The following is a 117,615-nucleotide window of genomic DNA, read 5'->3' on the forward strand; positions in this document are numbered from 1 at the left end:
GACGTCATCAAGAGGGTCCCAGGCCTGGTGTCTTCTCATGCTGCTCTGAGGAGAGGGAAACTCAGGGCGTACCTAGAATCATGGCCAAGAGTGTCCCCAGGCCTGGCAACTCCCCCAGTCTGTTCTGAAGAGAGGAAACCTGGCGGCCCTGGAGACTTGGCCCACCAGGGTCCCTAGTCCTGGCATCTCTCCAAGGCTGCTCATGAAGGGAACCCAGGGGCACACCTAGAGATGTGGTTCAGGAGGGTTTACCAGCCTAGTGTATCTGGGGCTGCTCTGAGGAGAGGGGAGTTCTGCCCTCCCTGTGGAATGACCCACGTTGTCCAGCAGTCAGGATTCCTCTTCTCAGCTCTGAGGAGAAAACTCCCTCTTCATTATGAGGGCCAGACACCATACAAGGTGGAATCAAGGTCCTGCTCTCAGCCCCCAACAATGCTACTTACCTGAAGCTTGGCTGGGAGTGGAGATGTCCCCTAGGAGGGGAGACACCCTGATGCTAGGGGAGACACCCCCTATAGGGGAGTCACCTCCCTCTAGGGGAGAGATACTTGCTGAAAGGAAAGGCAACCCCTGGGAGGGGAGATTCCCTGCTGGGAGGGAAGATGCTTCCGCCACCAACCCAGACAACCCCTAGAGAAGAGAGACACTCTGCTAGGAGGGGAGACACCCCCAGGAATGGAGCCACCCCCTAGAAGTGGAGACACCCTGGAAAGAGGAAAGATATCCTGATAGGAGGGCAGAGGCCCCCACTCTAGGGGAGATACCTCCGTGGGATGCGGAGACACCCTGCTGGGAAGGGAGAAGCTCCAGCTGGGAGGGGAGCATCATGGGCTTCCTGGGAACTCTGCTTCCTCCTCCACCCAAGGAGTGTTCCCACTGCTATCACTAGGTCTGGCTGTGCTGTCTATGGCATGAGGAGGTGTGAAGTCTCTAGAGAACAGAAAAGGGAGTCCAGGAGCCACCTCCCTGCACCCCAGCCTGTCCCCCACCAGGTCAGGCCTGCTGTGGCCAGGCAGCCACAGTGAGCCTTTCTTCACTCCTGCACCCTAGGGCAGAGGCCAGAAAAAAGCCACCACAGAGGCCTCTGGAAGTGGTCATTGACACAGGGTGACAGAATCTCACTTTAGGATCAGCGGTGTGAAGAAAAGCAGTGAAATCCCAGCCCATGCTGGCCAGTCTACGAGTTGGGAAACCTGAATTCAGACCAAGCCGCAGCAGCATCTAGGAGCTACAGGCTGCACCTGCCCCCTGTCTTGGGTGTCCCAAGAGAGGAACGTAGCCAACCGAGGTGCCTAGGCCTGGTGTTTCCCCTAGGCTGATCTGAGAAGGGAACTCCGTGCATCACTAGAGACGTGGTCCATGAGGGTCCCCAGACTGGCATTTCTGAAGGCTCCACTGAGGACAGGAATCCCTGGCATCCCTAGGGACGTGGTCCACCAGGGTCCTCAGGCCTGATATCTCCCCCAGGCTATTCTGAGGAAAGGGAACCCCACGTGTCCCTAGAGACATGGCCAAGAGGGTCCCCAAGCAGGCATCTTCCTCAACCTGGTTTGAGGAGAGGAACCCGAGGCATCCGTAGAGATGTAGCCAAGAAGGTCTCCAGGCCTGGCATCTCCCCCAGGCTGTTCTCCATGGGTACCCCCTAGATGACTTTAGAGACGTGGCCTGTAAGGGTTTTCTGGCCTGTCATCTTTTCTGGCTGCTCTGAGAAGAGGGGGACTCTGCCCTTCTTGTGGAATGACCCACCTTGTCCAGCAGTCAGGGTTCCTCTGCTCAGCTCTGAGAAGAAAGTTCCCTATTCAGCCTGAGGGTGACACAGATTCCAAGATGGCAACCAGTTCCTGCCCCATCAGCTCCTCTGCCTGCAAAACTCACCTGAAACTTGGCTAGGAGTAGAGATGCCCCCTAAGAAGGGAAACACGCTGCTAGGAAGAGAGATGCCCACCCCCATGACCCCAGATTCTCCCCCAGCAAAGAGAGACACTTTGCTGGGAGGGAATCAACCCTGGGAGTGGAGCAAGCTGCTGGGATTGGAGACACCCTAATAGGAGGAGAGAAGCCCCCACCATAGGGGAGATGCCTTCCTGGGATGGGAAGACATCCTGCAGAGAAGGGAAAATTCCCCCTTGGAGGGGAGCTACCTATGCTTCCTGGGGACTCTGCTTCTTTCTCTATCTCAGGAGTTACTGTGTGAAACCTGTTCCCACTATAGTATCTAGGTCTGGCTCTGTTGTCTCTAGCACCAAGAGGAGTGGAATCTTTAGAGAGAACAAAAGGGAGTCCAGGAGCCACCTCCCTGCACCCCAGCCAGTCCTCCACCAGATCAGGCCTGCTGTGGCAGGGGCCAGGCAGCCACATGGAGTCCTGCTTCATTCCTGTGCCCAATGCAGAGGCCAGCCATGGACCACCACAGAGGCCTCTGGAAAGTGGTCTTTGACACAGGGTAACATAACCCAACTTTGTGGGATCAGAGGTTTGAAGAAAAGCAGTGAAATCCTAGCCCATGGTGGCCACTCTCAAGGTTGGGAAAACCTGAACTCACCAAGCCTCAGCAGCTTCCTGCCCAGAGTGTCCCTAGAGATGTGGCTCACCAGGGACCCAGGCCTAGCGCCTCCCCCTGGCTGCTCTGAGGAAAGGGAAGCCAAGGTGTCCATAGAGATGTGAAGAGTGTCCCAAGGCCAGACTTCCCCTCCTGGTTGCTCTGAGGAGAGGGAAACTTGGGATTCCCTAGAGATGCAGCCTACCAGGGTGGCCAGGCCTGGAGTCTCCCCCAAGACTGCTTGATGAGAGGGAACCCTGGGCGTTCCTAGAGATGTCACTCACCATTGTCCCCAGGCCTGGGATCTCTTCTAGGATGCTCTGAGAAGAGTATTCAGGCATCGCTAGAGACGTCGTCAAGCGGGTCCCAGGCCTGGCATGTCTTCATGCTGCTCTGAGGAGAGGGAACCTCAGGGCGTACCTAGAGTCATGGCCAAGAGTGTCCCCAGGCCTGGCATCTCCCTCAGGCTGTTCAGAGGAGAGGAACCCTTGCAGCCCTGGAGACTTGGACCACCAGGGTCCCTAGTCTTGGCATCTCTCCAAGGCTGCTCAGGGAGGGAACCCAGGGACACACCTAGAAATGAGGTCCAGGAAGGTTTCTCAGCCTGGCATGTCCTGGGGCTGCTCTGAGGAGAGGGGAGCTCTGCCCTCCCTGTAGAATGACCCATGTTGTCCAATAGTCAGAATTCCTCTGCTCAGCTCTGAGGAGAAACCTCCCTCCTCAGCCAGAGGGCCAAGCAGCATACAAGGTGGCAACCAGGTCCTGCCCTCAGCACCCCCACTATGCTACTCACCTGAAGCTTGGCTGGGAGTGCAGATACCCCCTAGGAGGGGAGACACCCTGCTGCTAGGGAGACACCCCCTCTAGGAGAGTCACCCCCTCTAGGGGAGAGACACCTGCTGAGATGGAAGCCAACCCCTGGGAGGGGAGGTTCCCTGCTGGGAGGGAAGATGCTTGCCCCCACCAACCCAGACAACCCCTAGGGAAGAGAGACACTCTTTTAGGAGGGGAGACACCCCCTGGAGTAGAGCCACCTCCTAGATTTGGAGACACCCTGCTAAGAGGAAACATCCTGCTGGGAGGACAGAGGCCCCCACTCTATGGGAGATACCTCCCTGGGATGGGGAGACACCCTGCTGGGAGGGGAGAAGCTCCAGCTTGGAGGGGAGCATCGTGGGGTTCCTGGGGACTCTGCTTCCTCCTCCACCCCAGGAGTGTTCCCACTGCTGTCACTAGGTCTGGCTGTGCTGTCTGTGGCATGAGGAGTGAAATCTCTAGAGAGCAGAAAAGGGAGTCCAGGAGCCACCTCCCTGCACCCCAGCCTGTCCCCAACCAGGTCAGTCTTGCTGCGGCCATAGGCCAGGCAGCCACAGTGAGCCCTTCTTCACTCCTGTGCCCAAGAGCAGAGGCCAGAAAGGGGCCAGCACAGAGGCCTCTGGAAGTGGTCTTTGACACAGGGTGACAGAATCCCACTTTAGGATCAGGGGTGTGAAGAAAAGCAGTGAAATTTCAACCCATGGTGGCCACTTTAGGGGTTGGGAAACCTGAACTCAGACCAAGCCCCAGCAGATTCTGGGAGCTGCAGGCTGCACCTGCCCCCTACCTTGGGTGTCCCAAGAGATGTACGCAGCCCACCAGGGTGCCTAGGCCTGGCATCTCTCCTAGGCTGATCTGAGGAGGGTACCCCAGGTATCCCTAGAGATGTGGTCCATGAGGGTCCCCAGGCCTGGAATTTCTGAAGGCTCCTCTGAGGAGAGGAAATCCAGGCATCCCTAGAGATGCAGCCCACCAGAGTCACCAGGCCTGGCGTCTACCCCAGGCTTCTCTGAGGAAAGGGAACTCCAAGTGTCCCTAGAGACATGGCCAAGAGGGGCCACAGGCCAGGCATCTCCCTCAGGGTGGTCTGAGGATAGGAACCCCAGGCATCTCTAGAGATGTATCCAATGGGTCTCCAGACCTGGCATCTTCTCCTGGCTGCTTTCAGTGGGTACCCATGGGATTCCCTTAGAAATGTGGCCCACGAGAGTTTTCTGGCCTGTCATCTTCTCTGGCTGCTCTGAGGAGAGGAAAGCCCTGCCCTCCTTGTGGAATGACCCACCTTGTCCAGCAGTCAGTGTTCTTCTGCTCAGCTCTGAGAAGAAAGCTCCCTCCTCAGCCTGAGGGCTACACAGGATCCAAGATGGTGACAAGGTCCCACCCTCAACTCCTTCCCCTGCAAACTCACCTGAATTTTGGATGGGAGTAGAGATGCCCCCTAAGAGGGGAAACAAGCTGCTCAGAGGAGAGATGCCCACCCCCATTACCCCAGAAGCCCCTCCCAGCAAAAAGAAACACTTTGCTGGGAGGGAAGACACCCCTGGGTGTGGAGCCAGATCCTGGGATTGAAGACACCCTGCTAGGAGGGGAGAAGCACCCACCCTGGGAGATGCCTTCCTGGGATGGGAAGACATCCTGCAGACAAGGGGAAAGCTCCCACCTAGAGGGGAGCTGCCTGGGCTTCCTGGTGACTCTGCTTCTTCCTCCACCTCAGGAGTTACTGGGTGAAACCTGTTCCCACTGCTGTATCTAGGTCTGGCTCTGTTGTCTCTTGCACCAAGAGGAGTGGAATCTCTAGAGAGAACAAAAGGGAGTCCAGGAGCCACCTCCCTGCACCCCAGCCTGTCCTCCACCAGGTCAGGCCTGCTGCGGTGAGGGGCCAAGCAGCCACATGGAACCCTGGTTCCCTCTTGTGTCCAAGGACAGAGGCCAGAATGGGCCACCACAGAGGCCTCTGGGAAGTGGTCTTTGACACAGCGTGACATAATCCTACTTTGTGGGATCAGAAGTTTGAAGAAAAGCAGTGAAATCCTACCCCATGGTGGCCACTCTCAAGGTTGGAAAAACCTGAACTCATCAAGACCCAGCAGCTTCCTGCCCAGAGTGTCCCTAGAGATGTGGCCCACCTGGGAACCAGGCCTGGCACCTCCCCTTGGCTGCTCTTAGGAAAGGAAAGTGCAGGTGTCCCTAGAGATATGAAGAGGGTCCCCAAGCCAGACATCTCCTCCTGGCTGCTCTGAGGAAAGGGAACCTCATGTGTCCCTAGAGACATGGCCCAGAGGGTCCCCAGGTCAGGCATCACCCTCAGGCTGCTCTGAAGTGAGGAACCCCCCGAGATCCAAGAGACGCAGCCAAGAGGGTCCCCAGGCCTGGTGTCTCCACACACTGCTGTGAGGAATGGGAACTCTGGGGTGTCTGTAGTGACACATCCCACCAGGTTTCCAAGGCCTGGCATCTCCCCCAGTCTGCTCTGAGGAGAGGGAACCTCTGGTTTCCCTAGATATGTAGCCCACCAGGGTTCCCAGGCCTGGTGTCTCCCCTAGGCTGATCTGAGGAGGGAACCCCGGGTATCGCGAGAGACGGGGTCCATGAGGGTCCCCTGGCCTGGCATTTCCCCAGGCTCCTCTGAGGAGATGAAACCCGGGAATCCCTAGAGACGTGGTCCACCAGGGTCCCCAGGCCTGGCATCTCCCCCAGGCTGCTCTGATGAAAGGGAACCCCATGTGTCCCTAGAGACATAGCCAAGAGGGTCCCCAGGCCAGGCATCTCCCTCAGGCTGGTCTGAGGAGAGGAACCCCAGGCATCCCTAGAGATGTAGCCAAGAGGGTCTTTAGTCCTGGCATCTCCTCCAGGCTGCTCTCATTCGGTACCCCTGGGATGCCCTTAGAGATGTGGCCCGCGAATGGTTTTCTGGCCTGTCATCTTTTCTGGCTGCTCTGAGGAGACGGGAACTCTGCCCTCCTTGCGGAATGACACATCTTGACCAGCTGTCAGGGTTCTTCTGCTCAGCTCTGAGAAGTAAGATCCCTCCTCAGCCTGAGGGCAACACAGGATCCAAGATGGAGACCAGGACCCGCCCTCAGGCCCCTCCCCCGCCCCACTAACCTTAATCTTGACTGGGAGTGGAGATGCCCCCTAAGAGGGGAAACAATCTGCTGGGAGGAAAGATGCCCACCCCACCACCCCAGATACCCCCACCAGCAAAGAGAGACACCTTGCTGGTAGGGGAAACACCCCTGGGAGTGGAGCCAGTCCCTGGGAGTGGAGACACCCTGCTAGTAGGGGAGAAGCCAACACCCTAGGGGAGATGCCTTCCTGGGATGGGAAGACATCCTGCAGAGAGGGAAAAGCACCCACTTGGAGGGGAGCTGCCTGGGCTTCCTGGGGACCCAGCTTCTTCCTCCACATCAGGAGTTACTGGGTGAAACCTGTTCCCACTATAGTATCTAGGTCTGGCTCTGTTGTCTCTTGCCCCAAGAGGAGTGGAATCTCTAGAGAGAACAAAAGGGAGTCCAGGAGCCACCTCCCTGCACCCTAGCCTGTCCTCCACCAGGTCAGGCCTGCTGGGGTGAGGGGTCAAGCAGCCACATGGAGCCCTGATTCCCTCCTGTGCCCCAAGGACAGAGGCCATAAATGGACCACCACAGAGGCCTCAGGGAAGTGGTCTTTGACACAGGGTAACATAACCCAACTTTGTGGGATCAGAGCTTTGAAGAAAAGCAGTGAAATCCTACCCCATGGTGGCCACTCTCAAGGTTGGAAAAACCTGAACTCACCAAGCCTCAGCAGCTTCCTACCCAGAGTGTCCCTAGAGATGTGGCTCACCAGGGACCCAGGCCTGGTGCCTCCCCCTGGCTGTTCTGAGGAAAAGGAAGCCCAGGTGTCCCTAGAGATGTGAAGAGGGTCCCCAAGCCAGACATCTCCTCCTGGCTGCTCTGAGGAAAGGGAACCTCATGTGTCCCTAGAGACATGGCCCAGAGGGTACCCAAGTCAGGCATCTCCCTCAGGCTGCTCTGAGGTGAGGAACCCTGGGAGTCCCTAGAGACGTAGCCAAGAGGGTCCCCAGGCCTGGAATCTCCCCACACTGCTGTGAGGAGTGGGAACTCTGGGGTGTCCATAGAGACACATCCCACCAGGTTCCCAAGGCCTGGCATCTCCCCCAGGCTGCTCCGAGGAGAGAGAACCTCAGGTTTCCCTAGATATGATGCCCAGGGATGGCATCTCCCCCAAGACTGCTCTCATAAGAGGGAACCCCGGATGTCCCTAGAGACGTTGCCCACGATTTTCCCCAAGCCTGGCATCTCCCCTAGGCTGCTCTGAGAAGAGTATCCCAGGCCTTGCTAGAGACGTCGTGAAGAGGGTCCCAGGCCTGGCGTCTCCTCGTCCTGCTATGAGGAGATGGAACCCCGGGGCATACCTAGAGTCATGGCCAAGAGTGTCCCCAGGCCTGGCATCTCCCCCAGGCTGTTCTGAGGAGAGGAACCCCAGCAGCCCTGGAGACTTGGCCCACCAGGTTCCCCAGGCCTGGCATCTCTCCCTGGCTACTCTGGGAGGGAACCCAGGGGCACATTTAGAGATGAAGACAATGAGGGTTTCCCAACCTAGTGTCTCCTGGGGCTGCTCTGAGGAGAGGGGAGCTCTGCCCTCCCTGTGGAATGACCCACATTGTCCAGCAGTCAGGGTCCCTCTTCTCACCTCTTAGGAGAAAGCTCCCTCCTCAGCTTGAGGCCAGACAGCATCCAAGGTGGTGCCCAGGCCCTGCTTCAGTCCCCCACTGTGTTACTCACCTGAAGCTCCTCTGGGAGTGGAGATGCCCCCTGTGAAAGTAGACACCCCCTATAGGGGGTGCTCCGAGGAAAGGGCACCCCAGGGGCCCTAGGGTAGTGGCCAAGGGTGTTCCCAGGACTGGTACCCTCCCAGGCTGTCCTGAGGAGAGGGAACCCAGGTCATCCCTTGAGACATGGTCAAGAAGGTCCCCAGGCCTGTCATCTTCTGAGGCTACACTGAGAAAAGGGAACCTTGGTTGTCTCTAGCGATGAGGCCTATGAGTTTCCTCAGGCCTAGCGTCTCCTCAGGCTTCTCTGGGACAGAACCCCAGGTCTTTCTAGAGATGTGGCCAAGAGGATCCCTAGGCTAGGTGTCTATTCAGGCTGCTTTGAGTAGGAACCCCGGGTGTCCCTAGAGGCTTGACCCACCAGGGTCTCCAGTTCTGGTGCTCTGAGGAAAGGGAATCTCAGGTGTTCCTAAAGTCATGGCCAAAGGGGGTCCCCAGTCCTCATGTCTACTTGATCTTCTCTGAGGAGGGAACCCCGAGGCATCCCTAGAGACATGGCCCACCAGGGTCTCCAGACCTGGCATATCCCCTAGGCTGCTCTGAGTAGGGAATCCCGGGTGTCCTTAGAGATGTGGTCAAAAGTATCCCCAGGCCTGGCAACTCCCCCAGGCTGCTCTAAGGAAGGAACCCTGAGGAGTCCCTAGAGACCTGGCACATGAGGGTGCCCAGGCCTCGCATCTTCTCAGGCTGTTCTGAGGAGAGGAACCTCGAGAGTTTCTACAATAGTGGCCAAGAGAGTGTCGAGGCCTGGCGTCTCCCCCAGGCTGCTCTAAGGAGAGGGAATATTGGGTGTCCCTTGAGACATGGCCAAGAGGGTTCGCAGGCCTAGCATCTCCTTCGGTTGCTCTGGGAGGGAACCTCAGGTGTCCCTAGAGACATGGCCAAGAGGATCCCCAGGCCTGGCTTCTCCTCAGGCTGCTCTGAGGAGAGGGAACCCCGGGGTATCCCTAGAGACGTGGCCCATGAGAGTCCCCAGGCCTGGCATATCCTCTAGGCTGCTCTGAGGAGGGAACCACGGGGCTTCCCTAGACACATGGCTAACAGGGTCCCCAGGCCCGGCGACTCTCTGTGCTTCTCTGAGAAGAGGGAACCCTGTGGCATACCTAGAGTCATGGCCAAGAGATTCCCCAGGCCTGGCATCTCCCCCAGGCTGTCTGAGAGGAACCCCGGTGGCCCTACAGACTTGTCCCACCAGGGTCCCCAGGCCTGGTGTCTCTCCCAGGCTGCTCTGGGAGGGAACCCAGGGGAGCCCCTAGAAATGAGGCCCATGAGGGTTTCCTGGTCTAGCGTCTCCTGGGGCTGCTGTGAGGAGAGGGGAGCTCTGCTCGCCCTGTGTAATGACCCACCTTGTCCAGCAGTCAGGGCTCCTCTGCTCAGCTCTGAGGAGAAAGCTCCCTCCTCAGCCTGAGGGTGAGACAGCATCCAGGATGGTGCCCAGGCCCCGCCCCCAGCCACGCCCCATGCCAGAATCCCCACCGCCCAGGGGAGTCAAGCTGCCAAGAGGGGAACTGCCCCCTGGGATGGGAGCTGGGTGGTTTGGAGGGCAGCTGGATGGTTGGGAGGGGAGTTTCACAGCTGGGAGAGAGACTTCCTGCTTGAAGGGAGACACCCTGCCTGAAGAGGAGACACCTCAGACGCCTCCCTGTGAGGGGGAGACACCTGCTAGGAGGGGAACCTCCTGGGCTTCCTGGGGACTCTGCTTCTTCCTCCATCCCAGAGGTTACTGGGTGAAACCTGTTCCCACTGCTGTCACTAGGTCTGGCTGTGTTGTCTGTGGCACTAGGAGGAGTGAAATCTCTAAAGAGCAGAAAAGGGAGTTCAAGAGCCACCTCCCTGCACCCCAGCCTGTCCTCCACCAGGTAAGGCATTCTGCAGCTAGGGGCAAGGCAGCCATGTGGAGCCCTGCTTCACTCCCTTGCCATGCAGGACTCCTGTGCCCAAAGGCAGGCAGCCAGAAAAGGGCCACCACAGAGCCCTCTGGGGAGTGTAGTCTTTGAGACAGTGTGACATAATCCCACTTTAGGATCAGGGGTTTTAAGAAAAGCAGTTAAATCCCAGCTCATAGTGGCCACTCCCAAGATTGGGAAAACCTGAACTCAGACCAAGCCCCAGCAGCTTTGGGGAGCTGCAGGCTGCACCAGCCCCCTGCCCTGGGGCATTCTAGATAATTCTTCTGTCTTTCCTAAATAGCTCTAGCCTTGGATATTTCTGAAAGCTGCAGGTTATACATTTATTTAGAATTCCCAAGGATTCTGGACAGTTTAATTGGTGTTCTACCCACACAGCCGCCATGGTGGACCATGGGAGCTGGGTGCCAAGTGCTGGTCCAGGCACACTGGAGAATCCTGGCAATGTAGCTGGGTGCTCTGCCACAAAAGCCTTGCCATAGTGGACCATGGGAGCTGTGTGCCATGAACTGGCTTAGGCACCCTGCAGGACTTCGGCAATGTAGCGCAGTGCTCTGCCCACACAGCCCTTGCCATGGTGGACCATGGGGGCTGTGGGCCATGTACTGGCCCAGGCACCCTGGAGGACCCTGGAAATGTAGCCTGGTATTCTGCCCACACAGCCCTTGCTATGCAGGACCATGGGAGCTGTGCACTGCCCAGGAACCATGAAGGATACTGGTAATGCAGTCTGGTGTTCTGCCCATGTAGCCCTCATCCCAGAAGCCTATGGGGGATGCAATAGCACATTACTCCCCAGGATTTGGGTTATTGCAGTCCAGTTTCCACAATGCAGTCTTCACTGCTGAGGTCTTTGTGAGCTGCAGACTACCAGGCACCAGGCACCCCTAGGGATTCTGCTTAATGTAATCCAGTGTTTGGTCTGCACACCCCTGTTGGGAAGGCCACAGGAGTTGCAGACCCCATGCTTTCCCAGGTGAAAAACTATGCCCCTATGGATGAAAATACTTTGAAACTCCACTCAGGAGCTCATATCCTTTGTCTGCAGGTCCTATGGGCCCTGGACATAACCAGGTACACCTCTATCCTGCAGTTCCATATCTGGCATATCTGGGGCACATGGCATTGTGATGTTCTCTCCAAAGAATTTACTTGTGCAGCTCCACCCACATGCTGGTTGCAGGCCAAGTAGCCTCTGTCTTGGCTTGTCTCCGCTCAGTTCCTCAACCTTTCTTTGGCAGATGTTCTATGATCCTGGCATCTCTTATTCTCAGGGATTCCCCACTATATCTTCAGCTCTCTTCTCATTTCTTCATGCATCACCCTCTCCCACAACTTCCACATCCCAATTTTACTCACATTTTTCTGGCCAAACTGCAAGATGTTCAAATCCTTCTGCTCTGCTTTCTGATCCTGATTATCACAGTAAACTTGGGTAAAAGCTTCCAACAATATTCATGTCACTGCCCAAATGCTGTGCTGCCTCTGCCAGAATAATTAATCCATTACCTTGAAATTCAGCCTCACAGATAGCCTCAAGCACAGGCAAAATGTAGACAGCTTCTTAGCTAGAATATAACAAGAATGGCCTCTCCACAGGGCAGATATTATATAAGCTTTAGATGGTACTGTATAGACATCATATAAGTTTTAAATGACAAAAGGAGCAATTATATTAGTTTTAGATGTTATACTATGGATATCATGTTAATACTGCATTCCAGCTATTATAGCAGTCTTAGAGGCCACAGTGGGTATATTATATTAATATTAAAGGCCACAATTAAGCTGTTTTATTAGTTTTAGATGCTACTGTATAGATATTTCATTATTGTTATGGCCCTGGAGCAGTTATTGTATCAAATTAAGATGTTATACTATGCATTTTACATTAATAATAAAGGGCATGGGGAAGATATTACATTACTTTTAGATGCTCTAAGTATGAATATTACATCATAATAAAGGTGAAGGGGCAGCTCTTATGTTAGTTCCAGATGGTATGCTATTGATATCATAATAATATTAAAGTCTACAGTACATAAATTATATTAGTTTGATGTAATGTATGGATTTTACATTAAGTTAAAGACCATAGGACACACTTCTATCATTTTTGGATGCTAAAGTATGAATCTTACATTAACTCTAAAGGCCATAGGCATCTATTTCATTAGTTTAAGGTGCTACATTATGGATATTACATTAGTATTAAAGGCCACAGTGCAGTTTTTATATGAACTTGAAATGCCATAGCATGGATATCATTTTGCTTCAGCATAAGAGAGGTTTCAGACATCTATTACATTAGTTTTAGATGCCATAGCAGGAATATTATATTAGTAGAAAAGGCCACATAGAAGGTATTATATTAAAATTAGATGGTACAATATGAATATCATATTAGTATTAAAGGCCACAGGACATATATTAGTTTAATATGCTATAGTATGGAAACATTAATATTAAAGACCACAAGGCACATTTTGATTTGTATTAGAGGCTATGGTACCAATATTACATTAACATTAAAGTCCACAGAGTGGCTATTCTATTTTATTTAGATACTATATTATGTTATTATGTTAGTATAAATTGCCACAGGGAAAATATTACATTATTTCAGATGCTATAGTATTAAGATCTCATTAATTTGAAAGGACAAAGGGCAGATACTTATTTAATTTTAGATAACATACTATGGGCATTACATTAGTATAAAAGGTCACAGTGCAGCTATAGTATTAGTTTAGATGCTATTTATGAACATTATTTTATCATAAAAGTCAACATTGAAGCAATTACATTGGTGCTGGAGGCCACGCTATGGATATCATATTAATGTTAAAGTCCACAGAATAGTTATTAGGTTAGTTTTTTAGGCCACTGTGGGAGGCCAACCTTATGGATGACTGAGTTACATTCCTCAGCTGGGTGCTGAGGCGCTCAGTCACAGAAATGGGTGTGTCTTGCTACAGCCCCATGGGTGAAGCTATGCTCACCTGTTCCTTTGTAATATAACCCCTTGCCCTGTTTAGGATAGAATCTTCCATGGAAGTGCCTTGTGTGTGTCCCCTCCTCTTACTGTGCCCTTGGGTGTGGCCTACCCAGGTGTCAGTCAACCTGCTGACAGTGGACATTGTGAAGATAGACTCAGCCCCTGAAACATGACCCCTTGCCTCATTTGAATAGCTTCTCCTCAATAAAAGGGGTCAGCGCATGCTCTCGCTCTCTCTCTTTCTGCGGACCCTTAAGGTCAGAGGAGCCGTCACAGCAACCCCAAAGAAAAAGGTATTTGTGTCTCTTGTGTGGTTATTTCGTGCAGCCCAGTTAGCCCAGTTTAACTAGAGTGACCCCTGAGCCTTTTAGTCGCGAGAACAGAAACCCGGCAGACCACAGTATGGAAATTATTTTAATAATAAAAGAAACTGGACAGTTATGTTGATTTTAGGTGCTACATTATGGATATCATATTACTGCCGCGTCCGGCCAAGGGAGCCGAGTCCGGCGAGGGACGGCGAGGTTAAAAGACACACAGGACACCAAGGTTCTTCATCCAGGAGTCAATAATAATCTTTATTGCTAACACACCTTTTTTTATACCCCAAGCAGCAGAAGTGGAAAACTACCCAAAAGCAGGAGGGAGGGGGGAGAAATTTAGTTTCCACATCTATTATTGTCAGGTACCGAAACCTCCCTTAACAATAAGTCCATCAGACCAGAAAAGGTCAAGGCATTCCCGTGGGATACATATGTCTCAGACGGATAAGCAGGAACAGAAAAACCGCAAGTTCGCCATGGCCTTGTGAGCTGGCCACACTGGCATGCAGAACAAACTAGTGGAGGTAGGGCTCCAGGGGCCAGGGTGGACCTGCTGCCAACAAGTCCCCCTCTTTTGTTTTTTGCATGCCAGTGGGAATCAAGTAGCCCCTGTCTTAGGTCGTTCACAGCCCTTGCGATGCTTACCCGTCTCTGGGAAGGCCCCGATTCCCTGTCTTAGGTCGCACAGCAAGCGTGAAAGTTGCCCGTCACTGGGTACTACAAGATCAGCTCAAGGTGTTATGACCTATCAAGACATTATTGCGGTGAACGCTTAACCGTCTCCACCTACGGGACCCACGACCGTCACCACCGAATGGCAGATGTGATTGGACCGAGAGATTAGACAGCAAAGATCCTAGTACAGGAAGGCAAGAGGGAGAGGTATGCATAGAGAAAAGATATGGCAGGAGTTCTTCTTTTAAGGAGGACACTCATCTTCGGATCGGTCTGAAGTATATCTCAGAGAGGTGATCATCCATCTTCAAGCGTTGATAGTGAACCTGTATTGGCTTAGAGGCTAAGATATTAATTTGATCCTTAATGAATTGTACTATCTTATTTACAATGCAGGGTCCTATTGCCAATACTAGAAGGAGGCCTAACAATGGCCCCAATAAGGGAAGAAGATAAGGCAAAAATCCATTAAGTCCAGTCCAGAGAGGGTTCTCAAATAATTCCCTCCTCCTTTTTTCTAGGTCTTCTTGGAGTTGTTTAATTTTTGTGCGAACTATGCCAGATTTGTTAGCATAAAAACAGCACCTCTCCCCAAGGGCTAAACAAATTTCTCCTTGATTGGCAGTAAGCAAGTCTAAACCCCGCCTGTTCTGAAGAACTACTTCTGCTAGAGAGTCTATCTGGTCTTGTAAGTCTTTAATGGTTCCCGACAGGGTTTGCACATCATCTATAAGTTGTTGAGATAGGCGGTGGTAAGAATGTATAGCCGTACCCATTTTGGTTGCTCAAATCCTCTAATGTTTTGATTGAGTTCAGCCGCCATATAGGCTACTTTAGTCCCACAATCAATGCTCTGGATATAACCAGAGGGGGCCGAGTGCCGGGGCCCTCCCTTACACTCACAAGGGGCTCCAAAAAGATATTCATGAATATTCCCAGGTGGGGGGTCAAGCCCTCCTTCAACCAACCTGTCCAGAAGGAATGCCACAAGTGGGGTCCAGCTCATGAGGTGTGTCTCGGCACTCACTTGAAGGGGTGAGAACAACAGCGGCAGGATCAGCCATCTTGGGAACTTCATTTTGTCTTGAATTTTCATTTACCGGTCTGGTGCAGCGCTCCGGGATCCAAATGGGCTTCTCAGTTCCTGGGGGAAAAACACATACAGCTCCCCTCACTCTAGCTAAGAGTGGAGCCGGGGGTTGCCACTTTCCAGTGGATAAATCTTTCCACCTTATTTGAGCATCTTGTACAGTGGGAGGGGAAAAATGGCGTTGTGCAGCCGTGTGCCCTCCAGTGTCAGTGAGTAAAAAATTTAAAGTAAATAAGGTTATGCTTAGAAGTGCTTGTGGTCCCTGACAATTCCGGTATATCTCCCCCTCTTTTATTTTTTGTAAATAAGTTTTTAAATGTTGATGGGCTCGTTCCACGATAGCCTGTCCCTGTGGATTATAAGGGATTCCAGTCTTATGATTAATTTCCCATTGGGTGCAAAACCGTTGAACCGCCTGGCTTACATATGCGGGACCATTATCGGTTTTGAGGCATCGTGGGGTGCCCATGGAGGAAAAGGCTTTTAGAAGATGACTGATTACGTCCTTAGCCTTCTCTCCAGTATGTAAGGTGGCAAAAATGAAGCCAGAATATGTGTCAGTGGAAACATGTATAAAGGAGAGCTTACCAAAGCTAGGGAAGTGTGTAACATCAGTTTGCCAGACATCATTAGGTTGTAGTCCTCTTGGATTAACCCCAAGGGAAGGAGAATGAATAAATGGTGCACAGGTTGGACATAATGAGACAATTTGTAAAGCTTGGTCTCGTGAACATCCTGTGTGGAAGCGTAAAGACTGTGCATTTAAATGAAATTTGTTATGGAATTGTAAGGCCTTATCATATTCGGTCGTCACACAGGAAAGGCCAACAGCATGAGTAGCAGCGTCTGCTTTTGCGTTGCCCTCTGACAAAGGTCCAGGGAGCCCTGAATGGCTTCGGATGTGGCCAATGTATAGAGGATCTCGTCTAGCCCAAATGAGAAGCTGAACTACCTGTAGTTGTTCTGTGATGGTGGATTGCTTTCCAATATATGATGCTGTTTCTATGACTAGAGCCAGATTGGCTACATACAAGCTGTCAGTATATACATTAAGAGGAATAGAACTATAGACTTTGAGAGCTATGATTAAAGCTTTGTCCTGTATCTCAATGGTCAGGTTGGGACGCGAATCCAAATGAGCTACCCAAAAGGCCTGGGGAGTTCCAGTGAAGCCAAAGCTGCCGTCGCCCCGGGACCCACGGAGGGTGTGCCCAGGAATGGAAGCTAAGGGTAGCAGCAGCAATTGAGCTATACACTCCCCGGGGGGAAGAATAACAATTCCTTGGGTAGCTTCTACTACTATTTTTATCTCTCCCTGATAATCAGCATCAACAACCCCCGTAAGAATCTTTAAGCCCCACTGAGTTGCGCTACCTTGTCCCAACACTAGTCCCACCGTCCCCTCTGGCAGGGGCCCAAAAACCCCAGTAGGCAGCGTCTGAGGTCCCATTTGGGGAGTTAATACCGCTCGGGAGGTGGAACTGAGGTCCAGTCCTGCGCTTCCTGGTGTTCCCCTGGGGAGTTCCCAGATAGAAAGGGGTTGGTCAGTGGGAGGCGTTGGAGACGCCCACTCCCTGGGGCACTGTTTTGTCCCTGCACTGCCCCGTACACTTTGGCTTCCGGGGCCCGGGGCGGGCCCCTGCTCCCGTTTCCCGACGGTATTGGGTTACCCTGGATGTCAAATTTTGACCTGCACTCACTGCTCCAATGATTTCCTTTATGACATCTAGGACAAATTTCAGGCATCCCTCTGCCAGCACCCTCGCTCCTTTCCGGGCAGTTTCTCTTTATATGTCCCTCTTTTCCACATTTAAAACACCCCTTAGAGCGGGTTCCCCTGTTATCAGCTTTTTGCATTCCAGTCTTAAGGGCAGCAGCCAAAACCTGACCAGTAATATGAGGCCCATCTATATCTTTGCATGCTCGAATCATGTCATCTATACTTTTGGCCCGGGAGGACTTAATAGCATTTTGGCAGTAAGTGTTAGCGTTTTCATATGCCAGTTGTCTAATAAGTGGCATAGCCTGTTCCAGATTAGGGAATATTTTTCCAGCAGCCTGCATTAGGTGGGCTATAAAGTCCGAATAAGGTTCAGAGGGCCCTTGAGAGATCTTGGAAATTTTGTTTCAGTCTTAGAAATGGGCAGGGCTTTCCAGGCATGGACTGCAGCTGAGGCTATTTGAGCATAAACACCTGGGTCGTAATTAATTTGTTGGCCTATGGTGGCATACTGCCCAGTTCCTGTTAACATTTCAGCATTTCGCCGTTGATGGCCCGCATTCAGGTTAATCTGAGCCAGCTCGCGGCACCTTTCATGATATTCACTTTTCCACAATAAGAAATCCCCTCCAGACAACACAGCCCTGCAAAGTTGCTGCCAATCATTAGGTATTAGTTGACTGGCTGAGAAGGACTCGAAGAGGGTCAATGTGAAAGGGGCATGAGGTCCATAATTAATGACCGCCTCCTTAAGCTGTTTTATGTCCTTGAAGGCTAGGGGGACATGGGCTCTGGCCGGCTGTCCATCAGCATCGGCGTTTTCAATCATTGGAAAAACCTGAGCTGCTCTAGAACCCCAGTGGACCCCCGCCCGTCTAGTAGGGGCGTCCTCATTCCAATCAGGATTATAGGGAGGAGGTGCGGCAACTGAGGGGGCCCTAGGCACCCTCACATTTGCCCTTTTAAGGTGATGTTCTAGTTCCTCTATCTCCCTTTCTAATCCCTCCTCTTCCTCAGAGAGAGAACTGAGGTCCTCAGGATCCTTTTTGGGCTTAGAAATCTGGAGGCGTTTCCTACCCCCTGAGCCTGAGTCCTCAAGAGGACCCTCATCCTTTAAGGATTCTGCCATTTGTTCCTCCTGCACCTGATTAAGGGCCTGTTCACATTCAGCAAGCTGATCCTTGATCTTTACTTTATCTGTTAATAAAGCATCCTTTACCAACCTCCATAAGGAAAAGGTGGCAACTGGGACACTATCCGAGCCCCGGTCCCTCAATAATTTCTGAAGGTCATGCCTCACCAGGTCCCAGTCACTATTATTAAGAAATCCTCCTGTCAGAAACCAAGGACAAGCCTGGGCAATAATTTCAACGAATTCGGTTGCAGTCTTAGTTTTTATTCCTGTTCCTTGTGTATTTAACAGCTCTTTTAGTTCGTTGGCCAGACGAACCTTCGCTGTTGAGTTACCCATGGTACGTACCCTGTCTCTTTAAATTATCTTTAAACCAATCCTCCCCCTTCTTTCTTAGAAGGTGAGCCCCGTCCGCTTACCCCTGCTTTCCGGATCTCGGTGGGAACCTCCAATTGCCGCGTCCGGCCAAGGGAGCCGAGTCCGGCGAGGGACGGCGAGGTTAAAAGACACACAGGACACCAAGGTTCTTCATCCAGGAGTCAATAATAATCTTTATTGCTAACACACCTTTTTTTATACCCCAAGCAGCAGAAGTGGAAAACTACCCAAAAGCAGGAGGGAGGGGGGAGAAATTTAGTTTCCACATCTATTATTGTCAGGTACCGAAACCTCCCTTAACAATAAGTCCATCAGACCAGAAAAGGTCAAGGCATTCCCGTGGGATACATATGTCTCAGACGGATAAGCAGGAACAGAAAAACCGCAAGTTCGCCATGGCCTTGTGAGCTGGCCACACTGGCATGCAGAACAAACTAGTGGAGGTAGGGCTCCAGGGGCCAGGGTGGACCTGCTGCCAACATATTACTATTACTATTACTATTTAAGCCCACAGTAAGCTATTATATTAGTTTTAGATTGTAGAATATGCACACATTACTAGTCTTTAATGCCACAGGGCATTAGTATTAGTTTTAGAATCTATAATATAGGTTTAATATATATATGTTAATTATAATTACCAGAGGGCAGCTATTATATTAGCTTGGGATGTGATAGTATGAATATCATATTAGTATTAAAGGTTAGAAGGCAGCCATTATATTTATTTATAGGTCACAATGTGCATATTCTGTTAATATTAAAGGCTACATGGCAGCTATTATATGAGATGTGGAGGCCAAAATATGAATGTTATATTAATATTAAAGGTCACTGGACACCTATTATATCAGTTTTATATGCTAGCTTAAAAGCAAGAAGGCAAGTATTGTTTTAGTATTAGATAAATCATTATAGATACCTTATTACTATCAAAGGTCACGGGGAAGCTATAGAATTAGTTTTAGAGGTCATGGTATGGATATAATATTAGTATTAAAGACAACAGGGCAGCTACTATATTATTGAAGATGATAAAGTTGGATATTACATTGTCCTAAAGGCTACAATGCTGCTATCTTATTAGGTTTAGGTGCTTTAGTAGGGATATCATAGATATTAAAGGTCACAAGAGAGCTATATTAGTTTAGATGTTATATTATGGATACCGTGATAGTACTAAAGTAAGAGGACTACCATTATATTAGAGTTAGATGCTGTACTATAGATATCATATTAGTACCACAAGTCACAGAGCAGGTATTATCTTAGTTTTAGATAATATATTATTAAAATATCACAGAAAAACCTAATTTAAGTTTTAGGGGCCACAGTATTGACATTATATTAGTAGTAAAGGTCATAGGGCAGCTAATTTATCAATTTTAGATGCTATAATATAAATAATTTACTACTATCAAAAGTCACATGGTAGTTGTCACATCAATTTTTGATGTTATAATAAGGATAATATTTATTAAGTCCACAGAGCAGTTATATCAATTTTGATGCTCCATATAGATTTATATCACTATTAAAGGCCATATGACAGCTATTATATTGGTTTATAATACTACAATATTAATAAAAACATTAGTATTAAAGACCACAGGACAGTTATTATATCAGCTTGAAATGCCATCATATGGGTATCATCATACTATTAAAAGCTACAGGGCAGCTATTATATTAGTTTTGGAGGCTACAGCATGGATATTTTATTAACATTAAAGGCCATAAGAAAGCAACTATATTAATTTTACATGCTGTACTATGAACATCATAATAGTATTAAAATCACAAAGCAGTTATATCTGCTTTACATGCATGCCCTGCATGCCCTGGCTCTGCACTCCCCAACTTGAGGCTGAGCATTGCCCACCATTAACAGCCACCTGGCCCTCACCATACCTGCATGCCCTGGCTCTACACTCTCCAGCTTGAGGCTGAGCAATGCCCATCAGTGACAGCCACCTGGCCCTCACCAGACCTGCATGCCCTGGCTCTGCACTCCCCAACTTGAGTCTGAGCACTGCCTATTAGTGACAGCCACCTGGTCCTCACCAGACCTGCATGCCCTGGCTCTGAACTCCCCAACTTGAGGCTGAGCATTGCCCACCATTAACAGCCACCTGGCCCTCACCATACCTGCATGCCCTGGCTCTACACTCTCCAGCTTGAGGCTGAGCAATGCCCATCAGTGACAGCCACCTGGTCCTCACCAGACCTGCATGCCCTGGCTCTGCACTCCCCAACTTGAGTCTGAGCACTGCCTATTAGTGACAACTACATGGCCCTCATCAGACCTGCATGCCTTGGCTCTGCCTACCCACCCACAGCCCTGAGGCTGAGTGTGGCCCACTGCTGCCAGCCGCAGGGCCCTCACTAGACCTGGATATTCACTCTTTACCCAGCACCTTGAGGCCGAGTGTTGCTCATCTCTGACAGCGACCTTGGAGCCTCCACTGTGCCAGGTTCTGTACCTGGTCCATTCATCTCTTACTAATTCAATCCTTTTCCCCCTGTGAGCAGGGAAGTGATTTGCCTAGTCATCTAAGCTTTTTTCTGAAGTCTGAGCTCTTTGAAAGAATTAAATGTCTTACATTGAGTTGATTGCAGATGCACACAGAGTCAGAAATGGTGTAGAGAGACTCACATGCCCCAGACCTGTTCCTTCATCATAAGTCCCCCATCAGGCAGGTTATTGGCCTTGGGCATGTCCACAGGGTTCAGGCTATAGCCCACGATTACTCCAATGAAGTTAGAGGTTTTCTAGCTCGTACCAGTTCTGCTGGAATGGTGATCTTGGGGACTGGGCCCAAGCTGTATAAGACAAGAGTGTCCCTCAGACCCCTCTGGAACTAAGGGACAAGGGAGAAGCCCATGAATCCCAGATCAGCTGCAGAGTTTGACCTCCTTCTGAAGGTCAGACTTGGACAGGAGCAGCTTTTGACCTTGGCAGAAGGCCTGCAAGAAGGCACCTCATTGCCCTGAATGAATGTCACCACTGGCAGGAGTAGCTGGTAGGCGTGTTGGTGGGGCTAATGGGCCTGGAGGGTTGGTAGTTGTTTAAAAATATTAATAAGCTAGACGAATTTGGTGAGAGTGATAAAAAATAAAAGTAAGCAAATGAAAGAAACAGAATGAAAGTGAGGATATCATTATAGATACATGGTTTTTGTTTTTTGGGTTTTGTTTTGTTTTGCAATGCTGGGGATTGAGCCCAGGGACCCATCCATGCTAGGCAAATACTCGACACTGAGATTAGTCCTCAGCCTAAAGTTATTTTTTAAATTAATGGACTTTATAATAATAAATTTAGAAGCCTACACTCATAAATAACAACACAACTGTAAGATTTTCATAGGCATGTGAGGGAATTTACTACTGGTTTTGAAACCATAGCAAAACTGTATAACCCACCCTGCCTCTACCTCCAGTCCAGCCCCTGAACTGCTCTGCACATATTAGCATCTCAGCCCCCCTCTCTGTCTCTGGAATCTCCTGCACTCCCAGCTCCAGTGAGCACTTCCCCTTTACACTAAATCCCTTGCTCCTCTACTCATAGCTGGTACATTCATGAATCCTTTCTGCAATGTGACAAGAGTCTGTGAGATCTGAGGACAGGTCTCCTCTGCCCCTGAAGAGACCTCCCTGTACCCACTTCCAGTGATGAGATGAGTGGAGTGAGAAGTCTGGGGGAGGGTCTGCATCATCGTAACTATAGTGAGTCCACACTTCTGCATACTGAGAATCTATTCTCAAGCTGGTTTAGTATTAGCTACCAGACAAGTTCTCTGAACAAGAAGAAAACTAATTGTATTTCTGCACTATGATAATCTTACAGATAAATGCTTTTAGGTTCATTGGGATTGTTAATAATAAATATTTTTTAACACTTTAAAACAGCTTAGTGGTATTCTGGTAGCATTTTAGAGGAGGAACCTTAAAAAGAATTCATAGGCTTGTAACCAGTTCTTCTATAACAACCACAGAAGCAATCTAGATGCTCCAAAGTGTTTGTTACCAGCTTGCTTTTCTTCATATGAATCCTTAACATGAGTAAGATGAAAATCACTAGCCACACACATGCCTGAAAAGACAACACTGAGCGTTGACTCCTGGAGCAAGAACCTGCAGCCTGTGCCTGCTCCTCCTGCCCAGGAGGTCCAGCTCCTCTCTGAGGTCTGCTCCAGGAGGTCAGCCTCTGGCCTGCTCTGCACTGCCAGAACATCACCTTTCAGGCAGTCACTGTCCCACAGATGTTTCCCTAGAAGTTTCCTCAGCAAAGCTACAAACAGATTTGATCGGTGGTCAGCTAGCTCCCCTTGTGTTCTTGTTTGATGGAGATATTTCTATTTCTTCTTTGGCTTTGAGGGCAGTTTGGGCAAGTGTTAATCTGACAGAAATAACAGGCACATTCCTTTCTGTCCTATGAAATGTTTTTCACCTCCATCCTTTTTCTTCTTAAAAGAAGAAAGATCTAAAATCCTGTGGCTTAATTTGAACATTCTCAGGTTTTAATGGGGTACTTGGGTTAGCTGTGGAAGGAGCCTCACTGTGCCCTTTTACTAACTCAGGGTGAATGGCTGGCACATGGGCAAATGCTGTGGCTTCACCCACTCCGTCCCGTAACGCTGACCTTGAGGGGTTTATGTGCAGATAGATCAGGGACGGGACCTGGTAACTAGGGGCCACATGCAATCTTCTTTCCTCTTTGTGCAAAGAGCAAGGAAAGGAGGAAGAAGTACATTTTCAAATTAGTTTGTGTAAACACACTATTATTCTGCAGTCAGTTGATTCACCTGCAAACCCAAGTTGAGCAAACAAAGCAACTCACTCACTCACTCTGAGTATCATTCAGTACCACTGGGAAGGGCCATGCGGAGATGCTGTAAGATGGCAGAGCTCCACCGAGTTTTCATCAGGACCAATTTTGTTATTAACGGTGTGGAGCACTGAAATGTTCAACAGGCCGTTAAACATAGCTACTGCAAAATCACCTTCCAAAAGCAACACAGCTCTCCTTGCCAGGCACTGTGACACAGGTTGCAATCCCAACAACTCCAGAAACTGAGGCAAGAGGATGGCAAGTTTGAGACCAGCTTCACCAACTTGACAAGAGCCTGTCTTGAAATAAAAATAAAAAGTGCTAAGGATGTAGCTCCATGGTAGAGCACCCCTGGGATCTATCCCCAGTACCAAGAAAAGAGAGAGAGAGAGAGAGGACACTCCTAACTGTATACAAAACTTCCCTTAGACAAAGAAGATGTTGTCAGGTAGAAATCTTGAGGGCCAAGCAACCCAGGGCCACACAGACTTCCTTACTCTTAATGGAAAGGATGGTGACACCAGAAGAAGACTAAAAGGAGGAGGCCTGCATGCCAACCTATCCTGGCACTTCCCAGGCACCTGACTTCATGAAAGCTTCCCGAGACCAGACTTGGGTATCTCTAAAATGAGGATGATGGACGTCTGCTACACAGGAGCATGCAGCAGAGGCCCCATCTGCTGCTCTCCCCTTCCGTGTGCCATGCATGTGTTCATACACAGTCAGTGCATGTGCTAAGCGATATGGGGATGGTGCTGTTGGATCCGCTGGCCAAGTCTTCCTCTTTCACCCACAGCCAAGAAGTGGATCAAGGGTTTCTGCTCAGACCAGCTCTGCCCCCAAGTTGTGGGCTCCTCTGTTTTCTTACCATGAAATGGAACAGGAAATGGGATTTTAGAATGAGGAATCTGAAACTCTTCACCAATAATATACAAAATGCCCCTGAAATCTTCATCAAAGTGAGCACTTTATAAAGAAAGCAGCTTCTTGTCTCTTCAAGTCATTCTCACTCAGAAAGTTAGATTCCTGAGCACCCAAGAATGCACGATTCCTTTAGCCAGGGTGGAACGTCTCTTTGGGATCTTAACTCATAGCTAAACCTATAGCTAAACCTCACTCCCAGGATTATTTTTTATTTTTTAGTTGTAGTTGGACACAATAGTTTTATTTATTTTTATATGGTGCTGAGAATCGAACCCAGGGCCTCGCGCTTGCTATGCGAGTATGCTACCACTGAGCCATAATGCCAGCCTAATCCCAGGATTCTTAAGCTCTCAGTTTTCTGACCAAATGCACCATCAACTACCTTTTCAAATGGATCTAAGGGATCTTCCTCTTAGTGGAAACATCCACTGTGCTTAGCCCAGGTCATCAGTCTCAGGGCCAGGTGTCAGGCAAAGACAGAGCAGATGCACAACCCAGGGACTGTGCAGAGCTGAAACCCCTTGCCCACACCCTTAAGCTCAGAAGTGGGGGGCTCTGTTACCCACAGCCTGCTTTCCTTTCTTGCTCACCTCCCTCACAGACACCCTTCCCCAGTGTCACCTTCTCTGTCCCCTTTGTCTCTTGCTCTGCTCCTCTGCCATTTACAAGGCATTCTTTCCTCTTTTAGTGAGACTTTCTCCTGCACAGCAAAGAAAGGAGCAAACAGCCTACAATTCTGGTACCCTCTGTAATGAGCTGGTGAAGTGGGGCTAGCTGAGAAAGATCAGGTAATTCTCAGGGTGTTGACAGGAGCCCTCTATGATGCTGTGGATGAACAGAAAGTTTGTTACAGACAGTTGCTTAGGACATGGAGGTACCCTGGAGCAATCTCTGTGGAAGAAGGCCACAGGTCAGAGGTAGGCAGCTCAGTTCCAGTGTGACGTTGAGGGGAATTTAATCTAGGTAATGAAGGAATAGGGTCAGAAGAAACAGACAGTGGAAGGTCTGGTCAAGCCACTCTCACTCCCTGGGTAAGCTGGGGTTCATCTGGAGTTCCCATTTTTCCAAAGCTGAAAGCTGTCTTGTCCCTCCCACTGGAGGCCCTCATGGCAGTCAGCACCCAGGGACAGGGAGACCAAATTGCCTGGGTTCTTCCTCTCTTCACGTTGTTTTGGGAGTTAGAACAGCGACCCTCAGCTGAAGGCAGTGTGGTCATTGGAATCAGAGATGCTGCACATGGCCTGAGGCGGCACCATAGTGTCATCACTGTCTGCATGTGGCCTGAGGTGACACTACTTATGTCATCACTGGCAGGGCAGAGACACTGCTGCATGTGGCCTGGGATGACACCACCTGTGTCATCGCTGGCTGCACGTGACCTGAGGCAACATCGTTTGTGTCATTGCTGACCAGCATTCAAGCCTCTGAGTGCTGCTTCTGGGGACCCATGATCTTCTAAAGGCACAGGAGAGACTGGCTCCATCCAGAGCTGCTTGCGGCTTTCAGCTACTGGCTCTTGGTGACATGCCTGATCAGCGATGGCCTGAAAGGCAGACTCTTGACACACAGAACCTACCCTCACATCTACATACAAGTAAAGCCTTGCTTTGAACACTTACTGGCTGTGAATTTGACAAATAGCAGTGGCTTCCTACACATGTCATATTTGGTTGTCAGAGAAGTAAGCTAAATACCTTTAAATGGAGTCACTCTTTACCCCAGGAACAGCTTAATTGAATACAATTCCTATACTGTAGAATTCGCCCATTCAAAGTATGGAATTCAATGTTTTTTTATTGTTGTTGTTGGCATTGATAGAGTTGTGCATCTATAGTCATGATCAATTTGTGGAATATTTACATCACTCCAACTTAATGCCTCCACTCATTAGCAGTCAATTTCCATCTCTCTCCAACTCTTTGAGCCCTAGGTCCCTCTAGTGTACTTTCTATTGCTATATAATAGGATTCTTTTAACACTGCTTTTAAACCAGTGAAAGAAAATCCAAACCCCAGTGCTAGGAGCCACTGTGAGCAAAGGCTGGGTGAGGGGCAGAGTCAGTTCTGCCAGGTGGGTGGGAGCTCCATGTGTGAGTAGTCAGACCTGGACGTGGGGCCTGACTCCAGTAGCCAGGCTCGGGTGAGCTGGCCTCTCTGCATCTATCTTCTCATCAGCAAAGTGGAAATAGTAATGGCCCATTCAAGGGTTTGTCTTGGGTGTTGTATCGAAGGCCTGTGAAGCACTGGGTGACTGGGTGGAATGTCACAGGGCTCAGTGCATGATCACTGACATGGTCACATCCATTCTGATCATAATTAAATCTTCATTACATCACAATATCAACCTCATCCCATCCAATCTCCCCATTCATGAAGCTCTCTGCTGAAGCATTCCAGTTTGCCCATCCTTCCCCAGCTCTGCAGTTCCACTGAACTTCCCCTGCAGTGACTGGGAGGGTGAACTGTGAGGGTGGCCCAAGAGCACCGCAGAGGAAGCCAGGCCACAGTGGGTGGGGAGGAAACAAGGTGGAGGAACAGCGCAGAAAGAGCAGACTCCTTCAAGGGATGGGCAGTGACTGGGGAATGTCTGCACTTGCTGGGGAAAGAAGCACTAGTGAGTGAGACGGCAGATGCCAGAGAGAGGGGTAAGGGCCCAGGACAAGGAGGAGGCAAGGCTCTCCTGGAAATGCATACACATCAGTGTAACAGCAAAATTGTTTCAGACGCACAGCTAAGGAAATAAAACATGGCAGTGTCTTATCTTGGCCTTCCTGTGAGCAGAGCTCCAGCCAAGGCCAACACCATGCAGTTTCTTGGGACAGTGGGCTCATCTGTAGGCTGCGGATGTGCAGTCCCACAGGACCTTCCGGGCCCTCATGAAACGTGTCAGAACGGCTGAGCTGGGGAAGGGCAAGCATCTCGCTACTGTCTTACTTTCCCCAGGTCGCAGGCACTCAGTTGGATCAAGTCCTTTGCCTTTCCAGCATGAGGGACAGTGAATGCCCCATGGTTCCCAAGGGTGTCCCACAGAAGTCTTCTAGAAAGCCCAAGGCTGGAAGCAAATCCCGAGCCTCTGCCCAAGCAGAAGGTTGTGCCTGGGTCCTGACCATCAAGCCTGCCTGGGCCTGGGTTGAAGAACAGAGCTGAGATTCTATAGCAGTGGACAGAGATGTCCCCCTGAGGAGCCACTGACACTCAACAGCAGGGACTGTCTCAAGCACTTGACATGACTCCAGGCTCAGCCCACCTTGCACTGCAAGTGAGAAAATGGGTGCACAACACACTCAGCCTGATGCACACGCTGTTGTGTAGCCATTTTGGGAGTCAAGACCACCACAGAAGCTCCTAAGCAAGCTCTGCAGAGCCTGAGAGACCAGGCCGTGGTGTGGGCAGGGCCTGTGTGTGACAGAGGGCAGCCCACCACTCCCATGTCCCTCTTGCTGTCTCCCTTCTGCAGCCATGAATGACCTGCATGGAATCTGGGTAGAATTTACTTCTCTTCAGACCTCTTGAGATCTTGTCTGACTTCTTCCCCTGAATAAAACAAAGCCCCAAGGAGGCCAGGCTTTCTGACTCGGGTTAAGTTGGACCTGGTTCTACTGCTCACTTATTCTTCATAGGAGTCACCTCTAAAGTGCCTGCAAGAAAGCTGCCTTGAATGCAGAAAGCACTCAGACATCCAAATATGCCTCTTACCACCTTTTAAAATTATAGCTATGGCTACATTTTTGACTATGAACCCTTCACAAACACCTACTTCCAGGTGAGGTGTGCTGTAAATGGAAGAGGCACATCAAACTTGAAAATTCAGTGCATAAAAAGCAAAACAACTCATCAGTATTTCTTATATTAATTACATATTCAAATGATACCATTTGGAATATTAGAGCTAAATAAAATGTATTATCAATATTAACTTCATCTATTTCTTTTCTACTTTTTCACTGTGGATACTAGAAATTTTAAAATTGCACACATGGCTCACATGATGGGGCTGTTGGATAGGACCCAACCTCTGCTGCCGTCCCCAGCCTGATTCTCATTTCCAGCCACTGTGCTCCCAGGATAAGCCTGGCTCTGACATGCTCCAGGGCACTCCAGCCGCGAGATCCATGCATCTGCCTCTCCTCTGCCTGGGATAACCCCCGGGGCCCTGCAGTCTCCCTCCTGACCTCCTCAGAGGAAGCCCCTCTCCAGCACTCCCGCTGCCCTCACCCTGCTTTATTTTACTTTGGAGCACTTAAACTGACACTGCACCCTCATATTACAGGGACAATAAATGGACAGATGAATGTGATGAGGTTTTGTTTTCTTGTAAACAATGTTTGGATGGTGCCCAATCCAAAAAAAGAAAAATAAATTGCCACCTCAATGGACCATTTTGACCTTTGGCGGTGGCCTTTAGACCTACCTTGACTCCCTCCCCGACCTGCACAGATCCTTCGGTGAGGCTGAGGAGCAGCGGTGGCTTCAGGTCTTCACAAGCTCTTCTCTGGGCAGGGATGCTGACAGGTGCTGAGGTGTCTCTCAGCCTCTGCTCTCTGCCTCAGTGACAGGAGAGGGCAGCAGAGTCCTGCCTGTGCAGCGTTCTGAGCCAAGAAGACTGGTGAGTGCAGGGTAAAGCAAGTCCCTTCCAGAGAGAAAGAGCTCAGGAGCCCCAATGTGTCTAGAGTGGGACTCACAGCGAGGTGTGTTTCTTACATCAAATCACATGGATTTTGAACATCACTTCTGGAGAAGAGGATTTGCGTCTTTGGACCTTAGAGCATTACAGCAACCTTGCTGTAATGTCATCTTATGGTGATTGTTTACATTCCCAATTTCTGTGTTATGTATTCATTATTTTTTTTCTTTTTTATCATTTTATTTGTAAGGACTACAGGGCTAGTGAAAGCCCATACTGATGGGCAGGTGTTTATGAGGTCTACACTTGCATCTCACTGACAGGAGTGAAGACTACCTTGCTGTGCTGGATAATTCCTGCGTTTCTAAAGATGACCCTGAAGAATAGACAGTCTGACCTGTACCCTTGCATGGGACCCCAAGATAAGAACCTTCCTCAGCCTGTTGCCATGGCAGCACCAAGCGCATCAGCAACAGATGGCAAGTGAACGACAAGCCGCGGCAGGGAGTGAGGCTGGTGTGATGGTTGCAGGACTTCCAGCCACACCAGCTAGACATGCAGATGTGCTTCCTAAAACATAAGGGAAGGTCCAGTTCCCCAGAAATGATGTTCAAAATCCAGTAGGTAGTGGGGTTCGTCCACAAGGAATTACTATCTTGGTCCATCAGCAACTTTAAAAAAATCTAGTAAGAAACTCTGGTAGATCAGCAGCATAGGGTAATTAACCTACTGCATTTTAAAAGTGTTCAATACATTTACAAATAGGATTGCAGTTGTTTACTCATCTACATGGTTCCTGGCAATAGAGTGGTTCAGGGAAGCCGCCTTTGACCTTGACGTGACTTTGGCATGTTGGCCAGGCAAGGCAGCTAGTGCTTGGAGCTCCCTCCACCAACCAGGCTCAGGATATGCCTCAGAAGGAGTTCAGGTGGTCACTGAATTTCCCCTCAAAGTCTCCTATTGTTTTGACACCTACCACTCACTCGGGCATCTGCTAGCATGCTCGGGCTGCTTCTGGTGAGAGGCTATTACATCCTCTAGAAATTCTGCTTAGGAAAATCAGCCCCCAAATCCTTTGGGCCAGAGGCAAGAGACTTGCTTTGTGAAGCCATAACCACAGTTACCACACGGGCAGCTGCTGGAAGATTCCTTTGCTGTTTATGGCCATATGTACAAGTCTCAGGCTGGATTGCTCAGGCTTTGTCTGAATTCAGTACTTAACTTTGAATTCTAGGTATTTAAAATTCCCACTCAGTCTCAGGCACATAACCTTATTAATTGGATTCTCAAGAGAGAGTTGAAGATAATGTTGAGTATGTCTTTTAGATATAAAACAGGATTAAAGAGCTTCATTCTGTTGAAGTTATTTACCACTGGATACTCTGAATATAACTGTATTCCTAAAGACAGTGAATTTAAGGCAGCCATATGAAGAATAGAAAAGACCTCCATTATTATTTACATAGAATATTGAGAAAAAGATGAACAAAATGAAAAGAACTACAAGAAAAACATAACATGGGTGTAGGATAGACATCACTTTTTTGAATTTATGCAGATAGTGTCAGGGGAAAATTCTATTTTCACTTATAATAATCCTGTCCACACATATACACCAACAAATTTGTATCCAGAAACCCAACCAAGATTAAGGAAGAGGGAAAAGGGCTTTGCACTGTGAATCTGTACTCGAAGGAAGAAAGACCTGAATAGTGATTTGCACTCTTTTGATAGATGCACTCAGGAACTGTACAAGACTGGAAGTGCATGTTTGATTAAAAATGGAACCAGCCCTCCTCTGTACTGAGCATGGTTCTAGGCACTATGGATATTTCTGGGGTGCAGGACGCACTCCCCCAACCTCTGGCACCTTGGCATTTGAGAAGCACCAGGAGCAGAGATCACGCTGGCTTCTTCCTGCTGCTCTCCCTTGTTAGGGATGAGGGTGCCCAAGGAATCAAACACCTGCTCAGAAGCAGGCAAACTTCACTTTTGCAGAAGGGTGTGCTACCAAGAAAGTCTGTCCCCATTTAAAATGGGGGTGGGCAAAGGGAAGGGCTATAGTTCAAGTGACTAGACTGAACACAGGTTGGGGAGCTCAAGATGGACGTGAGAGGAGGTATTTGGGCCATCCTCTGGACACTGGATCCAGGAAGTTAGATAGGCTTCAGGATGCCTTTCTTACATCTCATTTTTACATTTAAGGTTAAATACTATATTCTCAAAATGGACCAACAGACTTTCTGTTTCGCACACCCTGAAGCAGCCATAAAAGAACCCTTCCTCTAAGGCAGGCCATAAGACTATCATTCCTACAGTCCTCTCTGTACCTGGAGGAAGGGCCCTAAGACAGAAGGCCTCAGTGATATAATTTTTTTCCCCCTTCAGAAACTCATGTTTGCGAGTAATCTTGATGAGGACCTTGAGCAAGTCCACAGGAAACAAGGTCACTTCCCTGTCCTAGCAGTGAAAGGTAAGGAAGGAAGCCGGCTCCCAGTCCACATGCCACAGCAGAGGCATGCAGTGTTAGGGGGCCTGGGGAGCAGGCGCAGTCTGCAGTTAGTGAGGGATGTTGCCAGAAGATGTGCAGGCAGACGGTGAGCATGGGAAGTGCAGGGGCGCAAGCCGGCTGTCCTCCGGTGAAGCACCTGCCTAGCCATGCAGGGCCTGGGCTCAGTCCCCCACCACATAAAAGAAGAGTGTCCCTGCTACAGCCAAGGTTGGGAAGCTCAGTGTGGTGGTGCTCCACAGATTAGTCTTTTTAGATTCAGAGGCATTCATGTGGAAATTGACAAAGTAATCAAAAATTTAAATGGCAATAAGAAGGGCCTAGAAAAACAAAAGAATTTCTGAAGAAGAAAAAAAGTTGATTCAAGACCAGCTTGAGCAACTTTGGGAGACCCTGTTTGAAAATGAAAGGAGGCTGCACACGTAGCTCAGGGTGGAGTGCCGCCTCGCATGCATAGAGATCTTGTTCAAGACAGTCCTGCCAAAATGAGTGAGCAACAACAACAAAACCCCCAAGTATGAGGGCTGCACTACCTGATTTCACAGCTTTACCACAGAACTATGTTAGTAGTACTGTGTATTATTGGCATCAGCCTGGGTATGGATCAGTAAGATGCGAAGTCTAGAAATCAGTCTACACCTAGATTCTCCAGTTTTGAATAAAGTCTTCAAATAATTTGGTGTAGGAAAGAGTTTTCAATGAATGCTGCTGAAATAACTAAGTATTTGTGTGGGGGCAGAGAAAGACTCCCCTTACTTCAAGATATACAGAAGGAATAACTTGGAATGCATCACAGACTTGAATATGAAAGCTGACAGTGAAGGTATCTAGGGAAAATACTTATGATAATAATGTAGGGGAAGATTTCTCAGCACCAAAAGCACAAGTTTTACATAAAAGAAAACTAAAAAAAAAAAAGAAGAAGAAGAACAGCCAAGCACAGTGGCACACCATGTAATCCCAGCAACTCATGAAACTGGAGGAGGAGGATCACAAGTTCAAGGCCAGCCTGGGCAACTTAGCAAGGCCCTCTCTCAAAAATTTAAAAAAGGCTGGGGATGTAGTTCAGGTAGAGCTGGGTTCAATTCCTAGCATGCATGAAGCCCTGGGTTTTATCCCCAGAATGGAAATAACTTTAGCTCTTTAAAAAATACTGATTAGGCTGGGTGTGGTGGCACACACCAATCCTAGCTGCTGGGGAGGCTGAGGCAGGAGGACTGAGAGTTCAAAGCCAGCCTTAGCAACGTAGCAAGGTGCTTAGCAACTCAGTGAGACCCTATCTCTAAATAAAAACATAAAAAAAGGTTGGGGAGGTAGTTCAGTGGTTAAGTACCCATGGGTTTAAGCCTTAGTACAAAAAATATATACAAATGCACTGGGTGTTGTGGCACATGCCTGTAATCTCAGAGACTCTGGAGGCAGGAGGATTGCACATTTGAAGCCAGCCTTACAACTTAGACCTTGTCTCAAAATAAAAAGGGCTGAGTGTGGCTCTGTGGTAAGGCACCCCTGGGTTTAATCTCCAGAACTGCAAAAGCAACAAAAGCCAGGCAAGACCTCCACTGCTGTGGAAGCAGGGGAAGGTGGAGATTAAGCAGGGGCCCATTGATGGGAGTCGGTATTTGGCACCCTGCTGGCCACCTTCGTCCTCAGTGTCTGGTGCTGCAAGCTCACTGGTGTTGGTGGCAGTGATCTTGGGAACAGGAAGTCTCCCACAGGCCAGTGGAGAGCTGGAGTCAGAACCTCTCCACTTGGAAATGACTGCTCTGAAGAGTTAGTAAGTGCTAACTTACTAACTGTTAGTAAGAGTAAGTAAGAGTCAGAAAAAAATCTAATAGTGAATTTTTTCTAACATAATGCAAATAATTGGATGCTGAATAAAAATTAATATACAAAGCTGAATAAAATAAAATTGAAAATAACCCAGAAGTTCAGGGAATTGGAAGGATACACCCAATATCAAACAAAAATCTTGAGCTCATCAGTGTCAGCACTGATTTCTCCAACCAGAGTAAGGTCCACAAGGTCCTGGCCCCCAAGTCAGGCCTGCCCTCTCACAGGGACTATCCCTGTCTTCAGGTCAGAGGGACTGCTGTTCCCTTTGAGGCTCACAGACCACTTCCTAACTGAATTCCCGGGTCTGAGGTCTAGCACCATGATAATTGCAAATTCCTTCCACTGGTCTGACCACGGTTTCAAGGGTGTCCTCATCGTTTATGCAGAACACGGGGCTGAGAATCCCTTCGGGGACTAGACACCCAGCCTCCGGGAAGGGTCTGCACACCTGGCCCCAGATCCCATTGCACTACAAGTGGTATGCTATAGGAACAGTCCTGTGGCATTTTCTTTCACTGCCCACATCTCGGTTTGCCGCCTCCAAACTCCTGGGCCCCCCAGTACCACTATTACCTTGCGGGACTCTGTTAAGGGGCGGGGGGTGGCTGGGGGAAAAAAACCCACGCCACAGCGATCCTAAGGTTTAAAGCCCTCTAGACAAGATGAGCCCCTCTGTCACAGACCACAGTGCACAGACCCCAGCCTGCAGAGCCACGTGAGGAGACACAGGGAACTGCGCCGGCGCCCGCCCAAGGCTTTCAGATGACTCCCTTGAGAGACCCAGGTCAGGTCCCCGCCCAGAACCGGGGGCACCGTGACTGACAGATACGGCTCCGCCCCCGCCCCGCCCTTCCACTCTGAAGAACGCCGATTGGCTGGACCCCACGTCCGCAGCGCGGATTGGCAGCTGTATGACAGTCGGCACCCGTCGACTCGGGTGGGGCTCAGACGCCCGCGGCTGGAGCTCAGAGCTTGGCGGCGGCGGCGGCGGCTGCGGCTGTGCGTGGGCGCCTCTCTCCCTCAGCGGCCTCGCCCCACAGCACCCGGCCTGCAGGGCGTCCCCCCAGGAGCCCCAAATGGCCCCGCAGTCCCAGAAATCCCGGGGCTCTCCCCAGCAGACCGCGGGTCCCAAGTCAGGGAAGGGGCAGCCCGAGCCTGGCGCCGAGCCTGTCCGCCCGAGACCGAGCAGCCCCCTCGCCGGCATCCCGGCTCGCCGTGAGGGGCCCAGACCCGCGGCCCGGCCGAGACCCTCCGCCCGAGGGACCCCCAGCTCCCGGGCGCGGACTGCCTCAGCCTCAGGGTCCCCTCCCCCGCCCGAGCGGCCACCGTCTCCTCCGCCCGAGGGACCCCCAGCTCCTCAGCCTCAGGGTCCCCTCCCCCGCCCGAGCGGCCACCGTCTCCTCCGCCCGAGGGACCCCCAGCTCCTCAGCCTCAGGGTCCCCTCCCCCGCCCGAGCGGCCACCGTCTCCTCCGCCCGAGGACCCCCAGCTCCTCAGCCTCAGGGTCCCCTCCCCCGCCCGAGCGGCCACCATCTCCTCCGCCCGAGGGACCCCCAGCTCCTCAGCCTCAGGGTCCCCTCCCCCGCCCGAGCGGCCACCGTCTCCTCCGCCCGAGGGACCCCCAGCTCCTCAGCCTCAGGGTCCCCTCCCCTGCCCGAGCGGCCACCGTCTCCTCCGCCCGAGGACCCCCAGCTCCTCAGGGTCCCCTCCCCCGCCCGAGCGGCCACCGTCTCCTCCGCCCGAGGGACCCCCAGCTCCTCAGCCTCAGGGTCCCCTCCCCCGCCCGAGCGGCCACCATCTCCTCCGCCCGAGGGACCCCCAGCTCCTCAGCCTCAGCCTCAGGGTCCCCTCCCCCGCCCGAGAGGCCACCGTCTCCTCGTCAGCCGGAGGGACCCCCAGCTCCAGGGCGCGGACTGCCTCAGCCTCAGGGTCCCCCTCCTCCGCCCGAGGGACCCCCAGCTCCTCAGCCTCAGGGTCCCCTCCCCCGCCCGAGAGGCCACCGTCTCCTCGTCAGCCGGAGGGACCCCCAGCTCCAGGGCGGGACTGCCTCAGCCTCAGGGTCCCCTGTCTCCCCCACCGAGGGTCTCCTATACCCGGATCCTGAGGAGCCCCAAATGGCCCCTTGTCTCCCACCCAGCGGAACTCAGACTCCACAGTGCCTATTACCTCAGCCTGAGGGGTCCCCTGTCTCCTGCACTGGAGAAGCCCCAGTCTCCACAGGGCGAGCTGCCTCAGCCTGAGGGTCCCCTATCTTCTGGCCGAGGGACCCTGAATGTACCCCACCTGAGAAGCCCTGGTCTTCCTAGTGCAGATTGCCTCCGCCTGAGGGGTCCTTTGTTTTCTCCACCTGAGGGACCCCAAATCTACCCCACCATGAAACCCCAGTTCCCTCAGTCAGAGGGCACCTGAGTGTCCTGGACCTGAGAGCCCCATTACTGACCCCCAAGGTTTACAGGCTCTGCTCCCTCAAGCTGGGGTTCCCCGTGGAGAGCTCAACTCCTGGGAGCCTCCCCTTGGCTGTCATCCCGTGGGGCTTGTGGATCAGACCCGTACCCAGGTGTGGTGGTCAAGGCCTGGCCTCTGCAGGCACCTGGGCCCCCTTGCTCAGAGGGCCAGGACAGAAGAACCAGCCTGGCTGCCTGTGGATCCGCACCCCAGATCCTCTCCTCTTAAAACCTCCTCCCTGCTCTACGCACACCAGCTGGTAGAGAGAACAACTCTCAGCTCCTTCTTCTTCCACAGAAGGCTGAGCCCGCCCAGAGGGCATTGTGCAGCACCATGAGTGCCACTGACTGGTCCCCAGATGAGCGCACCAAAGGAGACTTAGGGAGGCCTGAGAGGAAGCCCAAGGTAGAATATGGGAGGCAAAGCAAAACTCCAGAAAGGGTCTGTGGGAGGGCCTTGGGATGCACACCTGGTGGCCCTTCCAGTGAAAGCAGAAATGGGATGTGAGGATGACTCCTGGCATACAGGAAGGAGGGGGAGGCACATACCAGCAACTGCTCCATGAAAACTAGGAGGATAACCAGTGCCTCTTCTGTTAAAGAGGCATCTGCAGCAGGGGAAACTCTTTACCCTGCTTCACAGAGACCACCCAGAGGTCCCAGTCTATTCCCTGCATGCACAGTGAAAGAAAAGGCCAAGATCTTGTTCTGATGTGTGCTATCACCTCACAAGAAATCTCTTTTTTCTCCAGGTTAAAGATGCTTTTAAAGACGTTTCCATTTACTTCTCCAAGGAAGAATGGGCAGAGATGGGAGAGTGGGAGAAAATTCGCTATAGGAATGTGAAAAGGAACTATAATATGCTGATATCTATAGGTAATAAGAGGGCCTAGGAAACAAAATACAGATCTCTAGTCCTTGTCTTATGCTGGCTCTCTTAGGGGCTAGAGCTGCCTACAGTTCCCTTCTGTTTGGAGACAATCTGGAAGGAGACTGTTCTTTGTGTCAGTGCAGGCCTAAGTAAGTGCAGCATTGGCCATGCAGCAATCCCACCTTGACTCTCCCGGACTGCCTACCCTTTCTGGAACTTTCTATTGTCATTGACCTTTTTCCTCCTCCCAGCACTTCCATTTTAGGAGAAGGATTTTTGCTTCTTTCCAGGTTTCAGAGCCCCTCGACCAGCTTTCATGTGTCACCAAAGGCAAACCATCAAATTGCAGATGGATGACACTGAGGATTCTGATGAAGAATGGACACCTAGACAACAAGGTGAGAGGCCAGGAAGCTTTAGAGCTTGCCTTCTGAAACCATACCAGGTTTAGTCTCAGAAGTTAATAAGACACTAGTAGCTCCTCAAAAACAAGTGTCAGCAAAGGAGTAAGATGCAAGACTATATACACTAAGAAGACATTCCCATAAAATTTTTAAATGTGTGAAAAAAAAACTGTATATAATATGTGTGTGTACATGTACACACAATAAGTGGGAAATATAATAAAATGTGAGTATTATGTATTTCATATATGAATATGAAAATCAAGTCCAGAAAAATTAATGTCATAAAGAGGAAGTTCTGGAAGGTGGCTTGGTTGTTTTTTTTTTTTTTTATTCTCATTTTTAAATTTTGAAATAGAAGTAAAAAGATCTGAAGAAGCTTCAGAATATGGAAGAATACTGAGACCAGACTGAATCATGAAGGATGAATAGGGTCTGCAGTATCATTCTCCATACTTACATGTTTTGAATTTATCATTCTTTTTGAAAACAATTTTTGTTATACTTGTTAATCAAAAGACAATTTAAAACAGCTTAATTAAACTTCAAGCCTCCCCTAAAGTTTATTAACACGAATCTAATAGTTTGGTTATTGGATTAAATGTCTTAGAAGAGAAAATTATTAATATATTAGGGAAAATACGTATTTTCTTATGCATATTTAATCACACCACATGATCCTTAAGCCCTTGTCTTAAATCTTGGAGAGGGTTGGAGGGAGCTATTTAATTTTCCTGATCTTTCTCTCATGTCAGTGCTCAGAGCCAGCATCCGATAAATAAAATGACGTACAATCATTAAAAAATAGAAAGAAGCTGGTTTCCTCTTCCACTACTTGGACAGGAAATTTTAAAAGAAGATACAAGGGGCTGGGGTTGTGGCTCAGCGGTAGCGCACTTGCCTGACATGTGTGAGGCACTGGCTTCAATTCTCAGCACCATATATAAATAAATGAATAAAAGAAAGGTTCCTCAACAACTAGAGAATACGTATTTTAAAAAAAAGAAGAAGAAGATACAATATGCCTAAACTGGATAAAGCAATTTGGATTATGTCTATGATTTCTCATCTATGGATTTTAGGTGCCTTAGGCTCTTAAAAATTGTGTAAGACATTTAAAGGACCAATGATTACTTGTCTGTAAAGGTATTAAGATGAAAATACAGTCTTCATGGAGAACGTATCCCCATGGTTTATCATACCTCTATCCCTCTATCTGGATCCAGGTAAAATCTCCAACCTAATAAATTCATCATTTTTATACATGGTGGCAAGAAACCATACAACATAAAATCACCATTCTGTCAATTTTTAAGTGTACAACATTGTTAGTTATATACATGTGGTATGTGATTGAAATTGTCTACAGCCATTAATCAACAACACCCTGTTTCCTCTTCCCCCTAAACTCTGACAAGCAAAATTCTACTTGTGTTTCTGTGAATCTGATTGCTTTAGGTACTTCATATAAGTGGAATCACGAAGCATTTATCTTTTGGAAACTGACATATTTTACTTAGCAAATGTCGTCCAGGTTCATGGATTTTCCCTTTTTTTTTTTTTTTTTTTCCAATGGCTTTATAGTTTCAGGTTGTATACTTAGTTCTTTAATTCATTTTGAGCTAATTTTTCTTTTAATTGTCCCTATCCATGGGGAATTGTTTCCAGGAACCCCTCCTGTCTACCAGTAAAATCAAAACATGAGGATACTGAAGAATCAAATGCTGTAGTATTTGCATGTAACCTATATAATCCTCCCAATCACTTTAAATCATCTCTAGATGACTTATAATACCTAATGAAATGTAAATGCAATGCAAATACTTGTTGTATTGCTTAGGGAATAAGGAAAAGAAAAATCATCTGTACATTTTTAGTATAGATGCATTTTTTTTCTACTGAGGATTGAACCCAGGGCACTTAACCACTGAGCTACATCCACAGTCATTTTTGTTTTTTGTTTTGAGATAGTGTGTTGCTATCTCTTAGATATTCAGCCCTTGCAAAGTTGCTGAAGCTGGCTTTGAACCTGCAATCCTCCTGTCTCAGCCTCTGGGATTATAGGCATGGGCCACCACACCCAGCTTTTGTCAAATATTTTTATTTATGATTTGTTGATTTCAAGGATGTGGAATCCACAAATATGAAGGTACAACTGTATATTTTTAAGACAAAGGCCATTCTTCATTCCTTTGTGTGTGGATATCAGGTTTTCCCAACCTAATTCTTGAAGAGATTATTTGTCCTATTGTGGAGTCTTGGCACCTTTGTGAAACATTAATTTAGCCATATGTGCAGAAAGTCTTTTTAACCTGTCTATTTTATTCCCTTGGTCTATATCTCTTTCTTTATGTCACTATCACACTGTTTTTAATGATGTAGCTTTGTAATTGTTCTTCTTTTTCAAGATTGTTTTGGTTATTCTAGGGTCCCTTGAGATTCTGTATTTATTTTTTCAAATTTCTGCAAAAAATGGCATTAGTATTTTTATAGGATGACATTGGATCTGTAGACCATTTGGATAGTATGGAAATTAATAATGTTCAATCTTCTAAATCCATTTGTTTGTGTCTTTAATTTCTTTCATTAAAAGGTCATAGTTTTTAGTCTTTAAGACTTTTGCACCCTTGGCAAAGTATGTCCTAAATACTTTGTGGGGGTTTTTTATGCTTTGTTAGAAGAGTAGAAGTAGTGAGAGGGGGAATTCATGCCTTTTTCTGACCTTAGAGGACAGGCTTCTAGTATTTTATCACTGAATACATTTGATGTGAGTTTCTCCTAGGTTTTAGTCAATTTTTTCACCACTGTCACAAAAAAGACCTGACAAGAACAATGTAGAGGAGGAAAAGTTTATTTGATGCTCATGGTTTCAGAGGTCTCAGTGTAGAGATGGCCAAATCCATGCTCTGCCCTGAGGTGAAGCAGAGCATTATGGCAGAAAGGTGTGCACGGCGACCAGAAAGAAGAGAGAGAGAAAGAGAGACAGAGACAGAGAGAGAGCTCTGCTTACCAGGGACAAAATATAAACCTCAAAGGCACACTTCTAGTGACCTACCTCCTCCAGCCACACCCTATCTACCTAGTCACCTCACATTAATTCTATCAGTGGATTGATGTGTGACTTCACCTCTAAACCTTCTTGCATTGTTTCACACATGAGCTTTTGGGGAAACACCTCATCTAAATCATGACATCCTACATGACCTTTTCATGTGGAGGTAATTTCCTTTGATTCCTGGTTTGTTTTGCATTTTTGTCGTAAAAGTCCAAATATTCTTTAAAATACCAGATATATATGAACATAGAATAAATCAGAGATGAAGTTTGTCTATTTTTTAAAGACATTCTAAGAACCAGGCATGGTGGTACACACCTGTAATCACATTGGCTCAAGAGGCTAAGGCAGGAGGATCACAAATTCAAAGCCAGTCTCAGCAACTTAGTGAGACCCTAAGCAACTTAGCAAAACCCTGTCTCAAAATAAAAAATAAAATGGGCTGGGGATGTGGCTCAGTGGTTAAGCACCTCTAGGTTCAATCCCTGGGGCTAAAAAAAGATATTAAAAAATTGATGATATCAGGGAATGGTGGCATGTGCCTGTAATCCCAGCATCTCAGGAGGCTGAGGCAAGAGGATAATGAGTTCAAAACAAGCCTCAGCAAAAGTGAGGCACTAAGCAACTCAGTGAGACCCTGTCTCTAAATAAAATACAAAATAGGGCTGGGGATGTGGCCCAGCTCTTGAATTGCCCCAAGTTCAGTCCCTGGTACCAAAAGATAAAAGTTGATGATGTTCCTAACAGAAGGAAAGACTTGAGTGATACTTTAGATACTGTTTAGATACTGTTTATATATCACCTTTATGTCATCCTTGGTATTGATATTGATTAATGTAGCATTTTTCTGCTCCTAATCAGAATCTCCAGAGTTTGGAAACATTTTCCAAAAAAAAAAAAAAACCACTGATTTCTCATTGCCTTTTAGTTAAACCTCCTTGGGTGGCCTCCAGAGTAGAACAGAGTAAACCCCAGAAGGTGAGTGTCTTCTAAGTTCTGTTAGCCAAAAAATCTTCCTCATAGATGCAAACACAGGTAAGAGAAAAAAAAACACAAAGCACCCTTCCCAATCACATGACAGTGTTTGTCATCACCATCATTTTAAAAGATAATAAGAATAGTAACAGTAATTGCTGACACTTGTTTTGTTTTCACTGTGTTGCAGACTATATTTTAAGCATTTCATGTGAATAAACCAGTAGAACCTCCCAACATCCTATGAGGTGGTAATAAAAACCACATCCACTTCATAGATAAGAAGTACAGGAACATGTGACCACATGCCTGAGACCCCAAGCTGATCCAAACTCTTTCTCAAAATGATTTTAAAGCTCACCAGAACTTTGATAGCATTGTAAATTTTGTGCTCTCTTGGTCCTCTCTTCACCTCTTTTCTCTGACTAATTTTTCCAACCTCAGCTCTCTGCTAGGCCTAACGAGAAATGTGCTAAGTCTCTCTGAAGGAAGCTTACAAGTATGTAGGGAGTTCATACTGGAGAAGCCCAGATGGAAAAGGAGACCCATCTTGTAAGAAGCAGCTCCCAGCCCTGAGAACATTCAGGGTTGGTGTTTGAGAACGGACAAATGAGAAAATGACTGGGGACTCCACTGGTCACACACTATTCAGTAGAAAAGTATTTCTTGGAACTGATTTCAGATGCTTGCTCTGTGGGTGAGAGCTGGTACCTTCCCCTGGGCTTTTGTTAGATGACTCACATGTTGTCTGAAAGCATTTGTTCAACTTGCTGCCTTTATACATGAGCTCTGGGAGAGAATGGTCTGCACCTGGCTTTCCTTAGAAATCCCAGACCCTTTTATGTTATCTGAATAATTCAAACTTTACAAATTAAACTAAAAGTGACAGGGCTAATGAATGCTGAAGACAATACCCTTGAGCTACATTTCAACTGTAGATGTGGTTGAGGGGGCAAAATTGACATAGACTTGTGGAAGAAATGACCACCCACATTAATACTACTTTCAATAGTACACAGAACACTTTGGTGAACACTTACATTTCATGTTCACTATCATATTAATAACTAGCATTTTGCTAATTTATGGCTCAGAAAAAACTGAAGAACATTGGTGAATAGTGCACCCTTACTCAAGCAAAACTGGTGCAGGAACCAGTTAATCAATCACAAAGCCAAACACTCCTTCCAAGATATGGCAGTTTGCTACCTTCAGCATTTCTCTCTCAGTTTTCCAGAACCGTTTCTGCCAACATTTCTTCATTATCTTCCCAGCCTTACCACTATTACTCTATTTTCTGAGTGTGCTCTGCCCCTCAGCTTTTTCTACACTTCCCCTCCCATTGCAGATGATACCCTCTTTTTCTCTACAAGTGTTAGCCCTTCATTCACAGACTATAGTGATTATCTAGCTACTCTTCCAGGTATTCTCCCTTCCTCTGTCTCAAGTGCATGGATCTCAAGGAAAACTGAAGGGAAAGAGCCTTGGGACATGGGACAAGTCCAGGATCACAGACTACTTAGGCTCTTCCTTTCACCTCAGTATTCAGACCCCTCAGGAAGTCCCAAGGGTTACTGAAGCATTAACCAAAATCATACATAAGAAAATATGTCATAAGATCTTCAGAACTAAAGAAATGTGTATTGTATTTTCATATGCGACTCTCATTGAAGGGAATGCCTGAGGTGCTGTTAAGTAATGAATCTAGTTTGAAAGAATTGTCAGGAACAGCAAATTTACTGAACACAAGTGGCTCAGAACAAGTCCAGAAACCAGTGTCGCCTCTCAGAGAAGCAAGTACCTCTAGACAGCACTCTAGACGAAAATTAGGTAAGAGAAAATAATATGGGGACTTTAGTCTTTCCAGCTCCTCTAGAAAGGTTGGTGAGATGGTCTAGATATGTGAGGCAGACCTTGGAGAGGCCTGAACTTGGAGAGGCTGACTAGGCTGAGGGACTGGACATTGGGTTCATATTGATCGGCATGTACAAACATTGACTCTGAAGCCACATGTGTGGTTTATTGTCCACATAGAAACACTGGGACCTTGCTTTGATCTTATAAACTTGGTGAGATTCTAAATGCTAATCTGTAAAATGAGGATAAGGATACATAGTTCATATGTTGTTTGAAAGCATTGAGTAAAATTGCTGATACACACCAGGGGTCCAGTAGATCTACCTGTGGGACCATACTTCCTTAATGTTGTGTTTCTGCCTTTGTGCAATGCCTTACATGCCATGTGCCCTCTACCAATATTTTGTGAATGAATGAATATGTTGAATGAACCCTTTTATAGGTATAAAGTTTGGGCAAGTAGAAATTAAATATGAAAATGAGGACAGCTAGACATTAAAATTGCCTTAGGCATCTGTAGTCAGTGTGAATGTGGAACCGTAGTTTCTCTGAACCAGTAGTTAAGCAGGGGCAGAGTGTGTGGAAGGAAAGATGATGATTTGATGGTAGGAGATATCCCATTTTCTGGAGAAATAGGGACAAACCCTCCAGATTCCCAGCTTCACTCACCTTCTGTTCTCCAACTTAGAACTCAGGACAAAGGAGGTTGAAGTGAAGATGTACAGCCTGCGAGAAAGGAAGGGCCATGCATACAAAGAAGTCAGCGAGCCCCAGGATGATGACTACCTCTGTAAGTGACCCCTTGGCCCACTCATGCAGAAGCTGCTGTGTTCTGGTGCAATAATCTGTCCTGCCATTCAGCCCTCACATCTCTCCCTTCCTCTACTGACCCACAGTGCAGGACTGAGTGGAAATAGCATGGTGCTGTACTTTCTAAAACTCTTTATATACAGGAATGTGTGCATACCTCTCCTAACACCTGCTACTCTCACTTCAGATTGTGATAAGTGCCAGAACTTCTTCATCGACAGCTGTCCTGCTCATGGGCCCCCTACATTCGTAAAGGACAGTGTGGTCAACAAGGACCATTCCAATCACTCGACCCTCAGTCTGCCCCTCGGGCTGAGAATTGGACCATCAAGCATCCCAGAGGCTGGGCTAGGTGTGTGGAATGAGGCAACTGATCTGCCACTGGGTCTGCACTTTGGCCCCTACAGGGGCCAGATCACAGAGGATGAAGAGGCAGCCAATAGCGGGTACTCCTGGCTGGTGAGAGTGCCTCCCTTCCCTGTTTTCTAGCTGTGGTGTGATGTGTAAGGACATGGACAGGGCAACATGGTTAGCTCTGTGGGCTCGAGGATCTTTGCATGCACATGGAACCCCTTCAAAATTAGAGGGTAAGTGGGAGCAAAGCAGTGTAGAAACAGATTGGTGCCTCCACCCTGTGGAGCCTCTGCTCTGCCGGGAAAGTCATCATAGTATGTGGATGATGGCTAGGGACGTACTGTGTGGTCCCAAGGCGTGGCTGAATCTGCGCAGCCTCAAAGAGCATCCATGAAAGCAGAGTGACATGATTGTGCTGGTTATCACCTCTCAGAGCTTTAACTTGTTTTCCTGAAACCCAGATCACCAAGGGGAGGAACTGCTATGAGTACGTGGATGGAAAGGATGAATCTCAGGCCAACTGGATGAGGTAAGGCCGGGAGGTCCCTGGGCTCTGGGGAGGGATATTCCTGTCCTTCTCCTCGGGCCCCCTCAGTGGTTCTCAGGCGTCTCTTCCTCATTTTTCTTGCACATCACTCTTCACATCATGAACATTGGGACAAGAGAAATAAAATATAAATACCATAATTTACTTTTTATCAAAAACGCAAATCTCCATGCTAGACAAAATTGGGACACTGAGATGAAGCTCGAGCAGCCTAAATTCCTTTGAGAAACCGGAGTAATACTTTTTTCAAAAGTTATTAATCACTTAGTGTGTTCCAGTTCAAAGAGCAGACTTTGTTATTTGAACAGATCATACAACCCATGTCCATGTGCGGGACTATGGCAGACAAACATGAGGCATTTTATTACAGGAACATTTAACTGTACTTTTCCTGGGATTTTTTGTTTTATTATTGTTTTTGTTTCATTTTGAAAAGTACACAGTTCCAGGGCAACCTAAAAGGGACCTTAAATCTGTAAGCAAGAAATCTTGATAGCCTCAGCCATTAACACTGGGTCTGAGCCTGAGGAGAAGAAAGCCTTAGCGGGCCGAGGGTCCCCATGCTGTGTGCCCTTTACTATGAGGGCTCTTGTTTTACCAGGGGATAGAGCACATGGATAGGGTGTTATCAGTAAGATAAAGAGACCCCTGAGTTTCTATGGGAACCTGGGTGAGGCAGGTGAATGGTACCTGAGCAGGCAGTAGAGAGCCCTCTCCAGAGAAGATGACTCAGGCGTAATCTAGAATCAGAGCACATGGCCAGCACCAAGTTCTGTGGTGTATGGCAGAAAGTCATGAGCATTCAGAGAACCTGCGGGTCATTGTGTAGTATGGCCTTCAAGGTGGAGGGACATCTGGAACTGGGCTTAGGTGAAGGGAAAGACTTCTAGGCCAGGTGAGCACTGTGAGCATATGACCTTGTGAAAGAGACTTGGGCAGAAAAGGTTCCTGAGGAAGTGGGTGGGGTGGCATCATCAGAGCACGGAAGCAGTGACCACCAGGTGAAGGGACAGACACAGACCTGACAGGGAGGGGAACTGACCACCTGGTACTTCCTTCCCTTTGCCTGTCTCAATGCCAGGTATGTGAACTGTGCCCGGGATGACGAGGAGCAGAACCTGGTAGCCTTTCAGTACCACAGACAGATCTTCTACCGAACCTGCCGGGTCATCAGGCCAGGCTGTGAGCTGCTGGTGTGGTACGGGGACGAGTACGGCCAGGAGCTGGGCATCAAGTGGGGCAGCAAGTGGAAGAAAGAGCTCTCAGCAGGGACAGGTGGGCCACTATGATTCCTTAAAACAAAGGAAAGAAATCATTCTCCCTGAGAATTTTCATGTTTTAGCTCTCAAGTAGAGTGATAGGCTATCTAAAGCCAGTAAGAATTTCAAACAGGTACTTCAGAAATTAAAGATTAATGTCATAAGCCTTTGACTCTTAGGAACCATCTTTTTATTTTAAAATATTATTTTTAATGTGTAAGTACTTTAAGTACTTGACATATAAGACCATATTGTGCTTAGAGACTAAAGCAAATTCTCAAGTCCCTGCATGCTCTCTCACTGAGCCAGTGTCTCCTGGCCTTTTCATATGTTTCCCTTAACTTCCTTTAAATCTCTAAATAATGTGCATGTGTTGTTACTCATTCATTATGTCAGCTAGTGAACCTGCTCTGTGCCGGGAACTAAACCGTGCAAATTGAACAGACAGTGAGAATGACTGCTCTCGGGCAGCTGGCACACGGATTAGAGAAACACATGTTCTCATGCAGGCTTGTACATGACACATCTGAAGAAAACTGACCTACAGAAAGCACTTGGGAATCCATGTGAGGGAAGGGTAACGTAGCAGATATGGTCAGGGAAGGTTCTCCCAGGAGATAAAATTTGAGAGGTGCACATAGCTGTGGGTAAAGGACTCCAGGCAGAAGGAGCAGCTCCTGCAAGTGCCCTGAGGCAGGAAAGGTTTGGTATTTGGTGACTGGCTGAGACCACTCAGGTAAAGGAAGCAGAGAACAAAGACACATGAAGGCCTGGAAATGTGGGGGCCTATGACTTGTGCCAAGACCCTGGAGATGGTGACAATTGCAGTTTGGGTTCTCTGTTCTAAGATGATGCTGTGGTTAACTCATGACTGCAGTGTGTGATCCCTTCAGATGCTACTTCAGCCTTCAGGTGAGAGGGTAGGAGGTTGGGAGAAGGTGGGAGTCAGAGAGGGAAGACAACTGATTAGGATCTATTTTGAAACAGAAATTCCTGTTGTATTTGTAATGGGTTAAGACAATTAAATAGGTCAAAAAATGAATGCTTGCTGTGAGGCTTGGGGAAGGGCATATTTTCACTTCATGATTTGTGGAGCATGGAGAGAGAAGCAGTTCATGGCTGTTGTGCAGCAGAAGCCACAGCCCCTCAGTTAGTGGGTTCTGGGCCACATTCTCTTGTCCAGCAGGAACCCTGCTCCTCATTGAGAGACAGGCATATAACAGTCCTCAACTACATCTTTCTTTTTGATTGGCGGACTGAAATTCAGACTGACTGATACACCTCTATATGGCCTCCCACAGTTGCAGATCCCCAGGATGAGAGGATCCTAGCTAATAAACAGATCCTTTTCCTCTCTAGGAAAAGTCACTGAAGAAAGTTCTACCTAATTCATCAAGTGTTATTTCTCAATAGAATGAAATAGCTGCAGACAGAATATCAGGAAATGTGTTCAGGAATCTATATGCAAGGGTGTGGCAGAGGATGGCTGGGCAAGACGGACACGTCTTACAAGAGAGTCATGGCATGTGGGGCGTGGTCACTGCAGCTCCATCAGAGGCAGAGAAGCTGCTTCTGATGCTACTGGAAGGTCCCTAGTCTGGCTGACATGGAGAAAAGGCCCTTGACCTGGGCTTTTTGGATTTCTGAGCATATAAAATAAAATAAAAATGTACTAGAAAAATACACTGTGGGGGGAAATAGCTTGTGTTCTTAGCACATAAAGACTGAGTAGTGATGCAGGCCTTGCCACACAGCAAAGAAGATGCGCAGACAGCTTGTCTACATCTGTCCTGACCAATAACTTCCTCTTTCAGCAGAACCAAAGCCAGAGATCCATCCTTGTCCCTCATGCTCTCTGGCCTTCTCCAGTCAGAAATTCCTCAGTCAGCACGTGGATCGCAGTCACCCCTCTCAGATCTTCCCAGGAACATCTGTGAGAAAAAAACTCATACCAGGGGACTCTTCTCCAAGAGATCAGCTTCAGGAACAGCAACATCCTGATCCACACGGCTGGAATGACAAAGCCAGAGGTCAAGAAGTCCAAGGAAGTTTGAAACCCACACATAAAGGGACAAGGCAGAGGGGAATTTCTAGCCCACCCAAAGGACAAATGGGGAGATCTGAGGAGAGTGAGAGAATGATGGAGGATGACCTCAAAGCAGACCAGGAAATGAATCCAGAGGACACAGACAAAATATTGGTGGGGGTAGAAATGTCAAGAATTGTAAGAGTCAAAAATGGAGGGTGTGGGCAAGGCTTTACACAGAAGTCAGACCTCATCCAGCACCAGAGGACACACACAGGGGAGAAGCCCTATGTGTGCAGGGAATGTGGGCGAGGCTTTACACGGAAGTCACACCTCATCCAGCACCAGAGGACACACACAGGGGAGAAGCCCTATGTGTGCAGGGAATGTGGGCGAGGCTTTACACGGAAGTCACACCTCATCCAGCACCAGAGGACACACACAGGGGAGAAGCCCTATGTGTGCAGGGAATGTGGGCGAGGCTTTACACGGAAGTCACACCTCATCCAGCACCAGAGGACACACACAGGGGAGAAGCCCTATGTGTGCAGGGTGTGTGGGCGAGGCTTTACACAGAAGTCAGACCTCATCCAGCACCAGAGGACACACACAGGGGAGAAGCCCTATGTGTGCAGGGTGTGTGGGCGAGGCTTTACACAGAAGTCAAACCTCATCCAACACCAGAGGACACACACAGGGGAGAAGCCCTATGTGTGCAGGGAATGTGGGCGAGGCTTTACACAGAAGTCAGTCCTCATCCGGCACCAGAGGACACACACAGGGGAGAAGCCCTATGTGTGCAGGGAATGTGGGCGAGGCTTTACACAGAAGTCAGTCCTCATCCGGCACCAGAGGACACACACAGGGGAGAAGCCCTATGTGTGCAGGGTGTGTGGGCGAGGCTTTACACAGAAGTCAGACCTCATCCAACACCAGAGGACACACACAGGGGAGAAGCCCTATGTGTGCAGGGTGTGTGGGCGAGGCTTTACACAGAAGTCAGTCCTCATCCGGCACCAGAGGACACACACAGGGGAGAAGCCCTATGTGTGCAGGGTGTGTGGGCGAGGCTTTACACAGAAGTCAAACCTCATCCAACACCAGAGGACACACACAGGGGAGAAGCCCTATGTGTGCAGGGAATGTGGGCGAGGCTTTACACAGAAGTCAGTCCTCATCCGGCACCAGAGGACACACACAGGGGAGAAGCCCTTTGTTTTCAAGAAGGATAAGTAAGTAATTAACAATAAAACCACATTTCAACAGCCACAAGAAGACAGAGGTAGCCAGTACACATCTACACACCCCAGCTCTGAGGGTCCTCAGAGGAAGTCGACTGACACCACACATTCCCTGAGGGTGTAAATAGCTGATTAAACCAATTCTTCACTTTCTTGGCAAGACATGAAATAGAAAATCAGTGAAAAGTTCCTCAAGTTTCTGGGGATGTTCACTCATGTTTTTTTCCATGCTGACCCCCTCCATGTTCCTTTGGCCTCCCCGTTCTAATAAATTTTTTCTCCACACAAATGAGAAGCTGAAGCCATGTACTTTATTCCCACCTTGTCAATGAAAACAGAAGAGTCCAGAAGGGCCTTAGGGAACCCTTATTTCCAGCTCAAAAGGGTGGGGTTACTCTGGTTAAATTATTGGAGAATCATTATCGGGGTTCAGGGAGAGAAATATGGGATTTGAGGCAGAGTTGGGTAAGAGATGGGTCCTGGTCTCCTGGGCAATGAGGCTTCTTCTTCCCCTCTTTGCTGCTATACTCCTTGCTCCAGGTTTGGCTTCTCCTGGATCCTCTCCTGGTTTCTTCCAACCTCTGGAGCCTTCAAGGTGAAAGCCAGATGGGTGTGTGTATATGTAATGCACACTGTGGGTAATTGTGTTTGTGTGTGCGTGGGAGGTGCGTGTCTATTCAACATACCATCCATGGAAGGATGCACCCTCTTTCTCCAATGAAATCAAGATCCTCCCCCTCCTACAGGGAAAAAAATGTAAAAAGAAAAAATTTTTTAAAAAGTGTTATGTAAGTAAATAAAGTGATTGCATATTTCTTATAAAAACCCACACATTCTTTTGAGACCCAGCCAAGCCCAGGGAAGATAGAGGGGCCACTCCTGCAGCTGGGGGTCCTTTCTTCCCTGTCATTGCACCCCTTCTTGTGCTGCCAGAGGGGACTGGAATCAGGCCCCCCCTTCCTCCCAGCAGAAGCAGGACTATAATGTGCTGAGATTTCCCTCAGAAGTAAGCAGTAGTGTGTGAGAAGGGGGCAATGCCCATTGCATGGGGTATAGACTTTGCTGGGGGTCTCAGATCTGATGCTTGTTCCTGAAGAGACAACAGGGCTCTCAGACTGAAATGTCCCCAGCGGATGGTCACAAAGTTTGGGAGTTGGGTGCTCAAGATCAAGTCAGTCCTCAGTCCCTGGGTCCCCTGACCTGACCTGACCTGGCTCCCTTGTGAACTTCCAGCTCAGCCCTCCAGATGCCCCACCTATGTTCTTTGGTCCCTTCCTCAGATCAAAGTCAGTATTGTGTTAGTCAGCTCCCCGTCACTATAAAAAAAATGCCTAAAATGATCAACTTTTTAAAAAAAATTTTTAGTTGCTGATAGACATTTATTTATATGTGGTGCTGAGAATTGAACCCAGTGCCTCACACATGCTAGGCAAGCACTCTACCACTGAGCCACAACCTCAATCCCTAAAATGGTCAACTTTTAAAGAGAAAAACACTCTGGCTCACAGTTTTAGAGGGTTCAGTTCATGATCAGCTGGCCCATTGCTTTGGCATAGCACATCAAGGCAGAAGGAGGTGATGGGCGAAAACTGTTCACCTCGTGGCTGGAAAGTGGAAGAGAAAGAAGAAGAGACTGGGATCTCATAATCTACCCCCAGGGCATGCCTCCACCTAAAAGCCTCCCATTAGCACCACCACTTCCCAAATACATCATGCTGGGGACCAAGTCTTCAGAATATTGGCCTTCAGGGGATGCTTCAGATCCAAACTATACCACTATTTCTCCACGATTTCTCTTCATCTCCATATTGGGGTAGTCTTTTGAATGTGGATGTGGTTAGCAAGATGGATTGGGAGAAACAAATGGCATCTTTAGTTCAGACTCAGGCAGTGTATTAGCCTAGGGCTGAGTAACAAAGTACTACAAACTGTGTATTTTAAAACAGAAATTCATTGACCCACTGTTCTGGAGGTGAGGTCCTGAAATCAAGGTGTCAACAGAGCCATACTCCCCTTGGACCTAGAGAGGGTACTTCCATGCCTCTTCCAACCTCTGGTAAGTTTTGCCAGTCATCCTTGTGCTCCTTGGCTTGCACTGGTTCTTGATAAAGGTGGAAAGGAAGCCTGATGTCAGGACCCCGCTCAGGCACAGAGACCATGCAGTGAGGTTCTGCAGGCAGGAGAGACACTGAGTACATCTGAGTACAGCAGAACCTGCCGGTTCATCTCTCTCCAGCTTTAACAGAGTCTGAATATGCAGGATCAATAAGGAACCATGCAGAGGAGCCCCGTGGAAGTGGTCCTGTGGTGCAGTTCCTGTGCCTCACCCAGACCACATCAGGGTTTCTGTGACGCAATACAAAACAGATACCTGCGCTTTGTCCCTCGTTCCTGGCCTGTAGCTCCTGAAATGTGTGCCATGTCCCTGGCGTGCTAATGAAACAATGGTTGTAGGTGGTTTCTGGACAGCTTCAGGACACGGCTGGTCACCAGGAGATCAGGCAGTGATTCCAGGGTTGGGGGCCCTGGACAGGGAAAGGGGCTGGAGGCTTAGTTCAGTCACTAGCAGTCAGTGATTTATTAACCATGACCACGTAATGGAACCTCACAAACCCTCTGAACAACAGGCATAAGGGAGCTTTGGGCCAGCACAGGAAGGGGCTGAAGGACCACACCCTGAGGGCCTGGACACGCCCATTGCCCACACCTACCTCACATGAGCATCTGTTGCATTTTGTCATTCCTGATTTATTCCCTCATAATAATTCAGGGCAAGTCCAGCACTCCCCTGAATTCTGTGAACCATTCCAGCGAGCGTGGAACCGACGTGGGCTATGGAACCCTGGGTTTGCAGCCATGTCAGATGATATGCAGGTGACAGAAGGACCCATCCACAGGGTCTGCATAAATTTCCAGAGTTGAGTTGCAGGATGCCCAATTGGTGTCTAGAGAGTCCTGAGACTGGTTAGGGAGGGAAAAATAACTGAATTTCATGCTTAACAAGTAAGGGAAGCATAGCTGTGTCATCTTTAAAGGAAGCTGGGGCAGTAAGACACATGCCCCTGAGTGTCCCCTTGTCCAGCCCAGGTGAGACAGCAGTGAGCGCAGCCGGGGTGGAAGGTCCAGGTATGTCTCATCTTGAAGGACCCCGGCTCCTTGGGGCACACTGGGAACCAGGTCCAGGTGCTGGTATCTGCAGAAAGCTACTTTCCTGCATGGACTCCAGGGCGGCAGCTCCTTGGGAGGCTGGTCAGACAAGCCACCAGGCAAGCCCACGCTCAGGATGTCGCTGCTCCTTCAACCTATATATAAACCCCTCTCTTAGCAGGGACGGGGCAGGACTGAGGGCCCTGTGGAAAGGACACGCATCACTCATCCATCCAGCTGCCGCTGGACCAAGTTCTTTGTGGGAGAGGGGGTGCTGCTAGGCCAAGCACCATGTGGGGCAGAGGTGCCATCTCTCTGATCTGTCCCCACTGAACCCTGCTCAGAGCAGGCTCTGGTGACTTTAAGCTTTACTGGTAAACCATGTCTCCCATGCTGTCTCCAACAACCTATCCCAGTGTCCTGGCACAACTGGGCTGTGCACCAAGACAGCAGTACTGTGATCTGCGGGGCACTCCTCGTCTGATGGCCGTTCATGCTTCCTTTAACAGAGGCACATTCTGATGATGAGACCTACTGAAACCAAGCTTCAGATATATTTCATCCCAAATTACTTCGACATGCCTCTCTTGAGAAAAAGGACTTTTCTCTACCCTATCTAAAAATAGGAGACCATTAGGCAGCACCTCAGATTCTGATAAGGCAAACAAAACCAAACTTTGTAAATAGTAGGTTTAGGTTTCTAATCAGAAAAACCCAGCTCACTTCTGCTAGGGCCTGGCCACTCTGACCAATCAAGTATTTCTTTGTCTTTCTTTTTTTCCCATTTTTTAAAATGATCAATTACTTCTACATGACACATCATACACAAATGGAGTATAAATTCTCATTCTTCTGGTTGTACATGATGTAGAATCACACCAGTCATGTAGTCATATATGCACATAGGTAATAATGTCCGATTAATTCTACTGTCCTTCCTACCCTTCCCTCTCACTCCCCTTCTGAAAATACCTTGTGAAAGTTCTCCCTTCACCCCTATTCAGAGTCCTGCAGCCCTTGTGGTCCAGAGTAGCCATATTCATGAATCTACTCAAATAAATTTTAATTTACCTAAGTTCAGTCTTTTTTTTTTTTGGTACTGGGGATTGAACTCAGGGGCATTCAACCACTGAGCCACATCCCCAGCCCTAATTTGTATTTTATTTAGAGACAGGGTCTCAATGAGTTGCTTAGCTCCTCACCCTTGCTGAGGCTGGCTTTGAACTCGTGATCCTCCTGTCTCAGCCTCCTCAGCCACTGGGATTACTCTTGGCTAAGTTCATCTTTTAACACAGCAGAAATTGGAAAAACAATGGCCCATAGGCTAAAATACAGCCACTGTTTCTCTGCAGCTCCCAGCTGAAGTGGCACCCCCTTTCTCCACAGAAAAGTTTTAACTGGGCCTCTCCAGAAATCTTCACCATGGCTGATTTTTTTTTCTTTTTTTTTTTTTATTGGTTGTTCAAAACATTACAAAGCTCTTGACATATCATATTTCATACATTAGATTCAAGTTGGTTATGAACTCCCAATTTTACCCCAAATACAGATTGCAGAATCACATCGGTTACACATCCACATTTTTACATAATGCCCTATTAGTAACTGTTGTATTCTGCTACCTTTCCTATCCTCAACTATCCCCCCTCCCCTCCCCTCCCATCTTCTCTCTCTACCCCATCCACTGTAATTCATTTCTCTCCTTGTTTATTTTCCCATTCCCCTCCCAACCTCTTATATGTAATTTTGTTAACAATGAGGGTCTCCCTCCATTACCATGCAATTTCCCTTTTCGCTCCCTTTCCCTCCCACCTCATGTCTCTGTTTAATGTTAATCTTTTCTTCCTGCTCTTCCTCCCTGCTCTGTTCTTAGCTGCTCTCATTATATCAAAGAAGACATTTGGTATTTGTTTTTTAGGGATTGGCTAGCTTCACTAAGCATAATCTTCTCTAGTGCCATCCATTTCCCTGCAAATTCCATGATTTTGTCATTTTTTAGTGCTGTGTAATACTCCATGGTGTATAAATGCCACATTTTTTTTATCCATTCATCTATTGAAGGGCATCTGGGTTGGTTCCACAGTCTAGCAATTGTGAATTGTGCTGCTATGAACATCGATGTGGCAGTATCCCTGTAGTACGCTCTTTTAAGGTCTTCAGGGAATAGTCCGAGAAAAGCAATAGCTGGGTCAAATGGTGGTTCCATTCCCAGCTTTCCCAGAAATCTCCATACTGCTTTCCAAATTGGCCGCACCAGTTTGCAGTCCCACCAGCAATGTACAAGAGTACCCTTTTCGCCACATCCTCGCCAGCACTTGTTGTTGTTTGACTTCATAATGGCTGCCAATCTTACTGGAGTGAGATGGTATCTTAGGGTGGTTTTGATTTGCATTTCTCTGACTGCTAGAGATGGTGAGCATTTTTTCATGTACTTGTTGATTGATTGTATGTCCTCCTCTGAGAAGTGTCTGTTCAGGTCCTTGGCCCATTTGTTGATTGGGTTATTTGTTATCTTATTGTCTAATTTTTTGAGTTCTTTGTATATTCTGGATATTAGGGCTCTATCTGAAGTGTGAGGAGTAAAAATTTGTTCCCATGATGTAGGCTCCCTATTTACCTCTCTTATTGTTTCTCTTGCTGAGAAAAAGCTTTTCAGTTTAAGTAAGTCCCATTTGTTGATTCTTGTTATTAACTCTTGTGCTATGGGTGTCCTATTAAGGAATTTGGAGCCCGACCCCACAATATGTAGATCGGAGCCAACTTTTTCTTCTATCAGATGCAGAGTCTCTGATTTGATATCTAGCTCCTTGATCCACTTTGAGTTAACTTTTGTGCATGGCGAGAGGAGGGGATTCAGTTTCATTTTGTTGCATATGAATTTCCAGTTTTCCCAACACCATTTGTTGAAGATGCTATCCTTCCTCCATTGCATGCTTTTAACTCCTTTATCAAATATAAGATAGTTGTAGCTTTGTGGATTAGTCTCTGTGTCCTCTATTCTGTACCATTGGTCCACCTGCCTGTTTTGGTACCAGTACCATGCTGTTTTTGTTACTATTGCTCTGTAATATAGTTTGAGATCTGGTATCGCTATACCACCTGATTCACACTTCCTGCTTAGAATTGCTTTTGCTATTCTGGGTCTTTTGTTTTTCCATATGAATTTCATGATTGCTTTATCTATTTCTACAAGAAATGCCGTTGGGATTTTGATTGGCATTGCATTAAACCTATAAAGAACTTTTGGCAATATCGCCATTTTGATGATGTTAGTTCTGCCTATCCATGAACAGGGTATATTTTTCCATCTTCTAAGATCTTCTTCTACTTCTCTTTTTAGGGTTCTGTAGTTTTCATTGTATAAATCTTTCACCTCTTTTGTTAGGTTGATTCCCAAGTATTTTTTTTTTTGAGGATATTGTGAATGGAGTGTTTTTCCTCATTTCCGTTTCAGAAGTTTTGTCGCTGATATACAGAAATGCCTTTGATTTATGCATGTTGATTTTATATCCTGCCACTTTGCTGAATTCATTTATTAGTTCTAGTAGGTTTTTTGTAGACCCTTTTGGGTCTTCTAGGTATAGAATCATGTCATCCGCAAATAGTGATAATTTAAGTTCTTCTTTTCCTATTTTTATGCCTTTAATTTCTTTCATCTGTCTAATTGCTCTGGCCAGTGTTTCAAGAACTATATTGAATAGAAGTGGTGATAGAGGGCATCCCTGTCTTGTTCCAGATTTTAGAGGGAAAGCCTTCAATTTTTCTCCATTCAGAATGATGCTAGCCTGAGGCTTAGCATACATAGCTTTTACTATGTTGAGGTAAGTTCCTGTTATCCCTAGTTTTTCTAATGTTTTGAACATAAAGGGATGCTGTACTTTGTCGAATGCTTTTTCTGCATCTATCGAGATGATCATATGGTTCTTATCTTTAAGTCTATTGATGTGGTGTATAACATTTATTGATTTCCGTATATTGAACCATCCTTGCATCCCAGGTATGAATCCTACTTGATCATGGTGCACAATTTTTTTGATGTGCCTTTGTATCCGATTCACCAGAATTTTATTGAGGATTTTTGCATCTAGGTTCATCAGAGATATTGGTCTGTAGTTTTCTTTCTTTGAGGTGTCTTTGTCTGGTTTCGGAATCAGGGTGATGTTGGCCTCATAGAATGAATTTGGCAGAGCTCCCTCTTTTTCTATTTCCTGAAATAACTTGAAAAGTATTGGTAATAATTCTTCTTTAAAGGTTTTGTAAAACTCTGCTGTATACCCATCTGGTCCTGGGCTTTTCTTGGTTGGTAGTCTTTTGATTGCTTCTTCTATTTCATCCATTGTTATAGGTCCGTTTAAGTTGTGAGTATCCTCCTGAGTCAGTCTGGGCAAATCATATGACTTAAGAAATTTATCGATGTCTTCACTATCTTCTATTTTATTGGAATATAGGTTTTCAAAATAATTTCTAATTGTCTTCTGTATTTCTGTAGGATCTGTTGTGATATTGCCTTTTTCATCCCGTATGTTAGTAATTTGAGTTCTCTCTCTTCTTCTCTTCATTAGCATGGCTAAGGGTCTGTCAATCTTATTTATTTTTTCGAAGAAACAACTTTTAGTTTTGTTAATTTTTTCAATAGTTTCTTTTGTTTCAATTTCATTGATTTCCGCTCTGATTTTAATTATTTCTTGCCTTCTGCTACATTTGCTGTTGTTTTGCTCTTCCTTCTCTAGGGCTTTGAGATGAAGTGTGAGCTCATTTATTTGTTGGTTTTTCCTTTTTTTGAGGAATGACCTGCAGGCGATGAATTTCCCTCTTAAAACTGCTTTCATTGTGTCCCATAGATTCCGATATGTTGTGTCTGTATTTTCATTTATCTCTAAGAATTTTTTGATTTCTTCCTTTATGTCTTCTGTAACCCATTGATCATTCAGTAACATATTGTTCATTTTCCATGTGATGTAGGATTTTTCCTTCCTTCTTTTATCATTGATTTCCAGTTTCATTCCATTATGATCAGATAAAATTCATGGTATTATCTCCACCCCTTTATATTTACTGAGGGTTGCCCTATGGCATTATATATGGTCTATTTTTGAGAAGGATCCATGTACTACTGAGAAAAAAGTATATCCACTTGATGATGGTTGATATATTCTATATATGTCAGTTAAGTCTAGGTTATTGATTGTGATATTGAGTTCTATAGTTTCTTTATTCAACTTTTGTTTGGAGGATCTGTCCAATGGTGAGAGAGGTGTGTTGAAGTCACCCATAATTATTGTGTTGTGGTCTATTTGATTCTTGAACTTGAGGAGAATTTGTTTTATGAACGTCGCAGCACCATTATTTAGTGCATAAATATTGATAATTGTTATGTCTTGCTGGTGCATGGTTCCTTTTAACAGTATATAATGTCCTTCCTTATCCCTTTTGATTAACTTAGTCTTGAAGTCGATTTTATTCGATATGAGGATGGCCACCCCTGCTTGCTTACGAGGACCGTGTGTGTGGTATATTTTTTCCCAACCTTTCACCTTCAGCCTGTGTATGTCTTTTCCAATCAGATGTGTCTCCTGGAGGCAGCATATTGTTGGATTTGTTTTTTTAATCCATGTTACCAGCCTATGTCGCTTTGTTGGAGAGTTTAAGCCATTAACGTTTAGAGTTACTATTGATATACGGTTTGTACTTCCAGCCATGTTTGATTATTTATCTTCTTTTTTTTTTTTTTTTGATTAGTTTGTTTCTCCATGATTAGCTTTCTCCCCGCCCTCTGTCTTTACAGAGGCACTTCCCACTGATGGTTTTGGTTATTGTTTTTCATTTCTTCTTCGTGTAGTGTTTTGCTCAAGATGCTTTGCAATGCTGGTTTTCTGGCTGCAAATTCTTTTAGCTTTTGTTTATCATGAAAGATTTTTATTTTGTTGTCGTACCTGAAGCTTAATTTTGCTGGATACAGAATTCTTGGTTGGCATCCATTGTCTTTCAGTGTTTGAAATACATTGTTCCAGGATCTTCTCGCTTTCAGCATCTGTGATGAAAAATCCGTTGTTAACCTTATTGGTTTACCCCTGAATGTAATCTGCCTCCTTTCTCTTGTAGCTTTTAATATTTTCTCTTTGTTCTGTATATTGGATATCTTCATAACAATGTGTCTTGGCATTGGTCTACTGTGATTTTGTGTGCTTGGTGTCCGGTATGCATCTACAATTTTTATATCCGTTTCCTTTTTTATTTCTGGAAAGTTTTCTGTAATTATTTCATTCAGCAGGTTACTCATTCCCTTGGTTTGAATCTCTGTACCTTCCTCTATCCCGATGACTCATAAGTTTGTTTTTTTATATTATCCCATATCTCTTGGATGTTTTTCTCGTGATTTTTTACCAGCCTTTCTGAGTTGGCTAGACTCTTTTCAAGATGATATATTTTGTCTTCATTATCTGACGTTCTGGCTTCTACTTGCTCCATTCTGTTAGTGATACTCTCAATTGAGTTTTTAATTTGGTTTATCGTTTCCTTCATTTCTAGAATTATTGTTTGATTTTTTTTATAATCTCTATCTCCTGATAAAGATGCTTAACTTCTTCTTTTATCTGTTTATGTAATTCAATTTCAATGTGCTCTTTCACTGTTTGGATTTGCTGTCTCGTATCCTCTTTAAGGTTCCATTCCATCTGTCTAAGGTATTCCTTGAGATCTTTATGTGACCATTTTTCTAATGACTCTAGATCCTCCTGAATATTTAGGCTGTCCTTCATTGTTTGTACTCCTTTTCTTCCTTGCTTTTTTATGCTGCTCATGTTACTTCTTGTTCTGTTTGACTGCTGAGTTACTGTTTACTCTTATAAATTTATTTGATGCTGTCGCGCTGGTTTCAATGAAGTTATCTCCTCCACCCGTGACGTCAGTTCTCTGCCAAGGAGGTATCCCGTGCAAATGGTGACCTTTCGTTCCCTTTGCCGGGTGACCAATGCAACGGGTGAGTCCTGACTGACTTTCCCAAGCCCCGTTTGAGTCCTGTGGCCCCACCATGGCTGATTTTAGGACTGTCAGCAAAAGAGTCTCTGCAAAAGAGTCCAATGTAGATAAACTTCCTATTTTTGTGTCGCCCTGTTCTCTTGGCCACTGGCTGGGAAGATACCAGCACTCCAGGTGCTGGACACCCCTTACTAGTTTTTCACAAACAGGTATCCAGTATAGTAGTTTGTAGAAATGTGCGAACAAGGCCTCTGGCCTTGAGCTGGGCTTCACAGAGATGTCTACGTTTTTAAGATAAGTTACAATTGGGCTCCATGGTAACAGCTAGTAAGGGAGAAAAGAAAGGAGAGAAGAAGTTCTCTCCTTCTCAGATGTTGTCCTTGAAGGGTTAACATGCCCAAAACAGTGAAATAAAAAGCTGCTTCTATGTGAACTTCTGCAGACTTTGAACTTCTGAGCCCCTTCCCTTACATGCTGGGTATAAAACTCTGAAACTACCTAAACTTGGGGTTCAGGAGATTAATTGAATACAGCAAAAGCTGTGCCCACTGAACCTGGCTGCAGCCAAATAAAACTGTTTCCTGCTATTTTCAGTGCCTGGCCTTGTCTGTCCCTACACACAACTGAGAATGGTTTCTATAGATGAATATGTGAAATCTATCTGATGACTGGACACACTGACTCTGAAATAAAATTAATAAAAATTCTATACCCCCCAAAAAACACTTTCTTCTCATTAATAGGCGAATGATCATAGATATCTTCACTTAGTTTTATATTTTAAACGTCTTCAATGCAAAAGAATGTTCATGGGAAGTATCTACATGACATCCTCAATTTTGCCTCTTGATCTGCGAAGCCTACAGGACACATGATCTGGCCCTTCGCAGGTGCTCTTTGTCCTTGCTTCCTGCATTCTTGATTGTGAGCAGCCAGATGCCTGTGGGACACATGCTCAGGTTCTGGAGACAACCGCCCAATGCCCTGGCAGTGACACACCCTGACAGATACATCAGGCAAGAAACCAGCAAACACTTCCTTTGTTCCTTGGTTAGTCTCTTCCTGCGGAAGAAAAGTACTTCTAGGAAATGCATTTGATGTCCATGCTCACACTCACACCTGGGGTGAAGATTCAGGGCCTGAGAGCTCAGAACAAGGACATCTCTCCTTGCTGATTAGATCTGATAACACCATGACACGGGCAAACATCCCCCATCCTCAATTCCCACCATTCTTTCTCTCTCCAACCTCTTGAACTCTTTCTAAACCCAAATCTCTACAGTGTCCTCATGGCATCACCTGCTCTAATGTGTCCTCAAGCCAAGGCAGGCTGCACTCACTGGGCCTGGAAGCCCAGGCAGATGGCCTGCATTTGCTCACCCAGACTCTCTTTCCCCTGGCTCTCTGCATGCTCCCAAAGCTGGGGTCTTCCCAGTCCTCTAGCATGTGTCTTGCCAAGTACCAAGCTCCCTGCCACACCCCTGCTCAAGCTACCCCTTGAAAGTGATAATGAAATGTTGAAGTTCATATTCTTCTAATCAGGTATTTAGATTATAGATCTGTTGATCTGATATCCATGCAGCTAAAATGAGCATTTTCTTTACTGTTTTTCACATTAAAGATGCACGCTTTGAAGAAAAATGAAAAAGTAGCTGGGTATGGTGGTACACACCTATAATCCCAACAGCTTGGGAGGCTAGGCAGGAGGATCACAAATTCAAAGCCATCCTCAGCAACTTAGTGAGACTCTAAGCAACTTAGTGAGACCCTGTCTCAAAAAAATAATAAGAAAGGGCTGACAAGGGAGTGCGTTGTAGCTCAGTGGTAGAGCACTTGCCTAGCATGCATGAGGCACTGAGTTCCATCCTCAGCACCACATAAAAATAAATAAATAAAATAAAGGTACTGTGTCCATCTACAACTAAAAAAAAATTTTTTTAAAAGAAAGGAAGGAAGGGCTGGAGATGTTGCCCAGTGGTAAAACACCCCTGGGTTCAATCCCTAGTACCAAGGGAAAAAAAAAGAGAGAAGAAAAGTGCAGGATCTATTGCTTGGAATTACTTCCCCTTTCCATCATTGTTATGATATAGAGCAAACTCAAAGCTGCAGAGAAAAGGTGTTATGGAAGGCTCTTCCAGAATAAGATGCTACCCTCAATCAAAGATGTAGACTCTAAGACACAGAGATTTCAGAGATCTTCATGTGTTTAAAAAGCGGGGCTTCTGCATGAGACCAAAGCAAGTAAAGGGACCAGACTCAATTCTCCCCTCTGACAACAATGACAATCACGCAACATAGGATTTTGGTGGACTTACACAATCATGTTGGAAGTGTTAATCCGAGTGTGGTGGAATGCCCCAGCGACTGCAGCTCTACACAGGGTTCACACACACATTAGAAGGCACGGGCTCAGCCAACGCAAGTCCAAACAAATGAGGTGTGTGGGGAGCTCAGGACCGCACTAGTCTGGAACCACCGTGGAAGTGCCTGCAGAGGAGCCGAATGTCCTAGACAGAGGTACAGGCTGCATGAGTTCTGGTGCAGATGCAGAATGGCTACTCTGATTCACTGCGGAGTCCAGCAGTGAGTGCTTTGATAAATGGTTTTGCAGTGTGATTGCTGATTTTATGTTTCAACCTAAGTCGGCTGAAGAAGGCCCAGAGAGTCAACAGAACATGAATTCTGGCTATGTCTGTGAGGGTGTTTCCAGAGGAGAGTGAACTTTTGTGTGGGCTCTCTCTTGTCAGTGAGGAGGTCCACAGAATAGGGTAGAGGAGAGTGTGGCTGTGGAGTCATTAATCAAGACCTCCAGAGGCCAAGCAGGAAGCAGGTCTAATTTTATTGAGCAGTTACCATGTATGTATACTCAGGCAGTAGCTATGCGGATTACAAGCAGCCACCAGTACAATTACTGGCCAACTGTCCCTGCGGCGACCAATCGAGGAGTGGACCATGGAGCAAGCACAGGGACTGCAACACATGGCCCCACACCCAGGGCTGTGCCTATGGGGTAAGCGGTTTTCCACTCACACGACTAGCATGGGGGAGTGGTTTGCCACTCAGACGCCCTCAACATATGCCACGTACACAGTACTCCATGCACTTGTCCCCACATCTCCCCGCTCTGACTGTGCTGCCAGGACTTCAGCCAGCATTGCTGTTTTTCATTCGGTGGTCTTTACATGGTTACATAAGCATCTCACAACACAAGAAAATACTATCACTATTATAAACAGTAAGGCCAGGGTAACGGCATTATAAGATTAGTAATTTGGCTATCAGGTTTTTTCAATGTTCAGTCAAGCCCTAGTAAAAGGAAGAGGTTGTCAAGATAGACCCTTAGTCTCATTGATTTTGACAATTGTCTTGGTAAGGTTATGCAGAGTCATAACATAGTTTGCATCCCAAGAACGCTTAATATACTGAGAAATATTGGAGAAGTGTAAGGTTACATTTTCAGATACAGCACATTGGGTGACCCAAATACTATAAAATTTAGGGACACAAGTGAGCCTCTGTAATATAAACAGAATATCTAGTTGTTCCTGGTGAAGGTCTAGTTCTTCCTGAATGGCTAAAATAGTGGCTTGGGACAGTTTATTTAAGTCATTTTGAACAGCAAAGGCTTCTGCAATGGCAGTACACAAATTGTTTACAGTCTGAGCAGTCTGGATAATCTGAATGAGCGAAGCAGCAGCAGTGGCTGTGGTGGCGATGGCAGCAGCTACCAGGACAATAATTCCAGCGATGATGAGGCTAATTGCTCACTTTGTCTAGTGTAGGGTCTCATTCAGAAGATTCTTCATCTCTATGTGGGGCGTGGGGCTGATTATTGCAGTCCCTGTGCTTGCTCCACTCTCTGGACAGGTTCACTGAAAGCCAGATTGCTGGGGATACTCTGAGGATAAATATACGTTTAGCTTTCACAGCAGGGGTTAGATAATTTGTGAGCCAGGAGGATGTATTGACTGCACAAGGGACCTCTGTACAATTGATATTTATGCCATCAGTATCATTGATTATTAGCATGGCAAAGGGTGGTATAACACAAGCCTGTACATAGCGGGTATGGGTATAATTTGGTACAAAGGCAAATCCATGGTCAGGGTCTGGACTCAATATCGACCCATTCATCCAGCCAGCTACTGCCCATTTGATGGGTCTAGCAGCCAGCAATATTGGCATGAAATCCCTCATGCCATACTGATTTCCTGCATACCAGTTGGTAACAGCTTGTCCCGTGTAGCAGGTACTACAGTAGCCCATATTGTTTGGGGGCACATTAGTTACATTCCAGGGAGCTGCGCCTGCCCAGGCACATAGATATTGTTCTTCCTTGGAGAAATTCCTCTTATCTAGGAGATAAGGTGTGGCAGTGACACATTGATTCCATGGGATGCTATCATTATCTGAGCGGGGGGGGGGGGGCTTTCTAAAAGAATTGTTGGGCATGTTGGCAGCAAGGGTTTCTTGCATTTGCCATGGGGGAGTCTATGGGTATAGGTAGCATTGAGTATAACTTTAAGGTCATTGAGAGATAGCCCAATATATGACTTATTATAGTTATCTACAATAGTTTTATTGGCAAGAGCAAAACAGAGAACTGCCTGGATTATAGGTTTTATTATATACTATGGAGAGACAAATGGGCAGAGTAGGTATGGAAAGGCTAGTGTTCCAGGGTACAGTTATCTCCTGGATGGATAACTCAGGATCAATAAGGTTGGAATTATTAGAGAAGAGCTTGGATAAAGCCCCTTCCCAATTAGCCACTGCTAAAGGTGGTGGCCTAGTGACCAAAGCTCAATTTAACTCATGGGAGGTTTCACTGTTAGCGGTGAGCATTGAACACACTAGGACCATTGTCGTAGGCCCAGGGATGGGGTTGCCACCAGGCAGAGGGGCCAATCCACTGGCTCAGTCAACAAGACCTTCAATATCACCCCAGGTTACTTTATGTGAGGGCCGTTTGCGTTGTTGAGGTCTTTGCTTGTGAGGTTTCTCCTCCAGAGTCGGTTCCTTCATCTTCTTGGTTGGTGGTTCTGGGGTCCAGGGCTTAACTTTCTGGCAGGCACCCAGATGGGATAAGGCTCTTGTTAACATATGCCCTCCACCCATGGTTAAGAGGGGCCCCAGACCATCGCATGCATTTGTTATGGGATTCTTTCATGAAACCATAGGTAGATGGGAGGGCCCCAAGAGGGGGGCCAATGCTTAGGGGCTGCTACTTCTATAGAAATTTTTGAAAGTGAAAGAAAATTTAAAGCAAATAAGATTCTTTAAAGGCATCATGAGGGGACTTGGTATAGTTTCCCCCTCTGTTTTGTAGCATGATCTTTAATTCCTTGTGTGTTCTTTCTATGATGCCTTGAGTCTAAGGGTTATAGGGAATCCCAGTTAAGTGCTGTATATGCTAACCATTGCAAATCACTTGAAATGTCTTGCTGGTATAGGCTGGCCCTTTGTCAATTTTAATAGACATGGGAGCATCCATAATTTCAAAACATTGAAGTAGATGGGAGATGATCTTTTTATGGTTTCTCCTGTGTAGGCTGTGGCCATTACACAGCCTGAATAGACATCAAAAATTACATGAATATATGTTAAATTTCCAAAAGGAGCAAAATGAGCAACATCCATTTGCCATAAAGAATTAGATTTTAACTCTTGGGGATTCACTCCGGCAGGTTTTAAAGGGCCAATGGAGAGAAAATGTGCACAGTTTTTGCAGTCTCTGACTAGCTGTCTGTAAGCCTCCTTAGTCCTGCTTTTATGTAATTGCCATGGCTACGGGCTACAGAGAGGCTTGAGCTGCTTGTGTCCCTCTATCCAGGGTGACCAAAATCCATTCATCCAGTTTTCCATTTCATACTGGCACCTCTTCTGCTTTATGTTCCTTATTTAGTCTGTCCCAGATCAATTTCTTGGCTGAGGTCACCCTAGCTCCTTCATGAGACACTTTTCTTCTACCACCTTGTTTACTCTGTCAATAAACTGTGGCAAGTCCTCAGTGACTTTCTTCCTTAAGCCCTATATGGAAACTGTACCTTCCCCAGCTGGTAACTTCCTCCAGGCTCTCAGAGCACAGAGCCACACCTGATCAAAATAATTTGGTGGGCCTGTGGCTTGTACAGCAGGAGAACTGTAGATTCTCATTCCCTGCAAGCATTCAGCTGGGAGGTTAACATTTGTGGTGTGGTTATGATCCCCCTGCTATTCACATTCATCATAGAAAAATGCCTTCCACTTCAAAAATGTTGCCAGCTCAAGAGCTACTTTGGCTAGGTCTTTCCAGTCTTGAGGGCAATTAAGTTCAAGACTGAGTGATTTGAGAATTTGCTCTGCAAATGGCCCCCCAGGGCCCATCCTCTTTCACTGTCTTCTTTAACTCCTTCAGGGTACCCAATGTGTGTGGATACCAAATGGCAAGGCGCTGTGGTATGGGGGCTGTGTTGACTGGGAAGGCTTGTACTACCTTACCCCACTTCTCATCTCTTACATAGATATTCTAAAGGATCTCTGGCCTCCTGGAATGGGTTTCTGGGAGACCATGGCTTAGGCCTGTCTGGTGGCCTAGTCATTTCCAAACTGTCATAGCCCTTTGCTGGCTTTGGCGTTGCCTCATAAGGAGGCAGTTACCATTGACTCAGGGAAGGATATAATCTTTGCCTGTCTGTAGAAGGCACACCTGCACCATTTGTGGTCACCTCTTCCTGCTCATGAAGGCTAGAGGTACCATTTCCTGTCTGTCTCCCTCCTGTAACTGTTGTGGTTGCTTGCGTTGAAGTAGATTCTCGCCCCTGCTTTCCTGTGCCTGCTGCAGTTGCTTGCTTTGAGGTAGATGGTCTCCCGCCTTTTTCCCCCTATCTTTCACAGCCTCATCTTCCCTCAGGGCCATCATTATATGACAATAGTCTATGGCAGGGCCCCTTAAACTTTGCTGAATGGCTGTCACAATAGGAAAAAAAATGTAGTGGTAAAATATTCCCCTGTTTCATTTTAGCTTGTCCCGCATTTGCCATTATCTTGTCCCATATAGTAGGATAAGAAACATCAGCAGCATCGATTAAGGGTTAGTGTTGATAACCCAGAACTTCTGGGCTTCTCTCTTATTCATGATTAAGCCTCTAGTATCTAAGAGAGTGCGCAGCACTGGCAGCTGCAAGTCTGTGGTGGAACTCTGTAGGTTCCTCATTTCCCCTTTCTCACTGCTCTGTGAGGGGCCACACCCTGTCTTATAGGCTTACCTCAGACCCTTGCTCAGGTGCCAGCGGCGTGGGTTCTCTCATCCAGCAAGGAGGTCCATGGAACAGAGTAGAGGAGATTGTGGCTGCAGAGTCGTGGAGTCGCGGAGTCGTGGAGTCTCAGAGTCTTTGTTTCTTCTGAGAATATCTGTCTAAGATTGGGTTTAATGCTGATACCAGTGAGCCAAGACCAAGCAGGAAGCAGGTCTAACACAGCTACCATGTTACTCAGGCAGTAGCTAAGAAGATTACAAGCAGCCACCAATACAATTGCTGGCCAACTGTCCCTGCAGCAACCAATTGAGGAGTGGGCCATGGAGCAAGCACATGGACTGCAACACGTGGCCCCACACCCAGGGCTGTGCCTATGGGGTAAGCGGTTTTCCACTCACACGCCTAGCATGGGGGAGTGGTTTGCCACTCAGACGCCCTTAGCATATGCCATGTATGCAGTACTCCATGCACTTGTCCCCACAACCTTTGAATTGGTAAACAAGGTCCCAGGTACTGGGGAGGTAATGACCTCCTGGGAGCATGTGGGCACCCCCACATGATGCGGGTCCTGAAGAGAGCAAGGTGGTGCAGGAGGAGGGAGCTGGGACCTCCCCTCCCTGCCCTGGATCTTAGTGCTCTTGGTTCTCAGGCCTTCAGACTTGACATGAGTGAGGCTACAGGCTTGAAGACATCAGATCTCAGGACTGCTCAGCCTCCACACTTACATGAGCCAAACCTTTTAATAAATCTCCTCTCACAAACATCTCTACATGTACTATGGATTCTGTTTCTCTGGAGATCTCTGATTGACCCAAGCAGTTTCTTTTAAAGTTGAACATTTACCTACTTTATGATCCTGTCATTCTACAGGAATTTACACAACAGAAATGAAAAAGTATGTCCTTACAAGACACATACAGGTGTTTTGTTTATTAGCCAAAAATTAGACACAATTCAACTTTCCATCAGTAGATGAATGGATAATGATGGTCTCTCCACATGATTGAATGTACTCACAAATACAAAAAAAAAAAAAAAAACAAGCTCTTGATATTTGCAACATAAAGAAATAAGCCTCATTTCTGGTTTAAATTTTAAATAATTGTACTTAGTGAAATAAACCAGAACCCCCCCCCCCCCATACATACTGTGTGGATTCATTTATGTACAATTCTGGAAGTTGCAAATAAAGGAATGGTGATAGAAAGCAGGATCTGTGTTTCCCTGCAGGTGACAGGGACTGAAGAGACTTTGGAAGGGAAGAGGTAGTCATGTTTTTGTTTTGGGTTTTGCAGGTGTGTACACGTGTTAAATTATCAAAAAATCCAATATATGTGCATATTATTGCATTTCTTTTCATAAATCCAATAAAAGTTATACAGTATCTTTTACTGAAGTTGATATATACACTGTATGGAGTCAGGGCCATTCTGTATGTAGACTGTCTACAAAGAGTTCTCTTCAGCAAGTTGTCTTAAGGTATCATAAAACATTTAAATCTCATGGGAAATGAAAAAGTTGAATTTAAAAACAGCTGTTTTCCACTTGACATCATAAACGCATCTCAGTTCTAATGATCACAGGAATCATCATTCCTTAATTACTCTTGGAATCTTAATTTTTTCTGTTAAAAAAAATCTTTGTTTCTTCTGAGAATATCAGTCTAAGATTGGGTTTAATGTTGATACCAGTGAGCCTAAGAACATGAGGTTTCTATAACTTTTATTTCCTGGCCTCTACACCTTTGCATTCCCATGAACTCAACTCCAACCTTACTAGTGTCATCACCTGGCTATGGTTTATCCATGTATTCATCAACCATCCCTCTGTCCATTCACTCATCATTTCATCCATCCATCCATCCATCCTTCTTCATCCATTCATCCTTTATTCATGCATCCATTCTTCATGCATCCATCTATATCCATCCTTTCTTCCTCCCTCATGCATCCCTCCATATATTCACTGATCATTCCATCCATCCTTCTTTCCTTCATCTACCCATCCATCCATCCTTCCTTCCTCCCACATGCATGCATCCATCCATTCACTGATCATTCCACCCATCCATCCTTCATACATCCATCCTTCCTTCCTCATGTGTCGTGACCCCTTGCCCGCAAGGAAGACGCAACTCAGGAATCTTCTTTCAGCAGTTTATTCAGGTCCCTGATATTTCTTCTTCCTCCTCTCGGATGCCCCTCCCAGCCTTAATAAAGCATCTCAAGCCCCAATGCAAAGCTGCCACGTGGAGCTTTCTCATAGGGTGATAAGGGATTATGTGCCAACTCTCCAAAAAAGGAGTTGTTTATCACAGGCCACAGTGGAAGCCGGCGCCATCTTCTAATGGCGGCCACGGTCTATAGGAACGGCTCACCACACTCATGCATCCATCCATCCATTCACTGATCATTCCATCCTTCCTTCCTTCATGTATCCATCCATCCTTCCATTCTTCCACCCATCCATTTATTATCCATTCACTCATTCATCCATGTATTCCTCCATTCTTCTGTTCATCCATTCATCCATAGAACCATTCACTAATTCACTCACGCATCCTACATTCATCCATTTGTCCACTAATTCATCCATCCATTCATTAATCCTTAACTCATCCATCCATCTTTTCTTCCATCCACTCACCATCACTCACTATCCATCTGTTAATTCACTGATCTGTCTACCTAACCAGCCAGCCAGCCAGCCAGCCAGCAGATGATGACTGAAGGTCAACTCCACACAAAGTGGCTTCAGGCTATGTGGAAAGAACTATGAATAAAAAAAATAAAATAAAAATCTCCATTGGCAGCAGCTTTACTATACTGCTGCTTCTCCTCTTCCTGCCCCCTCTGGGGACTGCACCTTCCTCACCAATGGCTCCTCAATGACAACCTCCAGAGAATGCTCCTGACTGGACCCTTTCCTGGGTGGCCAGAGAGCTCTGGGAGATGTTAAGGGACACCTGTGGCCTCAGGGCTCTCTGTTCACCACCTTGATCTCTCTCACTGGGCCAGACATTGCCCACAGCAGCTCCTGCTCTCAGAACAGTGGCAGAAGCCAGGACCAGCCAGCTGCAGCCCCAGTTCCACATTGTACCCTGGAAGCACCTGGTATCCAGCAGGCACTTCAGGCAGAAAGAGGCAGAAAACCCGACTCAGAGCTGCTCACAGGGACGGGAACTTGCTGGCTCCAGTAACTGAGCAGTTCAGGATGCAATAGCTGGGGTGAAGACTGACTCAGGCCACAAGCAGCAACTCCCAGATGGGGCTCTTGGTCCATTTCTGGGCTCCACATCCTTCCCCATGATTCACCACTTCCTGGCAATCAGTTAGCTGTCAGGGTCCAGGCTTACTCCCTCCCAGCTAAGTTCCATATTCACGGAATGAACAAACAGCCTGGATCAGGCAGAGGCAGCAGGTGGATCAACTCCCTGGGAGAATTCCCAGGGGACAGGAATGGAACAGGGAAGGAGGGAACATTCCTGGAAGTCAAGGTAGCTACACAGGGGGCTAAGGGGCCAGATGTCCAGAATCCAGGACTCAGCTCAACTGCATGTGGCTGGCTCCTTCCTGCTCTTGGACAGAACTACCAGCCTCTGGTACAGGCCCTGTTCCCTCAGGCAGTGTTGTGGGACAGATGAGGCTGGACATCAAGGAATTAGCAGGAACTAGGTTCATTGGCTGCAGCCAGGTTCAGAAGGGAGGCTTTTGCCACAGTTCATCAATCCCCCTGAAAACTGAGTTCAGAAAGTTTTTGAACTTTGTACCCAGCATGTAGAGGGAGGAACTCAGAGGCTCACAATCTGCAGAAGTCCACACAAAAGCAGCTTTTCCACTGTCCTGGGCATTGAACCCAGGCCTGGATACAGAAATGTAAACACCTCTGAGGAGGCCTTGAGTCAGTCTTTCTTATCACATACTGAGTGGGATGCCTGCTGCAAGGGCCCTGCTGCCGACACCAGCACACCAGGCCTCATGCACCCCAGCCAGGGTACACACGGCCACCTGCTGCCAGTGTCCACCAGCAGTCCCTGTGGTCCCCAGCAGGTCTGTGAGGCCACAGCTCCCAGGGCGGATGCCTTGTGTCTCCACCGGGTCACACCACAGGCAGCCTGGCCTCACACCCAGCCCAGGTCTGCAGACTGTGGCTGTTGGGGAGGGAGGATCCACAAAGACATTGCCATGTTTGGAACCAAAATAGCTTCTCACATGAGAGAATCTTCTCTCAGTGGCCAAAATGTGATGCTTTTACATTAACACAGAAGCCCAACAAGCCAAGTTATGGATGAGTGCTCTGTGGATGCACCTGCAGTGTACCAACTCAGCAGACAGACCTGCTTCCCACTTAAAGAGACACTGCAGGATGAAGTTCCGTGTGGCTGCTTCCTCAGGTCCAATCCCCTCCTGCTGGCCCTCTCTCTTTCATTTGACCCAATGTTCCCTCTTAAACCCAAGTGACCAGTGCAGGTAGGGCGGCCTTGACCCAAGTCCTAAGAACTCATGGGGCAGGCCCTCGCCTCCTGGGCATGAGGTATCATAGAAGTGGGTTTCCACCAACTCAGGCTGGCAGACGCACCCACAGACTCCATTCCACCAGAATAGCCTTCAGTGCCAAACAAGGTGGCCTTCAGGGACACAGTTCCCTAGGCGCCATCGTGTGCCTGGGGCACGGTGCTCTTCAGAGCAGAGAAGGACTGCAGATGCAGATGCCTAAGTAAGCAGCATTTTACCCTCGTCCTCACCTCACCCCTCTGCTGGCATGTAACCCTTCCAGCCAAACAGTTCATGTGAACATATAATGTGGTTTAAAGTCACACATCACATCGGGGACATTTTAATGGTTGCTTTCTCTCTAGAATGCTCCATTAGTGTGTGCACAGTGCTGAGTAGCTTCAGAATGAATTTCTCTCTTTTCTTTCAAAAGAACTTTGACCAAATGATTTATTTCTGCCATTAAATTGGGCACCAGTGCCCAGGCCATATTGGCCAGGAGGTGCCGGCTCAGATGCAGCCTCCAGGTCCTTCCAGATGCTGCCAGCTGCAGCTGTGAGGCTCCGTGTTCACTCCAGCAGAAAACCCCTGGAGGAGGGACACTTGTCAGGGGCAGGGCACCCTGACACATGTGCTCAGTCTGTCCCCTGTGATTTCTTGGTCCCAAGGGCTTTTCCTTCCAAGGTCTGGTGCTAGCTTTCCTTGAGTCTCTGCTCTTATTTATCTCCCTGCTCCTCGTGAGCACAGGACTGAACAGCACTCTTTGTCCATTCACTGGGGGATCTGGCAGGGACAGAGAGGCTGGTCTGGTATGCATACAGGGCAGTGTATCGACTGGTGCAAAGCCAGGTCTTGGTGCAGAGAAGCACCAGTCATGTGCCCAGAGATATTCACTGAAATCAGAGGCCCTGCTGGGACCCCCAACCACTCTTGAGGGCAGAGCCTGCAGGACCCCTCTCCACTGCCAAGCAGGAGGAGGGCTACAACCTGAGGGCTTGTCCTCCCACAGCCTGGGCTAAGTAGCATCCAGGGCTCAGCCTGCTCAGAACAGTCCTATCAACAAGGTAGACCCTGAGAAATTGGCCCACCAGGACCCTGCTTGATCTTCTGTGGCCATCTGCCAGTAGAGCCAGACTCTGAGCCAGCACTTCAAGCAGCAAGTCTGCTGCTGAGAAAGACCCTGTGCCTCAGGAAGGGACCTCTTCCAACCTCAGACCTGCAGGTGAAGGTCTTGTTGTTCTCACCAAAATATGTCTTTATTGTGGTTCAATCATTAGGAACTAAATCCACCCAAAATTGACATTGTAAGGTGATCCCCTGTCCCCTGCCCACTGCCTAATAGTGGAGGGCCTGTTCTCTGGGGAGAGTGCCACTCAGGAGCCTGAGGTGAACTTCCCCCTTCCCCTGCCCTGCAGAGTGGCCCTAAGGTTTGGGGATGGAGCTGAGGTGCCCACCTCTCCCAGTCAGGAGGACAAAGTGCCCTTCACAAGAAACCCAAGGACCTCTGGGGTGAGTGCCACCTGGCTCCTGTGTCTCAGCACATCATCTTTCCCATCCCTCTGCAGATGGAGTAGGCTGGAACCCTACTCCAGGGGCAACACTCATCCCAAAGCCAGTGAGGCATGTAGGGACATCTGTGGGAGACACATGGGCAATTTGAAGGCCCCAAGGTTCCCCAACGTGGCCTCTTAGAGGCTGACCCTGAGAGGGAGAGACTTTGAGGAATTCCCCAGAAGTAACCCTCTCATCACTTCCCTGACACCAAAAGTGAGTCAGCAACTTCTAAGGGATTTTTGTGCTGACAGTACCACCCTGAGGAGCTCAGGGACTCCAAGGATGCCTGGCTCTGTATGCAGGCATGAGACTGGGAGGGAGTTGTCTATATGCCGGGGAAAGCGGTGGGACCTTCTAACCAGCGTGAGGTGAATAGCATCAGAGCTGCCTGCAAGCACCTCCTAGAATCCCTGTCAGGCACTCAGACCTCCAGAAGGAATCTGTGCCATTCCTACATCACATCGCACTTCCATGGCTGCCCACAGGGTCCCTCAAAAGCCTCTGGCCTGGTGCTTTCACTGCTGCAAAATGTTGCCATAAAGAGGGTTTAGTCAGTTTTTTTGCTGCTGTGACCAAAAGCCTGAAAAGAATAATTTAAGGAAAAAAAGTCTACTCTGGGGCTCAGGATTTCAGAGGTCTCAGTCCATAGAAGGCTGGCTCTATTGGTCTGGGCCTGAGCTAAGGCAGCTCATCATGGTGGAGGGTGTGGGGGAGGGAAGCAGCTCAGGACATCTCACCAAGAAGCAGAGATAAGATATACACCCCAAAGGACAAAATATACATCTCAAAGCCATGTCCCCAGGAGCCCAGCTCCTTCAACCACCCCCACCTGTCTACAGTCACCACTCAGTTAATCCCTGTCAGGGGATTAATGCAGAGATTAGTTTAAGGCTCTCATAACCCAATCACTTCACCTCTGAACTTTCTGTATGTCTCACACATGAGCTTTTGGGGGACATCTAATATTGAAACTATAGCATTCCACTCTTGGCCCCAAAAAGCTCATGCTCATCTCATAATGAAAAATACATTGAGTCCATTTCCAAGAGTTCTGTAATCTTAACAATTCCATCATTACCCAAAGTCCAAGTCAAAAATCTCTGGACCCAAGGCAAACTCTCAGCATGAGCTTTTGTAAAAATCAAAAGTTATGGAATGGGACTGTAGCTCAGTGGCAAAGCACTTGACTAGCACATGTGAGACACTGGGTTTGATTCTTAGCAACACATAAGGAGAAATAAATAAAGAAAGACATTCTATTCATCTACAACTGCAAAAAAAATTAAATCAAAACTTACATGTATTCAGTATATCCTGGCACAAAGTAAACAGAAGGGAGAAATAGGGGCATAGAAAGAAGGATGGAAACAAAACAAAACTGAAATCCAGTTGGGCAAACAACTCTTGTAGCTCTACCTCCAGCATCCATAGCACAATATAATGCAGTATTATATAGCAATATAATGCTCTATCTACACCCCGTGGCCTTGCTGGCTGCAGCCCACATGGCCTCTCTGTTGGCTTATCTGCTTGATGCCTGAAGCTTCCTTTAGCAGACATTCCACATTAGTGGCATCTTTTAATCTCAGGGGTCTCCACTACAGCTTTGGTTTCCTTCTCACATCTCCATACATCTCCCTCTCAGGGCATTTCACAGGGACTCCAACCCTGCTGCACTATTTCTGGCCTCCCAGGTTTCTCTTTGAAATCTCAGTGGAAACTTCCATGACACCCTAATTCCAGCATCCTGCAATCCTGCAGAATTAGCACCACATAGTTGATGCCAACATCTGCTGCCTTCTTGAGGCAGTAGCCAAGCCTCCAGGGACTACAGTTGCTGCAGCCCCTGAGTGCCCAGGTGGCTGAGCATGGTGAAACAACTTCTTAAACCCCCTGTGCAAGAAGTGTGCCTCACTGGTATCTTCCCAAAGTAATTTTTACTTTCAGTCTCTTGAGCCCTAGATGGGTGTGGTCTTACCAATTCCTGAGATGTCCTCAAGTCATCTTTCTTATTGTCTCTGAGCAAAGTCTTTAGAATTTCTTTAATTGTGGTAATGTCTCTTTTTTTAATAACTTTATTTTATTTATTTATTTTTATGTGGTGCTGAGGATCGAACCCAGGGCCTCACATGTGCTAGGCGAGTGCTCTACCACTGAGCCACAATCCCAGCCCCAATAGTGGTAATGTCTTTAACAGCTGCAATTTTCTTAGCCCCAGTTTTACTCCCACCTTTCAAGTCCCAGTATTTCAAATCTTTCTGCTCTGCTTTCTGGTCCTGAATACCACAATAAGTTTGGCTAAGAGCTACCACTAGTACCCGTGCCACAGCCTGAATACTCTGCTGCTTAAATTTCTTCTACCAGATTAAGAAGTCCATTGCCTTTAAATTCAGTCTCACAGAAAGTCTCAGGACATGGGTAAAATGCAGACAACTTCTAAACCAGAAATGACCTCTAGTCCGATTTTCACAAGAGTCCTCCTTTTCCTCTGAAACCTCTTTACTGTCCACAGTCCTATCCACATGCTGGTCTTCTGAACTCTCATCAGAATCACCAGTTTGTACCTCTAAACTTTACAAAATTCCTCCCACAAATTCCAAAGCTTCAAAAGCTTCTGAACCACCTGGTCAGGTGAGTCACAGCAACAGCCCCACTCCCAGTTCCAATTCTGTTTTAGTCAGCTTTTTAACTGCTGTGACAAAAAAAAAAAAAAAAAAGGCCTGATAAGAACAATTTTAGGAGAAAATGTTTATTTGGGGGCTCATAGTTTCAGAGGTCTCAGTCCATATAATGCTGACTCCATTGCTCTGGGCCTCAGATGAGGTAGAACATTATGGCAGAAGTGTACAGTGCAGGAAAGCAGCTCAGAACATGATGATCAGGAAGCAGACAGAGAGCTAAACTCAGCTCACAGATATAAAACTCAATGGCATGCCTCCAGGGACCCACCCCTCCAACCACACCCAGTTAATCCTTATCAGGGGATTAATGCACTGACTAGGTTAAGGCTCTCAGAATCCTATCACTTCACCTCTGGACTTTCTTGCATAGATTCACACATGAGATTTTTTGGGGAAGCCTCACATCCTAACCACAGCAGATGGGGTTTCTGTGTCACAGGGCAGATGCTATAATCCCCTGGGCCATAGAGCCTTCAAATAGGCCACCATAGCTGCAGTGTCCACCAGCTACAGCAGGCTGTCACTGTCACTGTCTTGAAGTCTGCCTGCTCCTTCCTTCCACTGGTGGCTGGATCTTGCCTTTTTCCTGTGTCCACACTCTGTGTCAAGTGCAGCTGCTCTGCCAGGCATTCCAAGCAGCTCAGTTGCCTGCCTATGCTTAGCCTGGCTCTTGCTTGTCTCTCATCTGAGTGAGACTGAATGTGTCTCACATCTTTATTTATTGTTGTTTAAATCCAAGAACAAAATGTGCAATGTCATGACATTCTGGTTTTGAGGTAAAGTGGTCAGAAGGGCAGGCTCACCTCACTGGACCTCAAGAATGTGCTAGCTGGCTCTTTTTGACCTTACAACACTGACCCCCTTGACCTTCATTGAACGGAATTCCCCAGAATTTTTAGTTCCCCAATAAAAGCCCTCTCCCTAGTGTGCTCGCTCTCTCTCACTAGCCTCTTTTGTAAAACCTCGCTGCCCACCTGGGGAGCTTGAGGCTGAGGGATCAAGGAGCCATCCCTGGAGCTGGTTTAAAGGTAAAACTGTGTGTCTGTGTCTTTAATTCAAACTCCCTGAAAATTTTCCTGTGTGACGGAACCATTCCCCTCTGCACTGGCCGCGGACTAAGTGTGGCACCCAATGTGGGGCATGCAGGTTAAATTCTAGGTTGAGTGGAGAAGCACGCCATATAAATTTATTGGATTGTGACAAATTGTTGTAAGGAGGTAGCAGACAGTTTGGAGCCAAGGATGTTAAAGATTAATAATGGGAAATTCAGCTTCAACAGATAAGGACATGTATTTAACTATTTTGGAGACTGTAATTAATCAAAAAGGAAAACAGGTCAAAAAGAGCCAGCTAGCACAGTTTTTAAAGATGGTTGGTGAGTTTTGTCCATGGTTTTGTGATCAAGATTTACGTACTTGGGAGAGAGATTAGGAAGAAAATTACATAAAGCTTGTCTGTCTACTGAATTACCCAACAGTACTATCAATAATATTCAGAGGATTTGGACTACATTAGAAATTTGCTTCTTTGATGACTTGGGCCAGAATCCATAGCCCCCAGAAGATCTATTGAAAGGGATTCAAAGAGCAATCAAATCTATAGAAATGAAAAAATTGCCTGAGGCTAAAATAATCTATCTTCCTTTATCGAATTTGAGAGCAGAATCAAATTCCTTTCAAATTACCCATCAGGCGAATAACCTTGGAGCCAGACCCAAAACTGAGAGGTTAGCTCCACTCGAGCTAGACCCGATTAGTCACTTAGAAAAACATCTTTCCTGAAATCCCAGAGGAAAACCATATAGAAAAGCCTCCAGAGGGATAGATAATCCTCCTCAGAGGGAAGAGAACCACCAAGAGAGAATTTCTAGAGAGGTGGAGAATCCTCCTCCTCAGAGCTTTGGGAAACAAAGCCAAGATGGTGGAGAGGAAGGAGACACGGATGAGTCTCAGACCAAAGGAGATAAGTCAGACAGTGAAATCCAGGAATTACCAGGAAATTTTAACAGATTACGTCTAGCAGGGCCTGCTCCAGCCATTTAGGTTCAGCTGCTTCCAGTTAGGACAAATTTTAATAGGTACTCTGAGCTAGCAATGACCTTCCTTACACCGTTACAACATGGATTCAGGAGAGCTCAGGAGGCTGGTGAGGACTTTAGTGGATTTCAATTTTTCCCAGTTTTTGAACAGGTTATCAATCAAGACCAGTGAGTCCGCGTTCATGCTGTAATACCATTTAAAACTATCAAGGAGTTAAAAAGTGCTTGTGATGTATATGGTCCTAATTCGCCATTTATGCAAAGCTTGCTTGAGACAATTTGTCATCAGCCACTCCCTCCAAGTGACTGATTCTCTATTGCATGATCTTGTTTTAGCGGTGGAGATTTTTTGCTTTGGAGGTCATATTGGTCCGATTATTGTTCGGAGCAAGCAGAGAGAAATAGAAGGCAAAATATTGAAACCCCCTTAGAAATGCTTTTGGGGACGGGTAAATTTGTAGACTTGGAAAGATAGTTGAATTACGCATTTGCAGTTTATGATCAGATAACCACATGTGCTAAACACGCTTGATGACAAATTAACTCCCAGGACCAGTCTAGTTTGGTTTTAACTAAGGTAAAACGCAGATAAACTTTACTCAGACTTTGTGGCCCACCTGTATCAGACGACTAACAGGTCAATCGGAAACCCAGGTGCTTGTGAATTTATCATCAAGCAGTTAGCATTTGAAAATGCAAATAAACTTTGTCAGATGTTCTCAGACCCCATAGGAAGAAAGGAACAGTTTCAGAATTCATTCGCTTGTGCTCAGATATTGGCCCAGCTCAATTACAAAGCTTTACCCTTGCAGCCACCTTGAAACAAGCATTTCAACCTCAGTAGACAGTACACCAGTCCCGCAGACAATATTTTAATTGTGGGAGAAATGGTCATTTTATGTGAGCCTGTGAAATTCAGTGCCATAAGGCCAGGGCTCTTCCTGTTTCATCAGCGCCATTGCGAGAGACCACATGGCGGGGGAGAAAATCAACCAATATGGCGTCAGTCCACCTCCATTTTGGCCTTCACTTCTGCCTAATAGGGAGTCAAAAAACTTCCCATTGGCCCCTCCTGGGGCTGAAAAAACAGGGGAAACAAAAGAGAGGTTGCAGGGCCTGACGTTATCCCAGCCGCATTTTTACTGGCACGAACCACCCAGACAATCCTTTTATGACCAGCAATGGTAAACTGACTTAGTGCCTAAAATAGGACCACAACAAATTCCTACCAGAGTTTTTGAGCCATTTCCTGCAGGAAATATAGGGTTAATCTTGGGACATAGCAACTTAAAACAGGCAATCCAGGTGCTACCAGGAGTTGTGGACTCTTATTTTAGTGGTGAGATAACAGTTACTGTAAAATCAGACTATGCCATCCGGCTTTCTACTGAGAATACAATAGCTCAATTGATTCTTTTGCCCTGTTATTCCGTCGATTGTCTGGATAGAACCTCAATTCCCAAATTGCTGGACAGAGTGTACTGGGCTTAATTAGTATGACAGGAGTGCCCCCTGATGGAACTCAAAATTAATCATAAAAAATTCAAAGGGGAGTTAAACACTGGAGTGGACAGGTCCGTCTTGTCTCACGAATTCTGGCCTAAAACGTGGCCCTTACTGCTGGGTTTCTGTTCATGACTAAAAGGCTCAGGGGTCACTCCAGTTGAACTGGGCTAACTGGGCTGCACAAAATAACCATACAAGAGACATAAACACCTTTTTCTTTGGGGTAGCTATGACGGTTCCTCTGACCTTAAGGGTTCTCAGGAAGAGAGAGTGAGAGCACATGCTGACCCCTTTTATTGAGGAGAAGCTATTCAAATGAGGCAAGGGGTCAGGTTTTAGGGGGCTGAGTCTATCTTCATGATGTCCACTGTCAGCAGGTTGACTGACACCTGGGTAGGTCACACACAAGGGCACAGTAAGAGAAGGGGACACACACACAAGGCACTTCCAGGAACATTCTATCCTAAACAGGGCAAGGGGTAATATTAGAAAGGAACAGGTGAGCGTAGCTTCACTCATGGGGCGGTAGCAAGACACACATGCATGAGACACCGACCCTTGAACCCAAGAAGGGTGGGGAAAGCTCTGCCATATTTCTGTGACTGAGTGCCTCAGCACCCAGCCAGAGAGTATAACTCAGTCATGTGTAAGGTTGGTCTCCCACACCCTACATATAGCGCCAGCCAATTAAGAAGGATTAGGACAGATTTCACAGCCTGCCCAGAGTGCCCTCGCTGGGAGTACCAAGATGGAAATAGTAGAGTTTTTAAGCCATATGTGTTAGATTCTTTAAGGGGATTTATGGGGAAGGGATATACTAAGCAAATTAGGATTATTATTGATAACTCCAAATTCTATGAGGTCATTTGAGGAATTTAATCAAGGGTTTCTTCCTAGGGATAGTGAAAGAAATTTTCAGGACGAATATCTGCTTACAAACCAGTCTTCTAGACAGGGATTAATAAATGCTTCAGACCAAAATTTTTATTAGGGGCCCTGAGTGTCTCCCTGATCCAGAAGACAGCAGAAAATATCACCTGGATCACAGAAGAACCGATATGTATTTCTCAGTGGCCTATCCCAGGGGAGAAACTTAAGATAATTCATATGTTTGTTAAGGAACAACTTCAAGCTGGTCATATAGAATCAATGCTTAGCCCTTGGAACACCCCCATTTTTGTTATTAAGAAAAAATCAGGTAGTTGGAGGTTATTACAGGATCTAAGGGCCATAAATCATGCAATTCAGCCCATGGGATCATTACAGTCTGGACTTCCTTCCCCTACAGCTATTCCTTTGGATTATAGCTTAATGGTAATAGACCTGAAAGATTGTTTCTTTTCAATAAAATTACATCCTGAGGATTATGAAGAATTTGCTTTCAGTGTCCCAGCAATTAATTTTAAAGAACCAGTTATGAATATTGCTGGAAGGTTTTGCCTCTAACTGCTCCTGCTCCCACAGGAGCTATATGGAAAATATCAGGAGTTGTTAAGTGGATTCATTTAGCCCACTCTCCCCAAAAGAGATTAATTCGTTTTCATGACTCTATTGCTCAATCAGTAATAAAAGGCAGAACAAGAGTTTTACAACTAGTTGGATCAGAACCTGATATTATAATCATTCCATTTTCTGTTCAACAGAATAATTGGCTTTTTCAAGCTTCTAATTTATGGCAAATAGCTTTTGCTTATTTTCCTGGTCAGATAGAAAGCCATTATCCTCATGATAAAATTATTCAATTTGCACTAATAACGCCGTTTACTTTTCCAAAGATTGTATGTGCACAACCAATAGACCCTAACCCTAACCCTAACCCTAACCCTAACAGTGTTCACTGATGGCTCAAGTTCAGGTAAAGCAGGTTTTTAAGTTGTGTTCATATGATACAAACCTCATATGCTTCTGCCCAAAGAGCAGAGCTACAAGCTCTCATTTGTGCCTTAGATTACTTTGCAAATTAGCCTATTAACATTTATTCTGACAGCTTATATGCAGTCAGAGTTACTAAAAATATTGAAACTTCAGTTTTGGGGTACACATCATCACAAGAGCTATTTAAATTATTTCATAACCTACAAAGGGTGGTGCAAATGCAAAAGCACCATGTTTTATAAACCACATACAGGCTTATACTAATTTTCCAGGACCTCTGACTTCAGGTAATGAAAAAATTGATAAATTGGTAGCTGTTTGTCAGCAAATGTCTTTTTATGATAGTGCACAAGCTTCACATTCTTTAAATCATCAAAATGCTTCTAGTTCACATAAAAAATTTAATATTACCAGAGAACAAGCTCGTCAAATTGTAAGTCATTGCCCCAAGTGTGTTATTCACACTCCATCTCTGCCATCAGGGGTAAATCCCTGTGGATTAAAATCAAATCAATTATGGCAAATGGATGTAACTCATGTTCCTCAATTTGGTAAGCAGTGTTTTGTCCGTGTAACAGATTTATTTTTGCTACAGCCCATGCAAAGAAAAATGCTCAACATGTCATTTCTCACTGCCTAGCTGCCTTTGCAGTATTAGGATGTCCTTTACAGATTAAAACAGATAATGCAACAGCTTATGTAAGTTCTTCTTTTCAACAATTTTGCCAAGAATTTCAGATTGACCATAAAACAGGTATTCCTTATAACCCCCAAAGTCAAGCCATTATAGAATGAGCTAATTTATCTATTAAGCTGCAATTACAGAAATTAAAAGGGGGGATAGGACTATGACCCCCCCCAAAAAAGTAACCTCAATCATGCACTGTTTGTTTTAATTTTTTTTTTTAATTTTAATATTTATTTTTTAGTTATCGGCAGATACAACATCTTCGTTTTGTATGTGGTGCTGAGGATCGAACCCGGGCCGCACGCATGCCAGGCGAGCGCGCTACCACTTGAGCCACATCCCCAGCCCTGTTTTAATTTTTTTAAATTGTGACATGGAAGATTACACAGCAGCTGAGAGACATGTCTTCCACAGCAACAGGCCCTTTAGGCTGAGTTTTGTGGAAAGACTTATGGACTGGTCAATGAAAAGGACCATATCCAGTGATTATGTGGGGCAGAGGTCATGCTTGTATTTTTCCAGAAAGTGCTTTTCATCCTATTTGAGTGCCTGAATGCACAATCAGTCATGGAGGAAATAGAACCAAGATTCAAATGACTGAAGATCGACTCAGAGAAGCCTTCTCTCAAAAGAAAGAGATTTTGAAAAAAGAAGATGATCCAGCAAGATTCAGCAGAAAAGCTGTTCTCATGGGAAGACCTGAAGAAACTGACAACACACGCTTTGTGAATGATTCGGCTCTTAGGGAGAAATAAGACTCCAATGATGATGCTTGCCATGGTAATAGCATTACTTGGCTGTCAGGTAAAAGGGAGTCAAGCAAACACTTATTGGACCTATTTCTAAGATCCACCTTTAGTACACCCAGCCGTGATGACTGGAGAATCCATCCCAGTGTTTACTAATGACTCATTCATGATGGGAGGATTTACAGATACTCATATTACTCCCAATCATGTGACTAGATTTAATTATTCTGGCTACAGTGCCCAATTACCTTTGTGTTGGTCCCACGATAAACATGCTGGATGTCTAAGAGTATCATCTGAGGAAAAGACAGCAGTTGGGAAACCTAGACTAATTAATTGTACTATTAATGGAGACTTAAAACCTTATACTAGATCAGTTATTAAAATGGGACTTTCTCATAACAAACCAGTCATTTCTGCAGAACCTCCATGAGGTTCCTAATTGTCCTAATAGTTCTGCAATAGAAATTGGCACCTTTCCTAGATGGATAGATTGTGTAAATACCTTTCCAGTACAACATAAGGTGTCTAAAGATAGTGGGTATATTTTAGAATGGTCTCCAAAAGTTGATAAAAGACAATTATGAAAAAGTTTTGCTATGACACCTGCAGGATTTGTTAGCAATATTTTGACCTGGAGTGAAGGTGGTATTCAAAAGGATGTTTGGCACTTAATTGCTGCCTGAGAATTTTTACATTTTACAGATAAGCCTTTACCAGAATTTGTGGGCAAGAGTTGTAAGGAAGGTTCTTGCTATGGCTTATGAGCCTGTGTTCAATCTCCTTATGTTTTAATTATTGGAAATGTGAAAGTTAAATGGGTAGATAATAGATATATTGTAACATGTAACAAATATAATCTAAATAATTGCATTACCAGATATAAAAGAGGAAAAGGAGTGCTGATACTTCATCAGCCCTCCTTTGTCTTATTGCCAGCTAATATTTCAGAGCCATGGTATGCTGATGGCATGTATTACAACAAATACATGCCCAACTAGTGAGACCTAAACATGCCATTGGAATTACAATAGCTAGAGTTGTTGCCTTGGTTTCCTTTATTGCCTTGACAGTCACAGCTTCGGTGGTGGCTATATCTCAAAATAGTCAACATGCAAATTTTCTTAACAATTTGGCTCAGAATACTTCCAAGGCTCTTCACAATCAAATAAACATTGATGAAAGGATTGAGACTAAGTTATATACCTTACAGGCAACTGTCATAAATATAGGTAATGAGCTTTCGGCTTTAAAGTTTAAAGAAAGACTCAAATGTCACGCAAGTTATAAATATGTGTGTGCTACAGCCGCCAAGTACAATACCTCCCTGTGGGATTGGGAGGAGGTTAAAAACCATATATTGGGTATTTGGCAAAATAATAATAACAGCTTGGATCTTTTGGAGCTCCATCATCATATTCAGGATATTCAAAATAATAGAGCTGATTTTTCAGATCCTTCTTCCTTAGCTAATCAAATATTAAAAGAATTAAATGGCTTTAACCTCAGAAACATTCTTAAAAACTCTGCCTGATATATTTTTGCATTGTTCTATTTGCTCTTAATTCTCTTTTGTGTTGTAATTATAGGATGGCAAGTCTTCAAAGCAAGAATTTGGGGACTCAAGAGAGTAAATCATCACCTGCTTTTTCAAAGAAAGAAGGGGGAATATGTGGAAGACCATCCTTGCACATGACTGAGTTGCCTCCCAGGCTGGGTGTGAGGCAGTCAGTTGCAGAAATGTGGCAGAGCTTTCCTCACCCTTCTTGGTTTTGAGAACATGTCCCTGTGGAGGCATGCCTTACCACTATTCCAGGGATTCAATCACTTCATCTGACATTGCAACACTGACCCCTTTGACCTTCATTGGATAGGATTTTCCCCAGAGTTTTTAGTTCCCCAATAAAAGCCCTCTCCCTAGATGCTTGCTCTCTTGCTAACCTCTTTGTAAAACCTCCCTGACCGCAGGGGAACTTAGGGCTGAGAGCTCAAGGAGCCATCCCAGAGCTGGTTTAAAGGTAAAACTGTGTGTCTGTGTCTTTAATTCAAACTCCCTGAGAATTTTCCCACATGACCAAATTGTTCACATCCATGCTGGCTGCAGATTAAAGAGGCCTCCACTTCAGTGCAAAAAAATGAGCACAGGAGAGAGGGCCTCTCACTTCAGTGAAGGGACTGAGCACAGGAGAGAGGGCCTCTCACTTCAGTGAAGGGACTGAGCACAGGAGAGAGGGCCTCTCACTTCAGTGCAGGGACTGAGTACAGGAGAGAGCCTCTCACTTCAGTACAGGGACTGAGCTCAGGAGAGAGGGCCTCTCACTAGGAAATAACACTAGCAAAGGAAAAGCCTGAAATCCACAGTCTGGGATGCTGCCTGGGACCAGAGGGGCCCAGCAAGACTAGGAGTGTTTGGATGAGACCCGCTGTGAGGACTTCTCGCAGTGCTGGCATGCCATGGCAGTGTTCACAGTGTCCAAGTGCACTCAGCATCTGGATGTGTCTCAACCCTGAATGATTTTTCCTGGGAGTCCCTGTGGGTCTACCAAGCTACGGCAGAGCAATCCCTGCTCTGCCTCTTGGCCAGGGGTCTTCTCTGAGTCAGGTGGGCCCTCCAGCTGCTCTCCTGGGTTGGGGTTCTCTGGCCATTTTTTATCACTATCCCCTTAGGGGCAGCCACCATGGGCACCATGAATCAGCATCATGTCATGGCTCAAGACAAACACTAACACCAAGGACAGGAATCCCCGAAAGATGAGTCAATCTTCAGGACTTGATGGAGAAAGCAGAGAATATGGCCTGAGAGTGGAACTACAAATCCAAGAGGTTTAAAGAGAAAAGTTCATCTAGCATATGGTTTTGGAGATTAAGAGCCCAAGACAGGGGCCAATTTGCTTGGTGTCTGGTGAGAACAGCCACTTGGAGCCAGTGTGTGGAACACTTCCCTCTCACTTCAAAGAGAGACAGGTTCTATGGTCCCCTTCAGGGCATGCAGCATGGCCCAAGGACCTCCTTCCTGCCCCACCTTCAGTCACAGGGACACCTGGGTTCATTCACATCCACCAACCTGGGCACCCACACCACACAGGACCACACTGGAAGCATCAGGGTCAGAGGGAAGCAGAAGGAGTTGGGAAAGTGGGCAGCACCCTATCATGGCTCAGGGGGTCAGGAACGAGCGAGGCAGAGCACCCAGCCTGGGATGGGCCAGCTGGAACAGTGTCTGCCACTCTGGAACACAGGCTGTGTCTGGTTTTCTGCACCAGGCCCTAGGGCGATGGGCAGGTGGATGGTGGCCCAGGCCAAGAGGGCCCACAGAGGAGATGGGAGTGGGCTGCGGTGGGCAAGAAGAGGCAGGGGCCAGGCACGTTGACCCCATACGTCACTGGGGTCATGTGTGGGGGCAGACATCAGGCAGCATTCTCCCGCAGCAGGCAGGAGCCTACCACAGCAGCCCTTGAGGCTCCCTCCTGGAGGCTGGACTCCAGAGGCCCCTCCATAGCTGCAGGCCACTGTTTTCCCATCCTCAGTGGTCTTCCTCTACTTGTTACTCAGTGTTCCACTTTCCCCCTGCAGAGGACACCAGGCACGCTGGGGGAGGGCCACATTCAACCTTCAGCACTGGCTGAGACCCCCATCTCCAAATACGTCGCTGTCCCAAGGCACCAGGAGTTTGAGCTCCAATTCCTAATGGGAAGAAGCACCAAGAAGGGGCGGGGCTCCATTGCGAGAAAATCAGAAGTCATGTAAAAGACAATGATCACGCTTAACTTGAGAGGCCACAGGCCCAAACACGGCCAGCCACCAGACACACCTACCCAGAAAATTCCTGAAGGCAGAGCACAGGCCCTGAGCAACGAACTCCCTCTCACAGACACCACAGCCTCCACATGGTGCTGGGAATGACAGGGATTGCCACGTGAGGGACAGAGCCAGTTCCAGGCTGTCCAAGGAAGGTCCATGCACTGTCCGGGGCACGAGCCTGTGAGGGACAGAGCCAAGCTCCTGCATACCAGTGCTGGTCCTGCACTGTCCTAGCAGAAGTTTACAGAGTAACTGAGCTCTTTCCACTATTTCTCTTCCAGAAGGTGAGTAAGACCACACGTTGAAGAACCCGGGATGAGTGACATGTGACAAGGATGTTTTGAAAGAAAAAAAAAGTATCATGAAAAACAACCACGAAGTGCAGCCATGAGGGGCCACAGCACTGCCCAGAGCAAGTGAGTGGCTACAGCAGTGAGTCCCAGGTGCCCAGCTGCAACAGGCCCACACCACAAGCAGGCACAGGTCCCTGAGTCTCCATAGTCCAGCCTGATCCTGATCATAGCATGGTAAGAAGAAGCAGAGCACCAGTCACAGCAGACAAAAGCACCCTTTCACCTCACTCACAGTGTGAACCAGTCAGTCAGAAGGAACACACATCACTGCCGAAGTCCACACCCAGGAAACTCACATCCCACACAGCCAGTACCAACACATCCACCCTGCATCCCACACCACAGCACCTCCACCCATCTATCTATCCCTATACCTCCATCCCCCACCCCAAAACTTACATACACATCTATCCCTCATCCCACATGCTGCAACTTTATCCCTCATCCCAACCCTACAAAACAATTCTGTCCCTCATCCCCCACCCCCTGCATCCACATCCTACATACTCCTGTGTCCCTCATCCCACAACCTACACCTGCACACCTTATCCCATTCCTAACTCTAACCATAACCTCTGTCCCTCATCCCACAACCTACACCTCCAACCCTCATCTCACACCCTACATACATCTCCATCCCTCATCCAACATCCTACATACTCCTCTGTCCCTCACCCCCAAAACCTACATGTACACCCCTCATCCCATTCCTAACTCTAACCCTAAGCTCTGTCCCTCATCCCACACCCTACTTACACATCCATCCCTCATCCCACACCCTACATACACCTCTAACCCTCAACCTACACCCTACATACTCCTCCAACTCTCATCCCACACCTTGTGCACACTTCCATCCCTCATCCCACACCTGACATACACCTCCAACCCTCATCCCACACCCTACATACTCCTCCAACCCTCATCCCACATATTACATACTCCTTCATCCCTCATCCCACACCCTACATACTCCTCCATCTCACATTCCACACCCTACATACCCCTCCATCCCTCATCCCACATTTTACATATTCCACCATCCCTCATCCCACACCCTATATACTCCTCCATCCCTCATCCCACATATTACATACTCTACCATCCCTCATCCCACACCCTATATACTCCTCCATCCCTCATCCCACATATTACATACTCCTTCATCCCTCATCCCAAAATCTACATACACCTCCATCCCTCATCCTACACCCTACATACACCTCCATCCCTCATCCCACACCCTACATACACCTCCATTCCTCATCTCACACCCTACATACACTTCCATCCCTCATCTCACACCCTACATATTCCTCCATCCCCCATCCCACACCCTGTGTACACCTCCATCCCTCATCCCACACCCTACATACTCCTCCATCCCTCATCCCACATATTATATACACTTTCATCCTTCATCCCACACCCTACATACACCTCCATCCCCCATCCCACACCCTACATACTCCTCCATCCCCCATTCCACACCCTAAATATTCCTCCATTCCTCATCCCACACCCTACATATTCTTCCATCCCTCATCCCACACCTACATACTCCTCCATTACTCATCCCACACCCTACATACACCTCCATTCCTCATTCCACATATTACATACTCTTCCATCCCCCATCCCACACCCTACATACTCCTCCATCTCACATTCCACACCCTACATACACCTACATCCCTCATCCCGTACCCTAAATACTCCTCCATTCCTCATCCCACACCCTACATACTCTTCTATCCCTCATCCCACACCTACATACTCCTCCATTCCTCATCCCACACCCTATGTACTCCTCCATCACTCATCCCACATATTACATACTCCTCCATTCGTCATCCTATATCCTAAATCCTCCTCCATTCCTCATCCCACACCCTACTTATTCCTTTTTCCCTCATTCCACATATTATATACTCCTCCATTCCTCATCCCACACCCTATGTACTCCTCCATCACTCATCCCACACCCTTCATACACCTCCATCCCTTATCCCACATATTACATACTCTTTCATCCCCCATCCCACATCCTATATACACCTCCATCCCTTATCCCATACCGTACATACACCTCCATCCCTCATCCCACACCCTACATACTCCTCCATCCCCCATCCCACATTCTACATACACTTCCATCCCTCATCCCACATATTACATACTCCTCCATTCCTCATCCCACACCCTACATACACCTCCAACTCTCATCCCACACCCTAAATACTCCTCCAACCCTCATCCCACATATTACATACTCTTCCATCCCTAATCCCACATCCTATAGTACACCTCCATCCCTCATCCCACATATTATATACTCCTCCATTTCTCATCCTACACTCTACATACTCCTCCATCCTTCATCCCCCACTCTACATACACCTCCATTCCTCATTCCACACCCTACATACACCTCCATTCCTCATCCCACACCCTACAACTCCTTCCCTCATACCACACCCTACAACCTCTTCCCTCATCCCACACCCCAACACCTGCAACCATTCATTCACCCTTTCCTCCTTTGCTCTTAAGGGTTGTTAGAAGTTGTCCAGGGAGGAGTACTGACTTAGGTCTGTTTCACATTTGCTATTGCTAAGCTAAACACATACATTTCTGTTCACTGTTTTCTTTGGTAGACATTTCTATGAGAAGTGGATTCTATCCTGGACAAGGTCAGTGGTCTGTCAATTTTCCTGGGTGGACCTGACAGGCCTAGAGAGAAGCTGCTGTTCAGGAGACAGTAGGTGGGCAATTTAGCACACCATTTGCACCAAGACACCAACTCCAAAATCACCAGAAAGTTCTGGGATGGGGCAGACTTTACAACCTTAATCTCTAAGTAACAGAATCAGCTGCTGCCTAGCAACAGGGATCCCTGGGGGCCAGAGTGGGACCACTCTCAGAACTTGCCAGCCACCAAGGCTGGCAGCCTCGCTGCCTCTACTGGTGTCCCCTGCCTCAGGACCCACACTGTCTTCAGGCTACCACCAGCAGAGGCCTGAGACACAGCCGTGGCACTCTTCCTCAGCAAGGAGAGACCCCACAGGGCTCTGGCCTCTGCCCTCCCCACCCACCAGCACCCCTGCCCTCCCCACCCACCAGCACCCCTGAGCCTCTTGTATGGGCCTTAAACTGACATGGTGGGGCCCCTCTCTCCTCCCTGCACTGCCAGGTTCTGTTCTTGCTGGGTGCCCTGACACCTGTGTCTGGCAGCCTGAAGCATAAGCCCTGGAGTCTCTGGCTCCTTCACCAGGATGCCAGTCCCAGGGGAATGGACCCAGGAACCAGGGAGGCTGTGCTCAGTGCAGCTCCTCTGCCCCATGAGGTGGGGGTAAGGTAGGTGAAGGCAGAGGATGTCCTCTTAAGGCCACCAAGGCTTTGCTAATGTAAGTCATGACTCCCACCACAGAGTCCTTCTCCCCACCTGGAGAGGGCACCATGAGTCACATCTCATGCTCCTAACAGGGTAAATTTTAGGGTTCTCACTGAGGAGAGGGGCCTCATTTTCCTCCCCAGAGAAACCTGGAGTTAAGAGAGAAGGACTGTGGGAGCACAGGGGAACCAGTGAGAAGCAGCCCCTCAGCAGGACACCTCCCTACAAAGGAGAGTCCACAGCCTCCTCACCCTGGAGGGCCCCGCTGGCCAACCCCCAAGAACACTCCCGGTCCTGGGCTGCCCCGGGGTCATAACGCTGGCAGGTAGACCAAGGACTCCACTGTCCACAGGGGAAGAGCAGCTCCTGCTAATTTCCATAGCCAACCTGGTGCCCAAGGGGCCACCTCCTTAATGTCCAGCTGTGGAGAGCGGTGACAGAGAACGGGAGAGCAGGGTCTGACATCGGGGTCCCTGATGGCCTCATGGCTGTGGCATGCCTGGTGCCTGGGAAAGTTTCTGTGCAAACGTGTGGGATGCCTAATTGCTATGGTAACACCCTCCATGAGGAGGCTCTGTGCTGGAGTCTTATCAGCCTCGACCTTGACCTCAGGCACACAGCTCCTGGGGATAGAGGAACCTTCTTGCTAGACAACCACAATGTTTCACCAGCTCGCTGCTCCTGAACCTGCCTGCCTAACAGTAACTTTGAACAATGGACTTTCTGGAGAGCTGCACCATTCTCCTAACATTGCACATCGCAACTGTAGAATGCAGCTGCAGAAAAGCTGCATAATGTTGCAGCCCTGTAACTTTCTGGGTACAAAGAATAACACTTGCATAGTCTTTAATCTTATTAATGAGACACATATAATAAAGATTGCTGGTGTGATTCTTTAGAACTGCTTCTCCATCAGAGAGCAGTGCTTCCCCCAATACCAGTTGTTATCTTCAAAATCTGTGCATATGAGTCTTTATTCTTCTAATCTCCCATCGCCCCTCGCCAGAACCTGCTAGTTTAGACGTGCTGGCCATGGTATCCAGCCATCCTGGGACAAGGCCAACCAGAAGCTGGGCCTGGGGAAGAGGAATAAGACTGCCAGTAATGGGGCTGTCCCATGGGGCCAGCGGCCTGGTCCTATGCCCCCTGCTGCTCAGAAATGGGGTCTCTGGGGATCTGGTCCAAGTGTCTAGTGGACGTAGTTACCAATTCATCCACCAACCTCACAGGCTGCACTACAGCTGGACACCCATCTCACTCTCAAGGTCCAGAGCCCATCCACACAGAACTGACAAGAACCACATTGGCAGCCATAGCATGTGAGGCCCCAGGGAGCTCAGGCCACCTTGACTAGGCAGGCCACGTCACCTCAGGCCACCAGTGTGCCGGGGCATGGTCACCACACTTACCACCAGGGTGGCCAGGCTGGGCAGGCCCATGAGGAGGCTCTGCATCACCCTGTGTGTCTTGCTCCCATGAAGTGAAACAAGGAGCTCAGGCTCTGTCTAGCCTCTCTGGGGTTCAGAAGTTTCCCGAAGCATGCCCCAGGCTGCTTCCCTGGCAGAACATCTCCCTCTCCAGTCATGAGGGTCCTGAATAAGAACCCCAGCTGACGGGCAGTGAAACCAAGCAAAGCCCTACAGCCCTCTGGACCCAACAAATTCTCCAGCAGAGTGCTGGGCAGCAAGCAGACCCAGGCTCCTACATGTGCAGAGGTGCTGAGAGAGACAGCTCAGCTGTCACTCAGATCCTGTGACTCACAATGCTGAAATTATCACCCCATCCTTAGGCTCCACAGTTAGTGGACTCACAGGCTAGAGGAAAGAAACAAAATGCTGCAGAGCCCCCAAAAGTTGCCAGGGAAGTCATCTTTGCTGACTATTGAGCCTTTGCGCGCCCAGGACAAGATAGCTGCCTGAGGCCCTGCTGAGTCTACAGAGAGGCTCAGCTTTAATGGATCCTCAAGAAAGAGCATGAGGTTCTGAGTGCATCTGGCCAGGTTCACACCAGCTGCCTGCAAAACTGACAGGGTGCAGGCTGCTGGGTTCCAGATGCTCAGAACCCAAGGACCTTGGCCTTTCTGGCACACGGAAGGTGCTCAGTGAAATCTATGTCACCTGGATTGAGGATTTTCTGTTACCATATTCTTCTAATCTATAAAATGTTCACAGAATAAATATTTATGATCAACTGCATTTCAAGAAACTGTTAAGCCTTCTGACCACCTCCTACTTCACCTTGATCAAAATATGTACATAAAGCTCAGCCTCACCACAACAGTTACACTATACAGAGATTCGTGCTTTTTCCAAACTCCTGCAAAAATTTCATTGAGTACACAAAACATCTCAGAAAATTTAGAGATGCTTATTTTTATAGTTGGAAAAGTTGGGGTTTGGAGAGGTACTCATTTTCCAAGGTCACAAAGGCCATGAGAGTCAGGAGACTTTGCACTGTGCTCAGGGACATATCTGTGAGTGTCTGGCTATGGGCTGTGTCCCTGTGTGGTGGGCAGGAGGCTGGGAAGAGCAATCCTGAGCCATGCCAGACAGACTTAGGCCTACTCCCCTGCAGAGGAGCATAACTGCAGCACTCAGCAACACTCCTGATGTTGGTCCCAAAGCACCAGAACATACATCTCTACTCAAGGGTTCCCTGCGTGCCCTGGGTTGTCATGTTCCTCACAACTTAAACACTCAGGGTCACTCCAGGTGAACTGGGCTGCACAAAATAATCACACAGAAACAGAGAAATGCCTTGTTCTTTGGGTCCTGTGACAGCTCCTCTGACCTTAGAGGTCCATGGAAAAAGAGAGGGCACTTGCCGAACCCTTTTACTGAGGCAAAGCCATTCAAATGAGGCAAGGGGTCAGGTTTCGGGGGACTGAGTCTAGCTTCATGATGTCTGCTGTCAGCAGGTTGACTGACATCTAGGGAGGCCACACCCAAGGGCAGAGCAAGAGAAGGGGACGCACAAAGGGTATTTCCATGGAACTTTCTATCCCAAACAGGGCAAAGGGGTAGGATTACAAAGAAATAGGTGAGCATAGCTCCTGGACATGCCTTCTACTTCCTGGGCTGGGACAACAATCAAGCATCACAAAATGTAGTGATCCTCAGAGCCTCTTGCTTCAGGATGGAAGGCATGGGTCATTCAGCCCCACACTGGGTCCAGTCCTTGGGGATAGAAACTGGGGCTGGGGATGCTGCTGGGCTGCTCCTGGGGTCTCCCACTGTCCCTGCAGTCTTAAAGGCTTCTGGTCATGTTGACAAAGAAAAAAAAAATGAGACACAACTCCCCAAATGAACTCCCCAAAGAATTACCTGGAGAAAAATGTCAGCACCAATAACCAAGTACCCTCTGTTCCACGTGAGATCCGGGCAGGCCATGCTGTCTCCAGTGGGTGTTTGTAGAACTGACCATGATGTCCCAGATGGACAAGCATGGATGTCCAGAAAGGAGGGTGTGGAATCCGGCTCCAGACTCAGGTACTTGACAAGCCAGGTGAGAGGAGAGAAACCTGGTGAGACCAATGGGGAGGACCGTGGGGAAGTCCAAGATCAGGATCCCAGGTCTCCGCAGCCATCTTGACAGGCACATGAGGAAATGAGGCAGATGATAGCCCCAAAGTCAGCTCACAGTGGAAGTCATAGACCCTGCAGAGCCAGCTGCCACCTGAAGTACTCCGAGCACCACTGCTGCTGGCACCAACTCCGGAGTCAGGCTGGACTTCTCCTGGTGAAGACAGACTCTTGCAGCAGTCCTTGTTATTAGGCTGTGGGAATCTTCCAGAACAGCCACACCCTGACTGTCCCTCATGGTCACGTTCCCCTCTGATTGCACAAACACCTTTGCCTTGATGGCAGAAGTCCAAATCCCAGGAGCACCAGATGGTTCCTCGCATCCTCCTGCTGAAAGTCCTTGGGAAGCCCAGCAGGTGCCCTGGCTGCTCATGAAGAAGAGAGATCAGTGAAGGAGACCAGAGGCAGGGGGGTGGACGGGACACCTCAGGGAGGGAGTGAGGAGAGAGAAACCCTAGGCCAAGTGTGGGGCAGGGCCAAGCCCAGAGTCTCCTTCCTCCTGGCCTGTGTGATTCACCACAGGTGAGAAGGGTGTTCTGAAGGCTCCAGATGTGAGCTGGGTGACATTTCCATTCCTCCTCCTACCACCTGTGTGACAGGCAAGCAGGGGACCCCAGGAAGGGAAGGGAACCATGGCTTCGGACCCACAAGCCCCTCGAACACTACGTCTGTTCCCAGCTCATCCCCTCCAGGGCTGAGCTCCTGAGAGCCCGTGAAAGACCTAAGCATCCTCATTCTACTTGGGTCCTCATTTTGCTCTGAAACTTAACCCCTGACTTACTGCAGTCCTAAAGTCAGGAAAATACCACAGAAAAGCTCTGTAGAAAGAGTTCTCCGGAAAGCCGCAGATGGTGATCACCTAAGACAAGCAAGATATCGAAATATCTGAAATTCCAGATGGCCCCACCTAGGTGTGGTGACCAATATCTAAAGTAGAAGCCCTGCAGCTTGGCACTACCCCCCTTGTGACACCCTCATGGTTTAAACCAATCATTTTTAAGTGCGTCAACCCCTTGAACTAACCAATAATCCTTTCCAGATTCTTTCCCACCACTTGATACACTAATCATGTTTTAGAGTTGTTATTTGATTTTCCCGTGGTGTGTGATGATTTGCTAAGAGATGCTGTGATGTATGTGGGGGTCCCTGCCTTCCCCCAAAGAATGTATAAAACTGCTGCAAACCCTGGGCTCGGGGCCTCTCAGCGTCACCAGTTGCTGTGTGCGAATGGAGGACCGAGCTAGCTCGCAATAAACACCTCTTTGCTGCTTACATCGATCTTGGTCTCTGGTGGTCTTTTGGGGGTCCCAAATTCGAGCATAACACCCAGAGGCCAGGAGCAAACAAGCTCGGTGGCCAACCCTGAGCAATGCAGCTCACCTGGAGTCTCCGTTAGATGACAGAGCAGAGGCAGGTGTCCTTAGAGACTGGGATGGGCTGTGCTCCAAACACAGGCAGTGTTGGACAACAAGGATTACGAGGACTGGGTGACCCTGACCTAGAGACCCTGAAAGAGCCAGACCACCATGACCCCACATGACTCCTGTGATTAGCAGAGTGAAACTCCCCAGCCAATGTCTCCCCAGCGCTTCTCATGACCTGGGCCCCAAAAGCACACCTCCCTCTGGGGGGCCTGCAGGTCTCTCTCTGCACATGTCCTGCTTGGTCCTGCTGTTTGTGCCTCTCTGACAGGTCCTGATGTTTCCTTCTGTGGTGAAAGCCAGGACTATCAGGGTCAAGTCAAGGTCTCCTTCTCCCTCTGAACTTTTGTGGACCTTATCCAGTGATAACAGGAGGGCAGCAAGGCACAGAGAAAGGCAGTCCTGGTCTCGGAGATGGTGAAGCCAGACTTACAGATAGGGAGCTATGTAGTTAGGTAAATCGGGTCTAATATGGAGTAAAATCAGGAATGAAGGCCATGTTGAGAATGGAGTCCAGGAAAGGGGGAGTTGAAAAAGTCCCCAAGGCCCAGAGCCTATCCCAAGGAAATGTTAATGAAGCAGCTCCCAGCAAACAGGGAGATGCAACCCAAAAGCCCTCCCTGCCCAGATTACTCCTTCCCACCTACATTCCATCACTGCAAGATGACAGAACAAAGGACAGGAGTGTGACAGGAACGCAGGAAGCTGAAAGAAGACCTTAGCTATAAAAAAAAGGGAAGACCTCCCCCTTCCACGGATTCCACCTCTTGGTCCCCTTCTTCCTCCAGGGAGAAAAATTTTCTGCTGCCCTTTAATAAAGCTTTACTTTCCACTCTGACCTTGCCTCGGCTTGCTTCTCTGGTGTTATCTTCAGCATTGAGGAAGCAAGAACTCGTCACCAGTAAACAGCGGTAACACTGGTGAGGACAGAAAGACCAGAGAGGACGTCTCTGTCTGAGGAAGCTGCTCATAGTAGCTGAAGCTTTCAGGACCAGCAGAGGCAAGAAGGAGGGAGGAGACCAGTGGGGTCCCCTGGGCACTGCTGGGTGGGAACTCCTATGGGGACTGGGACAGAGCTTGGAGGAGACAGGGCTCTCCCCTCTGTTTTGTGGCATTCCTGCCCCTCGCTCATTGGTCACTATGTTCTTGCCCCAGTTCTCCCTCAGGGCACTGGCTCCAAGCTGCCACACACAGCAGAGGACACTGGTGGTTACGCAGGACTACAGGGGCCCCCACTACCCCCCACCCAGTCCTGCTCATGCTTTTCTAAATTAGACATCACTTTTCATGCCTCCTGTTTAGTTTTGAACCACAGGACCACGGTAGCCTGCTCCTGATTTCCTTCTGATAAATCTTTGAGAGGATTTCCGTAACTTCCACTAAACTTTGCCAAATTCAATACCGTTGGTGTTTAAATATAACCTAGAATCCTGCACTGGACCAGGTGGGGATGAGAGGACACACTCTCAAGGGCAACTGCCCTGGGGCTGGCCACATCCTCCACTCTGGACCTCAGCATCCACCTTTGTGAGAAGAAAGGGGCACCATAGTCCCTTGCCCAACATGTGCCAGGGCTCAGAGCACTCCCAGTTCTAGAAAATACCACAGCACAGTCCAAAAGTGGTATCTGGCAGACAGCCTGAGGTGCTGCAAGACACATGTGCACCAGGGGTCCACTTCCCTGCTCCCACTCACCCCCAGAGAGACCTCTGGAAACAGAGGGCCCACACCCAGGGGAGCAGGCCCAGACAGGATGGCCCACACACCAGGCCACCCAGAACATGCTGCCATTTGCCCAGAATGAAGGACACGGATGTGAGACAAGGCCAGTGAGGGGCAGTGAGGAAGTGGCCTGCCTGAGCCAACAGGACCTGGAAGGGCACAGCAGGGCCAGCCTCCAGCCCAGCAGACACACAGCCCAGAGCAGAAGCCCCTCCCCTGGGGAGCAGAGCCAGGGGTCCCCCATAGCTCTCTAAAGCTAGGCCATCTATCATGAGCACCCAGAAGGTTAAATGGTGGTCCCCAGAAGAGAGGCTGTGTCCATGGGGAGCCCATGAACATGGCCTTATTTGGAGTGAGGGCCTTTGTGATGTAATAACAGTTCTCAAGAAGACAGTGTTCTGGATTGGGTTGGACCCTAGATGCAATGACAGGTGATGATAAGGGCCGTAGGCAGGGCAGACTTCAAGAGGCAAGTCTACCTGCCAATCACTGGTGTCCCCACTAGTGGCACCTCCTTAGGGAGCAGAGCCTGGGCAGGTTCTCCTTGGACCTGGAAGGAGCTAGCCCTACCAGCACCCCGAGGGTAGGCTTCTGGTCTCCAGGGAAGTAAGAATAGCCATTATTGAGAGTCACCCAGGTGTGCAGCCCCGGGATGCGCTCGAGATTTCAGGAAGAGAGCTGGAAGAGAGCTGGAAGAGTCAGGAAGCAGAGGGAGGGCAAGGTGCTCTGAGGAGGGGGTGCTGAGGCTGAACTTGCACAGGAGGGCACAGTGGGTTAGTGGGGGCACTGAAGAAGCAGGGGCACCTGTGGTGGGGTAGGGGATGCAGCCATGTCCCCACGCCTCTCTTCTTCCCCAGCTTGCACTCCAGCCTCCATAGCAGAGAATGGAGCCACACCAACCCGCTGGCTGGCAAAGGAACATGAGGGAGGTGACCAGGCCTACAGGGTCCATATGAAAAACAAGAACTGGAACCAAGTTAGGTGGAGATCTTGAGGTCCCACAGCACTGAGAACACTAGATGCACTGCACAGGGGGCTGAGGGGTGAATATTTAGGGAGGACTTTGGAGTTTCTCAAGCCAGACTGGTGGCAGGGGATTCTGTGGCACTGCCCTGTGAAGAGCAGACAACAGAGCTCCGTCCTCCTCCTTCCTCAGGCCAACTCTGAGTCAACAGGGCTTGGCCTCCCAATTCGGGACCTGTTATGAGCTTTACATGAGGACACCCCTGGGAAGGGAGGATACTACACCCTTCTTGGAGCAGCCAGATCTATGGGACAAGAGGTCAAGCACGTCATATGTACAGCAGGACATAGGCGACCCAAAGCCAAGACCCCCAGGGAATGCTGGAGAAGTCCTGGCATGGAGATTGCTCTTGACCATATAGAGGGTACTCTGCCCAGCCTCTCTGAAGGTCTATTCATTGAAGACCAGCCCTTCCTCCACACACCCCAACAGCTTGCGCCTGCAGTTGGAACATGCTAAATCACCAACCCTCATCTGCTTGATCATTAGGTCTGTACTGCTTAGGATGCAGCTATGAAGGACATGCTCAGAATCATTGCCCAGGAGCAGAGCTGGCTGGGAGAGCCACACAAAGGGATACGCTGAATGCACTGTGGAAAGAACACAGAGAAGCAGTGTGCATTCCTCTCCCAGTGGCTCTTGAATCAGCAGTAATGTGGGGGCCTGAGCCGCATGCCCACCCCGATGGGGGAAGCTGGATTACTCTGTGCCTCTGCGCAGAAGCCACGTGTGCTTGGTCTACAGCATTTCCACGTTTATACTCATGGCCATTTTTCTGCTGTCAGGGCACTAGCAAGCTGCCGACTTTTACCATCACAGCCTGGGAGCAAGCACGTCCACTTGGCTGGCTGCCAAATGGGGGCAGTGGGGGAGAGGAGCTCAGATGCAGGGGCAGTGGTTCTTGGCCACTGGTGATGACGGGGCCTGTGAGCCACATCCCAGCTTTCTGCTGCTCCTGCATACGGCACCCCAAGGGGCGGGAGAGCATCACAAGCGTCTGCCAAGATGCTGGTTCTTAGGACAGTAGCGAGCCTGCAAAGCAGCAGCAGAGACTGCCCTGAAAGCCACGCCCGAGGAAGCAAACCCCCCCATGTGCCCTGCAGGTCCAGGTAAGGCCTTGTGTGGGGGACCAACCTTGCATGTGACTGAGTCACTCCCCAGCTGGGTGATTGAGGCCTCAGGCAGCAGCATACTTCTAGATGCCCCGTCCTTCTTGGGTTTGAGGGACCAGTGTCTTGTACATGGGTGTGCCTTCTTACCGCCCCACGGGTGGAGCTATGCTCACCTGTTCCTTTGTAATATTACCCCTTGCCCGTGTTTGGGATAGAATGTTCCATGGAAGTGCCTTTTGTGTGTCCCTTTATCTTACTGTGCCCTTGAGTGTGGCCTACCTAAATGTCAGTCAACCTGCTGACAGTGGACATCATGAAGATAGACTCAGCCCCCTGAAACCTGACCCCTTGCCTAATTTGAATAGCATCTCCTCAATAAAAGGGGTCAGCAAGTGTGGGTGCGCTCTCTCTCTCTCTCTCTCTCTCTCTGCAGACCCTTAAGGTCAGAGGAGCCATCACAGCAACCCCAAAGAAAAAGGTATTTGTGTCTCTTGTGTGGTTATTTTACGCAGCCCAGTTCCCCTGAAGTGAGCCCTGGGTGTTTTAGTCCCAAACAAAACCTGGCAGCCGTGTAGAGCTACAAGGACTTGCCTAGCAGCCTCCAGTTCCAAGCGTCTGGCCACGCCCACACAAGGGCCACGCCCACGGAAGCCGGCCATTCAGGTCCTGGGTTCTGAGGGACCTCCCAGCGCATAGGACCCAAAATGGAAACTGGAGGAACCCCGTGGACTTCTGGAACCTAAGGGCACAATGCCTAGGAGCGAGAGGAAATGGCTAGCGAACACGGCAGATGGACAGGAAGTTTCCAACCCAAAGAAGAGAAATATGGTGAAGGAGCCAAGGAAGCCTAGGGAAGCAGGGCGAGGCGCCCTGGCTCCCGCTGCAGGGGAGGGGCCACCCCCAGCCCGCGTCTTCTGCTGGCTTCCCTGGCCTTGTCACCAAGAAAACATGTACACTGGCGACGTCCCAGCTTAAGGACCCAAGGCAACCCCTGGCTTCTGTAAAAGGCAAGGGGAGCGTTTAAGTAAAAGTGGAGTTCACAGGCTCTGGGGAGTCAGAGGGCAACAGCAAAGGGGGCAGTGCAAGTGTCCTGTGGAAAGTCCCCACATCTTCTACAAAGTCGTGGATCCAGATGCATGTGTAGCCCTAGAATAACTTCCCAGAAGGGTAACACCAAGAAGTTTAAGTAAAAGGCCAATAGAGGAGTAAACGAGGTACACGGTGATTAGGACCAGAAATAGTGTGGACTGAAAGCTTTTTCAGATTTTGGAATCTTCACACACATGATGAGAGGTCTTGTGGTTGGGATCCAAGTCAAAACAAGATGGCTTTGTGTTTCATATACTTTATGGGCTCAGGTGACCTTGCTCCACATTGGTAGTCGTCTTGTGCAGGAAACAGATCTGCGTGGTGGCCTCTTCCACTTGGTGTCACATCAGCACTAGAAGGCTTCGGAATTCAGATTTCAAGATCAGCAATGCTCAACAGTGTAAAACACAGTCAGCTGACCCAGAAAAGGCAGGGATGGAGGAACACAGGAACAAAGAACCAAGACAAATAAAGACAAATCAGGGTTCAAAGTGAACTGTGTCCATAACTACGTGAAATGGAAGTAGACACATCTCAAACAAAAGGCAGGAAAAGCCAGCTGCCTGCATCTCCAGGATCTCACTCAGAAGGCCGGGCACCAGGGCTGTGTAAGCCAGGGAGGCCGCACAGGCACCAGCGGAGGAGCACTGACATCCAGCCAGGGCACATTCCCAGAGACAGAGAGGCCCTTCCACCGTGGCAAAGGGCCAGCTTGTCAGGAAGACACAGAACTCTCAGTGCCGAAGAATCTCATAACAGCTGCAAAATGTATGAAGTAAAAATAGAACTGAACAGAAATGAAAACTAGACTCAGTCACAGTCGGTGGTCACCACCTCTCGGTTACTGGCTAGACAAGCACATGAGACTCAGCAAGTCAGAAGATCTGGAAAGCACTGCCTCCAGCTTCAGAGAATGCAGATCTTAAGTGCATGAGGCACATGCATCAGGCAGGACACAGCCTGTGTCAGGCCAGAAGAGCACATCTCCATTTCGGGAGCGAGATGCTGCACTCATTCCCTGGGCACAGTGGAATTAACGACAGGTCATTCACAGAATCTCCAGATCAACAAGATGATGCTAGATAGGCATCATGGGTCAAAGAAGAAATCACAAGGAAATCAGAAAACATGCCAAACAGTAACCAAAATGTCAGCCAAAATGTGTGAGATGCAGCTAACAAGTCTGAGGGGAGGAGGCTGAACAGTGGCCAGTGGGCCCTGAGAGGGTCTTTGACTCCCTAGCTGTCAAGGACATGCAGAGGAAAACATCACCAGACCTCCCCACACACCCTGCTAGATCCCCAGCACAGTGTGGAGCCCCGAGGGCGAGGGCTGTTTGTCACCCAGTGTTAGCCCTCACAGAGTGACCGCTTCAGATGCAGCTTAAAGAAAAATAAAAAAGGCTTTCTGGGCTGGGCCACCTTTGCCTCCAGTGTCACCCAGTGCGTGGTTCCCAGCTGTGGAGGACAGAGGGATGGAGGGACAAGCAGGACATTGGGAGGGTGGACCAAAGGGTGAGTGCCTAGCTGTCCCTGGGCCTCAGGTGAACCCAGAGGTGGCAGGCACCCTCCACGTGGGGCTCCCTAGATGCTGCCTCTGGAGGTAGAAGCAGCCCTCCGAGATTGTGCATCTGCCCAAGGCCAGACCTGAGTGTTGGGAGAGCAGAAGAAGGCACCTGCGCCCGCCTGCTGCAGGTGTGCAGTGGAGAGACAGCCTGCTTGGGACAGGTCTGGATCTCTTCCCCGACCCCTGTAACCAGGGATCAGAATTCCTGGCACCCACAACCCTGGGTCTATGGGATACAAGTCATTGAGCTACCTGGCACCCTGTGGGTCTGTCCTGCAACCTCAGTTCAGACTGACGCACTCCCCTCCCTTACTCCCTTCCCTTCCCGTGTACCATCCACTGGAGAACCAGAGGACTCCATCCTTCACCTCCCCTGCAGAACAGCCACTCACAGCCCTGCCTGGCCAAGAGGCCTGCAGTCAGTGTTGCTGCTGCTGCCGCTGGACATATGCTGGGAGGGACAGTAGCCAGCAGGTGCTCCCCATGCTGCTGCATAGCAGAAATGCAGAGCTGGAGGCAGCTGTGAAAAATCACCCCTTATTCCAGTTGCTCCCACCTGTCGCAAAGACTCCCTTCCTTACCTTCATGCAAGGTGGCAGCAGAGCAGGCCACTCCAGACCCCACCAGAAGGACATATCCATGGCCATCTGCCTTGTCTCAGACTCCCTCCCCACCCTTCTCAGGAGGGCCCCCATGGAACTTTCCAGAAGGCAATTTCAGGCCACTCTTGCAGATGGGGACTGGGCTAGCATGCAGACAAATTCTGCAACAGCAGTGAGTAAGCTGTCCTCTGGATTTTCAACTAAGAGAAAAGCAGCGAACACATTTTGTATGGAACACTTCCACAAAGGGCATCTGAGCCTGGCTGTGCTGCAGAGGGTCATCCAGCTTCCTCGCCAAGTGCCCAGGCGGGGGCCAGCTTCAGTCCTGGGATGAGGAATGGAGGTTTCCATCAGCTATCTAGTTCTGGAACTGGGTTTAAGTCATTTTCTTCTTGATCCATGGAGGCTCCCTGCACTCCCCCAGTTTCTCGCTCCAGTGACCGGGAGAGCCCAGGCCAGCTGTAGCTGTGGAGGCTGGGCAGGCCTCCCCCATGGGCAGGTGCTGTGCTGATCACACAGCACCCTCACGGTGCTCCCTGGAGGGACCCAACACTGCCCCAGGACTGGTCCCACCGACAGAACATTTCTGAGAGTTTTGGTCCCATGTGAGGGCACTGGTGACCTGTGTCCAGGGTCCTGAGTGCTCAGGCTGCCCACAGGAGTAGCCACAGGGACTCAGACCATCACCTGCAGATGTCCATCATCGGGTGCCCTAGGAGGCCCCGCTCGGGCAACAAGGGAAAGGTAAGGATGTAGCCAAGTGGCTGGGCTCTGTGTGCTGGAGAAACCGCAGCACACCCCCATTTTAGCACAGATCCCAGCAGACAGGCACAGCTGCCTCAACAGGAGGCATCCCAAAGACAGAGTCCAATGTAGGAAGTGCCCCAGGGTCCAGCCCCTCCCTGCCTCCTCTGCACAGGGATGCAAGACTCCAGGCCCCCAAAAGGGAAGGGAGGCTGGGCACGGGAGGCCTGTAAGCCCAGTGATGTGGAAGGCTGAGGCAGGAGGATTGCAAGTTCAGCAACTTAGCAAGGCCCTGTCTCAATATAAAAAAAGAAACTTGGGCTGGGGATGTGGCTCAAGCGGTAACACGCTCGCCTGGTATGCGCGGGACGCTGGGTTCGATCCTCAGCACCACATTAAAAAAAATAAAATAAAGATGTTGTGTCCACCGAAACCTGAAAAATAAATATTAAAAAAGAACTCTGTCTCCTCTCTTCTCTCTCTCCTCTCTCCCTCTCTCTCTCTCTCTCTCTCTCTTCTCTCTCTCTCAAAAAAAAATTACTGGGAGTGTAGAGTGCTTGACTAGCATTTGCAATGCCCTGGGTTCAATCCTCAGTACTGAAAAACAAAGTTTAAAACAGCTGGGGCTGTAGCATAGTGGTTAAGTGCCCCTGTTCAATCCTCAGTACAATAAAAGTAGAACAAAGAAGAGACGGAATCCCCAGCCTCCCCTCCAGCCAGGACCTCTCATGAGAGTCCAGGGTGGGTTTGTCCTCTTTTCTGTCAGGGCCACCAGCTACCTGAGGCCACCCAAGACCAAAGCTCAACCCACTATGATCCTTCTAGGGACTTCCATGGCCTCACCGCAGTCCAAGACCTGCCCGTCCACCTGTATGACAAACCTGGCCCTACACCAGCCCTGCAGCGAGAAGTTACAGACCTCTGCAGGTGAGTCAACCCTCACACAGGTGCATGAAACCACATTCCCTCTGTCCACCACAGCGTGATGGGAAGTGCACCAGACCCTTCCAGTGGAGGTGCACCTGCTCTCACAAGTGCCAGGGGCCTGGTGGCAGGGAGCCCCGTCTCTAGGAAACTCATTTGCCCAGAAGGTTGTTCTCATTGTGAGTGTCTTCCGTTCTAGGCCTATGGCTGCTGATGTCTCTATATCAGTTTGGTCACCCAGTGTGATTATTGCTGCACCATATTTAAGCTCCTGTGAAGGCTCCAGTGGGGACTGGGGTGGAGGCTCAGATGCCTACAGAACTTGAGTCCCAGGCCTGCAGTGGCTTGTTACTGCCCTCTGCCTCAACTGCCATTGTGAGGTAGGTATGTGCAGTATTCAAAACAGCTGAAATACTGAGTAAGCTCTGCCAGAATCCGTGTGCCTGCCTCAGTAGCTCTCGTTTCCATTAGTGAAATCTAATTAATATTAATTATTAGTATAATGAAAACTAATAGTGATACTGAGGGTGCGTACCAGCTTGTTGGGTTTTAAGGAAATCAACCGAGTAAACCCAGAAGCACCTTCACAACATCAGTGACCAGAGGTCCATCCTGCGACCGCCGAGCAGGCTGCCATGCGGCAAAGGGGCCACACGGGGGCGCCACAGGAAAGCACGAGGTGCAGTGGGGCCTGGGGCGAGGGTGCTGCCGGGAGTGGGGGCGGTGCGGGAGGGGCCCTAGGTGGGGTCAGGGGGCGGGGACACACCCGGGTCCTGAGCCAGGGGGTCCCCGGGAGAGGCCCGAGTCTGGAGTGAGGGACTTACCCGCTGCCCAGAACTGGAGGAGGTCCTCCCAAGAGGCCCGCGACAGGTCCCGGGTCCGGGCTGGTCGGGCTCGGGGGACTTGGCGGCCGCGGGGTGGGACTGGAGCTTGTGGCCCCGGTGTGCGCCGGCAGCGCCCTCCCCTCATCTGTCCTGGAGCCCCCCGCAGGCAAGGGGGGCCCGATCCTGGGCCATGCGGAGGGATCACAGGCTGGAGTCCCTCCCCTGCCCAGATGATAGCCCTTTGGGGACAGGTCGCGCGGAGGGTGTGCGGGCCTCATTCCCGAAGCACTGCAGGGAGAAAGGACGGGGCAGAGGGTGCGCTGGTTGGGTGGGGGTCTCAGAGAGGAGGCTCCGGGTCGGTCGTCAGCCCGGCTGCACAGCTGGGGGCGGGAGCCGAGCCTGCTGCAAGTCCGCGCACCGGACCAGGGCCCAGGGCCCAGGGCCCGCAGTGCGGGGAAGGGAACTGGGTTTCAGGAGGTGTGCCCCCGCTGACGTCATCTGAAGGTGCGGGCATGACCCTCCTGCGTGGCCACTCCCCACACCTCTTCCCAGGTTCCTGTCCCAATGCAAAATATGCACACAGTCAGGAGCTCGCGGGGCCTCCGGAAAAAGGAAGCAAGGTGGGGTGCAGTGCAGGAGGCCCCTAAAGGGAGGAGGGAGAGATGGGGGAGAGCCCCTCCCCAGGCACGGGAATCCACCTGCTTACCCCTCAGTCCTCTTGGGGGAGCAGAGTGACCGTTTTTTGTTTTGGGGTTTTTTTTTCCTTTCGTTTTATTGGAGTTTGACACAAATAAACTCCGGAACAAACAAGCACAGGTCAGATCCCTCACAACAGACCCCCTAAACAGCACTGGAGTCAAAAAAGAGAACAGATGGGGGAGATCAGTGGGCACTGGCTGGCAGCCGGGTGGTCTCAGAGGAGGGTAGCCAGCCATGCCTGCTAGCGCAGCCACATAGACGCCAGAGGGAGCCGTCGGCTTAGAGGTCTCCGAGGTTCAGCCTGTACATGCACAGAAGCCACAAGATGCAGATGGTCAAGGAGATGCAGATCCAGAAGTCCTCCGAGGGCTTAGTGCGCTGCCTTCCAGGGCGCCTGTGGGAGCAGAAGTCCTCCTCCTGGTGGGTGCCACACCTGGACTTGACAGGCCTGGACCTCAGCCGTCTCTTCTGATAGTAGCTGTAGGTGACCAAGCCATGGCTTTGGAGACCGCTGACCATATAGCTGGGGCCCTTGTGCTTTATGATACCAAAGACTGAGAAGGGGATGGTGAGGGAGCCCTGGCTGATGGGGACAGAACCAGCTGCTCCACTCTCCAGAAGTAGGGTGTGGCCAGCAGTGACCAGGTCCTGGCCCTGTTGCTCTTCTTCAGCCTCAACCATGTTAATAAGAGGGTCTTCATCGCTGGTATCACCAGTAACAACGAAGGGGAAGGTGACAGAGCCCTCTGCGCTGACAGTGGGGTCCTCAATGTGGTTTTCCCTGTGAGTGACAGAGCTCTGCCTGCCTTCCTGCCCTTTGCCCTGGGTGAAGTCAGTGACCATGTCCTGGCCTCTGATGACACTGGCCAAGGACGAGGGGAAAGTGATGGAGCCCTCCCCATTAGCCATGAGGCCAATGATATAGGACACTAGGGGTGGGTCTCTCCCAGGAGTGACAGGGCCATGGCTGAAGGCCCTGCTACTGGGGATCAGGACAAAGCCCTGGCCCTTGAAGAGGAAGCCTCTCAATGCAAAGGCCCTCTGGATACTGCCCGGCAGCCCTCGGCGGTGGAAGATGGGGGCGCTGAGGTTCACAGGGGTGCCTTTGTGCTCAGACCCGGCCACAGAGCTTCCAGAGAGGCAGATGGAGCCCTGGCCAATTATGGGTGGCTGGTGGCCACCAGCTGTTGGAAGGGAGCCCTTCCAGTGGCCACCTACAAGGGAGAAAGAGATGGTTATAGTGCCCTCCCCCCCACTGAGGAAGCCATCACTCTCAGGAGACAGGTCCTCACTGAAGTCAACAACCAGAAGGGGGACGGTGGCAGGTGTGGGGCCGTTGCTGTGGATGAACAGCTGCTGACCACTGGCCTCTGTGGCAGAGCCACAGCCCTTCACAGCGTGCCTGCCCTTCCTGGCACTGACGCTCTTGACCACAGGCCCCTGGGCAGGGTCGGGCACTGGCTGCAGGAAACAGCGCCCTAGATCACAAGCCTCACAGCAGTCCCCGAGGCCCATCTCAGGGCACTGCCCTGGGTCGCTGCTGTCCCCATAGCATTTCCATAGGATGAACAAGACCAGCTTGCTGAGGAAGATGTGGACACTGGCAGGGCTCACCTGGCACTCTGCCAGGGTGTCCAAGGGGCACAGCCTGCACTGCTGGCCCCACACACGCATCCTCACCAGCCCCTGGCCACTGTCCCCGTCCCAGCACAGGTGGAAGAGGGTGTGCACGTGGGCAGAGCCCCAGGTCCACGGGCAGCGGCTGCACTGGAGCCTGTGGGGGAAGAGGGACAGGTGAGAAAGGGGAGGGCAGGCGGGCTGCTGAGGCCCCACAGCTGGGCCTCTCGGTGCTCTGCCGGGACCCAGACTGCTCATCTGCCCGGCGCCCCACAGCCCTTGGCCTCACATCCCACTCAAACCTCAAACCTCAGCCCTCCCCCACCAGCCAGCCAGGCCTGCGGCTAAGGCAGGCCCACACCTCCTCTGCTGCGTGTGAGCTGCTCGAGCCTCTGTCCACAGGGGGGCCAAACGGCGGTCTGACCGCCTTTGCCTACAGCCCCAGATTCTGAAATCCCAGAAAGCCCACAGTGTCACCAGCATGGCGCCAGGACTCTATGCCTGTTCCTGAGAGGCCGGGAACTCCTGCCGCTGGCTGAGCCCTGCCTGTGGAGCCTGGCGCTGTTGGAGGCAGCCATGTGGACGGGAGCAAGAAGATGTGGGGCGCTGGGAGCTGAGCCCTGGCAGGTCCACATCCCAAAAGAGACCTGTCAGCTGACGGGAGAAATCAGGCAGGAGGAGGCCCTGTCCTCCCCTGAATGGTGATGGAAACTGGGGGGACTGCTGGAGGGGTTGTCCCAGGGCAGACATGCAAGGTGGCTGGGGCACAGTGACTTGGAACAGTGTGACTGGCCTGCTGGAAGAGCAGTGTGCTGCTTCCAGGTGCAGCTCAAGAGGAACCACTCGCCCACACCTGGACAGGCCAGGACCCGACACATGGTGCAGGAAGCTGTGGCATTCATGTCAAAGGGCAGAATGACCCCCTCCCTGCCTGGTAATCCCAGAGTGACCCGATAGCATCACCCTGGATACAGATGGCTCCCCTGCCCCAGGGCAGCACGAGCCAGGGGCGCGAGTGAGCGGAACAGACCACAGGTTGCCCCAACAGGGCCCTGGCCTCCCAGCCCTGAGGTCTCACTGCACCTAGAACTCCTGGCCCCACCCACCTGCTGGGGACAAGAGCAGGTGACACCTAGGCTACACGCAGCCTGGCCGCAGCCTGTCCTCAGGAACCAAGCGTGACCCAGAACTGGTGGGGAGGCACCTTCAGCCTCTCCCCTTCCCAGGACCCCACCCGAGGCCTCCCTGCCCTCAGCCGCACCTTGAAAGCCCTTTCAGCTGGAACTGGAGACCGCCGCCCTCCAGGTCCCCAGCGACCAGGCTCTCCTCAGGGTGCAGAACCCAGAGGTCCTGGGGCTTCTTCTGGGCCATCAGCTGGGTGAAGGTGTCCGCCCACACATCCGCCCCAGCCTTGTCCATGCTGCTGCTGGCTCCGCAGTGCCAGCTGACAATGCCACTGGACCCCAAGGAAGCCTCCACACCCCAGGCGCTGGCCAATCCGCTGCCTTGGCAACAGCAGTCTCCATGGCAACTGGGTTTGTTCCAGAGAATGGGGAGGCAGAAAGGAAAAACAAAACAGGATGAAATTCCCAGGATCCCCCCACCAGAGCCAGGCCAGGAGCCTCCCGGGGGGTGTCCAGTGTTCCAGCAGGCAAGCCCACTGCCCAGGGAGGCCTGCACAGCACCAGCCGCAGGCCCCGCTCACCCCCCCCCCCCCCCCCGCTCACCCCCCAGCACTTTCCAGCTTGCGCAGAGCTGATCACTGCCCTGCCTGTCCTGGGGTCACCCAGCCGTGGAAGAAGTGCTGCAAATTCCCCACCCCAGGCGCTTTTTCTGGACACTTAGTGAGAGGCAGAGGGTTTGCATAGCTATGTAAAGGCACCTTCTCCCATGATCACCAGGCCCAGAGCTCCTTCCCAACCTCCACCCCTCCCTACATGTGCCAGGTCCTCAGCCTGGCTGCCCACCTCCCAAGCTCTGCTCACACCTCTCCACAGAGCAGTACCCTAAGCCCCACGGCTTCTCTGCACGCTCACGGGGAGTTCCACCACAGGGGCAGTTTGTGCTTGTGTGCCTGACTTCTTTCTGAGATTCGGTCTGCACCATTGCCAAGGCACAAGGGAAAGCAAGTTGAGAAGAGAGCAGGCCTCCTACTGGATGCAGTGGGAAGGGCCAGGGCAGCTGGGCAGCCCAGCAGGGAGAGGATGTGGGGTGACTTTTGCTGACAAAGGCCTCCCCACATCCAGGTGCCCACTCCACCTTCTGCAGCATATCCCAGGAGCCCTGGGTGCTGGCTAGGGGAGGGTGCCAAGTAGAGGCGCCCCCAGGATGGCACTCAGAGCTGCGTCCCTTGGTAGCTGTGGACAGGCAGGTCACTGTCTGGAGGCCTTGAGCCTCGGGATTCCCTGACACCTACCAGCAAGGTGGGAAAGGGCAGATCCCCAGGGCGACTCCAGAGACTCCCTCCAGGGGAGAACAGACCCCACCCCTCAGCAGGCTGCAAACACAGTTCTGGCAAGGTCTGTGCCATCCACGGGATCCCGCTGTCCATGACCCAGGGGCGTCCTCTTGGCAGAGTGAGCTTAGCATCATGAGCTCTTCCTTGTGCACAGGTCCTGCCGTGGCCTCTCTGGACCCCGCTGAGGGTCCCCGGCCTCAGCACCAACTCCTAGTCCCAGCCGATCCCTTGCCTGGACGGCTGCGACTGAGGATATGACCCTCCCACTGCAGGGACCTGTGCCCCTCTCAGCCATCAGCACCCCAAGGGACACCAGGAGCTCAGCCACCCTCCCCACACCCTGTGGCCAGCTCCTCACCTCACCTCTGCCCCACCTCCCTCCACACACTCCGTCTCCTCTCCTCTCCTCACCTCCCCTCTGTTCTACCTCCTCTCCCTCCACCTCCCTTTCTCATCTCCCTCTATTGCACTTCCCCTCCCCTCCCCTCCCCTGTCCTCCCCACCCCTCCCCTCCCCTCTCATGCTCCCTTCTCCCCTCCTCTTTCCTCTACCTCCCCTGTCCTCTCCTCCCCTCACCTCCCTCCCCTCACCTCCCTCTCCTCTCTTCACTTCCACTGTCCTCTCCATTCCTGCCTTCTCCTCTCCTCCCCTCTCCTCTGCTCTCATCCTCTCTCCTCTACCTCCCTCCCCGCCACCTTCCTCTCCTCACTTCCTTCTTCTCTCCTCACCTCCCTCCCCTCACCTTCCTCCCCTCACCTTCCTCTCCTTATCTCCCTTCCATCACATCCCCCCTCACCTCCCCTGTCCTCCATCTCCCCTCTCCTCACATCCCCTCTCCTTGTTATACTCGAATTCGGGACCCCCAAAAGACCACCAGAGACCAAGATCCATGTCAGCAGCAAAGAGGTGCTTATTGCAAGCTAGCTCAGTCCTCCGCGACGCTGAGAGGCCCCGAGCCCAGGGTTTGCAGCAGTTTTACACACTCTTGGGGGAAGGCAGGGACCCACATACATCACAGCATCCCTTAGCAAATCACCACACAACTCTCAAACATGATTAGCACAGTCACTGGCGGGAACGAGTTGGGTAGGGGCGACTGCTCAGCACAAGAGGGGGATTCGTTTGAACTGATGGGTTCAGGCACGAGGGGCGTAATGCTGAACTACAGGGTTTCCCAACACGTTATCAGCCACCGTAGACTACTGGGGGTCATCTGGCACCCCAGGTACTTCCCTGTCTCATGCTGATTGGTGGCTGCTAGGGGCTGCTAGGGTCCTCACCTAGGCTGACTGAGTCAGGGACACCTGGCCCAGCAGAGCTCTCCCGTGATGCAGTGTAGACGAACAACTCAGCAGGGTGGCGTGTGCCTAGGAGTGCTCTGTGGGTCTTCCCAAGGACAAGGTCACGCCCCCTTCCTTGGACAGGCTTTGCTCTGAGGTGGAGGCTGCTTTTTCATCCTCACCTCCCTCTCCTCACCTCCCTCTCCTCCACTCCCCTCTCCTCCTCCTCACCCCTCCTCCACCTCCCCTCTCCTCACCTCCCTCTCCTCCACCTCTCCTCTCCTCACCTCCCTCTCCTCCACCTCCCCTCTCCTCCACCTCCCTCTCCTCCACTCCCCTCTCCTCCTCCTCACCCCTCCTCCACCTCCCCTCTCCTCACCTCCCTCTCCTCACCTCTCCTCTCCTCACCTCCCTCTCCTCCACTCCCTCTCCTCCTCCCCTCCCTCCTCCTCACCCCTCCCCTCTCCTCACCTCCCTCTCCTCACCTCTCCTCTCCTCACCTCCCTCTCCTCCACTCCCCTCTCCTCCTCCTCACCCCTCCTCCACCTCCCCTCTCCTCACCTCCCTCTCCTCCACTCCCCTCTCCTCACCTCCCTCTCCTCCACTCCCCTCTCCTCCTCCTCACCCCTCCTCCACCTCCCCTCTCCTCACCTCCCTCTCCTCCACCTCCCCTCTCCTCACCTCCCTCTCCTCACCTCCCTCTCCTCCTCCTCACCCCTCCTCCACTCCCCTCTCCTCCTCCTCACCCCTCCTCCACCTCCCCTCTCCTCACCTCCCTCTCCTCCACTCCCCTCTCCTCCTCCTCACCCCTCCTCCACCTCCCCTCTCCTCACCTCCCTCTCCTCCACCTCCCCTCTCCTCACCTCCCTCTCCTCCACCTCCCCTCTCCTCACCTCCCCTCTCCTCACCTCCCCTCTCCTCACCTCCCTCTCCTCCACCTCCCCTCTCCTCACCTCCCTCTCCTCCACCTCCCCTCTCCTCACCTCCCCTCTCCTCACCTCCCTCTCCTCACCTCCCTCTCCTCCACCTCCCTCTCCTCACCTCCCCCTTCCCCTCTCCTCACCTCCCTCTCCTCCACTCCCCTCTCCTCCACTCCCCCTCTCCTCCACCTCCCCTCTCCTCACCTCCCTCTCCTCCACCTCCCTCTCCTCCACTCCCCTCTCCTCCACTCCCCTCTCCTCACCTCCCTCTCCTCCACTCCCCTCTCCTCACCTCCCTCTCCTCCACTCCCCTCTCCTCCTCCTCACCCCTCCTCCACCTCCCCTCTCCTCACCTCCCTCTCCTCCACTCACCTCTCCTCACCTCCCTCTCCTCACCTCCCTCTCCTCCACTCCCCTCTCCTCACCTCCCTCTCCTCCACTCCCCTCTCCTCCTCCTCACCCCTCCTCCACTCCCCTCTCCTCATCTCCCTCTCCTCCACCTCCCTCTCCTCACCTCCCTCTCCTCCACTCCCCTCTCCTCCTCCTCACCCTCCTCCACTCCCCTCTCCTCACCTCCCTCTCCTCCACTCCCCTCTCCTCACCTCCCTCTCCTCCACTCCCCTCTCCTCACCTCCCTCTCCTCACCTCCCCTCTCCTCCACTCCCCTCTCCTCCTCCTCACCCTCCTCCACCTCCCCTCTCCTCACCTCCCTCTCCTCACCTCTCCTCTCCTCACCTCCCTCTCCTCCACTCCCCTCTCCTCCTCCTCACCTCTCCTCACCTCCCTCTCCTCCACCTCCCTCTCCTCCACTCCCCTCTCCTCCTCCTCACCCCTCCTCCACCTCCCCTCTCCTCACCTCCCTCTCCTCCACTCCCCTCTCCTCCTCCTCACCCCTCCTCCACCTCCCCTCTCCTCACCTCCCTCTCCTCCACCTCTCCTCTCCTCACCTCCCTCTCCTCACCTCCCCTCTCCTCACCTCCCTCTCCTCCACTCCCCTCTCCTCCTCCTCACCCCTCCTCCACCTCCCCTCTCCTCACCTCCCTCTCCTCCACTCCCCTCTCCTCACCTCCCTCTCCTCCACTCCCCTCTTCTCCTCCTCACCCCTCCTCCACTCCCCTCTCCTCACCTCCCTCTCCTCCACCTCCCTCTCCTCACCTCCCTCTCCTCCACCTCCCTCTCCTTCACTCCCCTCTCCTCACCTCCCTCTCCTCCACCTCCTCTCCTCCACTCCCCTCTCCTCACCTCCCTCTCCTCCACCTCCCCTCTCCTCACCTCCCTCTCCTCCACTCCCCTCTCCTCCTCCTCACCCCTCCTCCACCTCCCCTCTCCTCACCTCCCTCTCCTCCACCTCTCCTCTCCTCACCTCCCTCTCCTCCACCTCCCTCTCCTCCACCTCCCCTCTCCTCACCTCCCTCTCCTCCACCTCTCCTCTCCTCACCTCCCTCTCCTCACCTCCCTCTCCTCACCTCCCTCTCCTCCAACTCCCCTCTCCTCCACCTCCCTCTCCTCACCCCTCTCCTCACCTCCCTCTCCTCCAACTCCCCTCTCCTCCACCTCCCTCTCCTCACCTCCCCTCTCCTCACCTCCCCTCTCCTCACCTCCCTCTCCTCACCTCCCTCTCCTCCAACTCCCCTCTCCTCCACCTCTCCTCTCCTCACCTCCCCTCCTCACCTCCCCTCTCCTCACCTCCCTCTCCTCTACCTCCCTCTCCTCACCTCCCCTCTCCTCACCTCCCTATCCTCCACCTCTCCTCTCCTCACCTCCCTCTCCTCACCCCCTCTCCTCACCTCCCCTCTCCTCACCTCCCTCTCCTCTACCTCCCTCTCCTCACCTCCCTCTCCTCACCTCCCTCTCCTCACCTCCCTCTCCTCACCTCCCTCTCCTCCACCTCTCCTCTCCTCACCTCCCTCTCCTCACCTCCCTCTCCTCCAACTCCCCTCTCCTCCACCTCCCTCTCCTCACCTCCCTCTCCTCACCTCCCCTCTCCTCACCTCCCCTCTCCTCACCTCCCTCTCCTCACCTCCCTCTCCTCCAACTCCCCTCTCCTCCACCTCTCCTCTCCTCACCTCCCTCTCCTCACCTCCCTCTCCTCCACCTCTCCTCCCTCACCTCCCTCTCCTCCACCTCTCCTCTCCTCACCTCCCTCTCCTCACCTCCCTCTCCTCCACCTCCTCTCCTCACTCCCCTCTCCTCACCTCCCTCTCCTCCACTCCCCGCTCCTCCTCCTCACCCCTCCTCCACCTCCCCTCTCCACGAATCTCACCTCCCTCTCCTCACCTCCCTCTCCTCACCTCTCCTCTCCTCACCTCTACTCTCCTCACCTCCCTCTCCTCACCTCCCTCTCCTCACCTCCCTCTCCTCCACCTCTCCTCTCCTCTCCTCTCCTCACCTCCCTCTCCTCACCTCCCTCTCCTCACCTCCCTCTCCTCCAACTCCCCTCTCCTCCACCTCCCTCTCCTCACCTCCCCTCTCCTCACCTCCCTCTCCTCACCTCCCTCTCCTCCAACTCCCCTCTCCTCCACCTCCCTCTCCTCACCTCCCCTCTCCTCACCTCCCCTCTCCTCACCTCCCTCTCCTCACCTCCCTCTCCTCCAACTCCCCCTCTCCTCCACCTCTCCTCTCCTCACCTCCCTCTCCTCACCTCCCCTCTCCTCACCTCCCTCTCCTCTACCTCCTCTCCTCACCTCCCCTCTCCTCACCTCCCTCTCCTCCACCTCTCCTCTCCTCACCTCCCTCTCCTCACCTCCCCTCTCCTCACCTCCCCTCTCCTCACCTCCCTCTCCTCACCTCCCTCTCCTCACCTCCCTCTCCTCACCTCCCTCTCCTCCACCTCTCCTCTCCTCACCTCCCTCTCCTCACCTCCCTCTCCTCCAACTCCCCTCTCCTCCACCTCCCTCTCCTCACCTCCCCTCTCCTCACCTCCCCTCTCCTCACCTCCCTCTCCTCACCTCCCTCTCCTCCAACTCCCTCTCCTCCACCTCTCCTCTCCTCACCTCCCTCTCCTCACCTCCCTCTCCTCCACCTCTCCTCTCCTCACCTCCCTCTCCTCCACCTCTCCTCTCCTCACCTCCCTCTCCTCACCTCCCTCTCCTCCACCTCCCTCTCCTCACCTCCCCTCTCCTCACCTCCCTCTCCTCCACTCCCCTCTCCTCCTCCTCACCCTCCTCCACCTCCCCTCTCCTCACCTCCCTCTCCTCACCTCCCTCTCCTCACCTCTCTTCTCCTCACCTCTACTCTCCTCACCTCCCTCTCCTCACCTCCCTCTCCTCACCTCCCTCTCCTCCACCTCTCCTCTCCTCTCCTCTCCTCACCTCCCTCTCCTCACCTCCCTCTCCTCCAACTCCCCTCTCCTCACCTCCCTCTCCTCCAACTCCCCTCTCCTCACCTCCCTCTCCTCCACCTCTCCTCTCCTCACCTCCCTCTCCTCACCTCCCTCTCCTCCAACTCCCCTCTCCTCACCTCCCTCTCCTCCACCTCTCCTCTCCTCACCTCCCTCTCCTCACCTCCCTCTCCTCCACTCCCCTCTCCTCACCTCCCCTCACCTCCCCTCTCCTCCACCTCCCTCTCCTCCACTCCCCTCTCCTCACCTCTCCTCACTCCCTCTCCTCCACCTCTCCGCTCCTCACCTCCCTCTCCTCCACCTCCCTCTCCTCACCTCCCTCTCCTCACCTCTCCTCACCTCCCTCTCCTCACCTCCCTCTCCTCCTCCTCCCTCTCCTCACTTCCCCTCTCCTCACCTCCCTCTCCTCACCTCCCTCTCCTCCACCTCACCTCTCCTCCACTCACCTCTCCTCCTCCTCACCCCTCCTCCACCTCCCCTCTCCTCCACTCACCCCTCCTCCACCTCACCTCTCCTCCACTCACCTCTCCTCCTCCTCACCTCCCTCTCCTCCACCTCCCTCTCCTCACCTCCCTCTCCTCCACCTCCCCTCTCCTCACCTCCCTCTCCTCCACTCCCCTCTCCTCCACTCACCTCTCCTCACCTCCCTCTCCTCCACCTCACCTCTCCTCCACTCACCTCTCCTCCTCCTCACCCCTCCTCCACCTCCCCTCTCCTCCACTCACCCCTCCTCCACCTCACCTCTCCTCCACTCACCTCTCCTCCTCCTCACCTCCCTCTCCTCCACCTCCCTCTCCTCACCTCTCCTCCCTTCACCTCTCCTCTCCTCACCTCCCCTCTCCTCACCTCCCCTCTCCTCCACCTCCTCTCTCCTTCCCTGTATGTGGAAGGAGAAGAGCAGAAACCTGTCCCTGGAACCACTGGTGTCACCACATCCTTCTGCCTGACCCACCTCTGTATTTCTTCAAGTGAGAAATGAGCTGCACCAGGAGTCTGCTGTCTGAATAACAGCCCAGTGGTCCTCCAGGGTGACAAACTGCCAATGTGCCTGGAGTTTCCACCATGAACTTGGCCCTAGCCGCCCTAAGGACCCACCAGGACTGTACCTGAGGATGTGAGCTTCTGTTTTGGTGCCAGGACATTGTGGAAATCCTGCTGCCTGCTGCCCCGACAGCCTTGCTCTGGGGCCCCACCCCGGCTGTCTCCAGTACTCTGGCCATCTCCCAGGCTCCTGAGAGTTCAGGAAAGGCTCTGGGATTGTGGCTGACCACACCCACCAGAAAGTCACCTTCAGGTGGCAACTGTGACCCCAAAGTGCAGGGAGCAAGTTGCTCTGACCCGATCTAATGGCTCTCCTCAGACCTACCCCAGACTTCTCCAGACACCCAGGTCCACAGAGAAGCCGGGGCTGTATGCCTCTGCCCACCTGCCCATTTATGGCTGCAGACCCACAACCCAGGTCCCCAAAGGCTACATCCAAGCTGGCTGATACACAGGTCACCACAAATGCTCCTGTTTCTTTATCAGGAATCCACGAAGGCAACTGCATGCCCCCCCTCAAGTGTGTCTTGAGCCTCAGCTGGGGTCCAGCCTGGAACTGGACATGGGGGCACACTCCTCAGGCTGTACCAAGTCAACACTGGTCTCTCCAGGCTAGCCAGGTTCAGCGGGGACTTCTGTCCTGCTAGCAGGTCACAGGTTGGGACAGGCCAGGACAGAGCATCAGTGGGCCATGGGAAAGAACTGTCTGGGAAGACTGGTACCAGCTCAGCACCCTGAGCCCTCCTGGAGGGAGGCCTAGCACCCATCCCAGGCCTCGGCTCCTGGCCTTGCTCACCCACCAGGGCCCAGCTTCTGAACTCCACTCAGTGAGGGCAAGGGCAGCTGGCAGGTGGGGCGGCCTCTGCAAGACTTCCCCAAAGTGCAGGTAGCCCACCACTGTCCCCTTAGCCTGTGTCCTCAGCCTGGGTGAGACCCGGAGGGTGGCAGAAGCCACACCCTCTGGCATACACACACACAGAGGAGTGAGGCTGTAGGCCAAGAGAGGACCCAGCATAAGGCCAGTCAACCCATTGGACTGCTCTCTCCCAGCAGGAACCAGCCTTTGAGTGTGAGGAGAGAGGAGAGGGACACGGGGAGGCACGGAGCAGGGACAGGACCTGTCAGAAGCAGGAGGCTCCCCCTGTACTGGGGGGAGGCTCCTGTGCCCCAAGCCCCAGCAGAGGGTGTGAGCCCTGGCACCGCAGCCACTAATGGCCACAGGGTCAAGGTATGTGCTCCTGGCCCAGCTCTGCGCAGGCTCCTGCCCTGCACTGCCCCCACCGTGGGGGGTCCCCAGCAGCTAGGCTGGCAGCTGTCCAGGAAGCCTGGGTCCCACAGCCCGCTCAGTGGCCTGGCCTCCACCGAGCCCTAGTTCCGGGGCCTTGCCGGACACAAGCGGGGAGCCTTCCCAGGAGCCGGACCATCCACACACTCACAGGGAAGCCACTGTCTGCCAGCCTGGCCTGGCTTCGGTGCCAAGTGGGGCGCTCAGCCACCTGGGAAGCCAGCTGGGACCTGACACCCCCGACACACATCTGCACACACAGCACACACACACACAAATACACAATCACATTTAGACATTTAAAGTAGGGATGGAATTCCAGAAAGCTTAGGGAAAACGGAAGGTGGGTAGGAGTCTCCTGTCTTAGCGACAGCCCAGTGGTCCTCCAGGGTGATAAACTGGAAATGCCCCATTCGGTGTTTTAAATTTGGTTCATAATTGGGCAAGTATATTAGCTGCTCTTTCTTCAATTTCTGGGAAATGTTTCAAAAACAGGATAGAACAGAAAGTTTTTATTTGCAAACAGTATTAACCATTTCCTGTTCCAACCTCAGAAGAAGCCGTGAAGGAGGCGCTGCCTGGGCCACAGGGCCCACAGGAACCTCGCTCTGGGCCCAGGCAGCGGGCCTCGGGTCAGGGGTGCTGGCACTGCCTGCAGAAGTGGTTCAGATGACCCCAGGGCTTCCTGCCCGTCCCTAGCTCTGTCCCCCGAGGGAACTTCCCTAACCCTCCCCCCACTTTCCACCTGTCTACACTGACTCATGGTGGCTAACCTGGGAAATCAGCTCTCCTCTCCTCAGACCAGGGGATCGGAGGCCCCCACGCTGGGGGACTTCTCAAGATCTGGCTTCAGGAAACTCTTGGCCAAGTGGTAAGCACTTTGTCAGCGGTCCA

General features: G+C 49.6%; 2 protein-coding genes and 1 long non-coding RNA gene across 8 annotated transcripts; 1 reads left to right on the forward strand and 2 right to left on the reverse strand.

The window, feature by feature from the left end:
• Positions 1-31,359: 31,359 nt before the first annotated feature.
• Positions 31,360-48,972, forward strand: Prdm9 (PR/SET domain 9). Its single transcript, XM_071619417.1, has 12 exons — positions 31,360-31,387; positions 33,999-34,138; positions 35,877-35,984; positions 36,331-36,454; positions 36,740-36,847; positions 40,837-40,886; positions 42,557-42,713; positions 43,429-43,530; positions 43,738-44,009; positions 44,366-44,433; positions 45,533-45,726; positions 47,528-48,972. Exons 1-12 carry the CDS (start codon positions 31,360-31,362, stop codon positions 48,970-48,972), a joined length of 2,796 nt encoding a protein of 931 aa, XP_071475518.1.
• A 294-nt stretch (positions 48,973-49,266) lies between these two features.
• LOC114105304 (uncharacterized) lies at positions 49,267-104,520 on the reverse strand. 6 transcript variants are annotated; one of them, XR_011709192.1, is made up of 8 exons: positions 104,082-104,520; positions 66,350-66,498; positions 61,418-61,609; positions 51,689-51,938; positions 51,349-51,502; positions 50,484-51,078; positions 49,664-49,717; positions 49,267-49,565 (listed from the first exon to the last, which is right to left on the reverse strand). It is a non-coding gene; the product is annotated as an uncharacterized lncRNA (long non-coding RNA). The 6 variants fall into 6 exon arrangements; XR_011709191.1 differs by lacking the exon at positions 104,082-104,520 and adding an exon at positions 92,796-96,179; XR_003584988.3 differs by lacking the exon at positions 104,082-104,520 and having other exon boundaries at positions 50,484-50,795; positions 50,936-51,078; positions 66,350-66,683.
• Positions 104,521-104,884: 364 nt separating this feature from the next.
• Rtp5 (receptor transporter protein 5 (putative)) lies at positions 104,885-107,816 on the reverse strand. The gene is made up of 2 exons (XM_027951716.2): positions 107,659-107,816; positions 104,885-106,554 (listed from the first exon to the last, which is right to left on the reverse strand). The coding sequence occupies exons 1-2, from the start codon at positions 107,814-107,816 to the stop codon at positions 105,060-105,062; spliced, it is 1,653 nt and encodes a 550-aa protein (XP_027807517.2). The 3' UTR covers positions 104,885-105,059.
• Between the last annotated feature and the right edge of the window lie 9,799 nt (positions 107,817-117,615).

This window comes from Marmota flaviventris, chromosome 11, assembly GCF_047511675.1.
Source record: "Marmota flaviventris isolate mMarFla1 chromosome 11, mMarFla1.hap1, whole genome shotgun sequence".
In the NCBI taxonomy this organism is placed as follows: Eukaryota; Metazoa; Chordata; class Mammalia; order Rodentia; family Sciuridae; genus Marmota; species Marmota flaviventris.

Excerpts from the sequence above, each read along its gene's own strand:
- Prdm9 (XM_071619417.1), top strand. The coding sequence starts at position 31,360 with ATGTTGCCAGAAGATGTGCAGGCAGACG. Across the intron at positions 40,887-42,556 it reads AACAGAGTAAACCCCAGAAG|GGAATGCCTGAGGTGCTGTT; the intron begins GTGAGTGTCTTC and ends CTCTCATTGAAG. Across the intron at positions 44,434-45,532 it reads TCTCAGGCCAACTGGATGAG|GTATGTGAACTGTGCCCGGG; the intron begins GTAAGGCCGGGA and ends TCTCAATGCCAG.
- Rtp5 (XM_027951716.2), bottom strand. The coding sequence starts at position 107,816 with ATGGACAAGGCTGGGGCGGATGTGTGGGCGGACACCTTCACCCAGCTG. Across the intron at positions 106,555-107,658 it reads CAGCTGAAAGGGCTTTCAAG|GCTCCAGTGCAGCCGCTGCC; the intron begins GTGCGGCTGAGG and ends CTTCCCCCACAG.